This window comes from Mustela erminea, chromosome 4, assembly GCF_009829155.1.
Source record: "Mustela erminea isolate mMusErm1 chromosome 4, mMusErm1.Pri, whole genome shotgun sequence".
Classification (NCBI taxonomy): Eukaryota; Metazoa; Chordata; class Mammalia; order Carnivora; family Mustelidae; genus Mustela; species Mustela erminea.
In genome coordinates this window covers 62,789,575-62,899,405 of record NC_045617.1, presented here as the reverse complement: position 1 = coordinate 62,899,405, position 109,831 = coordinate 62,789,575, and the positions used below count along the sequence as shown (strand labels likewise).

Genomic DNA, 109,831 nt, shown 5'->3' with positions numbered 1-109,831 from the left:
GAAGGGTTTGTTTTAGTCTATTTAGTTCAGAGGTGCATCCTTACTTAGTGCTTTAAACAGTACATGGCATTTAGTAGGCACACAATAAACATTTGTTGAGTAAATGAATGAATGTCCTTCACCTCATGCACCACGGATGAAGGTGATGGTAACAGCTAACATTTCTTATTCTTTTATATTTAGCAATATACTAAGCACTTTACATACATTATTTTATTTAATCTTCACAACACCCACAAAATAGGTACTACTACTACTATCTTTCTTCTCACTTTATATTCTGAGGTTTAGGGGAATCTAGTAACTTCCCAAAGGCACTCAGCTAGGAAGTAGCTCTCCATCACTCTTCCACAGTAGCTCTCCATCACTCTTCCACATTGTCCTCAAGAAGTTTACAATTAGGAAGTTAAAGTAGAAGTGTGTGAAACAGGGGCGCCTGGGTGGCTCAGCGGGTTAGGCGTCATGCCTTCGGCTTGGGTCATGATCCCAGCATCCTGGGATCGAGCCTCACATTGTCGGGTTCCCAGTTCCATGGGGAGCCTACTTCTCCCTCTCCCTCTGCCGCTGCCCCTGCTTGTGCCTGCTCTCTTCTTCTCTTCCTCTCTGTCAAATAAATAGATAAATAATCTTAAAAAAGAGTGTGAATCTTACTGCTGTTTCTATCAGTGCTTTTACTTTCCATTTGGAGCCTAAGAATCACCTGGAAGTCTTGTTAAAAGGCAGGTTGTGTTTCAGCAGAGTCTGGACTGGGACCCAATACACTGCACGTCTGAGAAGCTCCCAGGTGATGTGCTTCCTGCTGGCACCAGACCGTGCTTTGAGAAACAGTGCTCTCTCTTCCCTTCCCCAGGCATTGCTTATGTTATAGGCTTCTGGGTTCCTCAAGTATCTTTTATGAGATGAGTCCCACCTTCCTGGTTCTTACAATATCCAGGAAACTTTGGAATTGCTCTTACCTTAGAAATTTTGATGAAACAGATTAGCTTTAAAAATGAAAATACAGTGATTTATTATTTTGCTTTTGAGTTTTCTAGAATATCTGATAAAGCACATGTCTCATGTGTACAGTCCCATAAATTTTTACACATGTATACACACACACATATCAAGATATAAATCACTGCTGGCCCAGGAAGATTCCCTCAGGCCCCTTCTCAGGGACTATTACTCCCTCAAGGAACCACAATTCTGACGTCAGTTACCATAAATGAGCTCTGCCTGTTTTTCAACTTCATACAAATGGAATGTGTAAGTGCAAAGCTCCCACTGGAGCTCCTGGCTTGTGCTCCCCAGGTGCCAGAACCACTCCCCAGCTGGCTTCCCTGAGGTGTTACCAGTGGGGGCCCCTCAGAGAGGTCCTCTGTGACTCCTTCTGGGGACTCCAGAACTGACCAGGCACCTGTCAGTTGGCCTTTTATTTCTCTCTTCCCTCAGCTAAGAAGATAGAGCCTCCATGATGCTGTGGCCCCGCCCCCTCCCTCCCTGCCGTTTCAGATCCTCTCCTGTCATGGATGTGGGAAGAATTCCTCATGAGGGACAGGGAGGGAGGTCACCATCCTACCTCCCCTTCCTTGCCCCACTGCTTGCCTCTCCTTTCTCCATCTCTTCTCTCTTTCTTTCTTCAACCCATCTGCCCTCTCTTCCTCCTTCTCTCCTTCCTTCCTTCCTTTTTCTTTGTTTCCTTCCACCATCTGTCTGCGTCTGCCCTCACTGTCATCCTGGCAGCAAGTTTTCTCACCAACAACTTGTGAAAGCACATCTCCCCTGCCTCCATTCTTCTGGTGAGGGTTCCCATTCCTGGGCCTGGGGTGGCCTGGAGAGTCCCAGTGCTACGGCTGAGCCAGGCTGGGGCAGGGGCGCCAAGATAGTGTTGACAGGAGCCTTGGGAGGCAGACCTGAAGGCCAAGGGTGGAGGAGGTGAGCCAAGAGCAGTTTTCCTTCCTTTTCTAGCCCCTTCTCTTTGGGTGTCACTTCTCTTTTTAAAGAAGGTAAATGGGGAGGAGGAATTTAGCAAGAAGAGAAGTCTCTCTGTTAACTCCTTCCTGACCCCTCCTTCTTACCTCTATCCACTTCTGTCCAGTTCCCGCTCTCTGCGAGGAATCATGGACAATCCTGCCTATCTCTCCCCCTGGGAAAGACTTGATCTGAATTAGAAGCAGGGGGCTATGCTTGGTGGGGGGAGAATGAGAAGGGGGACACACTGAACTGGGGCAGGAAGGTGGGAAGGGTGCTTCTGTGTAAAAGAGTAAGGGTGACCCTTTTCTGAAGTGACTTCCCTGGACTCAGTTTCACACTGTGTACCGAGGGGTATGGAGAGATGACCTCACTGTAGGTACTGGGCACCATATTCCTGGGGCTTTGTGACCTGCCACTTTTTTCAATTGAGTTAATCATATAAAAATTAAAAATAAATGCTCAGTGAAATTAAGGAAATCGTTTTTCAAGTCCAGTCCTCTTTCTTGACGTATCTATCACACCAGGGTTTCTAGCATTGTACAGAGGACCTTTAAAAATAGTTGCTAATCACTGCATATTATAGGGAAACAAAGACTGGCCAGATGTTTCAGACTTGGGGCTAATTTTAATATAGTCAAACATAAATCTGTGCATGATTATTTCTTCTCAAGTCTGAGTAGATAATCAACACATAAGGCATGATGCTGCCTGTATTAAGATGATTAAATGAACAATTCACATAATTACTGTTCAATTATCATCCCCAAATGTTTATTAAATGCTGACATATTGATGGAGCTGTGATTAGACCCTACATAAGCCAAATTAATGAGACAGGTAACTACCCAGGCACCTTTCACTATTCCAAAAACCATGATGTTAACATGACATACAAAGTAATGACACTGCTAGGCATGGCATTTTTAGAAAGTTCTGGGATAATTCCATTTTACCACTAGCTTTTGTGAAAATACTAACTTCAACAAAGCTATGAAATCTGTAAACAATTATGTTAGCTGTAACAGGATTGATTTAGGGTATAGTTTGGGTTAAATATATATAGATTTCAAAAAATATATCTATTACATGTTATAAATATAAAACATATATTAAAACATGTATTATATATTATAATATATGGTACATATTTATTATATACTTATATAAAATACATAATTCATATAAAAAGCAATTTTTCTACTTTCTCGTAGAGATTGTAGCATTTTAAATTCCCATTTCTCAGAAGAGAATAAAATGATTATTAAATCAATTTTTATTAAGTTCTTTCTTTACATGTTCTAGCAAGGGAGGGGTGAAATCAGGAAAACCTTAAAGTGGGATGTGAACTGAGGCGTAAAAGAAGAATAGGTGTCTGCCGTGATGTCTTCATGCGGGATGAAGGTTATTTTAAAAGTAAGTGGGCAGAGAGAAAAGGTCTGAACACAACGGACAACTTAGCGTAGCTCAGTTTGTCTGGAGTAAAGAGTAGAAGAGACAAAGTCAGGGCAAGCCAGAGTCAGAGCATATTCTAGGACCTAGGGTTTCATTTGAAAGAGTTGGTGCTTTATTCTGCCGCCAGCTGACGCCATTTAAACCTTTGGTGGCAAGCAAGCTTAGACTCTAACAAGAAACAGTGCCGTAGGGAAATGGGCAAGGACTTGAACGAGGCAGTGGTTGTAGGGACAGAGAAACTGGGAAAGATAGAGATGTGAGGGAGATAAAATCATCACACACCCAGTGGGTGAGGGGAGCACTGGAAAATGATCCAGGTGTCTGGGTTGGTTCAGATGTCAAGGCGGCTGTTTCGCTAAGAAGACGGAGGTGTGGTCTACTGCTGTTCTGTGCTGTGACGCGGCTGGGGTGAAGGCTCCTCCTAGCTTTCTGCTCCGCCTGCTTTCACATGGGCCCCCATCATGGTGCTCTAGTGCTGTTACTGCAGGAAGCACGAGCTACTCCGCGCATCGCACCGGATGGACCGGGTTGGATGAAGAAGGGTGAAGGACAAAAGGCTGAATCTGGGGGCGCCTGGGTGGCTCAGTGGGTTAAGCCTCTGCCTTTGGCTTGGTCATGATCTCAGGGTCCTGGAATCGAGTCCTACATTGGGCTCTCTGCTCAGCAGGGAGCCTGCTTCCCCCGCCCCCCTCTCTGCCTGCCTCTCTGCCTACTTGTCATCTCTGTCAAATAAATAAGCAAATCTTAAAAAAGAAAAAAGAAAAACAGGCTGAATTTGCCCCACCTAACGAGCTTTCCTGCAGTCCCATCCCTGTGTTTATGATACACATTTGTCAGATCTCTTTTGGATAGCTACCCTTAGTTGTAAGGGAATTTTAAACTGGGTATATTTCCTTTCTGAACTAAACAGTGGTTCCATTAGTGAAAAATGGGGAGTGAGTGAACAACAGGGGATTTTTTTTCCCCTTAAAATATTTTGTTTATTTGACAGAGAGAGAGAGAGCAGAAACAGGGGGAGAGGGAGAAGCAGACTCCCTGCTGAGCAGGGAGCCAGATGCAGGGCTCTCCTGGGACCAAGAACTGAGTCAAAGGCAGATGCTTAACAGACTGAGCCACTCAGGTACCCCTCCATGGATAGTCAGGTGGATATTGGTTTCATGCACCGAGAAAGGCCATGCAAGATGAGTAGCAGGACTGAGTGGAGACACGTGAGTTCAGTTAGGGATGTGCTGTTTGAGGTAAACTGGGAGTCACCCAGCTGTGCTATTCAGCTCACATCTCAAAATCATGAAAAAGCATGACTGATGATAATTTTGGGAGTCCTTGTTCTATACATAGCAGTTGGCCTTTCTCATCATCCTAACTCTCACTGATTACAAGCCTCGTTCCTTTTGATGTTAAATCAGATTGGTTATTTGGTTTTTACTAGCAGTCATCTTCACACTGGGGTGCTCTGCGGTGGAGAAGACTTTCCAAGGGGCATATAAGCACAGACAATTTTCAGGGAATCAATGTCCAGGTTCTCACTTCCAAGCATACTCTTATTTGAAATTGATCTTCCTGAGAACTGGCTGGCATGTTTACCAGGGTTCTTCCTTTTGGCCTCTCCTTTCCCAGAAATCCTTCTCCCACTTTAAAGAGAAAGACATACTTCTACTGAGCTAGAACGTCATATTTTATCACTTGACTACAGATTTGTCATGAGAAATGTGTCACTTGTTTTATAATTCATTGTAAAAATGAATAATTAATTTTATTACCATTACGTGTTTGTATTCTCAACTTAACTATCTTTTAACAATCTATTTTGTAAGACACACTTCATCATTTGTTTCTCAAGAATTTTCTTGACAAAAAAGAATTTCCATGATATTCCTTAAATTCCAGATTAAAATATTTACTTGAATTGATAACTGAAGTCAGGTTTCTGAAAAGATTGCATATGATATGGCTGATTTTTCCAGTTGGTTAGATGGTGACTATTTCCCCCAAATTTAGTAAGCTAAATCTGTTGTTTCAGCTCATCAAAACTTAGATAAAAATATATTTAAAACATGTGATAAGATAAGAATGCTTTTATTATTAATTATGACTATGCAAAGATATACTGTTAAAGAAGTTTTATGTTCCAAATCCTTCTGAATATATCTTATTTTAGAAAATTCCTCTAAGTCAAAAGTAATATATATATATATATACACACACACACACATATGTGTATATATATATATATATATAATTAATAGCCATTTAATAAGTCTTGGCAAAGCTTTCTTGGTGAAAGAGCTTATATCTGGATAAAAATGTGGTGGCAAGCCAAGTGGTTTCCAATTCTTTTTTTTACAAAAACTGAAGGCAAGCATAATCAAGCTGTCATTTGATAGAACATGAAAAATAATTTAATGACAAATCACCAGGTGATTTTGACATAAAACTTAGAAAGAATTCAAAGAATTAAGTGACGTTGTTTCAGCAAAATCTTTTCTATTCCTTCATACATATTTCTAAACAAGATTTCTTAGTCCTTGAAGGAAAGGAAAAGTGAATTGGGGTAAATTGGAGGGGGAGATGAACCGTGAGAGAATGTGGACTCTGAAAAACAAACTGAGGTATTGGGGGGGGGGTTGGGGGGTTGGGTGAGCCTCGTGGCGGGTATTAAGGAGGACACGTATTGCATGGAGCACTAAGTGTAGTGCATAAACAATGAATCTTGGAACACTGAAAAAATAAAAAATTAAAGATTGCTTAGTCCTTACATTTACAAAAATGAAAACTAGGAAAAGAAATATGCCAAATCTTTCTCATACCGGTAGTAATAATATTCACAGGTGACTATATGAACTAATTTTTTAAATGCAGCCTCATTCATCTTATTAAGAGATACATTTCCAAGAAAAAAATTATTTTATGTTTAATAATTATCTATTGAAAGTGTCAGCATATCAATGTTGTTTTGATCAGCTGTGTACTAGTAATTATAATGATGGAAAATTTTAACATTTAGAGCATTATGTGCATATACAATAAAAAATGTTCAATTTATATACACATTTATGTTGCAGATAAGATAATATGGTGATCCATAAAAGAGTTTCAAGCTTAGAATGATATTGCATTTGGATAAATTTATGCGGAGGAGGGAGAAAAGAGTTAGCCAGGAACAAACTAAAATTTCTGACTGCTAAAAGGAACTTCTTGTTCATATGTTTTAAAAACAGATACTTGTGGGTATCAAATGGCTAGGATATTTAGATTCCTTTGGCTACTTTAAACAGAGTGACCTAACAGTTTTAACAAATGTATCAATATTTAATGCAAACTGGAAACTATATTCCATGCAGCTATTAAACCTTACAATAACAAACACTCCTGGAAACAGCTTTAAAATATGTGAAGGGATACATAGTTTTAGAAAATCTTTGTGTCAACACATAAAATTTTTAGGGTGTGGAGCAAAATGTAGTTTGAAGACTACTGTCATTCAGGAGAGCTGGTCCCTCAGATAGACTCTCCAGGGCTCCAGGCCCCACATGGGTGGGCTGCATACAAGACACTCCTGGTTCCTGTGCCCTGCCCCTTTCACAGAGTTGGGTTAGCCCCCAGGCCCCACACTTTTTCTAGAAGGCAGTGTTATTGTCAAGAGCCCTTTTAGGGTCTGGCTGGTCAAAAAGCTAGTTCTGAAGACATTCTGAGATCATGAGACATAACAAGACTGACTGAAGGATGGCTGGAGAAGACAATCCAGGATTAGCCTAGAAGCCATCCAACAACAGAGACTCAAGGCCCAAGTCTTCTCCTGAAATTGAAGACTGTGTGTGCCATTCAAGAGAAAGAGAATACATCAGGAAGAGCTTGTCCAGATATCCATGGAGGGGAGTCAGGGGCTCTGAAAATGGAACCCGGCAGCCATCCCTTGAGTCTTCCAGATCTGAATAAACACAATAACACTGTTTGGCACAACTGATTACTTCAAAAGAGTAAGAAAGAGATGCTTTTAACTACAAGAAAATGTAGAGGATATTATGAGAAGAGTCTCCGATTGATTTCCCAAAATGTAATGTTATCATTTTGTTATAGTTCCTTTAGCTCTTCCCCAATTAATTTCTAACTCTACCAGCAATATATTGGAAGATTTTTTAGCTTAGGAGAACTTGATATGTGAGATAGATTTTAAAAAAAGAAATATGTGGGTTGCTCATTGAGCGCCTGAAACTTATGTTTTACAGTGAATTTCTAGTCCTTAGTTGTGTGGGTTTCATAAAAATATACAAGGAGTCTCTCATTTTCACACTATGGCTAGGTTGATCCTTGAAGTCTATGAAGTATTATCAGTATGCTCAAGAAACTCGTTTCCAGGTGACTAGCTCAAACCCAGCTTATTATGATGACTTGCAAGGCTGCAAAATAATTACTATTCATGGTGTTCACCAATGCATAGTAAAGACCACTATTAAAGTAATTTAAAACACTGTCTGAGTCCAGAGTTTTGTGATGAGCTCCATTCACGAGTCCAGACAACCGCACGAATAAGAGTGAGAGTGGGTGCTGTCTTAAGTGCTTTCCTGGGCTGCACACACCTCACTTGTTTCCTTCACTTTGCATTCCATTGGGACTTAGGTGTTTGACATTTATTTGCCAGCATTGTGATAAGCAGGTGCCATACTCCCTCCAACTAGAATCAGAGGATTTCATATTTGTGATCATAAGCCACAGGAAGAGAAAAATTTTTTTTTATAAAATTGGGCCAGTGTACACACACACACACACACACACACACACACACTCTACTGGGATCAATGTTGTCCCCTCTGAATTCATGTTTACCTGGAATTTAGAATGTGACCTGGTTTGGAAGTAGGCTGTTACCTATGTACTAAGTTAAGATGAAGTCATGTTGGATTAGGCTAGACCCTTCATCTATACGATTGATGTCATTATAGAAATAGAAGAGACAGAGAGACAAAAATGAGCCCAGGAAAGAAGATCATGTGAAGACAGGAACAGAGATTGGAGCTATACAGCTATAAGTCAAGAACAATCAAGGGTTGCCAGAAACCACCAGAAGCTAGGAAGAGGCAAGGAAGGATTCTTCTCTAGAGCTTTCAGAGGGAACATGGTTGTGCCAATACCACCCAGATTGTGGTGCTGTGTTCTCTCTCTCCTGGGGCACCTGGATGGATCAGTTGGTTAAACACCCACCTTCAGCTTAACTCCTAATCCCACGGTCCTGGGATAGAGCCCCACACTGGACTCTCTGCTCAGCAGGGAGCCTGCTTCTCCCTCTCCCTCTGCCAGCCGCTCCTCCTGCTTATATTCTCTCTCTCTTTCTCTCTGTCAAATAAATAAATAAATATATATATATATATAATAAAATATATTAAAATATATAAAAATAAATATATAATATATAAAAATATAAAATATATAAAATACATAAAATATATAATATATATGTATATAACATATACAAATATACAATATTTGCATAAAATAATGCTCACCTATATTGTAAGCAATATAGTGTGATATTTTATTTTGTGGTATACTCTGTTATGTTTTGTTTAAGTTTCTGTTAAGACTGGGCTATGATGATATTGATTTCATTAGGATGTCATGTTTTCTTCAATAAATCTTCAGGATGGAAAGCACTGGACTAGCTAATCCTAAAGGAAAGGGAATACATAATGTATTGGAAAATACCAAGAGTGTTTAATCATTAATGCAAGAAAAAGCCAACGTAGTCACTTGCATTATGTTTTGTATTACTAATACATTAATTAAAAACCCCCAAAGGAGCTAAAGTATTAATGTGCTTTCCGAAGTGTGTGAATATTTCTTTGCCAAGATTCAGTGGCTCCACTCAGAGCTCAAATAGGAAACCCAATTTTCTACCTAACTCAGAGACACCTGACTACACTAATAGAGTCTGGTAGAACTGTACACCTTTAAGTTTTAAAGTGAGAGAGACTGATTTTCAGCCAGGTCCTAACACTTACTTTAAGAGAAGTTGATAAATATCTCTGAATTTCATTTTTTTTCATCTGAGAAATAATGATGATAATACTGTCTACTTCACATCATGCGCAACGTTAGGCATAGAGAAAATACACAATATATGAGTTATCTTCTAGTCTTCATTTTTACTAATGTGTTCAGAGAAGGAGTCAATGGAAAGATCATGAGGACACCAGAGTAGGAGATGAGGGAAGAGATAGAAATAAAGACACCATAGGTATGACCACAGATGTACAGAAATGCAAGACCCCAGGGGTTATAGTAGTAACAACCACAATTATTATTAAAAATATGCCATTATTGGTACCACTACAGTGAGCAGTAAGGATGACAATTATTACAAGTGGTTATAATTTTTATTTTTTTTCTAATTTTTATTTCTAGTTTAGTCAAATTTTGCCATCAGTTCTGCTAGTCATTAACTTTTGTATTTGCTTCTACATTAGTATAGTAAATCACAAAGTGAATGAAAGATAAACTTTTGTAACAAAGCAACTTAAATATACGGTGGCCTGAATAAGACAACAGTATGACTTTGTCATGTAACAGTTCAAAATTAATCAGGTCAGGGCCAGTGGGAGGCCTTGCCATACCCAATACGTGTCTTCTCCTTCCCAGAGCTCCTCATCTCCCAAACAACAGAAAGGTGGGGAGGGCAGGAGAGCATATGGCTTCTTTTGGGGGGATACCATTCTAAAGAGGCATAAATTTCTTCTATCCACATTCTATCGCCCCAAATTTAGTAATATGATGACACCAACTGTGCAGTCTGCTGAGGGATATATTTTATAGCTTGGCAGTTGTATGCTCCTGGCACTTGGGAATTCTATCATTAAAGGAAGAAATGAATTTGGTGGACAGTTAGTCTCGGCCACAGTTCTCCCCACTTGCCTTCTCTGTATGCATATTCTTCTTTCCACTCACTGAACACATTTACTCCCTCCCTAAAGGGGACAGTTCAAATTCCCTTCCAGTAACTACAATTGATTCAAAATCCAAGAGCTCTGGGTCATATGCAGTCCTCTCCAGTTAGGCTACAGGTAGATCTTTTGGCTTGTGGACCACAAATGAATAGGCAAGTGTTCTTCCCTCCACTTACCCCCAAAATACAATGGAGTAGAAGATACAGGGTAACTTCAATTAATATTATCATTTGGAAAAGAGAAGGACAGGAAGCACCTGGTGGTCATTGGTCAATGGGAATGATAAATTCTTGCTAGGTGGGAGCTGTGGACTTGGGCCCTGGAAAATTCCAGAACCCCCTTATGCACTTGAATGGAAATTTTGTGAATGTCAGTGTGCAGCAATAGGCAAGGGCAGGCAATTCAGACTGAGCTCACACAATTGTAAAGAACCAGTACTGGATGAGCAACAGGGGAGAGAGACTAAAGAGGCCTTAAAATTTATCATCAGTCTAGGGGCAAATTTGGGTTTTCTGGACCTATTCTGGCACAGAACAGGTGTCATTTACTTCTTTCCAGATAAATGGCAGGATGATGAGATGAATGTGCGCCATGTCTGGTTTTGTAGCCTTAATAATACCATCTCCATGTAATAAATATAGTAGCAAGATTGCTGTGCTGCCGCCACGGCCAGGATGACTCACTACCAATGCTATTATTAACACTGCAACCCTCTCCACAATGAAATCTGGGTGAAGTGGTTGCCTGTTGCAGTGTACCAAATGGTAATTTTATAGGCTGGGAGATGAAAAAACTTAATTCAACTTCCTGGGCACCTTACTCTGAACACAGTGTGATCTTAAGGGGTTATCTGGCTCATTCACTGTTTTGTTTCCCATGGACCACAGTTAAATAATCACAACAGACCTAATTGTTTGACTGTGTCCCAAGAAATTTTCTTGTAACCTTATAAAATTACATGAATGGCTACATGTAACAAAATGCCAGCCTATTTTTAGGCCTGCAACCTCAGAACAAACAAAAGAGCACCACAGAAGATCAAGCACACTTTTCGTAGGTTGAGCACTGTCCACAGATCTGAATCTGAGTACATTTGTGGGCAAATATGGGTCATGAGTAAAGGAAGACCTGAGAAGGTTATTTCACAAGAGAACTAAAGGCAAGTTCTCTCCAGTGGTCTCAGAAGAGAAAAAAGATGTGTCCCTTCTATGATCGAGTAAATGGAATGTCCTGAGTGTTAACAATGGTTACATTGCTATTCACAGTAGAGACTCTACCTAGCGAAATCTGAATGGGGTTGAAGGTTAGGAAGATGAAGAAGGACTTTTTACTGTACGTATTTCCCTGTGTGTGTCAGTGTCTCTCTCTTAACACACACACACATGCATACTGACATTTTTTCTTTACCTAGTTTTGGGGTGCAAAGTCCCTTGATAGCTTAGGTTTGGACTTTGGAGGCAAGCCCCACTGTGGCCTCATTCTGGGACTCTGCTAAAGTTATTTAACTGCTCTGAACTTCAACTAGCTTATGGGAGGTTATTATTATCATACCAGGTTCTTAGAGTTGTTGAAGGAGTAAATGAGGTGCTTGAGGTGTTGAGGGAGTAAATGAGTCTATAAGGTGCTTGGCAAGGAACATGGCACATAGTACATTCTCATTAAACATAAGCTATTTCTTTTATTCTCACAGAATGATTACAAACTACAGCGTGTCATTTTAATGGACTGAAATTGTGTTTAAAATTTTAAAGGGTTGGTTTTGGGAGGAAACAGCATTAAGAATCAGAATACCCCAATCTGGTACTACCAGGGCACTTATAAATATCTCATGATAAAATAATGAGAAAATGGTGTTTACTATCAGCCACAAAGTTTAAGTCTATATTTTGCAGTTAACTTAGATGCTTAAAGAGAAGCATCAGCTCTTTTGTATAGTGTCATTACATTAAATATATTGGAAGATATATTAAATAGGTTATCATATTGTGACGAATGTGTAACCCACATGCAAAGGGGCACAGCATGAAAAGGAACGGAATTTTTTAAGTATTGAAAAGGGGTTTCTGCAGGAATAGCAGTTAGGGAACTGGCTGCAAGATCTGCATATTAAGTAAAAATCTTTTTGTTCCTTGCCCTGAAGCTGTGGAAGAAGAGAGACCTTTTCAAAAGGGATCCAGGAAGCAACTATAGAGAAAGGAGTCAAATATTCCTAAGGGACTTAATCCTCCCCTCCAGAAACCACGGTGATGGTAGAAATAGCTCTTTCCAGAAAGGTGTGAGCAGGAACCCAAGATTCTGGAGGACAACAGGAACCCCAATGGTAAGGAACCCCCAGATGGTAGGAATGCACCAGAGGCTGAGGAAGGCCAGAAAGAGGCTGTGGTCCTGGAGTCAAGGTGTTTTTCCTTGGAAGATTGTCTCTGGGCCCCACTGCACAGAGGGAAATCATAGTTTTGAGAAGGTGGAAGGACGGACAAAGAATCACAGATGAAACCAGGAATCCTACCTTTGGGATTTCACAGAGAGATCAGTGCACTCAGTGGAGGGTTTAGTATTATAGATGAATGGATGTGAACCCCAGCTGTAAGAGGAGGTATAAAAACATTGAAGTAAGCATGGTCATCTGAGGAAAGCCAAAAAGTCCAAGGGAATTTGGGGAGAATCTTGTGAGATCATGACTACCATAAGAGACAGAGTAATCTGGCCAGATCAAGCCTACAGTCTACGAGAGGAGAAGGCTGAGGACAATGACTGGGACTGAGGCTGTGTCCCCACGGACCTGTGGCTGGAAATGAGTATGAAAGTCTGTGGGGACTGTGGGCAAGTCACTCCTGTATACTACTTTTTATTGATACCAATATATGTCTGAATTAAAAGCTGGGCAAATCCAGCTTTTAATAGTGTAGGCTGGATTCCTATCAGTTGATTTCTTTGCATTTTCAGTTTCTGAAAGAAGGAATCCTGTTCAGATATTTCAATAGCATCAGTTTCATTCAGAGGAAACTAGATGAAAGTAAACAACTACCCCTCAAAGTATCCAGAAGATGATCTATTTGGAGAAGCAGTATGTGCCACTGTAATCATAAGAGAGCACATATTTTGGAATCAGCCAGATCCAGGTCTGAGACCCATCTCTAGCACTAGCTGGAGAGGTAGGCACATTTTTAACATATGCTGGCATTATTATATAAGGATAGTGATGACAATCTTATAGCGTTGTTTGCTTTTTAAGATTAAATAACCTTATACATGTCAAGTATTTGGAACAGTGTCAATGCCCAGTAAATGTTCATCCTTCCCTCGTGATTTTTGACCTTTCTGAGAAATGCAGACCCAGAAGCAGGTTGGATGGGCAGCCTGATGGGGATGACCCCGGGCCATGAATTGCCAAGTCATAAGTCTTTCCAAAGGGCTGCTGAGGTTTCCAGAATCAGGTTGTCTGGGCTCAGATCCACTCAGTAGAGGTTTGACATTGGACAAATTACTTATCCTCTCTGTGAGTTGAATTTCTTCTCTATCAGTGAAGGTAGTAATAGCTTACAAGGTGGTTTTGAGAGTTAAATTTAATCTTTACCTAAAGCACCTAGGATGATCTGAGAAAGGCAGAACTGGGGTGAAGTTGATGGAGAAAGAGTCCTCAGAAGGTTAAGATCTGTTACAGCAGTCTCCCGAATTGCCTAGTTAGGCCTTGGTCAATGGTGGCACTGGTGGGTAGCATGCTGATTGCCATGCCCCCTACTACTAGTCCCTGTGGATGATTCTAAGCAGGCCATGGAAGCCCTTGAGAGAGACATTGTGGCATAGGTCAGAACCTGGGAATGGCCTCTTCTACTCCAATATAATGCCCTCCTTTCTGCTAGAGCCAATCTCTTAGCACCCCCAGAGCTTAGAGCAGAACCTGGCACAACGTGGATGTGTAGACGGTCAAGAATTCTTGCTGAATGAATTTATATGCATTCCTCTTCTGATCATACTAGATGATTTCTGACACTTGTGTCCAAGGTGTTATAATTCATGAAGTCTCTTTTGGGTGAAAGTAACAGGAAACCAAAACTCAATGGCTTCATTGAAAGAGGAAATCTATTAGCTCCTATAACCAAGAGGTCTGAGGGTTGAGTCTGTAGCCTCAAACAAGGTAATCAGGACCTGGTAGCCCTGCTTTCTGTTGTGTTTGGTATCATACGTTTGAGATAAATATTTGTGTGCAGGGGTGCCTGGGTGGCTCAGTGGGTTAAAGTCTCTGCCATCGGCTCAGGTCATGATCCCAGGGTCCTGGGATCGAGCCCTGCGTCGGGCTGTCTGCTCAGCAGGGAGCCTGCTCCCCTTCCTGTCTCTCTACCTGCCTCTCTGCCTACTTGTGATCTCTCTCTCTCTGTCAAATAAATAAAATCTTAAAAAAAAAACACAAAGATTTGTGTGCAGGCAGTTTATCGGGGAACGTTCTTGGCATCAACATGTACAAGTAGAATGAAGAAAGCAGGACTGAGCAGAGGGAGGCAGCTGATTCTGTAGCTCTGGATAACTACTTAGGGCTGCTTCACTTGGAGGAAAGGAGTCTGGGCCTTTATAAACCGCCCCCCCACACCGTCCACATTATGCAGTTATTGGGCCAGGTGGCTATTTGACTGAGGGTATGCCATGGAGAGCCGTTACTTGCCAAGATTCCAAGCAACTAGGGAAATAAATGTTCCAGTTCTAAAGCAATGATCTGGGCAGAGTGCCATGCACCCAGTTGGTTGACTTTCTTCTCAGGCACTGTCTTTCCATGTGCCATCGACGAGGGCCACCAGCAGCAAGGCTTTACAGGATCCTCAGCAGCTGCCATTTTTCCTGGTTGATACAGTGAAAGTCCCAGTGAGAACGTTTATTGGCTCGATCTGAGCTATGTCCCCATCCCTGAACCAAGCATAATGCTTGGGAGTTGTGCTTTTTCTGATTGTTCAGGCTGAATTATAGGCTACACTTGCCCTACAACTAGTGGGGATTACTGTAACGATTTCAGTTCAGGAAGAAAGCAATGGATACTAAGCAGGTAGATCATCTAGTTGCCTATACGACCTTATTACGGGTTGAATTGTGTCCCCCTTAGATTCATATGAAGTCCTAACCCCCCAAGCTCTCAGAATGTGACCTCAGTTTGAGGTAGAGTTTTTACAGAGACAATCAAATTCAAAGGAGGTCCCTGGGGTAGGCCTTAATCCAACACGACTTGTGTCATTATAAGGAGGTAAAATTTGGACACACATAACCGTACAGAGAGAATGTCATGGGAACCTGAAGATGGATGGCCATCTGCAAGCCAAGGAGAGAGGCCTGGAACAGCTCGCTCCCTCCCAGCTCTCAGAAGGAACCATCCCTGCCAACACCTACCTTCAGACTTCTAGCATCCAAAACCATGAGACCATAAACGTCTGTTGTTTAAACCACCCAATTTATGGTTTTTTTTTTATGGCCTCACGAGCAAACTAATACAAACCTGGGCCATTAAAGGTTTTAGGCCACAGGATTTCCTGAAGTCATAACCCAGATAATAAAAGAGGTTATTTGTCCTGTAATTTTGGCTGCCCGGGAACTTAGTGGATTGAAAGATCGAATTGCTCAGTGAGAGAAGCTCATTCTGCTTGGGAGAAGTGCAGTCTATTTTAGCTATTCTCCCCAGACCCTCTCAACTATGACTTCATGAGAAGATCGAGCTTTAAAGCATTCAGTGTCTACACCCAAGGAACATCTTTGTGTCTGCAGTGGCGCTAGTCATGTCTCATTGGGGGGATAATTGAGAAAAGTCACTCTCATCAGATTCTGTAGGGCTTCATTTTCTCATAGAACCCCTCTTGAGAAAGGTCACTGGACTAGTGGTCCAAGTGTTCTCTTTTGTGCTACCAAACTCATCAAGTCACACACCTGTGCTTTGACACCAGTTTTAATGCATGTACCGGGCAGTTGCCTCGGCTCGACAAGCTGAAGTCATTGAAAAAAAAGCAATGGGAAGATGATGCCACTGCCTCTGTCTTCTTATGGCACCATAGCCCTCATCTCGTGTTGGGAGCATCCCTTCCGATGGTATAGAGCTGCATCCAGTCAGAGAAAGCCAGGACCGAGTGGAGACAATGTCAGCAAAATATTGAAGGCCTTCACATCCTCCTACTTCTTATATAGGTCGCTTTGGTAAAGTTAACCCAAGAGTAGAAAATGTACAAGCTCAAACGATGACAGGCCTGAATAGAGGAGGTATTATAGAATTCAGTACAGACTTAAGAATCTGACTTTTAAAGTGTTCATAAAGCCAAAGATATTCTCGGCTCTGTTTTGTACCTGGATGGGTCATTTTGTACAGGCTGACTTCTCAACTATTTCTTCCTTTGGATAAAAACCCCAACAAGCCCCAAGAATTGCTGATATTCTTTATTCCCCTGAGGGCCTCTCTAATTAGAATTTTGTTGTAGTTTTTTTGTTCACTATGAAATACTTTTTTTTTTTTTACTTCTTTGAGCTTATACAATTTCATATTTAGTTTTTCTTACTTAAACCTAAGAATTTTTTCATTAGTAACAACGCTTTATAAACATCATTTTTAATGGTTTAATAGCATACATTCTGTGAATATATCAAGAGTTATTTAAAATAATTTCTCCATAGCTGGGCATTTAATCTATTTTCAATTTTTTATGCTTATAAATAAATAACAACTATAATAACCTTTCATGCATATGTCTGTTGACATTTCAAATTATTTCTTAAGATAGATTCTTAAAAGCAAAATAAGTATATCATAGGATTTGAACATTTTTGTCCTCATTATCTTTTAAAGTTGCAAATGTAATAATTGTTTATTATAAAGCAGTCATGAAATACAGGAGATTTAGCTGATACTTTTCTCTTAAAAAGTGATTAATATATAATCTCCCTTCCAAACAAATAAATCATCTCTTACTGAAATTATCTAGACTTTTATTCCCTGATAGTCATTATTATGCTTCTATTTTCTTTTCTTTTTTTTTTTTTAAAGATTTTATTTATTTATTTGACAGAGAGAGAGATCACAAGTAGGCAGAGAGGCAGGCAGAGAGAGAGGGGGAAGCAGGCTCCCCGCTGAGCAGAGAGCCCGATGCGGGACTCGATCCCAGGACCCTGAGATCATGACCTGAGCTGAAGGCAGCGGCTTAACCCACTGAGCCACCCAGGCGCCCCGTTATGCTTCTATTTTCTTAAAAAGTTTTCTTACTAATTGTATTGAACCTTGAAATCACCTTATCAACAATCATTTTAACTTAACTCTAAGTTGTACAAATAGCTTTGCACCCAGTGTTTTTTACTTCTTGCTTTTCTGAGAATGTCTCTTCTTTCCTACTTGATTCATAAGGTCACAGTGGGAGCAGCCATGTTCCCATACATGACTTTGTCACTCAAGCTATAGTGGATTGTGTCAGAGGTGAAGCTCTGACCCAAATTAGGATATGAACTCCATTCCCTGAGAAAGCTAAGAGTTGGATTAGGAGATTCAAGCTTCAGTTGGCTGTTTGGTTTCTCTCCTGGGGGAAGGAGTTATAAACTCATTTTTCACCTGTTAGAATGGATTCAGATAAATAAATTTTTAATATTTATTTATTATTTCATTTTTAAAGTAGACTCCAAAGCCCATTGTAAGGCCTGAACACAGGACTTGAGATCAAGAGTCAAGCACTCTTACCAACTGAGCCAGCCAGGTGCTCCTCAGATAAATTTTTTAATGCTTTATTGTGTTCACGAGGAAGAATGAGAAGTTCCAAAATGCCAAAGACTAAAAGTAGTAAAAGCACAAGTTAAATTTGTCACAGCCTAAATTAAGGTATGCTCAGATTCCATATCAGATTAAGAGCTTGAATTTTAATGTCTTTATAATGACCAGAGACATTCTTGACAAGCTATTTTCACAGTGGTCTCTCAGGATCTGCTTATTCAATTTTTTTTTTTTTTTTTTTAGCTTATAAACAACAGAAATTTATTTTTCGCCATTCCAGAAGCTGGCAAGTTCGAGATCAAGACACCAGCAGATTTGGTGACTTGTGAAGGCCTACTTTCTGGTTCATAAATAGTACCTATTGCTATGTCCTCACGGGGGGGAAAGGGACAAGGGAGATTTCTTTCTTTTTCTTTTTTAAAATTTTTAATTTTTTATTAACATATTACAGCACTCACCATAGCACATACCTTCCCCAATGTCCATAACCCAACCACCCTCTCCCTGCCCTCTCTCCCTACCCCGGCCACCCTCAGTTTGTTTTGTGAGATTAAGAGTCTCTTATGGTTTATTTCCCTCCCGGTCCCATCTTGTTTCGTTTTTCCCTTCCTTACCCCCCAAACCCCCCACTTTGCCTCTCAACTTCCTCATATCAGGGAGATCATATGATAATTGTCTTTCTCTGATTGACTTACTTCGCTCAGCATAATACCCTCTAGTTCCATCCATGTTGTCGCAAATGGCAAGATTTCATTTCTTTTGATGGCTGCATAGTATTCCATTGTATATATACCACATCTTCTTTATCCATTCATCTGTTGATGGACATCTAGGTTCTTTCCATAGTTTGGCTATTGTGGACATTGCTGCTGGGATCTGTTTATTCTTAAACCAAGCCAAGTCTCATTAGATATATTTTAATAGCTGGAAAGTCTAGTGGCTTCATATTACCATTGATTTTTATTTTAAAAAAGTTAATCTCAAATAAAAAGTAAATCTCAAAAAAAAAGTTAATCTCGGGACACCTGGGTGGCTCAGTCTGTTAAGCGGCTACCTTCGACTCAGGTCATGATCCCAGGGTCCAGAGATCAAGTCCCGCATCGGGGTCCTTGTGCTTTCTCTCTATCTCTCTGTCAAATAAATATATAAAATCTCTTTAAGAAAGTTAATCTCACTCATTTTTTTTTTCTCTAGCTAAAAATCAAAATTATTTTAAGATCCTACTCCAAATTCCATTACAATTGCAAGAAAGAAAGAGTTACATGTTTAGGAGGCTGGCTTAGATGTTCCAGGTTTTTAATTAATTACCATGATGAGTGCCCCAAGATTTATTCCAGTTCACTACCTTATCTCACTCCAAGCTTGGAGTTCTTTTTTTTTTTTAATATTTAATTTTTTAAAAATGCTTTTTTATTATGTACAGTTAGCCAATATATAGCACATCATTAATTTTTGATGTAGTGTTCAACAATTCATTAGTTGCATATAACAGCCAGTGTTCATCACAAATTTGGAGTTCTATTAGTTTTCCACTAAGGACTTCGAGAGAGGTGTCCTCCTCCGATCTAAATTTTGTTTTGAGTTGCATATCTTTATTGTAGTTTCTTTGTCAACTTGATCTTATTTGCTCTCTGTCTTCCAGAAATTCTTCAAAATTTCTGGATACCTAATAGTATTCTTTCATGTATTCTCCTCCATAGATCTTTTATAGAATTCAACGAGATTTGGGATGAAATGGTGATAAACACGTGCTCAGTCTGTCATCTTAACCTAGAAGAACTTTTTAAGTTTGTGTATGTGCATGGATATGTATAATAAATACATTTATTTTAAAAAGATAAATAATGTGGCACCTGGGTGGCTCAGCCAGCTAAGCATCTGCCTTCAGTTCAGGTCATGATCTCAGTGTCCTAGGGTTGAGTCCAGCATGAGGCTCTCTGCTCAGCAGGGATTCTGTTTCTCCCTCTCCCTCTGTGCTTGTGTTCTCAAATAAATAAATAAAATCTTAAAAAAAAAATACATCACACACCATCAGGGAAATGCAAATCAAAACCACAATGAGATATCATCACCTCACACCTGTCAGAAAGGCTAAAATCAAAACACAAGAACTAACAAGTGTTGGTGAGGATGTGGAGAAAAAGGAACCCTCTTGCACTATTGGTGGGAATGCAAAGGGGTGCAGCCACTTGAAAACAGTATAGGGGATCCCCCAAAAATTAAAAATTAAAAATAGAACTACCCAACTATCCAGCAATCACACCACTGGGTATTTACCCAAAGAATAAAAAAAACAAAACTAATTCAAAGGGATACATACACCCTTATGTTTATAGTGTCATTATTTACAATACCCAAGGTATGGAAGCAGCCCAAGTGCCCATTGACGAATGAATAGGTAAAGAAGATAGAATATTACTCAGCCATAAAAAAAATAAAATCTTGCCATTGGTGACAACATAGATGGAACTACAGAGTATAATACTAAGCAAAATAAGTCTGTCAAAGACAAATACCATGTGATCTCACACAATGTGGAATTTAAGAAACAAATGAGTAAAAGGGGAAAAAGAGAAAGAGAAACCAAGAAACAAACTCTATTTTTTTTCTCCCAAGAAACAGACTCTTAACTGTAGAGAACAAACTTGTGGTTACCAGAGGGGAGGTAGGTAGGGGATGGGTGAATTAGGTGTTGGGGATTAGGGAGGGCACAATATAGACATGAGCACCAGGTGATGTATGGAATTGTTGAATCACTGTGTTGTACACCTGAAACTAAGAAGACATTGTATGTTGACTAACTAGAATTAAGATAAAAACTTAAATATATGTATTATACATACATATATGTCTCATATATGACATATATATGACACACACATATATAAATATAAGATGAAACTGCTTTCCATGAAGGTTTTACAAATGTACATTTCCATTAGCTGAGTATACTAAAATTTCCATTTTAGTATAGCATCTCCATAACTGGATTTTGTGAAATAAACACATAAAACTCTATGCCATTTCATAGATACAGTATCTACATTTACAAATGCCATCATTTTTAGTAAGGTGAAAATTTTAACCTAACTTTATGCCATGAAAAAATTGTAAACATATACAAAAGTGAAGAGAATTGTACTAAGAATCCTTAGGGCTCATCATCCAGCTTTGACAATTACTGATTATTTCAGTGATGAAGATAAAATGTTTCATTAAACATATAATAGCTATTATATTTCTTTCCTTGTGAAGTGTCTGTTTAATTCTAATAACTATTTGTCTTTTGGGATTTTGGTGTTTTTCTTTTGAAAATTTATGAACTTAGAAATTAAGGCTATTTCTTTTTTGTCATAATCATTGTAAAATAGTTCTATCACATATTTTTCTTTTAATTATCTTTTTTGTCATACTGAATTTTAAAAAATTTTAGTTTGGTAAATGGTATGAGGTGTGGACTTTATGTGAATTAAAAAAAATTTTTTTTAAGATTTCATTTATTTATTTGAGAGAGAGAGAGACAGACAGAGACAGAGACAGAGCGTGAGCAGGATGGGGGAGGCAGAGGTAGAGGGAGAAGTGACTCCTCACTAAGCAGGGAGACATGGGGTTCTATTCCAGGATCCCGAGATCATGACTTGAGCCTAAGGCAGCCACGTAACCAAAAGAACCCCCCAGATGCCCCAAGTTGAAAATTTTAAAATAAGGGCGCCTGGGTGGCTCAGTCGGGTTAACATCTGCTTTCAGTTCAGGTCATGATTCCAGCGTCCTGGGATTGAGTCCTGCAACAGTCTCCCTACTCAATGGGGAGTCTGCTTCTCCCCATCCCTCTGCTGCTCCCCCTGCTTGTGCTCTCTCTCTCTTTCTTAAATAAATAAATAATTAAAATATTTTCAAAAATGTTTTTAAATAAATTTTTCATCATATTTTTAGGTGCTAAAACAAATTTTTTAAAAAAGATTTTACTTATTTATTTGAGAGATAGTGAGAGAGAGCACAAGTGGGGAGGAGTGAAAGAAGCAGGCTCTTCGAGAGCAGGGAGCACAATGCAGGGTTTGATCCCAGGAAACTGGATCATGATCTGAGCCAAAGGCAGATGCTTAACTGACTGTACTACCCAGGCCCCCCAGTGCTAAAAATGTTAACATCACCTTTATTTTGGAATAATATTGCAGGAAAGTAAATATATAGATAATATTTTTAGATTTTAAGATTTCCCTGCATTTTTTTGGTAAAGGAAGTTTACTACAGCATTATCTTTATGAAACATAGACTATCTATTTGGAACAAGTTTCGATTTGCAAAAAAGTTGTAAAAATAATACAGAGAGTTCTCATAAACCTCATATCCAGTTTCCCCTATTATTGTCATTTTACATTAATATAGTACACTCATCAAAACTAATGAACAAATCCTGATACATTATTACTAATGAAAGCCTACTTTATTCAGATTTCCTTAGTTTTTTTTTATTTTTTTAAAAGTTTTATTTATTTATTTGACAGACAGAGATTACAAGTAGGCAGAGCAGCAGGCAGAGAGAGAGGGAGAAGCAGGCTCCCTGCTGAGCAGAGAGCCTGATGGGGGGCTTGATCCCAGGACCCTGAGATCATGACCTGAGCCAAAGGCAGAGGCTTAACCCACTGAGCCACCCAGGTGCCCCTGGATTTCCTTAGTTTTTTTCTTAAGATCCTTCTTCTGTTCCAGGATTCCATCCAGGATACCATATTACATTTAGTCATTATGTCTCCTTATATTCTGGTTGACTATTATAGTATCTTTGAATTTCCTTGTTTTTGATGATATTAACAGATTTGAGAACTGGTCAGATATTTTGTAGAATGTCCCTCTATTGGAATTCATCTGGTACAATTCTCATGATTAGACTGGGGTTATGGGTTTTGGGGAGGAAAGTTACCAAGGTAAGGTGCCACTTTCATCACATTTTATCAGTAATACATATTATTAACATAACTCATCATTGATGCTGACTTGGTCACCTGGCTGAGGTAGTGTTTATCATGTTTCTCTACTGTAAGGTTTTTTTGTTCCTGTTTCCATGCTGTGTTCTTTAGAAGGGAGTCACTATGCAAAGTCCACATGTAAGGAGTGGGGACACATATGCCCCTACCTTGAGGGTGGAGTGTCTTCATAAGTTGGAATTATCTGCATGGAATATTTTTTTCTTCCCCCTATTATTTATGTATTAAATCATTTACATATATTAATATGAAATTATGAATATTTATTTTATTCTTTGATTTATAATCTAATACTACTTTATGTTTTTGGCACAAATTATTAGCCACTGGGAATTCTTTTGTTGGCTCCTGTGTTTTTTTGCCCTACCTTCATCACTCTGTTCAAGTATGTGTGCATGTGTTAGCACTTCTTTTATTTATGGTTTTACTAAATGTTCCAGGCCCATCTTTTATATTTTCTGCTCTAATCTTAGAATCAGTCACTTCACCAGGGAGCCCTTTTCCATTTTGTTGGAAAATAATATTAGAAGCCAAGCTCTGGGTGCTACTAGGATATTGTTGCTTCTGGGACCTCTCAGTGGAGTGTGAGGACATATATGTGTATGTGCTAATCTGTATATTAAAACATATCTAGGCATATTTCTAACCATCTGTATCTGTATGAAGCTAAACATAAAAAGAATGCATACTGAGATCTCCAATGTTAATCCATTACCACATGGATCTTCTAGGCACCTACCTCTCCTTGCTTACCTCTCACTCCAACAGTCAGAAATCAGGCTCCCACTGCTCACCATCCATTTACTTAGTTGTTCAAATCCAGTATATCTGTATAGCAGTAGCAGAATTGTTAAATCAAACCCTGTGGGAAACAACTTTATCAATCGGAGTACAGAGCTATAGATAGTTTCCTTTGCCTTAATTTTACAAATTCTATTCATTTCCAAAGTTTGAGGTCAGCACTCCATAACCTCTTTCAGTGAGGTTGTTTCATATATTTGCAAAGTAGTTAAATTGTTTTGTCATATTCTGCATTCTACCCTGGGACACTCTCCCCCAAGATAGTTTTGATTAAATTTGCATAGATTCTTTTTTCTTTTTTTTTTTTTTTGCACTCTTTTTGTTTCTAGACTTACTGAAAAAAAAAATCTTTTCTTTTCGTCTGATTTATAAGGCTTTCTTTATCACATAGTAAGTTCCTATGTCTGCCATAACTTGCTTCTTTGCTTGCTGTGTGGTACCATGAACCTCCTAAACTAGAAATTAACATAAGAATTGATCTCAAATCAGAGAAGAGAAAAACACAAAACTCCCTTGGAGGCACTGTCTTTTAATCTAGGCTGAATGGGATTTCAACAGAATTAAACCTGTTAAAACAAATTCACTGGCATACACAGAAAATTGTAAAACAGGGAAACAAGCTACCATGGGGGAGAGCCAGCAGGTGCAACAAATAAGATTCATGCCCCCAGGAATTTGAAATGTAAGATAAAAAATGAAATAAAATATGAAAAAGAGTATAATTAAGTCAGTCTGTAAAACAAATAGTAATGTCTATTTGTGGAGTTAAAAACAAGGTTTACTAGAAACAGTTCTATGTAAGATGGGGGGAGTTATTAGAGTGTCAGTATTTCAAATACTTTTACTGTCAAATATGAAATCTAAGATAGTAATTAATTTAGATTTTATAAAGTATCTACAGGTAAAGTAGTTCTGCAGAGGACTGATTCTAGATCTTGATGAAAATGAAGACTTTGCCTAATAAACTGTGTACTACTTACATTTTACTGTCATGAACTCTAAACATAATAGAACATCAGACAGACAGATATCCAGTGAACTTCTCATGTCTCCTTCAGTGTTTCACAGACATGCTTGTATTGAGCAATAATATTCTGCCTGTTGAAGGTAGAGCAATGTTTTCGAAGCCTCTTAGTACCTCAGTTTCTCAACTTCAACATAATCAGCTTTCATGGTTTCATGCCATCTTTATATAGTTATGTCATCGAATAGTTCTGGGCACAGAAGTTGTGTCATGATGTTTAGGCTGTGGTAGCCTGCAGACAGTCATTGGGGTTTCATATTTGAGGAGCAGTTAGGTATGGCAAGCTTGCCTATAACCTACCACAGCATGGTAAAATTTAAGAAAAGGTGAAGTAAAGTAGTCATAGGAGGAGGAGAAGGAGGAGGAGGAATATAGGGTAAGACCTCCAAAAGAGTTGAAAAAGAAAAGGGAATCTAAAAAATTAAATTCACTGAAATGAGAGATAGACAGATCCACACAGGGAAGGAGGGAAAGAAAAAGAGAGAGAGAATATAAACCAATAGTTTAAGAAATCTACCTATAAACATAAACCAAGCACAAAAACCAAGCACATGAAGCCAAAATGATTTTATAAGCAACTTCTGAATTTTCAAGCAACAGAACAGAATTTCCATCTTATATATAATATTCCAGAGAGCAGTGAAATAGAAACAATCCCCCAGCTCATTTTATGAGAATAAGGTAACCTTGATTTCAAGAACTGAACAAGAAAGGAGAATTATTAGGTAAATGTACCAGAAGACACAGGTAGGTATAAATGTTATTAGATGAGAGAGGTTTAACTACATCATCGACTCTTCCAGCAGGGGGGGCCCATGGACAGTATCCTCATGGCAGCTTCTTTCCAATGGTTGAGTAGTTGCAACTGCTAGATCAGGTCCCTAGCTGAGAATTTAACTGTTTTAGTCTCTCACAGTATAGAAGGTCAAATTGGTACCTATTATGAGTTGAATTATGTCCTCCTGGTCAAAATATGCTTAAGTCCTAAACTCCAATATCTGTCAATATGACCTTATTTAGGAATAGGTTCTTTGCAGATGATCAAGTTAAGATGAGGTTATTAGGGTTGGCCCTAATACTATGTGATTGGTGTTCTTATTACACAGGAGATATTTGGACATAAACACAGTCACACCGGGAGAACACCATGTGAAAAGTGTATTTACAAGACTCAGACTACCAGACGGTAGAAGACTCTCTTTCAGAGCCCTCAGAAAGGGCCAATTCTGCCAACACCTTGATTTTAGACTTCCAGCCTCCAGAACTTTGAGGAAATACATTTGTATTATTTGCACTATTTTAAGCCACCTAATTTATGGTTCTTGGTTATAGCTTCCCTAGGAAACTAATACAGTATCTAAACTTTAGTTCCAAGGCTAAATTCCCCCCACCCTATGACAAGCTTGGATGGGGCCAAGATGGCATAAAGATATTCCTGGTTCCCATTCCTCTGTTACATTAGTGGTCTTCCAGATACCCATGCCCAATGGTAGACATAGTTGTCCAGTCTGCTATTAAAGTATTTTATAGACATCATGAGGTAGAGGCTTCAGAGAGGGCGTTATATAGAATTATATATATATATATAATATATATTATATCATATAATATCATATAATATTATATGATATTATAGACTCCATAATATCATATAATAATATCATATCTTGATAGAAGTCTCCTCTGGGTCTTGGAGGAGGGCAGCATTCAAGCCCACTCCTATATAACTCAAAGAAGGTAGAATAGTGATTCTCAACTGTGCAGTGTGAAGGTGGGATACCCTCTTATCATGATTAATATCAGAGATTAATATCTCTGGGAATGGATAGACTACAAAATTTTTTTTTAAAACATCTTCATTAATTTATTGCCTTTAGTCATGATTTTCCATTTTTTATCTTTTTATTTTATGAAATAATTATAGAGTCACAGGAAGTTACTTTTCCATTTATTTTGAAATTTTGAATAGATCTGTAAGAGGGTACATTAGTATGCCAGGGCTGCCAGAACCAAGAACCACAAACTGGGTGGCTTAAAACAACAATATCCGGGCGCCTGGGTGGCTCAGTGGGTTAAGCCTCTGCCTTCAGCTCAGGTCATGGTCTCAGGGTCCTGGGATCGAGCCCCGCATTGGGCTCTCTGCTCAGAGGGGAGCCTGCTTCCCTTCCTCTCTCTCTGCCTGCTGCTCTGCCTACTTGTGATCTCTGTCAAATAAATAAATAAAATCTGTAAAACAACAACAACAACAACAAAATCCATTGCCTTATGGTTCTGGGAGCTCGAAGTCCAAGACTGAGGTATCAACAGCTTTGGTTACTTTGGAGGGAGAACTTGTTCCAGGCCTCTCACCTAGTTTCTGGTGGTTTGCTGACCATCTTTGGCATTCTTGACTTGTGGCCGCATCACTCTGACCTCTGCCTTCATCTTCAAATGTTCATAGTTTCTTCATAGTTCCTGTGAGATATGTCTCTGTCCAAATTTCCCCTTTTTATAAGGATACAGTCATGTGGGATTAAGGTCCTCCTTACCGACCTCAACTTAACTTGATCATTTGCAAAGACTACATTTCTAAACAAGGTTACATCCACAGATAATGAGGATTAGGACTTCAATAAAAGGAGGGGGGAGAAGGACACAATTCAACCCAAAACAGAGTATATAAGCTTTTTATGTTTATTAAAAGTAGAAAGGGTTTACAAGGTTGAGAACTTCAAAGCTTAAAAGGTGTACTGAAGGGGCACCTGGGTGGCTCAGTCTGTTCCGTCTGTCTTCCTTCCGCTCAGGTCATGATCCCTGGGTCCTGGGATCTAGCCCTGCGTTAGGCTCCCTGCTAAGCGAGGAGTCTCATTCTCCCTCTCCCTCTGCCCCTCCACCACACTCGTGCTCACATGCGCTTGTGCTCTCTCTCTGTCTCAAATAAATAAATAAGTAAATAAATAAATAAATAAATACTTTTTCTAAAAAAAAAAGGTGTACTGAGACAGGGAAAGAGACAGACTCCATAAAAATCTGCTTTTCCTCCCATTTTTGGGAACCAGAACTACCCCTCAAGCAATAAAAACTCCCTGGATGGAAAGCTCTGGGGGCTCCAACACATAACACTATGTTCCTTGGGTCTTTGCCTTAGTTAAGAGATAAACCAGAAAGATGAGCTTAAGGAAAAATATGGAACAAAGGCTGGTGGGTACAAGCCAGTAAGTAGTTTTGGAGTCTGGCTGGTGACAAAAATCTATCTCCTGCTGGAGCTACAGCTGCTGATCTTTAAGCATTGATTGGACAATCCCCAAGGAAGGATGTTTCAGGAAGGTCATGTTTGATTTTCAAGCAAGTCTCCTTAAAATTTCACTGTCAATTAATTAACCAGCAGTTTCTTTATATATCGCACAAACTATCCATGTTTGACCATTCTCTCTTGAAAAGAAATTACTTAGGGGTGCCTGGTGGTTCAGTCGGGTAAACATCTGCCTTCAGCTCAGGGTCCTGGAATTGAGCCCTTTGTCAGCCTCCCTGCTCAGTGGGGAGTCTGTTTCTCCCTCTCCTTCTGCCCCTCTCTCTACTCATGCTCTCTTTCTCTCTCTCTCAAAAAAAAATAAATAAATAAAAATAAAAAATAAATTAAAAAAAAAGAGAAAATATTTAAAAGAATGAGAAATATTTTACAATTGTTAAAAAGAAACTAGTATAACTCTTAAAATATTAGATTCTAAATTTCAGTGAAAATGTATTATTAAAGTATCTTTTTTCCTATGGTCATGGGACCATCATCATAGGACATTTAAGAGCTATCCACTGTGTTGGTGGATATGGGGAAACTTTGTAAGATCTTGAAGTTATTTTTCACTGAATGGGGTCAGAGTAACCGTTGGGCTGCTGAAAATAAGGAGTGGAAGTTGCTAAGGGTATGAATTTCCATTCATTGTGCTCCTGGAAAGATAATATGCAGTGGGAAGAAAGAGAGAACAGTGATCTTTGAGCTCAATATTTCTAAACCTTTGAGAGCAGATCCAGGCTTAAATGGATACAGTGATAAGTACAAAACTTAATTCAAGCCATTTAATGATTTTCCATTAAGATTATTTCAATTCAATTACAATGAAATTTAATTAGTATTTATTGAGTACCTTGAGGAAACAAAGTTTTGATCATGGGTTTCTTGGTATTCCTTGATAGTTCTCAGTTAAAAGCTCTGTTCTAGCTCTGGACATAATTCACTCTTACTCTGCTAAGTCCCTGACCTAATCTTGGCTCCTCTTTTCTTGTAATAAAATTATACTCTGTTCTCTTTTGAAACTCTGCTTAGGCTTCATCTCCTTTAAAAGCCTTTCCAGTCTAATACCAACAGATGCCTGTTGCAATGTTTTATTCACACAATTCCTGTAATACAAGTAGGAATATAGACTCTCTCTTTTTTTCTAAGATTTAAGATTTTCTCTTTTTAAGAATCTAAAATGTAGATTCCCAAGAAGAGACAGTCTTCTGCCCAACTTGTATTCTCCAGATGCCTCCCAGACACCCACAACACACCCCAAATCAGTGGCTCTCAGTCCTGGCTGCACATTAGAATTAACGTGGGGAACTTTAAAGTTCTTTGTAGGAAGTTTAAGAAAAACATTTAATTTGGGAGCTCTTTGCCAGGCTAACTAAACCATCATCTCTGAGGGTGAGACTCTCAATGAATTTTTTATTTTTGTCTTTTTAAATTTCTAGGTCATTTTATTTTTTTTCCTCCCCTCTCCATGGCCCTAATTTCTAGGTCTGTTTAATATTTGCCCAAGGAAGAGACTATTTAAAAGACCAACTCAACAGGGAACATTTGAAGCTTTATTTGGCTTTATTAAGCAATTCATAAATATGGTATATAGGAAGCAGAGAGGTACTCCCAGGTGTCAGAACATGGAAAGTTTTTATCGGAAGGAGGGTGGGGCAAGGAAACTATTAGCAAAAGAAAAGGATTGTCTGCTTACCCTTGGGGAGAGGGGGGAAAGAATAGGGGATCTTGTCCTGCAGGTTACCTCATCCAGCTTTGGGGGTTGGAGAGGGCCCCTGAGGCAGATTACTCCCTTGGCATTGATCAGAGAATTCCAGACTGACCAGTTAAGACTAAATTTCTGGGGTTGGTTGAAACTGCAGTTAGGTTAGGTATTAAGGCCCAATCCGGGGCCAAGTCCCACCATTTCTGGAGCTTGTAGTTTTCTCTTTAACAAGACTCTGTCTTATGCAAATCAGGACTCTTTACGAACCCGGAAATGTCTATATCTCAGCCTCTGTTTTTCTCTGCCTTTGCGATTGTAAATTTCATAGGCTCAAGAGTTTTAAAGTTAAAACGTACCTCAGAGGGCATTTCTTCATATTTATTTTTAGAAATCTCCTGCAAAGGATCCAGCTTATTCACCCATACATGGAAGATAATTTTGAAAAATTTCAAGACTTTGTAAGATGACGATGTTTGGAGATAATTATATAAAAAAGCAAACTTTATGTGGAACAGCAGCCCGAAGCATGCCCACATGTCCCCGGAGTGGCTGTGCGATAGTGGGCATACCTGGGCTCTGATGGCAGGAGACTCTTTCAAGTTTGGCCCTTGGGATGCTGGGCAAGTTTCAGTTCTTGCTATTTAAACCACTTCCTTATTTTTATTTTAATTTTTTTAAAAGATTTTATTTATTTTTTGACAGAGATCACAAGTAGTCAGAGGGGCAGGCTGAGAGAGAGGGAGAAGCAGGCTCCCCGCTGAGCAGAGAGCCCAATGTGGGGTTCCATCTCAGGACCATGACCTGAGCCGAAGGCGGAGGCTTTAACCCACTGAGCCACCCAGGAGTCCCTAAACCATTCCTTATTTTTTAAAAAAAATGTGCAGGATAATACCCCTGGGCTTGTTTTGGGGTTGAAATTGGATAAATATTTATAAAAGTGGGTGATATATAGTTTGATTGCTTTTAATAGTTGTAAAAATTGCCAGAACTTTCTTTCACTGACCTTAAAAGAGAAAGTGAAAAAGAATTAGTTACTTTGCATTTGAATAGGTACTTCTTACTTCTGTCAGTTCTTTAAATATCTCAGATTCCCAACATAATCTCTCTTAATTTTGCCAGTTGGATTAAAAAAATGTATCTGGAGTGCTTCCTAGAGTTCATTGCTGTCCTCAATTCTGCTCTATTCTTTGAAGCCTGTGAAAGAAATGTAAACTCCATTATTGTTCCCTAAAGGCATTTAGTATGTTAGTAACCTATGAAAGAACTAATCTATGTTAAAAATACATCCTTCTAAAAATTTTTTTAGAGAAAGAAAAAAAGAAGAATTAATTACATGATGAGAATAAATCTCTTTTATGAATTAAGTTACCAAAACCCAAAGCAGGTAGAGGACATGGTGCTTTACCCATCACACATGAGGAAGGAGAGTTGAAAACCCAGCAGCAGTGGGGCTCCCCGTCCCAAGGGCGACTGTAAAGCATTGGCTGTTGTGACTGCAGGTTCCTGACGAGCTTCTTTCAGTTTGAGCCTCAAGGAGAGCAAATATCAAAACACTTTTCTATTTTGTCCAGAAGAAGTACCAGGGCAGCCTATCAGAGAAAAAAAAAAACAAGAGAAGATAAGATCTTAGCTAGAGTATCTAGGGCAAGCATTTGCTTTTAACCTCAGAACCAAGAGGAAGTGGTAGCTTGTCAGAGTGTTGTTTGCGAAGGCTGAAGTTCTGCTCGAGCCTGGAGCAATGCAGATGTCTCCCAAGGCCTCTGATAATAAGTGACAATTTCAACATCAAGTTTATTGGGCTAAAAATAAAACAGAAAGAAATGCCATCCCCTAATATTTTTAGGGAAAAGATTCTTGGAGAAATTATTTCCCTATGTCTCTTACTCTTAAAGCCTTTAACCTGCTTGATTTTAGGCTGGGGAGATTACTGAAATCAGAACAACATGAGAAACTGAATGATGACAGTTGAGTCAAGTTAGAAAAAGTATCACATTGTACTTAGTGGTGACATACCCTTAAATCTTGACTACTTATACTAAGTCTTCGTATGCAAGTCCCTTGCATGTAAATTGGAATAATGATTTATGCTATTTGCCTTGATCCAGAAGATGTTGTTGGTTATAAAACTATATATTATTAAAAAGAAAATGACAGGTCCAAGGTGGAGTCACGTGCTCCCAGGACAGAAAACCAAGACTTAATTTCAATTTCAACCTCTCTAAGGAGTGGAAGTTTTAATTCAATCAATCTGGAATATATATATGTATATATATATATATATATATTTTTTTTTTGGTCAACACCAAAGTGTAATTTATCACTGGAGGCCCTCTCCCTGCAAGGGAAAATGAGGTTATCCGCCTGAAAAGACCCCCTACCACTTCCTCTAAGGGAAGGTGACCTTGCCTGTAATCCTTTCTTTTCTTTTGCTAATAACGTCTTGCCCCTCCTCCTTCACATCAAAGCTTTCCTTTTTGTACAACACCTCAGAGCTCTCCTCTGCTCGTCAGATGAATTTAGTTTTTTAAACAGTATTTTATTTTACCTTTTTAAATTCCCTACTATTTGGACCCAAGATAGCTCAGATTGTCACTCTGTCTGCCTGATGGCTTCTCTACAGATTATAACATAGTAGCCTCCAGATAGCAAAACCGTGACCCATGGATAGGAATTAAGTAGGTGAAGTATTCACCTGAGAACTCTCTGGGAGCTAAAAATGTACAGCAATGTAGTAGGCTGCCTTCCAGTGGGCTTAGCTCACTGTCATGGGAAGTATGGAAGCTAAGCCTAAATGATCATCTGCTCACGAAGTTGTGGAAGGAATTCTGGGGCTCTGGAGGAGGTAGACTGCAAGGTCTCTGACCAATATAAGGTTATATGACTTTGAAGTAAATTTGACAGAAAACTTTGGTTTCTGCCACTTTTTTTTTTTTCCCACCCAAATTTTTGTTTAAATTCTATTTAGAACATACAGTACAATATTGGTTTTGGGAGTGGTTTCTGCTGCCTTTCTGATTTTAGATGATAATGAAAGCCATCCAAGTACTTAAGAATAAAAACACTAACTTAAATGTGAGATAATGAAGAGTATGGTCTGTTTGTAAGCTGAGCCCTCTCAAGCTCTACTGGGGGTTTGTTAAAGAACAAAAATTCAACCGAGTAAATTTGAAGATCTAATTGGCTTTATTAAGTGATGGATGATTCTGGCAATATCCTATATAGCAAGCAGCAGCAGGAGCTTTGAGGAGTTGTACAAGATGGAAGATTTTTTTATAGGAAGGAGGGTGGAGCAAGAAGTCATTGGCAAAAGTGAAAAGAAACAAAACAAAACAAAACTATTCCAGGCAAGGCTACCTTAAGGGAGAGGCCAAGGTGCTTACCTCATCTTCCTTTGGGGGATGGAGAGGGCCCATATGACAGGTTATCTCATTGGTGCTGATTAGAAGATTCCTGACTGACTAGGTAGGACTATATCTGGATGAGGGGCTTAAAAATGCAATTAGGTGAGGTATATATTAAGCTTTGATTTGGTGGCTGGACCTAAGTGGCGCCATTTTGGGCCTGTGGTTTTTCTTTTTAACAGATTCCTTAGACGACTGTGTGAGTACTTTTAAAAAGTGAAATGTCACTCAGCTTTATTGTCTCAGATTCCTTTCCCGTGTATTCCCTGGTCCCTCTTCTGTCTCACTTTGCCAGTGTGCTCTGTTTCATGTCTTACCTATTCATTAGATCCATTAAACCCAATTACAAGATACTTTCATGGTGGATTGATTTTCATGGCAGACTCCAGTGAAATTGCATACATCAGTTCACCAATAACCTTGGCAGCCCGGAGTCCTGTGCTCTGTATCTACTTCAGACATTAGGAGAGACACAAAGGGTCGATCATTGGTGCTTTGCATGAGAAGTACATTGCATAAAACATAATTTATCTCCTTAATTCTTTGTGAGCTCTTTCAAAGCTGATTTCCAAGTTTATTCCTTCCCCAAAAAGGTGAGGCTGCAGATAAAATAGAGTCCTCTTCCCCAGTGCCTGGGCATGGCCCATGTTGGGATAACAGCTGGCACGGGGGATATTAATAAACAGCCATTGTCCTTGCACCTGGCTGGGGGATCGCAGTCAAAGCCTAGAACCAGTGCAGCTGCACAGGGGCTTGTCAGATTTTTTGGAGCCACAGAAATGAGAAAAATAATTATTTAGAAATAAAGAGTATACTAGCCTCCGTGAAATACTTAAAATACGAAGAAAGGGTAAATGAAGTACACAGTAAAATAAAACTATTTTGAATCATCTCCAAACTACTTAATCCACTTGCCCATTATCATAAAGATAAAGAACATTGACTGTAGAGAAAAATAAAATAGAAGAGCTATTTGAGTAGCATAAAAATATGGGGCTAATATTAGTATTGGAATATGTACAAATGCCATGTAGCTTCAGTTGTTCGGAGGTTCCACTAGGATGCCCAATCTAAGTAAATTACGTTAGGGTGGGCTCCGCTGGATAAATGAAGTAGAGAAAAGTGTGAGGGGCATTGAGGGGTGGGAGAGTTTGGGTTCTGCCAGCAAGCAGGGAAGGTCGTGCTTGTGGAGGGGGGTCTACTTTTGAGAGACTGTGGAGACTGTGGAGACAGAATCCGTAGGATTTGGAAACTCAACGGATAAAGTAAACAAAATGAGGTGGAGACAAAGATGCCTTCAGCCTTTTAGTTACTTGTACTGCTTCCTCACGGAGTTAAGGAAAACACAGCAGATGAATGTACCAATCCTCTCATGGCAGCCTCTGTTCTTGGTCCTCTCCAGCTGGGAAGTAGGATTGAACGCTACTATTGATTCCACCAAAGAAAACCCACTTCATAAGCCAGCATTCAGAGGCTGGTCCTATCCATGGCGGTGGGGGAGTGTGTGTGTGTGTGTGTGTGTGTGTGTGTGTGTGTGTGTGCTGGGCGGGTGGAAGGTGGTTACAGTTCATTATATGAGGTGGGTCTCCTCCCCCAAATACCTTCTTCAAATATCACTCTGTGCTGCCTGCGTCACCCTAGTTCATGGTCTCCTGCTCCCCGTCTTTCCTCCTCCATCCCATGGATAAAACCTCCAGCCTCCTCGCTTTCTTGGTTCCTGATGCACTTACTCTCCACTCTCTGATACACAGAAATGCTCCTCACCCATTGCCTCCTACAGTCTGCAGGTGTCTGTGATTCTGAAGATGACTTCATTCGCACTCAACAAACAAGATCCTTAAACTGAAAGATCCATCCCCTTTACAGGACTGCCAATGGATTTTAAACACCCGAATTTTATTTCTGTCGCACACAAAAATGTCAAGCTTGGTATCTAAAGCCCTGCTCGGTGAAGATTTTAAATATCCTTTTGTAATCTCAGCAACCAAGCACATGTCCTAGGAGATAGAGAAGTCGATGCAAATGTTTCCGAGTGCTCTCTGACTGGTGGTTGTCAAGTAGGATCTCCCCTGATTTTGCATCTGTGCCAATCCTTCTCATTTTGTGCATTTTTATTTGTAGAGGTTTAACATTATCCTCTGTTATTTGGTGTTAGCTCCAGTCTCAGTGTTATGGAGGTGACTCTTTCTGCCACTCACCTCCATGGTCCACGGAAGCCGCTCTATACCTATCGATGTGGAAGTTAGTCACAGTATAAGAGAAGCCAGAAAATGCTACTCCCCTTTCATACTTGGCTGAACACTGAAGAAAAATACGATCTTCATAAAACCAAACACAGAAGCATTTTCCATTCTTCCTGCTTTTCCTTTCCTTCAATACACATCTTGTCACCTCTTTTTATTGAATGGATTAGAAATTCAAGACTTTCTCTTTGATGTCAAAAATTTTATTTTTTTTTTATGTTGAGAACTTCTTTTCTGTTTGCTCTTTTCTTTTTCTGTTGTTTGGTAGAAATATAACTCTTGACCATATCATTTTTTTAAAAATGCAGTTCAACAGGGAACCAGAACTAATCCCCAAAGAATTCCTTTAGTTCTGTAGTCTTGGATTTCTTGGGGATCCTACTTTAAACTTGATACAACTGTAAACCCTCACTGATTCTGTGAGCACCCACCCTTCAGGTAGGTAAACTCTATTTTCTCAATTTATTATTCATTGTATTTAATAACAAGGGTGAGCCAAGATACGTAAACGACAAAGAAAATAAGAATATTTCAATGAAAGGTGGGTTTTTTTTTTTTTTAAGATTTCATTTTTAGGTAATCTCTACACCCAATGTGGGGCTCAAACTCACAACCTCGAGAGCAAAGCTCGCATACTCCACCAACTGAGCCAGCCATGTGCCCCGAAGGTGTGTTTTGATTTTTTTTATGTGAATTTTGCTGTGATGAGGATGCCCTTCTAAAACAGCATTCCCTCCATAATAAATATTGGAATTCTAAGAAAGTTAGGTGTTTACAACAAAACCTGTATTTCTTTTGGAAATTGAATAGAGGCTGCCAGAGTCTCTCCTTGGCGGTGATGTCTGCTCCAACCTTGAATAATGAAATTGCACCTGGGCCCTCTCTGTTCTCCCACAGCTCTTTATGCATATTTCTATTACTGTACCTATCATGTTATAATGGAACTTTCTGCTTAAGTGAATTCCTATAAAATTGCTTTTAAAGACTTTGATGATAAACCATCAGTCCATACTTTGATGTGCTGTAAGAAATAGCTCCATTTGTCTGGTGTAAGGATATTACTGAGGATATTGTCACTATATTCAAAGCATTTTATTTGCAGGACACTTGAGGGTTTGTTTGGGCCTTATAGCAGGACTAGTTATGTTCTTCCTGAGCAATTGGTCTGCTGTTATCTGGTGGAACCTGTAGATTGTATAACTGGTTATGTTTCTCCTTTTAAAGAGAATGCTGAAAAGCTTAGAACCAATTTCCTGGTGGATCCTTAGCAAATACAGGTAGGCCTTCATTGTATTTATTTTGTGTGTTTAGCCTACCTCTGTTGAGTTCCTTTTTTTTTTTTTTTTTTTTAAAGATTATTTATTTATTTATTTGAGAGAGAGCACGAGCAAGGAGAAGGTCAGAGAGAGAAGCAGACTCCCCGTGGAGCTGGGAGCCCGATGCGGGACTCGATCCCGGGACTCCAGGATCATGACCTGAGCCGAAGGCAGTCGTCCAACCAACTGAGCCACCCAGGCGTCCCTGTTGAGTTCCTTTTTGCCTCATCTTTCTTACTTGCTTCTAATATACTTTATTTTCTTAAGTTGTGCATCTCTTTGTTCTCTGTAAGACCTTTTGAAGAAAAGCATGAAAATAAACATACATCTGCATCTTTCTCTCACCAGGCTGTGGGCTCCTTGAGTGGACTGGATTGTTTTTACATCACTTTGTGTTTGGAACTGGAACAGAACTTCATCGTAGGCTTAGTGAATGTTTTTGAAGATAATGGCCAACGAAGTTGCTATTATGGAACAGAAAAGAATCATCTGTTCATTTGAACAATGATAGTTTTCTTTTTCATGGTAAAACAAAGGGAAAATACTGTGAATCAAACTGTTACTTATAGACAAAAAGTTGGAAGATGTTCCTTATGTGAGTCAAGGATGAAAAGATGGACTAAATAAAAAGTTCCTTCTTTTTAACCTGTTGTTGCTGTGGTCATGAGTCTTGTGTGGCCTATAAACTAAGGGAAAAGAAAGGTGTTTGCTGTCTGTCTGGTGCACAACATCATGCAAAACTGGTACTAGATAAATATATGTTGAGTTAAGTCTACTTCTCTGGATGTTAGGTGGGGAAACAGAGTATCTAGAATCCTTGGCAGAAAATGTCTGGCCCTTCTTTTGTCTCAAACAGGAACCTAAAAATGTCTTAGGAAACCACTGAAGCAGGATTGCCAACCTAATTCAGAGTCGGTAATGGGATAATGTCTTTAATGGTAAGATGTCTAGTTTTACCTAGAACTTTCAAGTCTTGATGAATAGTAAATTAACTTTTCCTTTAAAAGCAAACAAACCAACATAATAAATATTGGGTTCTCTTTTACCCTTCTGGGATTCCTTAGAATAGAAGATGCTCATAACTTACTTGTAACTTGAAATCCATGGTATCCATTTGAACAGAGCAAGGTGATGATGAAGTTGCCTTTTTTTTTTTTTTAAATCAAAGATTTTTGTCTTTAAGTTCTATGGATGCATCCCTAAAAATGTCTGCCATGTACATCCTTTCCTCCTCATTCCCCTGTTAAACTATCCAGTCCCAAACTTTCAAGATCTCATCCCAGCAATGATACAATAGATTTTTCAGCTGGCTTCCCTGTCACTACTCTTTTCTATCAGTTCAATCCTGAATGTTACTGTTAGACTATTCTTCTAAAAATAATGTTTTCACCATATCATTTTTTAAAAGATTTTATTTATTTATTTGAGGGAGAGCTCTAGGCAGCAGCGGTGTGGAGGGGGGCTGTCAGAGGGAGAAGCTGACTCCCCACTGAGCAGGAAACCCAGGGCAAGGCTCCGTCCCAAGGACCAAGGACCCGGAGATCAGGATCTGAGCCAAAGGCAGACGCTTACCTGCCTGAGCCACCTAGGCACCCCTCATTGCAATAATTTCTGTCCACACAAATCAACATCAAATTTTTGGGTAAAGGGGCACCTGGGTGGCTCAGTGGGTTAAGCCTCTGTCTTCGGCTTGTGTCATGGTCTCGGGGTCCTGGGACTGAGCCCCGTGTCAGCCTCTCTGCTGGGTAGGGAGCCTGCTTGCCCCTCTCTCTCTGCCTGCCTCTCTGCCTACTTGTGATCTCAATCTCTGTCAAATAAATAAATAAAATCTTAAAAAAAAAAAAAATTCTTGGGTAAAGCACAATGTTTCATCCTGGCTTCCAGTTGTGTACACCAGAGTGCGCTCTGTGGCAATCTTAAGCATCCTGTCTGGGTCCCTTGTCTGGACTGGCCCTTTAAGGCACCCATATTTGCATGCAACAGGAAATAGGGTGTGGTTTGTTCTTGAATGAGACAAAAGTTGAAGGCCAAAAGCAGTTTATCCTTGACCTAGAACAGGCACTGCTTTTAGAAAAAAATCTTGTTTACAGTTAAAACATAGAACGTTAAGTAGCATTTATAGTTAGAAGGAAGAAAGTAAACAGCAACTGTGAATACAAACTTCTAAATACTCCTGCTAATATAATAGCTATGATTTACTGAGAGCTTACTATGTGCTAGGCACTACCTACTGTCTAACTTAACTGTTAAATAGATACTATTATTATCCGTATTTCACAAATGTGTTCCCCAAGGTCATGCAACTAGTAAACCAAGACTGAAAACAAGGAAGTTTGGCTGCCTGGATAGTCTCCTAACCACAAAACTAAAATAACTTTTAATAGAACCGAAATCCAGTGTCCACCCTAAAAACCTAAGAAATGGCTGCTCTAGGAAATAACAAAGCATGTTTTGGGCTCATATGCAAGAAGCAATTGCCTCTATCTGGAAGGAAAAGATTATTTCTGAATAAAAGTGTGCTTTAGCATGAGCCCAAACTTGGCACGGGTGATCCTCTTGTTCTCCTAGTTTCTTCTGGCCTAGCTCCTTTACCTGTTGTCCAGACGTTTCTTTTCACCAAGAAAACCCACTGTTTAGTGAGGGCAACCTTTTATTCCATATTGAACTGCTGACCTCAGTCACCACAATTTTGAGGGTGTTGAGGGATTACTTCAGAGTGGGGTCCACGCTATGATCCTCGGTGGCAGCCTCTGGGCTAAACCCAGTCAGTTCATTTTAACGATGCAAAAAATGGTGCAAGCCAGAAAGACTGCGGAATCGATGTGTCAGCATTTCAAGGAGATGCTTCCAATAGAAATGTGACCGTAATATACAAGTAGAGAGCCCTGACCAGGCAGTCCACCCGATACAGGAAATGCCCATGATTAGAATTCAGACAGAAAAAAACAAAAAACAAAAAACCCAAACCACTTTGAACACAGGATGTTGCCTCAGATTTCTGTTGCAGTGTGGACAAGCCCTGCTGGCTCCCAGAGCAGACTATGCACACTTCTTCCCAGCCTTGAGGGCAGTGGCTCATCCTTGGTAGCCTAAAATTGGCCATGGTAGGAGTATTCAGACCACAGGCTCCCTCCTTCCGCCCCCCTCAGTGGTTTAACAATAGCACACCATTGAAATTACCCCAATAGTTGCTTAAAACAGCAGCTCTGTATTATTTCTCCCAGTTCCGTGGATTGACTGGGCTCATCTGGGCAATCTGTTCCGCATGGTGAAGCGAGGGTGACTCATACGGCCGCTTTCTGCTGGAAGAGGATTTCTCAACCCTCTCACTACATTTGGGGCTAGGGAATTATTTGTTGTGGAGGCTGCTCTGTGCACTGTAGGATTTAGCAGCATCCTTGGCCTCGACCTACTGGATGCTAATAATAGTCCACAGTCAGAACTGTCCCTAGGGGCAGAAGAGCCCAGGCTGAGAACTACTGAGCCAGAAGCTTGGTGGAGGCAAACCTCAAAGATGGCTCCCGGGAATGGTAAAATTGAATGGGGTTGCTTATGTCATGGGGTTTTAAGATGCAGTTAGGAGGCTATTAAGGGGGGTGGGCCTTATGCATGTCCTCACTGGTGGAAGCCTGAACTTTTGAACTGGGCCAAACCACAAATATTCCAAGGACTCAGTCAGAACACCTGCAACTTGCTACGGTAAGAGATTTTGCTTAGTGATAGCCTTAGCAACCAATTATGTTCAGTCAAGGTTAGCTTTCTGCTGCCAACACCAATCAAAAATTCTTTGTAAATGATGTATACAAGCATTCCCTTTTTGCTTTAAAAGCTCCTGACTTGTACTCCTGAATGGGACACTATTTAGTTTGCTACCCAAATCTGTATACCCTGAACTGCAAATCTTTGATCCCATATAAATGCTCTGGCTAATTATTGGTTCCTTAGGTTGACACTTCTCATCTTCCAGGTGTCTGGGATCCTTTGTTAAAAAGATATTTGTTCACGATACTTGTTAAAGATGTTAACCCAAGATATTTATTCACGATACTTGTTAAAGATGTTAACCCAGTGTTTATCTAGAGGGACCACTACAATGGAGTTTGTAGTAAGGGAGTAGGCTCAGCTTTGAATACAACAAGGAAAAGTGGGAATTTAAAGCCAAGGAGCAGGGTTGTGGGGTCCGTGGATGGAAAAATCACCAAGAGGAAATATCAGGGTTGTGGAACCCTGGCTAAACTGGCTTGAAAGGATTCTTGTTGAAGGAAGCCAGAGTGATAAGAGACTGAGGGTGATCAGGTATTAAGAGTAGGTATCAGCAGGATTTTTGCTAAAATGGAGTGAGCAGACCAAGGACAGAGCCTAGGGTAAGGACTTCTTCAAAAAGAGGACCCGGAGGAGCCTGATACAAGTTTGGGTCAAGGAGAGAGTCTTTGTTGGGCACCTGGGTGGCTCAGTGGTTAAAGCCTCTGCCTTCAGCTCAGGGCATGATCCCAGGGTTCTGGGATCGAGCCCCGCATCGGGCTCTCTGCTCAGCGGGGAGCCTGCTTCCTCCTCTCTCTGCCTGCCTCTCTGCCTACTTGTGATCTCTCTGTCAAATAAATAAAATCTTAAAAAAAAAAAAAAGAAAGGAGAGAGTCTTTGTCACCACCTCCGTTTGGCCTGTCATAATTCCACAGCATGATGGATGGCTTTAAACTAAAAGCTTTTAAGCAAAAGCTAAAGGGATGGGAACCATCCTGTATTTCTTGTTCATCAAAGCAAGTCCCAAGGCCAAATCAGATTCAAGGGGAGGGAAAATAGACTCCACGTGTTGGAGAGAGGAGTAACCAACTCGTGGCCATCTCTAATCTGCGTAGTACCATATTTGCATTCAAGGATTCAGTATGAATATTCTGCAGATGGAAGGGAAATTTTGTGAGAGAATTCTATTGAACATCAATCAAAATGAACTCCAAAAACAGACATAAAAGCCCTTACCTAGACCAAATGATTATCCATGTGATGCTAAAGAAGAGAACTGTATCATATACAGAGAGTACAAAGCAATATATTTTTAGATTCTATAGTTCTCTTACATCAAAGATTTGTAACAAAAGTTGGAAGTTGCTTCTCTGGTTAGAATATTGGTAATGATGTCTTTCCACTAGAAAAAAAAAAGAGTCCTTACTAGGTTGTTGACATAAATTTTTGTTCTTTGATGGAACAATGATAACATTATTGATGTTTCTGAAAATGGAAGCAGTATTGTGAGTGTTCAACTATTTTACATTAGTATTCAATGCATTTATATCACTATAAATGTTGGAGATTGCAGAGTTTTAAAGATATTTCTCAAGACATTTTCTGAAGACCTGGTTGTTTATGAGAAGGATCCAATGCCTATCTTTTCACTTGAATTTTTGCCAGTGCATCAACTCACCTGAATGCTAAAGATAGAAGTTGGTATTTTTTGCTCTAAGGCACTCTCCCAAAAAAAGTATTTAGCAGAACTCTAGTTTCACAGGATGTTAACGGGTATTGCATGCAAAAGGATCTATGGGTTGTATAAGCTTGGGAAATTCTAAATTGAGAGTAGGCTGGTTTCTTTGTTGCTGGATTTTTTACGGTCTTCACTACGGTCATGTATATTATGAGTATTAAAGTATACAGGGTTTCCTAGACTTACTTAGCCATAGAAATAGAGGCATGTCTTACATAACTAGTGTTCTTCAGGGCACTCTTGGTAGAACTTGTTCTAAGTAGAAATAAAGGAGGAGGAGGAATCTTGAAACAATTCTATTCAAGCTCAATCAAAATTAACTCAACAAACAGGCAGAGCATAGCCTTAGCACTTAAAAAATAGGTGTCTGTGAAGCCGGCCCTCTGTCCAATAATGTACTACACTGTTGGGTTCGTTCCATGCATCAGTAGAGTTTTGAATACAGAGGACTGAAACAGTTTAAATAAAGATTATTTTGCAGAAGTTATTTTAGATGCATGAAATTGACTCATCCAAGATCACCAAAGATTAATTAGTTGAAACAGTAATTTAGAAAGGAAGAACCAGAATAAGTGCAGATCTTTTTCTCTCTTCTTGTCTTATTAGCAAATAACAATTGTATATATTTACAATGTACAAAGACCAATGTTTTGACATATGTATATACTGTGAAGTGATTACCACAATCCTCCCTCATCTTATAAAATAAATCTGAAGCCCTTAGGAATTAGAATTTGGATTGCAAGCAATACGTTAACTTAGCTGTGGTAGGCAGCTTCCAGGATGGTTTTCACTGATCCCCGTCCCCTGGTATTTATGCCCTTGTAAAACCCCCTCCCTCTGAGCTGCGCTGAACCTGGTGACTAGCTTCTTGCTTCTGATATTAGGTTACAGAAGAGACTGTCTTCTGTCTTGCTTATCCTTCTCTTGCTCACTTGTATGAAGCCAGCTGTTCTCTGCAGAGGCTCATATGATAAGGAACTAAAGGAGGCCTCTGGCCAGTTATCCTGAGGAACTGAATCCGGCCAACAACCTCAGGAGTGAGTCTGGACATGGATTCTCCCTGAGCTGAGTTTCGACATAACTGCAGTCTTATGAGAGATCTGAGCTTGAGGACCCAGCTAAACCATGCCTAGATTCCTGACACAGAAATTGTGAGATAATACATGTGTGTTCTGAGCTGCTACGTTGTAGGGTAATTTGTTAGGCAGCAATAGATAATTAGGGCAGAATTAAAAGAGGTACTTTTTAAAAGGTTTTATTTATTTGAGAGAGAGAGAGAATGAGAGAGAGCACGAGAAGGGGAAGGGGCAGGCTGAGGGAGAAGCCAACTCCCTGCCCAGCAGGGAGTCCAAAGCAGGTCTCAATCCTGGCACTCCAGGATCATAACCTGAGCCGAAGGTACTCGCTTAACCAACTGAGCCACCCAGGCACCCTAGAAAAGGCACTTAAAGAGGGTCAGTGTTGTATTATCCAAGTCAAACCTTGCAGGTAGCCAAAAGAAGGACTAAAGCGCTGTGGTTAAATTATGCTTTTGAATGACAGCATAGAAAAATACTGATTTAATTGGGGAAGAACCTGGAGGATCCTGAAGATGAAATCTAGGTGATACAAATCTGAATTTTCAGTGCTACTTCCAGGGGAGCTATCAGAAATACAAGGTGTAGAAATTGATAATTGCCTGGCCACTGTGATTGCTGAAGAAGCTATTGCTATGATAGGGTCCCTTGCTATAAAACTTGCCTCAAACACAGCCACCCGTTTTGGTTTAAATATTTTAGCTACTGGGGAAGGATGTTATGTCTGCCCAGAGCATAGTAGTGTGGGTTTAGAAGGCTTCCTCTCTTTCCTCCTTTTTTTCTTGAGGTCTGGTTTGGATTATTTCTTTTGGGTGTCCTTTTATGTGTTCTTGAATTCCACAACTATGAATCAAACACTAGTGCTAGGTGTTGATTTAGGCACTAAGGAATCTTATTTCATTTTATTTTTAAGTAATCCCCACATCCAGCACAGGCCTCGAACTCACAACCATGAGATCAAGAGTCTCACACTCCACCAACTGAGCCAGCCAGGGGCCCCTGCACTAAGGGTTCCATGGAAAAATCCTCACTCTGTTGAAACTTCCATACTAGTGAGGAAAGACAGAAAGTAACAAAGCAAATAAAAGTAATTAGGTAGTATCAGCAAAAAGAAGGAAGGGAAAGAGAGAAGGATGGTGAGTTCTAGCTTCTGTACCAGTTATCAAGGTCTGGACTATAACCAGCTGTATGTCCATTGCTGCACTGTGCCCACTGTGATCTGCTTTCCAACTGTACCCAAGAACACCAGAGTCTCTATGGCTTCCTCTCTTCCCTCCGTAAGTGCTATTCTCATTCTTGCTTTCATGTCCTTTTATTATTAATTTATTTTTTAAGTTTATTTATTTTTTAGTAATCTCTACACAAAACATGTGGCTCAAACTCACAATCCCTGAGATCAAGAGTCACATACTCTTCCAACTAAACCAGCCAGGTGTCCCTGCTCTCATGCCCTTTTAAAAGACTGATCTTCATGGCTTCCTCCTGAAGACTTCTTTGATAATTTTGCTTCCATTAACCCCTCTGTCTTCTGGGGATCTGAGGAGACCATTACCCCTCTAAAATAAAAGGTACCGAAACAAAACAAAACAAAACAAAACACAACTTACCCATCTTTTTTATTTTCTTTGTTTCAGGTTGATAGTTGATTTTTACTTTTTCCTTTGTGTGTATATGTGTGTGTGTTTTAAAGATTTTATTTATTTTTGAGAGAGAGAGAGAGAAAGAGAGTGCATGAACAGTGGGGAAGGGCAGAGGGAGAAGCAGACTTCCTGCTGAGCAGGAAACTCAATGTGGGGCTCATTCCCAGGACCCCAAGATCATGACCTGAGCTGAAGGCAGAGACTCAACCAACTGAGCCACCCAGGCTCATCTTTTGTGTTTGTTGTTTTGTTGTACATGCCTCCTCTTCACCAATAGAATTTCAGGTTTTTGAGTTTGGTGAGTTTTTACACTAAAACTCAATATATAAGTATGTATGGAATATGCAAGCAAAACAATCTTGATGGTAGCTTCATTAGAAGAAATATGAAAGATAGAAGATATGATGTCTGTCTTTGCAGAATTTAATATATATTTGGAGAGAGAAAATGCTCTTCCTTAGGTGGGAAAACCATGGAAAGACAGCTCATACAAATCAAACACTTCATGGTATGTTATAGCAAGTGGCTTCCAAATATTTTTGGGTTGTAACCACAATGAGAAATGGACTATACAACACGATTCTCTATGTATATACATATTTGCATGTGTGCATATAAGTGGAATTTTACAAAAATAATATGTTTTACAGAACAATACTTAATTTCTATATGGAATACATTCTGATGTTTCCTCTTCTGTTCCAGTTTTCAAAAAATGCTGGTGGAAACCCTCTGAACTGATCTCACAAAGAATAAGACCCCCATTTTGGAAAATATTAGTATAGCCAGGTGGTGGAAGCACAGAGGTGTGAAGTAAAAGATTATTGAATAGTATGAGTCCAGGGATGTTGTCCTGGAAAAGATAATTGATATATCTCTTGAAAGGAGTGCCTTATTTAAATTATTGGGATCCATGACAGTGTTGATGCTGAGTTGGGACAATAGTATGAGCAAAGAAAGCACAGAGGTTAGAGTAAGATGCAAGTTCAGGGATTTGAAGAACAGAATTCTGGTCTTCTATATGACTGCTTTTGTAGATTATGGAAATAATATAAAAGTCAAACTAAAGGCCTAAAAACAGATTATGACAATACATATTTGAGAAAAATGTTACTATTGATAATTGGGGAGGTTTAATAGGAGAGCAGATCTATGGTATTTAATAATTCATGCCATTATTTGCATTAGTATTCCCTTTTGTAAAAATTCTTTATAATCAGAATTATTACCATTCCTCAAAGTAAACCTCTGGGCATAGAAAAGACTATTTCTAGAAGAAGAAACTGGTGCATACAGATAATAGGCATTGTTCAAGGTATGTTTACTTGAAGTGACTTTAGTAGATCAGGCTAATTCTAGCCCAAAGGACTTAGTTGACCCCAAGACTTTAGAAGACAGGTACACATGTCAAGCAAAAATGGAAACAGAACAAGAACATTGAAACAATGACCACTTATTCTGATGCAGTCTGAAAATTGGCTTGTCTCTTTCCTCGGGGGTATAAATTGTTTACCCTTGGTGACCTGGATTGTTGCTGTGTTTTACTCAGATTTGTGAAGACCTGGATACGGAGTAGGTGATGAACTTTGGGAGAAGGAAACATTGGGTATAGGTATACTTTTTAAAAAAATTTATTTCAGTGTGCATGGGTTGATCAGAGAAATTAAAAAAGGGAAGCCAGGTGTGGATGTACAGAGCATAGGGGCTCCCATGGTTTCCTAGAGTTCTTCATATTTCCTTCTAGAAGCATCTGAGGGGAGAGCTTTGTGTCACCATCCATCTTTTGCTCTTTAGATAGGCTTTCTCCTTTTCTCTCTGTTTTAGAAATGGTGTGAAAAGAGAAAGATAAAAGGGCTAGAATTCCAAGGAAATTCCACATGTTGTATGGAAGTAGGAAATGGAGTCCCTAAATTTATTTAAAAATTTTGTTCCTAATATCTTCGTTTTAGTACTTTTTTTCAGAATAAAATTGCAACTGTTGCCTCTGCATCAAATTTGACTAAGGCTAAAAATAGATGAGCAAGGTTAAGCGTGGAAGAAGTAGCCCAGCATCTCCTTCCTCCTTTTGATTTTGTTTTCGTTTGAATGAGAAGGAGGTGGCTTACACAATGAACAAGAACAACAACTGGCTGGATGACTGTGTGCTTTGAGCCAATTATGATATTTTTGTGGGAAAGCTTCCAGTTCTTAAGTCTCAGTTATGTAGAGGTGGGAGGCAGCTGGTGTGAATATCTGTCTGCAGGGTACATGTATACTTACTCTGATCCAATATGGCATGACAGCAATGTGCTTATTCAAGAAAATAGTTATCTCAATTTTCTTGTATTCTAACATAAAACTTCTTCATTCTTCCCACTCAAAAGAAAAAGGAAAAAAAAAAAAAAAAGAAAGGCCAAAGTCAAGGTCACCAAAATACTGTGAGATCGCTTAGCCGCCTTCAGTGAAGGACCTTAGTAATGAAATTAACCTACATCTGAACTGGCCACATTAACTCATTATCTCTGTCCCCAGCTCCTCCCACTTCCCTCCTGAAGTCTCCATTTAATCAATCACTGGCCGCATTTCCTTCAGTTTTCAGAATTTTTTGACTTTACAGGTCCAGGTGGTGATCAAATCCTGCTGCATATACCTTCAAAGCATTTGTCCATTCATTTATTCATGTAATTTTCATGCATTTAATAAATACTTACTGTGTACCATGCACTGTGTTAAGTACCAAGGATACAGTGATCACTAAGGTAGACACAATGTCTGCCATAATAGGGCTGGTAGTACAGTGGGGCCCCAGGCAGACGAGTAAACGCATTTTCAATACCTTTCTGTGCAAGCTGATTTGGTGGGGAAGATACCGGGAGCACAGGGGGCAAATCTAGCCTTGGGCTATCAGAGGAGACTTCCTAGATAACTGATGATTTAGTTGAGACTTCAAGGTTCAGAAAAATGTAGCCAGAAGAATGTAGGCTCCTCCATTCAACAGATTTGTACTGACTGCTTTCTGTGGGTCAGGCTTTCTGTTAGATTCTGAAGAGTTAGGTACAAAGATAGACTCAATCCCTGCTCTTCTAGTGCTTAGAGGAGGTCAGGTTAGGGTAGAAATAGATGTAAAAATATAGGAATGAAATATCTATCTAATGCAACCATCAATATATACTAGGGAATTAAATGGTTCATCATTTTCCTGCTGAAAAGTCTAACCAGCAATTGCTCCTAAGTATCCACCATTCCTCCTTGTAGCTCCAAGCTCTGCTATGGGCTTTGTTCCCAGTCAGAATCCCTCCATTAGGTGAGAAGCACGGGGAGGGTTTTCTTCCTTGTGCTTCCCTGCCTGTCTCTTTGTGCCTTTCAACACAGCCACCAAGCCTTTACTGGAGAGCTGGGTTAATTAAAAAAGATTACACTATAGGAGGGGGAAAACTGTAAATTGTCAGCTAAAATACTTTTTCCTTTATAGTTCATGAAAAAAGAATCTAATTTATATACTCAACAAATACAAGCTAGCTGTTGTTCCCTGAGGTGCCCAAGACTGATAAAATCTACTACCTGTGGAGCTTCATGTGAGTAAGAAGGAGATGGATAGGAAAAAAGTAAACATGTACATTGACAACTTAATGAGAGATGGATGAAACAAACAAACAGTGATACTTCTGATAGCTCCTCCGGGAAGGTGTTTCTGTTATAACATCCTGAAGGAAATGCGCTTGATTTGGGACCTGAGGTTTGGGAAGGAGCTGGTCTGTGAAAAGACAATAAAGTTGCAGAAATGTGAGCCCATGTAAAACTCTCCCCACGGGTCTTTCTCCTGCTCTCAGGTCTTTGCCTCTCTTCACAGGTGTCACGTTCTAACCTTAGCCTGCTCACAACGCAGCCATCTCTTTTTCAGGACAGCTCAGCCCTATCCATGGGGGTTGGGTATTCCCCTCACCCGCTTCGTGATCACAGGCAACGTTTAGTTTCATCCCTGGATGGTGGGTCCTGATTGTATGAACTACTTTCACCACCACACTGTGCCGGGTTCTCATTCAGGGACTCTGCTGTTCATTTCCATTGTCTGGGAACTCAATCTTGCATCTGTAATTACCGAACCTAGAACTGATGTTGAAGGGGAAGGTGTTTTGATGGATTACTAATCCGAAATCCTTTGTTTTCACTTCTTGTTCTAGTTACCCGCCTATTTTTCCGGACCATATTGTTCTAAGACTTCATCACATGAAGGTCAGGAGGCGACGGAATAACTGCTTGAGACGCTCCCGGATTGGCTTAGGGGGCGACTTCACGTAGCTCGCTTCGCAGATGCCCAGGAGCTCCGCAAGCCCGCGGTGAGGGCGCCGGGATGACGTCACTCGAAAGTGGCCGGCTCAGCGCGAGCGTGACGTCACGCGGGCGGGCCAGTCCGCCGTGAGGTCACCTGGTGGGCGCGGCCAGGCCGAATCCCCAGTGTCGTCACGGGCGTGGGCGGGGCCAGAGCGTGTCAGCGGAGCCGAATCAAAACAAGCCGGAGACCCGCCTTTTCCCTCCGGCTCGGGAGCGTCTCGCTCGCGTCCCGAGCCCGCGGCGCTCGCGCGGCTGCGAGCCTCGGGTGGCCGCGCGCCGGCTCCAGGAAGCCGGAGAGGGCGCGGCGGCCGGGATGGCGCGGCGCGGGCCGCGCGGCTAGACGGGCGCCGGAGGAGCCGCCGGCCCGCGCCCTCCATTCTCTGCCTCCCGGAGCCCGCTCCGCGCGGCCCGGGAGCGGCCGTGCGGCGGGGAGTCGCCTTCGCTGACGCCGGGCACCTGGACGCTCGCGAGATGCCCAACCCCAAAAACAGCAAAGGCGGCCGCAAAAACAAGCGCGCCAACAGCAGCGGGGACGAGCAGGAAAATGGAGCCGGGGCCCTGGCAGCGGCGGGCGCGGCGGGCGCGGCGGCCGGGGGGGGCCTGGCGGCGGCGGCCGGCTGCGGAGCGGCGGCGGCGGGAGCGCCGGGCACCGGGGGCGCGGCGGGCACCGGAGGCGCGGGGACTGGCGCCGCCAACGCCGCGGTCGCCGCGGGGGCTGCAGCCGCGGGCGACGCCAAGAACGGTAAGACGGGGCTGGCGGGGCGAGCGCCAACTTCCTCCCCGACGGGGACGGCGCGGTGGCGGGGCGCGGGCGGTGCGTGGACAATGCGAGAGTCAGGAAGTGCTCACCCCGCCTCTCCGCCCCGCGGCGGCTGCCCCTTCCCGGTCCCCACGCCTGGCGGCGGCGGTAACGATTCCTCGGCCCCTTCCTGGGGTCTCTGCCGCTCCCGGGTCGCGCGCCCGGGGTCGGCTGCGCCTCGGACTCCCGACTCCTTCTCCGACTCCGAGGGGCGCCCGGGTGCTCGGTGGCGGCCGTGCTCCCCTCGGGCCCTGCGCGTCCTGGCGGGACCAAGTGTATGCCCCGGGCCGTGGGGGAAGGGCGGGGGAAGAAGAGAGCTGCCCAAGTTGAGAAGAGGGATCCGATTGGAAACTTAGACACCAGTTCGTTCTTCCCGGTGTCCCCCTCAGCTCCCCGTCTTTCCTTCCGAATGAGGAAGAGCCTTAAATCCCTGCAGATCCGGGCTTGCTGCGGCAACTGCCACAGGTGAAGAGGCCCCGAGACATTTTTACTATAGGGCGTGTGTGTGTGTGTGTGTGTGTGTGTGTGCGCGCGTGTGTGTGTGCTGGCGCGCGCGCTCTTTAATTCTCTTGCTCGCTTGAGGAAGGAAGAGAATCTGAACTTGACTTCCGTTCTCAGACCCGAGTTAAAAAAAAAAGAAAAAAAAAAGGACCTCTGTATGATTCTGTTTCACAGTTTTAGAAGGAAGCCAACTAATCTTAGGCAGTGCCTGAATGCACCTTTGGAGGGGCACGTAGGGAAGAGTGGACAGGATTGCCGTTGTCACTGCACAGGCGTGGCTTTCGTTACACGGTGCCCGGCCAACACTTCTTTCTTGGACAGTTCTTGGAATGCCTCTGTTCAGGCGGTTTTTCAGGGAAGGGAATAGAGGTATATTTAATAAAGGGAGAATAGGATTTTTGTATCTGGCTTTTAACTTGTAGTTTTTCAGCTTTTGAAGCCATTCTTTATGCAGATCAGTCACTTTTTAAACGGCCACCTGCACTTAGAAGAACCCCACAGTGCTCTGAACATAGGAGATTGAAGTGTAGCCTGTTAAGAACAGAACCATAGGCCCCATTGGCTGTGTGTCTGCAATATTGAAATAAGTTTTTTCTTTTTTCTAGGAATAGACATTCTGGTTTTGAATGTGTGATAATGCAGTTTTTGGTCAGGCTGTCTTCTCCATGTTCTTTTGTTTTCCAAGCTCTACACTTCATTTTGGTATTGATGGGGCAGAGGGAAAGGAAGACAGACTTGTGGCTTAGCCCTTTAGAGCTCTGCCTTCTTGGGAACGTTGGTCTTTCTCAGACTTGATTTCCTCAACTTTAAAATTGAAAAAATATTATATATATTATTACATTGGCTCCCTCATAGGGTTATGGTGAGGCTTGGAGCGTCACTTTCTTGCCCAGTGTGCTGTTCTTGTTTAAAGTCTTGTTATGTTTCAAATGTGCTTATTACTAAATTTCCTCAAGGAAAGTGATCAATGAGTGATAGCTGTCATTCACTTTTTCAAAAACTATTAAACACTTACAGTGTTACCATTACTGTGCCAAGTATTAAAGGGTACAGTGGTAATCAAGAGAGGACATCCTGGTCCTCAAGGAGCTTGCATTGCAGGTCTGGTGGCGGTGTGGCTTGCCCTTTTTTTTTTATTTGTCTGTATGGAAGCTTCAAGTTCTCTGTTTCCTTATTCTCCAAAAGATTGACTACTTTCACAGAACTCTATCTCTGAAACTAATAATACATTCCATGTTAATTAAATTAAAAAATTCTTTAAAAAAAAAGATTAGACAGCTTTAAGGTGGTGTGAAGAAATTTTTTTCTCAGGCTGGTGATATCTCCTCCTTTGTAAATTTCAAGCTAGTTACGACATCCTGATTATTTCCTTGGAAATGGCAAACTCAGGTATATTTAGCAGTTCTGTATATGTCTGTGTGAAGCTGTGTGTTTTCTGATTTGGAGCTTGTTTTAGGAAATGAATGGGGAAAAAAGGGAGGAAATGGGCCAAACATTGCCATAGTCAGGGTTAGAGAAGGTACAAACTTTGATCCGTGAGCTGTATTTTATGATGCCACATTTGGTTCTAACATCGTATCATGTCTCAGTGAATGATCCACCTTAATTTGAAGAAATTCTCACCGGAGTTGATACCTGAACATGGATGCTAAGGCCTCCTGTGTGCAAAACTGATAAGTAAAGTAAGGAAATTATAAATGCTTCCCCCCGCCATGTAACACTGTACTTTATAATGTTGGGGTGGGAGAGGTGGTATGGGTGAATTTTAAAGGAAGGGGCAATAGATATGCAGATTCTCAAGAATCAACCAATAAGGCCAATTATTTTTGAATTTTGGAATGACGTCAGTTGGACTAGTATAGTATTTCTTTTTTTTTAAAAGATTTATTTATTGAGAGTGAGAGAATAAGCAGGGAGAGGGGGAAGCAGACACCCTGCTGAGCAGGGAGTCCAATCTTTTTTTTTTTTTTAAGATTTTATTTATTTATTTATTTGACAGAGAGAGAGAGAGAGATAGAGAGAGAGAGAGAACACAGAGGCAGAGGGACAGCAGTCTTCCATTAGAGCAGGGAGCCCAATGGAGGGCTCAGGCTCGATCCCAGGGCTCTGGGATCATGACTTGAGCTGAAGGCAGACACTTAACTGACTGAGCCACCCAGGGGTCCCAGTTTTTGTTGTTTTTTTTTTTTTTTAAAGATTATTTACTTGAGAGAGAGCACGTATGAGTGGTGTGGGGTTGGGGAGGGTCAGAAGGAGAGGAAGAAGCAGACTTTGCACTGAGCAGGGAGCCTGACAACACGGGATTCACTCCCAGACAATTCGATCCCAGATGGCAAGATCCTGACCTGGGCGGAAGGCAGACGCTTGACTGCTTAAGTGACTTAAGTATACCCCAGTTTAGTATTTCTAAGTATATTCAATTTTTTTTTTTAACTGTGACATTAGATTTTGCAGTTAGGAATATTGCAAATCAAATAATTCTAAGGATGTAATCTGAATTCTGTTAAAATTTTAAAGGGTTTATTTTCACTGTGCAACTTCATTGTGATCTGCATATGCAAGCATGCCAGTTTCATGAAGTTAATAGTAGTTGTAGCTTGTACTTGTTTGGAGTTTATAGAATTGTTTTATGTCTTGTAGTTCTTGGGCATTATGGCCACCAGGGAAGGGTACTATTAGTTCTTAGTTGTTCACTGCCTGTCAGTAGGTATAAATAGCTGCTTATTTGATAAAAGAGGACTGCTAGTTAGGGAAAGCTGGGGAAGCTATGGTAGGATTGTAGGTGAAGAAGTTGAACTGGTTGCAGTTGTGCATCTTGAGTAAGATGAATATTAATCGCAAGGACTTTGTACGCCTAATAAATTTCTTAGTACATTTTTAGATCCTGGTTTATGAAGCCTTTTGTAGGAATTGGAGTAAAAGATGAAGTGCCATCCTATTCCTACATAGTAAACATCTGTGCACATACTGTAGCATTTTGATTGTAGGTGGACAAGATTTGCCAATCATTATTTTTAGGATCTAGTAATCATGCAGTCACTTTTAACTATGCAGTTTCATTCTGGAATTCTGGTTTCATTAGGCCACTGCTTTTTCGCTTAAGGCCTAAAAAAATATGAACCCTTGATCACAGTATCTAGTTTTCAGTGGGCCTGGATCCCAGATCCTTTTATTAATTCCTGTTTTATGGATGATGGTGGTTCATCACGCCACTCATTCCTGACTGCCACCAGAGCCCCTGGGTAGCTGAATCTGCCTTTAATCCATTCAACAACACTTTCTAGTAAATGGAGCTAGTTTGTATGGGGATTGGTTGTGCATTTGGTAGGCATAGATTCCTGTCCTGGTTCCTCAAATTATTTGCCATATGATCTCAGGCAAGTCATTTGACTTCTTTGAGACTCAGTTTCTGCATATTTAAAATGGGATTACAATACCTACCCATACATATACAGTAAGACCTATAACATATATTACAGACATATTACTTATATACACATATATGTTGTTTGACTTATAATATGAGCTTACTAAGTGTTAATTTGGCAGATTCTGGAAATAGTCTTTGAAACAGAGATTTTATGTGTAGGAATTTTACTGGAAATGTGCTAGCTGGGCAGTGAGGGAAGCCGGATTGAACAGAGGGAGGAATTGAACTGCTCTGCAGTTGCAGCTGAGACTTCTGGAGCTGGGATGGTCCTGCAGAGTTATCTCACCTTGAGACATGGAGGCAGGGCCTTTAAACTCACCATCCCCCCTTGACTGGTCATTTGGACATGGGTTGCCCCCAGAAAGAAGGTATATGACCTGGGAAGTGGCATCTCTTAAGAGAGCCTCTGGAGAGGTTTCTGCTTTGAGGGAAGCTCTTTTCATTGCCCTAGCATTATCTCTTTCTTCCCTTAGAACACTAGTGCTGTTCACCTAAGACATAGGTGTGGAATAGTTCTCACTCCTCTTTATGGATCAGGTTGGGAGTTCACTACCAGTCTGACATTGTTTTGATGGGAAACGTGTTCCGAATTCCGTACATCTTTACAAGTAGGTTTTTGGAACCCTATAAACAAGATTTGTGTTTTTCTGCATACTTAGGCCAGTAAACACGTTTAGTATAACCCCAGGTTTGTAGTATATTTCAAATAGTTTCTTTTTTTAGGTGCTTACTTGAATTCTTATTACATTTAAATTATCTAGTGGTGCCTGGGTGGCTCAGTCGTTAAGGGTCTGCCTTCCGCCCAGGTCCTGATCCCAGGGTCCTGGGATCGAGCCCTGCATCAGGCTCCCTGCTCTGCAGGAAGCCTGCTTCTCCCTCTCCCACCCCTCCTACTTGTGTTTCCTCTCTCGCTGTCTCTCTCTGTGTCAAATAAAATCTTTAAAAAAATTCACACAAAAAATAAATTACATTTTTCAGAAGAAAAATGAGTGTTTGCCTGATGTTTATTTTCAAATCAAGGAGTATTAATTGCCGGTCTAAGATATGTTGAGTGCGGTTGTCATCTTGGAAGACATTTTCTTGCCTTATTTAGAAGTTCCTTTTGTCAGGTCTTTAAAAATATCTTCTACTTTTGGACCTTGCCTTTTAAAATCCACCTTTGTAATGGGGGATTGGTAGAAAATATTGCCTCATCCATCAAAGATTCATCTTGTGCACTTTTAAGAAGTATTCTGTGTTCTGCTAATGGAGTTTTGCGCACAGTCCTTACTCTTTCCTTCTTGTTAGAGGACCTGAGTTTAAATTCTAGAAACTAAACCTTCAATGTCAGCTTTCCTGCAAGTCCAAGAATATATATCATTCCATAGAGAATTGAAAACAGGAGATAAAACTGGGAAGACTCTTGAAGCTTAATCCTCCTATGAATTTACCCTGGGCTTAGCTATGAACAATTTAAAAGACTTGAAGGCATCAAAAGGAAAACTTAAGGAGGAAAAAAAACCTGTTCTGACTGATTTTGTGAGGTTTTTGGCATTTTTAAGGGATTGATTTAATTAAAAGTGTTTTGTTATTTCATTATTTAACAGTAATAAAATGGCCATTAAAAAAATGAAGAAGATTGGTGAAGTTTTCTTTGCCCTTCTAGTCAAGTACATCCTCCTCCCACTGAGATCACCATTGTTAACATTTGGATGCATATTCTTGGACACTTTTAATTTTTTCTCTTAAAGAATTTTCAAAAATATGTATACAGTTTTCAAAAAGGATTATATATTTTATAATCTGTGTTTTACATATGCAGTATTTTGTAGACATTTTGGCAGAGTAGTAAATACACTGGTACATCACCATTTTAATGACTGCATAAAATGCCATCATATGTTTGCATCTTGGATAATTTGATCATTCTACTGTTATCTGACCTGTAGTTTCTTATTTATACATCTGTAGGCATTGCCCAATTACCTCTGGACTTGCTGTGTCAAAGGATAGGCATTTTTTTAAAAAATTGCTTAATACATGGTGACACATTGTCTCATAGAAAACTTAGAGCAGTTTGATCCCACTGTGGTCAGTATGTCCTTTCCCCATAGCCTCACTAGTCTCTAGGGACTGGTGCTTTAAAGGCATGCTGGAGAATTGCTGGTATCCCTGACCGTCTCAGCAGTAAGAGGGCCCCAGTAGGATCAAGAGCCAGGAGAGGATGCTACCACACTTGAGGGGACTTTCCAAAGCTGCATTTATTTGTTTTGGGGACTTCTGTGCTCTTTAGTGATTTGGTGGCTAACAAGGATTCAGTAAGATATCCAGTAGTGGTGAGTGGTATTTTAGCAGTTGGTAATAATGAAGGTGAAAACATAGGCTTTTGAAATTCTGTCTGCACCATTATTCTAATCTTAAGAAATAAGGCCTAAAATTTTTAAAGTTTTAGTAAGCGTGTGGTCTGAACAGGCATGGGTGCAAACCTAGGTGCCCCAGTTTACTAGCAGAGTGACTTGGGGCAAGTTATGTAACCTTTCTCAGACTTCTTTTTCCAAACACAATCCTTTAGAGTGTTTCTGAAGATGAAGAAAAACTATATTAAAGATCTTGGCTCAGAGCCTGGCAGATATGGCACTATCCGTAATAGCTTTGTAAGTTTTGTGATTGGTTCAACTTTATTCAATTACAAGACTTTAAAAATTATTCTACATTGAGAACAGATACCAGGAGACAATAAGGTGGTGAAGGGTCTTTGAACATATAAGAAAAGACTGATTTCATACAGGTTGTTATTCAAGCCCTGAATTGATTACAAGTGATCTGTTCTTCCTCATCATCTCTCTCTGATTAAAGTTTATCTGGAAAAATCAGATGATTTAACAGAAAAGAAAAAAAGTGCAAAGCAAAATGTGACAATTGTTATGTCCTCCTTTCTTCACTTATTGAGGGCCTGCTATTTGTCAGGCACTGTGTTGGGCTCTGGGATTACAAGGACAAAAGAAGTGGCTCCAAGGGGCTTATGGTCTACTTGGGAGCCTTTATAGAAACCAGTACATATAAGTTATTACATGTACACTACACATGGGTAGCTTAGAAATAAAGAGCCAGAGCTTCTGAGGTGATAAAAATTTGGATTAAAGATGGGGATTGTGAGGCCCCCTGGGTGGCTAGCCAGTTAACTCTGACTCTTGGTTTCAGCTCAGGTTGTGATCTCATGGGTCATGAGATTGAGCCCATGTCAGACTCTGTGCTCAGTGAGGAGTCTGCTGGAGATTCTCTCTCCCTCTCTCTCCCCAACCCCACAAATAAATAAACCTTTAAAAAACAGAAAGAGATGAAATTGTATTACTATGATATGGAGAAGTGAAATAAACATGTGGAGTTGAAGAGTAGCTGAAAGGAGGTAGGGAGCTCAGGGTATTCTTTGGGGATCGGTCAGTGCTTAATATTACTAACGTAATAGTATTAATATCCCCTCTCTCCAGTCCTCAGCTAGAACGTTCATCAGTTCGAGTTTTTATCTGTTTGCTTATTCCTTGTTTTGTTTGTTCATCTGTGTATACCCATTTTTCTAAATATTTATTATGTGCCTATTGTCTCTTCTATGATTGGAAGTTTAATGTTGAATTATAGTTGAACGCATCAGAATCTACATTCCTACAGGCTCATAGTGATGTTGGGACAGAGACATGTGAGCACCATGAGGTATGATAATGTGCTATGGATGCCCAGTGGAGAAAATGATGTTTCCTGGAGGAGAGGATGTTTGAGCTGAGCCCTGCTGGAAGAGAAGCAGTTAGCTCTGAAAGCAAAGAAAGAGACTTAAGTTCTGGTTGTTTCCAGGAGTTTGTGACTGGTCTTAGGTGCAGTGGTAGGACAGGAGGCTGGAAAGGGAATGGGGCCTGACAGTCAAATCTGGATGTTTTGTAGCCAGGAAAGGACCATCGTGGAAGTTTGTAAGCAGACACATACATGGTCAACTATACCTGCAAAAGGGCACATGTTCATTTATTTGGTTTGCCATCATTGGTTGCTGACAAGCTGATAAAGTTGTAATTTCAAGAAAGTGGTATTTTAGCAATTTTGATACAACTAGTCAAGGATTATTGGCCCAGCCTGCCATGGACCTTTGATTTTGGTTTTTCAGTAAAGCAGGGGGCACAGTACCCAAGGCTGCTGTGTTGAGAGTCTGTCTTCATTGTGGGCACCAGCATCCCTGTACTTCTCAGCCATGGGAGGTTAGCTACTTGAGGTTAACTTAAGAGAACCAACTGCTGATGGTGTGGTTGGGGCCATCTGAGCAGAAAGGGTTTTCTCTGGAGGGAGAGTTGTCCCTATGATTTATTTTCCATACCCTGTAGGAAATGTATATATATCTCTGTGCCAGGATGGATTAATTTTCTTGGCTTGTCATTCTATTTTTATCATCATTGGATCAGTTTTAAAACTCTGGTTGGGTGTGGCTCTCATTGTTTTGTACAAAGTAACTTTGTATATATGTGTGTGTGTCTTAATTCTGTATTTTTGAGAAAGCTTCCAGTTCTCAGTGGTTGGTGAAATAGCAATTTGCTTTATTTAATCAACAGATGTTTCAGTTTGATTGTACTAGAGTGTTTTTATAAATGGCAAAGGGTAGTGTTTCTAATGTTTAATTATTATATGTCCTGATTTATTAGAAGTAGAAAAGGGACACAAATTCTTTCTGCTAAGTTATAAGGATAATGCCTGAAAACAATCTAAGAGTTAGAAACAGATTCAGAGGAAGTTTAAAGAAAAGAGGAAGACTTAAAGAGGAAGTATAAAATGTTAATCATATAATTGCTTTGACTGCAGTTAATAAGGTTAGCATGATTTTCGTAAATACTCATATGTAATCAGTAGATTTAAATTGTCAGGAGGAAAAGATTTTCCTCCATTCTCTTAGGTGTAATGATTGGGGTCTGGAAATTAAGCCAACAAAAGATAAATTAATAAGAGAAAAGATGGATTTAATCACAGGAAAAGAATTCAACTCAAAGTGGGGGTGGGGGTTAGAATTTGTGGCTTATATACCACCTTCACAGGAGAAGCGGGGGGGAAAGACAGGGGAAAACAGATGACTTTTTAATAAGAGAAGGGGAAAGGAAGATGGACACCTTAGGAAAAGAAATAGCTTTCTGGAAAGATAAATGGGCCCTTAGAAAATATAGGAAGATGATAGTTTTATGACAATGTCTGCTTAGTTGTGTGTGGAGACTTCTCTGGTAGGAGTCAGTCTTCTTGATTGCTCCTAGGAGGAGACTTAAATCAGTTCTTTTGTGAGGCTCTGCATTTAGGCAGATAAGAGATTTCAGGAACTCAAGTGCCTTCAGCTGAAAATAATTTTTAGGCTACAGTGGCCCATTCTTGATCTCTTCAAAATATTTTGCAGTTCAGATCACATTACCCCCCTAATAACAATTACAGGTAGTCGGGTTGCAAAAGACAGTGTCATAATTCCGGATTTCTAATTTTTACTTGTTGGAAATTTATTAGAAGTAGATGGTCTTAAAGCATATGCCTTTAAAAAACTGAGAAAAAGGGTAAGTTTAGGCAAAAGTTAACAGGTATCAAATTGCTTATATAGGTAAGGAACCTATTTGCCAGATTTAAAATGTAGATTTTTCCCTAGGGATAAACATAAGTTTGATGATACTTCAGATCATGTCCTTTCAAGTTATAAAAGCATCTCAGGAGAGTCTTTTGACACTGATGTTGAAACCGAATCACAAACTCTTTAAGATTTCTAAATGAGCACTCTGGAATATGTTTTTTTCAGTATAATATTTAGTAGAACTCTAATACAACTTTTTTTTTTTTAAGATTTTATTTATTTATTTGACAGAGATCACAAGTAGGCAGAGAGGCAGGCAGAGAGAGAGGAAGGGAAGCAGGCTCCCTGCTGAGCAGAGTCTGATTGGTGGTGGTGGTGGGGGCCCACCCCAGGACCCTGGGATCATGACCTGAGCTGAAGGCTGAGGCTTTAACCCACTTAACCCACTGAGCCACCCAGGTGCTCCAGAACTCTAATACAGCTTCTTAAATTGATTCGTTACTTGTTGTGTTTCAGTCCCTGATGAAGCTCAGTGTGTGCAGAAATGGACACTGGGGAATATACAGAATCAGGTTCTGGCTATTTCTGATTGGCAGCGTGTGCAGTTTGTAATCTGAGAGGCTGAGCTGGGGTTGATTGGTGATGGTTGTTACTGAACCCACTCAGTGCTGCCAGAAGCCACAGAGAGAGCCTGGCCTTGAGAAATAGAAATGTGAATATCTAACATCGGGGGCCACTCCAGCCCCTTAGACCTGTTCTTTATGGTGGTGCTCACATGTTGCAGTGCTGTTGGCCTTGTGTTGGTATGGTGCCACCTTTAGTGTTAGATCTGCAGGTAATGTCTTGCTTCCAGATTGCTTCCAAAATTCCTGGGTGCACATTGTGCTGGGGCTGCAGAACCCATAGAATCCACAGAAGGAGAAGAAGCTGCTTCCAGCAGCAGTTGGAACAGTGGTGATGCCACAACTGCCCTTTATTTTATTATTTTTTTTAAGGATTATTTATTCATTTGACAGAGATCACAAGTAGGCAGAGAGGCAGGCAGAGAGAGAGGAGGAAGCAGGCTCCCCACTGAGCAGAGAGCCCAATGTGGGACTCCATCCCAGGACCCTGGGATCATGACCTGAGTCGAAGGCAGAGGCTTTAACCCACTGAGCCACCTAGGCCCTCCCACAAATGACCTTTACTGAGTGCTCTCTAGGAGCCAGCTAAGCACCCAGCAGTGGGCAGTCTGCACTTGAGGAAGAGGATACTAAGCTCCAGATATGGCCTCTCTCCCTTTTTGCAGAAGAGGCGTGTTTGGGTTACAGAGACGTGGCGGACCCAGATGCCACAGTTTGATTCTGTGTGGTATCGGGCCCATCTTGATGGACACCCATGCATGTGTATAAATAATGAACACACTTTTAAGTAGAGGACTTAAATGCAGTATAAAAACATCAAAGAAGCAAGAGGGCTACTTAAATTATTTTAAAAAGGTCTTATGCTTATCATTTGGGTACTTAAACTGAAATTAAATTTGGGAAACAAAACACTTGACCAAGGAAGCACTTTGTTCATGCATTTTCCATTCATGTTTGTCTGATTCCTTCTCTTTATGATGGAAGGATTTCCTGGTCTTGGAATTGTGGGGCTTGTGAACATTTGAACTGACACTGGATTTAATGGATTGTAGTTCATGACTAGGGTGTGATTATCTTGTCTAGGCTAAAGTCCTAGATGTGGGATCACTGGTCATGAGGCTTTTTTTTTTTTTTTTTTTTTAAGATTTTATTTATTTATTTGAGAGTGGGGGAGCGGGGAGCACAAGCAAGGGGAGCTGCAGGCAGACGGAGAGGGAGCAGACTCCCTTCTGAATAGGGAGCCCAATGTGGGACCATCCTAGGACCCTGGGATCATGACCAACTGAGCCACCCAGGAGCCCAAGGCATGTGGTTTTTAAGGCTTTGAGACAAAGCGCCAAACTGCCCTCTAGAAAGGGCTTACCAGTTTGCGACCCCTGGGGTGCACCTTTCTTCACAGTCCTCAGCATGGATTTTGGGTTTTGATGATCATTTTCATCTCCACCCATCAGATAGGTGAAAAATTACATCTCATTGTTATTTTTATTTGCATGTGGTGGATTGTCACTGAGTGAGTGCCTTTATACGTATACTACTCATTTGTGGTGTTTTCCCCTTTGTGTTTTTTGTTCATTTTACTATTTGTGTTCTTAATGATTTGCACCTAGTTTTTATATATTCAGGATACTTTTTTGATGTACATTTTCCCTGGTTTATTGTTTATTTTTTGTCTTATTTCAGGTGTCCTTGCTGGTTAGAAATGTTACGGTTTTGTATGATCACAGAACATCCATATAGAGAGAGAACTCGAGAGAAAGGTAGGGAGTTTGAGGGAAGGAGCCTGTTTTGACAGTACTCTCAGGAAAAGCAGTGTGGGCCTGGCATAAGGTTAATCACTTGGATATCAGTGCACAGCAGTGCTCTTATGGTAGTGAGGTTCTGTTTCCTTTTTGTATTTAATTTTTGAGGTCTGTTTTCGCAGAGTTGGTTGCAGTTCCTACTGCCTTCCCTGACCCTTTACTTCCCTGACTGCTGTTGTCGGTTGACAGCTGGGCTGCAGTGCTCAATACCTGTCATGTCTTGCACATTTCTAAAATCCCTTGCAGTTTTTATTCTAGCTGCTTAGGACTTTGAAACTTGTAGATAAAGGTTATCTGTCCATTAGTTACTTATCACCTCTTCTCAAGAATAAAGCTGCAAACTCAGTCCTCTTAAGGCTAAATTGCCCTTAAATTCTTTGTGATAACACACTTAAATGCCAAATCACAAGAAAGTTCTCATTTTTCTCATTGTGGCACTTGGATTGAAATTACATTTGTATGTTAGTAAGATGAAGATACAGTTTTGAGTCAAACCAAAATTTATTTACACCCCCATGCATCATGCTGATCTTGTTAGCCCTCGTGCTTCTCACATGGCTGTGATTTGAGTGAGGTTCCCAAACTCACCTCTTGTTCCAGAGAGTGTGAAATTTGGCAGACATAGGTCATAACTTGAGATCTGGCATTTTGCAAGACCAGTGAACTTTTCTTTGTGCAAATGTTCTGTTTTTAAAGATTTTATTTATTTATCTGTCTATTTACTTATTTGAGAGAGAGAGTGATCTAAAGACCCCAAGATCATGACCTGAGCTGAAATCAAGAGTCAGAGCCACCCAGGTGCCCCTCAGCCCAAATGCTCTTATCTGTAGAAAATAAAGATGTTATGAAATAGTTTGTGACTGTTTGCAAATGAAGTGTGGAGCTATTTGAAAAAGTGAATTGTTGGGTCGTGATTTGGGGGTTGTAGTGTTTTCTGGGTGAATTTTTGGTTCTTAGTTACCTTTGTGGTAGTGTGGCTGCTTCCCACTGTGTTGAATGCACACTCTGATCTGTTGAAGAACCCAGGGCAGGCCTTAGCTTTCCCCTCCTTGAGTTCGCAGTTAATGTTATTCTTCCAAAATCCGTATTCGGGGAGCCTTTAGTTTCTTTACACATTCAGGTCTAGGAGATCTGCTGTGTAGATTTTCCAGGAGAATCTTTAGTGCTTGCCTGTTGTTCTCAGGGCAAGTCCAGCTCCTTGAGGGAGGAGCTCTTCAGACTTTATGCAAGGGCTCTCTGACCCCACGATGAGGAAGGACTGTGGTGAAGCCTTGGGCAGGGTTCTTTTCACCAGAGTGAGGATAGCTGACTGGGGGATTGTTCTGTTGGGATCTGTGAATCATCTTGTCCCCAGGTTTCATCATAACAGCAAATGCCACTATGATTTTAACCATTTTGTTAATAGGGATTTGCTTTTGGCTATTGTGCTGCATGATTTATGTGTGTGCGCCTATATCTGTAATCATGCCTCACTTAGTTTGTACCTTGATTCACTCAGGCCTTTCTGCTTTTTGTTCTTTACCGGCCTCTAGGGTCCTATGGAGTGGGAGTTTAAGTGTTGCTGTAAAAGCATTTGAAATGCTTACATGTGGCTTCTGTTTGTTTTCTTACCTCCCTTTAAGATTTTGCATTTTTATTTTATTTTATTTAAAAGATTTTATTTGTCAGAGAGAGAGAGAGAGAGAGAGAAAATGAGCACAAGCAGGGAGAACAGCAGGCACAGGGAGAAGCAGGGTTAGCACAGGGCCCAATGTGGGACTTGATCCCAGGACCTCGAGATCATGACCTGAGCCGAAGGCAGATGCTTAAGTGACTGAGCCACCCAGGTGTCCCTAGATTTTACATTTTAAATTACATTGAAGAATTTTGGATATATCAAACTATATAATGGATTTTATCAAAACAAGTTATATAGGCATATGATGCTTGGTATGTGTAAGTATTAATGTATGCATGCAAGTGTATCAATATGTTTATATTGAATGATTGTTTTTCTTGAGATTTGGTAGATTTAAAAACACTTTGTAAACTTCGTCCTTGAGATAATCAGATTTGAAACTTTTGACTAAATCCCTTTTTATCATAACTTTTTAATCTTTGATGAGATATGTGATGACTTGGAAAAATTTTTAAGGAATTAATTGGAAATGTTTTTCTCTTGACAGATTGGAAATACTATTTAGAATTCATTTAGTATATAATCATATACATTTATATGTATTTATATATATTTCAGTAGAATTTTATTTACTCTGACATTCTCTAATAGCAAAAAGAAATTTCCAGATATTTTTGGTAACTTTATAAATGACATATATTTTTTTTCCCCTCTCGTTTAGAAATAAATAGTTTTGAGTCTTTGAGAGTGGCTGTACTATCAAATTAATCTTTGTTCCACAGAAGTAATTGGAAAAGGAGTGAATGTCTAGTTAGAATGACATCACTGACTTAATATCTCAGTGGGGGTCTATAACTTTGAGTTTGCTTAGCAGCAGAAAATCTTTTGAAATACCGTCTTGAAAGTAAGTCATATTACAGCAGGTTGTATTGAGTGTGAATATGTGAGAAACTGCTGGGCCAGGACATAGACATGACTGATTCTTGACTCTAGTTTTTATTTTTACTGAGGTATGTGTAAGACTTAGACATGCTCTCTCCTTTGACAAGTCTTTCCTTGTTGCAACAGATTCTGTAACTTGCTTGTTGGTTGCTGATGCAGCATTTCAGAAATAGACTAGTGTGGCCCCCAGGCAAAGGCTTTGTCTTTTCTCCTTGGATCCCAGCAGAGTGATTGCCCGGCTGGAAGGGATCTCTATAAAGCATTTTCCCAGGTTTATTTTGAAGGGAATACAAGGGAGCAGAAAGTGTATTTTTCAGGGAACTCAACAGGGCAGAAAAGGCGTGTGGAAAACAAAGGAGTATAAGGATTTAGTTTAGTGCGGGTTTTGCGTAGGGTAGGGAAATGAATTTTGTTACCCTGTGCTGTGCTTTTATGATTTAAATATACTAGTCTTAAATAATCTCAAGAGTTGGTATGTTGACCCAGTCTGTTGAACAAAACAGAGATCAAGCAAGACAGGCTGAGCTTCTCTTTCTCAACGTCTGCATGTTTTTTCTGCAGTAGTCTGCATACCAATAGAATGGATAGAAGGGTGTGTTTCTTTACATTTTTTCCAAGGAAAATTGCTTTATTCTCGTTAATGACAATGTAAGCCTTTGCTCATGACCTTTTTTTTTTTTTTTTGAGTTTAGCAAGTCTGTTAGAGTAGAATTATCAGTCTTTTTTTTTTCTTTTCTTTCATTTTTTAATTTTTTTAGGATTTATTTATCTTAGAGCCTGTATGAGTGAGGTGGGGGGCAAAGGGAGATGGAGAGACTCCTTAAGTAGACTCCTTGATCCCAGGACCCTGAGATTGTGACCTGAGCTGAAATCAAGATTCAGATGCTCAACCGAGCCACCCTTGCACCCCTCTCTATCTTTGTTTTTAAGGAGTGCAAAGATGGGGTCCGGAAATCTTTATATCGTAACTGGGTTTAAGCACTTGCTTCTTTAATTTGGATTACCTTATGCCTGGTTTTAAGGTAAGTCTGAGTGTTAATATGAGTAAGTTTTGAATAAGTTTTTGGGTCATCAGATCACAGTAAGTAGTGCTGTAATTTTGAATGAGATGCTGTTCCAAATTATGGTACTACTTATGATCTGATTACAGAAAGCTTATTGGTCACTGCCTCTTCTTATAAGGTGGCTTTATGCAGTTTATTGATCTGTGTACAGTATGGGTAAGAGTGGAAGAGGGAAGGCCACGTACTAGCTAGATGACCCAGGGCAGATCATTAAAGGATCCCGTGTAGGGTCAGGAAATATTTATATAATATGGATGAAGAGATTGCCTTATTTCTATTCTGTGGAACTGGGTATTTTTAAGAAGCATTCTGGAAAACGATGGAACCATTATCTTTATTCCGATAGCCTAAACCAGGCATATTTAGTTCTCTGTCCTTTGGGTTTTGACGTGGCCGCTATTAGAAAAGGAAGAACGAATTTTCTGCTTTATAGTCATTATTAATACAGATTTTTGTCAATAACAGAATGTGAAAGCCAGAATAGAAATAAAAAAATAGGTACAGTAGAAGCCTGTAGCTTTCAATTTAGTGTGAGCTTGAGGCTAGGTAGGCTGTGGGTTTTAATTGAAAGTAAGGAAAGAGTAGGTCTAAGAGAATAAACAATGTATTGAGAGAATGTTAAAAACCCAAGTTGTTAAATATAGTTGAAGAGCTCTTTTTTTTTTTTTTTTAATGTAAAACTTCCATGTTTATTTGTGTAGAGTGGATTGTCTGAGTAAAAACATGTGTTTAAACCTTATTCAAAGCATAAAAACATGTTTAATTGAATGTAACCACTATGTATTCAATTTGCTACCCACTTTGGAGCAGTCTCAGCTACTAAAATAACATAAGGAAGGATAAACTAAATTGGAGGTTAAGACAGATGTGCTTATGTGAGCTTATTTATAGCTCCTATATTAATTAAAACAAGTTGACAAAATATTTTTGTATTTTCTCTTTATATATAAGACTTAGTGTCTTTTTTTATGTAGTAGAGAAAAGGGTCTCAAAATACTTAAGAAAGAAAACTTTTTAGTTTTCACTTAAAGAATACTCAATCAAAAAATGATAAGCAAACACATAGTGAATTTGAGGTGTGGTGTGGGGCAGTGGGGGCTGTAGTTAGCTTTTCGCAGTCTGTGTCCACTCGTTCCCCTCTAATCTGCTTTCTGTGCTGCAGCCACAGTGAGAGACCATGGCTGAAGCAGAGTCTTCGCTTTTGGGCCTGTTGGGTGATCAGATGGGATGGCCAGACCAGGGCCTAATCATGGAACTTCTTGACCACACTCAGAGGAGTTGGGGCTTCAGTCTGGGAGTTTCTGAGTTGCCTGAATGTGTGTATGTTGTAATCATAGTGTGATTTTTCAGAGTGGTAGTCAGACATTTTTGCTTGTGTGACCCCTAAAAAAATTTGAAAGCACAGTTCTTCTTGCGCATTTAATGTCATTATACCCAGTTTTTTTTTTAAAGGTTTGAATAAATACAGAGGCTATCATTTCCAAATATATTGTAAACATCATTTAAATGTCTTTAAATGAGACATTTAAATTCTCTTAAAAGAGAATTCCAGTATCATAGTAACTTGTATTTACCAGCTATTAAAAAATAGTAGTCAGAAATTTTACAACTTTTCTTGATTTCTGTTCAATTCTTACCCAGAATTTGCTTCTAAGACCAAGTATTGTCTTTTATTGATTATTCTGTTGTATTTTTCTGTAACAAAGTATGTGTATAAACTTAAGTTTATATTAAGAAGCACTTACGTAATGGTAGGGTAAGAACCTCAAGAAATCTGCTTCTCCATAAAAGCAATGAGAACAAAGGTGAAAATGATTAAACCCAACTTTTTCAGAACTCTGGTTGTTAACCATAGGCTTGTAGTAATCCTTGGAGTGTATATTCAAGGAAAAGGACTGAATCAGAGTAAGAACAGTGAATTTTGTGTTTTAACTTGCTTTATTCCCACTCCCTCTCCCTGGCTCCATGGTAGCTTTAAACAAGTAACCTAGTAGTCATTGGAGGGGTAAGAACAGGTTTGGAACTTCCCCAAAAGCCCGAGCTCCAGACTGTTGTCACTGTTTACTTGTCTGGAAGCTCCCCACTAAAGGCTCATTTATAGGGCTTGTCTTTATTTGACCTGGCTCAAAGATTGCCAGTGGTAAAGTTCTGTTCTTAGGGTATCTATTGAAAACAATCAGCAGCAACTGTTTAACATCACAACTGCCTGTGTCAGTGATACCAGTTGGGGCAAACAACAGGTTGGTCAAAAACCTTAAAAAGAAAATCTTGGGAATGAGTTGTCCATAGGTGGCTCACGAAAATCGCTGATATATTCATATATTCCAGTGCTCTAGAAGACTGTGCCCATGGGCAGGGGTGTATGCAGGCCCAGGAAATACTGGAAGCGGGCTTCAGTTCTCACCTCTGGCCTTGAGGCTCTGTACTAGCAGCAAGTAATGGCTGAGACGGTTGTGAACTGTTGAAGCATTGAAGGCATGTCCCAGCACACACTCAGCCCCTTGGTGAAGGGTGGGAGACTCAGTTATTACCTCAGTTACCACTAAACTAACTGAGCAGAGACTTCAGTGGCTGCACATGACCAAAAAAACCCAAACCAAAACAAAACAAAAAAACAGATTTTACAGAATTAGTCCAAGAAAATCACTAAACAAACAAACAAACCGATAGTAATAACAGCATGTCCTGTGAGGAGAGGGAATCTGGTTTTCAGAGTTTCCACCTTATATTTTTTAAAGTGTTCAGTTTTCAACAAAAATAAAATACTGAAGTATGCTTATGGTCTTGTTCACCACTTGACATCTCCTGTGCTAAACTCTGCACTGGCCACATAACAGGTGTTCAGAAACATAATTTGAATTGATGTGCAGTGATTAGCAGGGTAGTCATACTTAGGTGATTTTTGAGAGCTGCTAGTATTTCCTTTCTTCCGTTTTAAGTGTTTAACCCTAAGACAAACCCTGGCATTTTCATCACATCTCCTAGAACAGGGTCCTTGTTAAATGACATCATACATTTGCCCAAATGTGTGTTGATTTAGTATCCTGGAAAATTTGAAGGCTCTTTCGTTAGGCAATTATGTACAGTAAACCTGCTAAGAAAACTTGACTTATTCAGAAACCAGATCATTTTGAGATGTCTCCTATGTGAAATTTATCTTTATAGTTTGAATTTTTAAAGCATTTTAGGAATAAACTATTATACTTTTTTTTTCCAGACATCCAGATCTCTAGTGACCTACAGTTGAGTACTCATGTTATATTGTATTTGACATCTTTATTTAATGATTCAGAGGATTTTGGTGTGTCAGACCTAGTGAATTAAGACTGTCAGCACATGCTCATTTAAAAAATCTGGCTTCAAATCCGTAATATTTGCAGATGACAGACTTTTACTATTTTCATGATCAATTGTGATGTTGAAGATATTCAGGGTTGTCATTTACTGTATTGATGTTCCCTGGTTCATTCCAGGAGCAGGAAAAAGGAAACTGGAAATACTGATGTCATCACATCTGTGCACAGGGTGTTACCAATATTTCCCATTTCCAAATACTCATTTGTGTGTATTTTTCAGCATTCTCTTTTACTCCAGCATCTGAAAAAAGATGAAATAAACCTGCTAGACTGGCAAGCTTCAGACTCCTGTGTCCCTGCCAGGAGAAGATATGCACCGATGTAGCATTGATGCCAGCCAGGGAGGCAGGGGCTGATGAGGGTCTTTGAGAATGTGGTCAGAATTCTGAACGGTGATGACAGAGTGCTGCAGATGCTAATGCTGAGTTGGCCAACCTTCAAAAAATTACACCTGAAAGAGAACCCATAAAGTAAACAGTTGTTTAGCAGCAATTGTGAACAAGGCCAGAAATGACTGGCGTTCACAGTGGATTAGGAAGTTAAAACTTAATTGTTAAGGAACCTGGTTAGCAAAACCATCTTTCCCTTTCAAGGACTAGTTTGGGTTTATAATAGGTTGAAGGCCCTTGTCTTTCTAGTTGTCTCACAGTTTTCTGTTTTAAATATATAAGAACATAAGCAGTTTTCCTATGAAAGAGCATTTTGGGTTTTCTGCACTAGAGCAAGTGAAAGTAAAATGGAAGGGCTTTTTTTTTGTTTGTTTTTCACTGTGGAAATAGCATGTAGACAGACATATGCACATGGACATGTGTACATGTGTCTAAACTTACAAAGAGAAAGTTATATCTATAGTTCTTCATAGATAAACTCATGCACATATGTGAGTGCGTGTGCCTTATTTCAGTGGACATGTTATAAATTTATAGTTTTTATATATGAGTACATGTAGCTGTCATTATATTCATTGTCAATGAATATAGTTTTTTCTTATTAAAGCAAGTTGCCATTATAATTGCTAATGCCCCTGATAAAGACTAGATAGCTTCAATAATCTTTATTTTATATATAGAGAGAGTGGGTATGGGGGGAGGGTGGGGAGAGGGAGAAGGAGAGAAGCAGTCTCCCCACTGAGGGTGCAGCCTCAGTCCCACCACCCCAAGACCACAGCCTGAACTGAAATCAAGAGTGGGACACTCAGCTGACTGAGCCATCCAGGCATCCCCTACATTGACATTTCTTAAGTAGTCAACCTAGGATGATGAAATTTCCTGGACTCCTGTCATTGTCATTGGTGATGTGATCCAGGTGTAGATTCAGATTATGTGGCCACTTCTTAATCACGTGTCATTTCTCAGTTCATTGCTCTTTGTCTGCCTTTCCTCATAGATCTAGTCTCTGAGGTAAATATGAGACTCTTCTTTTCATATTTGTAGGACATGAATTCCCAGGTTTGATAGGTGAGGGAGGAGAATAGGTGAAGGTAGTGGTCTTGAGAAGAGCTAAGTGAAGACAAGACTGGTCCCACTTGAGGACGATAGCACCCTGAGAAGTCTGGCCTTGGTTAGAGCCAAGGAGAGGACCTTTGACAGAAGACAAGGCAGGATAGAGTTGGGAGCAACCTGAGTCCGTTTCACTATTGTCTCAGTTTCACCAGTGAGTCTGGGAGCAGGTAGGGGGAGGTAGGGGGAGAGGCACCTGCATGGACCAGGTGGACTGAGGGCTGGGTTGGCTGTCAGAATAGAGTGAAAGGAGCAGTCCAGGCTGTATGTGAGAGAAGAGAAATGCTGACAGAGAAACCAGGTGAGAGAAAAATATGTGGAGACCTGGGTGTGAATAGTAAAGTCTGAGGGTGAGGGAGCTGAGCCAAGGGGAGGGAGAGGAGGGGTGAGCAGTGGATGAGGTGAGCAGTTCAAGGATGGAGAGCACTTGGCTTGTCCGCAAGGTGCCTCTCTGAGGAGTAGAGCCCGGGGCATGGGAGAGAGGGTGACCCTCCTGAAAGGTGCTGTGTTTGTGGGACCCCTGGGTCATCTGGCCTTCCCTCTTCCTTCACACTCTTCTCTGGTTGCCTTTGAAAAATGAGGAGGGGAGGGAGTGCCTTGACACCAATCAAGTACAGATTTTAATATCTACTAGGCAAAACTGATTGGGAAGTTAGGAGAGAGATGGCGAATGGGTTTTTTCTTTGTGATCATTTATACTCTCCTTCACTGTAAAATACAGTGTTTTTCAAAAATACAGGTAATACTATGAGATAGATCATAAATGAGAATATTCATACTAGGAGCAGTATTATTAGGGAGATAATAGATATCCTGAGTCATTGCAAGAGGTAGGTCACAAATAGGGCTTTCATATTTCCAGCACACAGAGGGAAGAAGCAAACAGAAGCAGTGCTATACTTTATAGTGTCCATCAGGTTAAAAAACAAAAACATTCACTTAGCTGTTTATGAAACATTGTCAAATAATACTAAGCAATGTCCACAACAGTGTCCTTTTATAAATAAAATACATTTATTAGGCTTGCATGTGTCATTAAAAGCAGTCTGTCCAGAGAATGAAATAATATTGTCTAGGTAACCAACTCTGTGACACCTAGCTTAGCTGAGGGATAGCTTTTCCCTAGCACAGGAGTCACATATGTAGACACCTCCAGAGTCCTGGAGTGAGTAAGTGTGAATGGGGCTGGAGTGGAGGCCTGGATGACCTGGAGAGGACGAGATGCACTTAACAGGCATTTGGGTTCATCTTCTATTACAAAAAGCCCTGTGTGGGTTTAAAAAGCCATAATATAGGCCAAAGTGCCCCACGGCAACTCTGATCTAGAGTGTGTGGACATCACCTATGAAATCCTTCTTAAAAATTGTCTCTCAGTTGAACTTTTGGAAAATACCGAACAGCAATGAGTTATGGGTTTTATTCTTTGACAGGTGCCTAGTCTGTAGATGACCTATGTTTCCAGTTTATCATGCAGCCGTATGTTTTTACCTATTGGACAGACTAGGGAGGAGGTAAAGCCATTTGTCTTTTCAGCTGAGGCCACTGGAAATTATATGGGAGGAAAACTTTTCCCTTCTTCCCTTCCAGGTTCTTTGGCTGGCCTAATAACTAATTTGATATAAGACAGATTAACAGGAGAAAAACCAGTTTAATTACATATGTTTGGGAGCCCCACAAAGACGGGAGAGGCTCTCTTGCAGTCAGGCAATCGAAGTTTATATGCCACCCCAAGCTAAAGAGAGGAAGGTGTAGGAGTCTGGGACTTCAGAGGGGAGGAAAACAATTTAAGAAGATGAGAAGAACAAGTATTCGGTAAATGAATGTTTACCCTGCAGAGAGGTCTTTCTTATGTAAAATAAAAAGTTATCTTTGGTAATAGCTCTCCTCCTGGTACAGACTTTTCTAAATTTTTTTTTTTTTTTTTTTTTAAAGATAAGTTGGAGAGGTAAAAAGCTCTTCTTGAGTCTGTTGTGCCTTGGTTATCTTAAGCTCAAAATAATTTGCATGCCAAAGTGGCACATTATGAGGTGGCCTGCCTTGAACCACATTAGAATCTAGAGGTAAGGGGAGAAGGCCGATGCCACTCTTTCGTCTCCAGGTACCCTTTTGGGTCCACCAGGAGAGAAGAGGTGGGCCATCATTTTGGAAATGTTGTGCTAGAACTTAGATGGGAAATGGGTATCACATATTAAAAAAAAATGTAAGAGTGTTGGTTATGGCCACCTTTTGAACATTTATGCTGGTGAAGGATAGGACATTGACAAAGATAATCAAGTTCTAATTTCTTTAAAATTGGAGTATAGTACTGAAGGATGACCTGAGGTCTTTTATGGAGTCTTTAAAAATGGGACTGTTGAAAAAGGCAATCATCTCAGTGGGAGAAGATATCTGCAGATGATATATCTGATAAAGTGTTGATATCATATATATATATATATATATATATATGTAAAACTTACACAGCTCAGCACCAAAAACAACAAACAATCTAATGAAAGAATACAAGAGGACCTGAATAGACATTTTTCGAAGAAGGCATATAGGTGGCCAACAGACACATGAAAAGATGTTCAACATCACTAATCATCAGAGAAATGCAAACCAAAGCCACAATGAGAATATCACTGCACACCTGTTAGAATGGCTAGAGTCAGAAAGACAAGGAGCGACAACTGTTGGCAAGGACATGGAGAAAAGGTGGGGATGTAAATTGATACAGCCACTGTGCAAAACAGTATGGAGGTCCCTCAAAAAATTAAAAACAGAATGAATATGATCTATTCATTCGTCTATTGGTTATTTACCTAAAGAAAACAAAAATACCAGTTCAAAAAGATATTGCACCCCTATGTTTATTGAAGCATTATCTACAATAGCCAAGATATGGGAGCAACCCAAGTGTTCATTCATAGAGGAATGGATAAAGAAGATGTGGCTAATACATACAATGGAATATCAGTCCTAAAAAAAGGTGAGATCTTCCCATTTGCAGCAACATGGATGGACCTATAGTGTATTATGCTAACTAAAATAAATCAGAGAAAGACAAATACCATTTGTTTTCAGTTATATGTGGAATCTAAAAAATGAATAAACAAACAGACTCTGAAATACGGAGAACAGACTGGTTAAATACGGGGCGTGGGTGAAGGGATGGCATAATAGATAAAGGGGATTAAGAAGTACAAACTTCCAGTTCTAAAATAGGTCATGGAGATGAAAAGTACAGCATAGTCTATAATGCTGTGGTAATTTTGTATGGTGACAGATGGTGACTGCACTTACCTGGTGCTCACCAATTAATGTATAGAATTGTTGAATCAGTGCGTTGTGCACTTGAAACTAATAAAAACATTGCCTGTCAGTTATACCTCAATACTAAAAGAAATGGAATAGTTCAACAATTGGGTAGTTTTTCTGCAGTTACATACAAATACACGTAGACTCATGCAAATGCACACATACTTAATCTGGAGTTGTGTTCCCAGTTTATGATACTGTGATTTGGTTCTGAAAGCTCTGGAACTTACCTGTTCTTCAGGGTCAGTGCAGGCAGTACATGTAATGCTAGGGTGCTGTATGGTTCTCTGTGATCCAGCACCCTCAGGATCAAAAAAAATCTCCAAGCAAAAGAAAAGGCAGCCTGCTAATTTATTTCCTAATACAGTGTGATCCCATTATATGCAAATTAAATTATGCAAATTTCAAGTAATGACACAAATACTATTAATAAAAGCTTCACAGGATGTGCAGAATTTCAGTGGATACATTCCCCCAAATTGTGCATCAAGCTCTGTCTTATTTTCGAAGCTGGCAGGTCAACTGGATTGTAAAAATGCTTTGATACCCACTGGCATCACCTTTTCTTGTAAAGAGAAATACCTACTAACCCTTGGCAATATTATTTGAACTCTTTGTTGTTTATAGAACTTCTTTAAGGATTTTGGTGACATTTGCATTATTATTTTAAAATTAGGTATTATAATTTAAGTCTTTATCTTGCAGAATATCCAGGTGTACCAGTACTGGTGCTGAAAAAATCTTGCAAATCAGTAACTTTTGAACAGAAATGTGATAATACACAGGATGATATGCCATGCTATCAATTTATGAGCTACAACTGAGTAATGCTAGAGATAATGCTGATATTAAAAAGCAACAGTAAAGAAAAATATAACACAGTGACTGTAGATTTATGTGTTCTGAGAATGCATCCCTCACACCCTTCCTCCAGACTGTGGGATAATCAGTTCTGAATTATGTGAGTTCTTCAGGGATACATCCTATGAATCAAATGCAGCCATGCTTTATGAAACCCTGTTACCCAGGCTTGGAAAAGATTGCTTAGGTTGAAAAAATAGCAAGGTACTTATTTGTTTGACGTGCAGTAGAACATCTTTAAGGGCCTCAAAGAAGAAAATTTTGCATCTATTTCTTTAAAACTTGTCAGTAAATACTGAGTGAATTTTTTTTTGCATGCCACCCTGCTCTGTTGTGGGGAAGAAGTGCATTTCTGGCACTTATTTATGTATGGGGAAAGGTGGATGGTCATTTCTTGCTTGTAGGTTTGCATTAAATGATTTCAAAGTTCTTTGGTTTTTACATCAAGTAATATAAAGTGATAGGGCTTTTCATAACAATTGCTTATGTTTAAATGGTGGCTGTTCTGTACCAGGCTCTGTGTGAACTGCTTTAATAACCCCTTTAATCCACATGGAAGCTCTTTGAGTTAAGTACTTTTATTTTTGCACGTTAAGAACACAAGCACAGGGAAGTCAAGTGACTTCCCAAAGACCCTAAAACTACTAAGTTGCAGAGCTGAGAGTCAAATCCAGGCTGGTTCGCTCCAGAGTCTCTGTCCTCATTGACCAATCTCGGCCCTCCAGGAAGCTGGAGTTGAGGATCTTCTAGGCAGAAATTTCATACCCTGAGGAGAATTTGCTCTGAAAACCAGGGGATGAGGCTGAATGTGACCAAGTGCCCACCTTAGACTTCATCTAGGAAGCCTTGCTTGACTTCAACCCCCCCCTCCCCCTGCCAGCCTGCTGAACTCCCCACCTGCTTGTGATGCTTGCAACTATTTTAAGAGGGGTGAAAACATTTAATTTTGCAGTTAAAAAGCTGACAGTGGCTGTGTCTGTCTGGTGTTTGGGCCTCCTGTTAGTGTGAATGGGTGTGTCAAAGGATTTGGGTTTGTTGGGCGGCCACATAAATGACTGCTCTCAGATCTTCCCTTTTAATAGGTGTGGGAGGCAGGATACAGGATGAGAAGACTGGGAAGAGTGACAGACCTTGCCCAAATGATGTCAGCCTAGCTATCTTCTTGTCCAGACTTGAAACTGAGAGAGACTTCTGTCCGGAATGAGGTGATCCCTAATTGTTTTCACTTGGGCAGGGAGAGGTAGAAGCTGGGTCCTGAACTCCTGACAATGGAGCTGTAAAGATGCACTGGACGGTTTATAGACTTTCGTGCGAGCAGTGCTGACTGCACAAAGGAGCATCTTCTCGTATTGCTTGTCAGGCTGTCACAGCTTTGATGAGTGTCCTTAGGGGTATACGTGACACAGGCCCTTGCTTACCATGCCGTTCCCTTCTCCCCCTCTCTCACAAATGGTTTTGTTGTATCAGATCAGTCTATATTCTATTTAGACCTTTTCCTTCGTGCGACTGCAATTCCTAAGAGCTAGGAATTTTATAAATGTAGAGACCACGTTCAGGAAGCAATCACATGCATTTCTATAAGACCACTCATTTGTGGGGTAGCCTGGGTGGCTCTGTCAGTTAAGCATCTCCCTTAGGCTCAGGTCATGATCTCAGGGTCCTGGGATCGAGCCCCACATTGGGCTCTGTGCTCAGCAGTGTTTGCTTCTCCCTCTTCCTTTGCCTCCTCCCCGCTGCTGTGCCCTGTCTCTCTTTCTCTCTCAAATAAATAAGTAAAATCTTAAAAAAAAAAAAAAGAAAGAAAGAAAAGACTGCTCACTTGTTATAGGTATGATCTGAAGGGTGCTCATGCTCTCTCTTAAGTTCTCAAATCTTTTCCTGTATGTTTTAGTTAACTCTAAGATGTTGGAAATTAAAAAAAGAGGCATGGCCTCATTGGTTACTTTCTGAACCCCTTTTGTGGGTCCAAACATTAGATAGAAAACGTAGGAGGTCTCTTGCAGCAGTTTGCTTTTAGTCATGGAGCATCTAGGATCCAGTTAGAGGAGAGGTGGGTGGCATGGGAGAGCTGTCAGGGAACCTCACAGAGTGCTTCCATGTTTATTTGCAGCGAAAGAAGGCAAGCATTTTTGTCCTCACTTTACAGATGAGGAAGCAGGAAACTGCTTCATGTCAAACAGCTGATCACCCAGACCCTGCTCACACTCTTCCCAGCTGCCTCTCCAGTGTGGACAGTGGGAGAGTGAGGGCAAGTTTGAACTAAGCCTTGAAGTGTGGAGGCTAGCCTGAGGCCTCATCGGGAGGCTGCGTGAGCTGTAAAAGCCAGTCAGAAGCCTGTGCGCTACCCAGGCCCCGCCCCCCCTTTACTCACCCTGTTCCTTGGAGCCTCGCCCTCGGGCTGGAGGTGTGTAACAGGGTGAGGTGTCTGTTGCACATCATATTTGGTCTCAAGCCCTTGTCTTTGTTTTTGAGGCTTAGCCACAAAGACCGCATCAGAGTGGCCGAGATGTAAACAAGCAGGCTGGCAGGTTGGCGTGGGAGTGCTTCATGGCCGAGCCCTGGAGGGCAGAAGGCAGGTGAGGACGAGCAGTGTTAGAGAGACAGGGACGTGGAGCCACACTGCCTCCTCTGTGATTCCTGCCGAGATTTCTGTGGGAGCTCTTAGCACCATTTGTGGATTCTTCAGCTCGAAAGACCCAGGACATACGGAGTGCTCAATACTGTTTACATGATGCATTTGCAGCTTTTTGAGGAAGATAGAAATAGGACTTTCCTTCTCTTAATCTATCTTTTTTAATGCGAAAATACTTTGAAAGGAATTATCAAGCCAACCTCAGCATTTAAAATTTTACATTTTGGGTGTTATAAATGCAGAGGTAGAGTTTGGCTGTCCTTCAGTTTGACTTCAGGAGGCCTGGCTTAGAGAGCGCTTTGGCCGCTCTCCTACATTTCAGAGACATTCCCTCCAAGGCTGTGTCTCTGAAGGGTTGAAGATAAAAGCAACTGAACTTTGTTTAACTGACTTATTAACATTTTAAAGGACACTAAAGGTCACAGCCCAGGTGACTGCAGTTAATTTACTCAGTTTACAGACCATTCTTCTAAGTCTTATGCTTAAGTACATGTAGGTCTTTCTGTCTGGGATTTCAGGTTGCTTTCTTCTTCTGCTCTGCTGGTCACATTGGGTTTTGTGTGCCTGTTTTAAGGTGACTTTATTCGGCCTGGCATGTGTGTCAGGCCTAGGCCCGGTGATGCCAGGAACACAAGGATGAGTAAGAGGCGTCCTCCTTGGAGGCCTCAACCTGGTGGGATCACAGTGGGGACTCAAATAAGGTTCAGGCCAGACCGCTCTGGAGAAGGGGTGGTTCTGGTGAAATCAGTGTGTAGAGGTGGGAGGTGGGAGGTGTGTAGAGGTGTCTTGAAGGATGGGAAGAAGGGGCGAAGGTTTACCAGGTGTCAGGCCCTGCTCTGGGTGCCACCTGTGTAGAATTTCTCCTTATAACAACCATATAAAGTACATTCTGTTGTTGTCTGCATTCTGTACAGGAAATTAAGATGAAAAAGAAGGAACTTGTCCAAGGACCCACAGCTCAACAGTGGTACTGCTGGGATTCTAGCTCAGGTAGTCTGGCTGTGCTGTGAGCACTGTATGAGGCGAGTGGGATTTGGACCAATGAAGATTAAGGGCTATGGACTCCCAGGCAGTAGATGGGGGAGCTACAGTTATTGAAGGAGCCGAGGCAGACCAGTTGGGTAGGGCCTTGTGATTGATGCCCTGGGGTCCCACACTGAAGGGGATGATTGTAACGTCCCATTGTTCTAGGCTTTTGGGTCCCTGTGCTGGTGCAGCATTGTATTTGTAATGCAGTGGCCAGTGGGGAAGTTGTGAAGGTCTTTGAGTCCTGGAGTTGCAGAGGTTCTTGACTTCTGCTCTTCAGACTAGCCTGGGTTTTTGGCATTCATTCCCTGAGTAGGTGAACGTATAGGTCTCAGCCCTTGCTGGCCTCTTCCCATTGTTTTTCCTTCCCTTCCTTGTTTCTGGGAAGAGTGTTCTAGAAGATCATCTGAACTGCTTCTACTTCTTTACCTCATCATCCAGTCTTCACCATTACCTCCGATCTATCCCGTGTCATCCCACTGGAACTGGTGCTACTAAGGAGTCTGACTGGCTGACTGATCATTCTGGTGAGGACTTTTCCGTCTTTGATTTGCCCAGTAGCTTCCGACCAGGGGCAGTTTTGCTCCGTCTCTTCTCCCTTGGATATCCCTTGGATAGCTGGCAATGTGTAGAGACACTTTTGGGTGTCACAGTTGTTTTGAGTCAGCCCTCTGTTCTTAAAACTTTCCATCTGCCTTGATAGAATTCTCTCCTGGCTTGTCTTACAGTGAATCCTCAGTTCATTCCTTACCGTCTTCTGTAGAGGATTCTTCTTCAGCCTTTTTATGTTGCTTCTCAGGATTCTTTTCCTCTCCTCATATGCCTCTTGGGTGAGCTCCTCAGTCCAGGGATTTAACTTCCATCTCTGGCTGTGTGGCTACCCATCTGTTGCATGCTCCAGGTCTTTGGACTCCAGTCTTGTCTTTCTCCACCTCATTGGTACAGGTATTTTCAATTCAGCAGGTCTAAAATAAGGCCAGCCCAAAGTTGTCTTTGTCCATTTGTCCAAACCTGCCTCTCCCATGTTTGCTGTCTGTCAGCGTTTGCTCCCCTTCAACAGTGAGCGCCATTTTACTCTGCTGCTGCTGTTGCTCAGGCACACACCCATGTCTCACCTGGATTACTGCCTCTCTGCCCCTCAACTCTGCAGCCTCATGTCCCACACTGCTACCAGGGGGAGCTTTCCAGAACAGAACTCTCTGCTACAACAGATAAAGTCTGAGGTGAGCTTGGCATGTGCAACCTTCTAGACCAAGCCCTTTGGTTTCAACTAGGAGTATTACTGCTCTCCAGAAAGCCCTTTTGAAAATGTTATGGGCGTTGGAGTAACTGGAATCCCCTGGAATCTCCATAAATCCTATTTACTTCTTAAGAGCGGGGTTCTACTTTGTGTCACCAACTTTTCCCTCCTTTTGGGGAAACTGGCCATTTATTTATTTATTTAAAAAAAGATTTTATTTACTTATTCCACAGAGAGAGAGATCACAAGTAGGCAGAGAGGCAGGCCGGGGTGAGGGGGTGGGGGAAGCAGGCGCCCTACTGAGCAGGGAGCCCGATATGGGGCTCGATCCCAGGACCCTGGGATCATGACCAGAGCCGAAGGCAGAGGCCCAATCCACTGAGCCACCCAGGTGCCCTGGAAACTGGCCTTTTAGATGGCCCGTGGGGCATGTGATTAAATAGGGTATAAGTATGTTGGTGTTCCTAGTTTCTGTCCTGATAGCTTTAGGAGAATTCTGGTTTTTTCCTTCATGTCCTGGCAGTGCAGTTCTGTGTAGACCAACAATTAGGTTGACCAGATAGATATTCCTGCCATTAGGTATCAGACCATTCTAGAAGGGAATTGGGGATGAGGGATTTCTGTTTTCTAATTTTTCTGTGGTATTCAGTATAACGTAACACTTGTGATAAAGGACTTTCAGCGTCCTTTTGGAGCTGGTAGGTTAAGTGGCTTCATCATATTATTCCCTAGTTCACTGGAGTGATTCCTCTCTAAGAACCTTGGAACTGCCTGTCATTACACCCACATCTTAGGAAAACCTCATAGTACACCACAATGTTGGAAGTACTGACATACAGCTAATTGCACTTTGAAGGATTTGGACTTTTTGAAGCTTACTGGTGTGTTTTTCAGCAGATAACAAATATCTGAAAATAAATTCCCCTGGTACAACATAATACCAGAAGAAAGTAGTCAGTGTTTTTTAATCTTGTCTGGTGTGACTCCAGCGGTGGAAATCGTGACACCATAAAATTGTACTGTTGGCACGAATGGGCTTGTGGGGATGGTAGCTTTGCTCTCTCCAGCGTGGTGCCTGCTGGAATCCCAGCTCCTGCGTGCTAAACCTCTTTCTTTCCGTGTTTCTCCCCAGAAGCCCCGTGTGCCACGCCCCTGATCTGCAGCTTCGGGAGGCCGGTGGACCTGGACAAGGACGACTACCAGAAGGTGGTGTGCAACAACGAGCATTGCCCCTACAGCAGCTGGATGCACCTGCAGTGTTTCTACGAGTGGGAGAGCAGCATCCTGGTCCAGTTTAACTGCATCGGCCGCGCACGCAGCTGGAACGAGAAGCAGTGCCGGCAGAACATGTGGACAAAGAAGGGCTACGACCTGGCCTTCCGCTTCTGCTCCTGCCGCTGTGGACAGGGCCACTTAAAAAAGGACACGGACTGGTATCAGGTGAAGCGGATGCAGGATGAGAAAAAGAAGAAATCTGGGTCAGAGAAGAACACAGGGAGGCCCCCCGGTGAAGCGGGGGAGGAGGCCAAAAAGTGCCGGCCGCCCAACAAGCCCCAGAAAGGCCTGAGCCACGACCTCCCCCGGCGGCACTCCATGGACCGGCAGAACTCCCAGGAGAAGGCGGTCGGGGCAGCAGCCTACGGGGCACGCTCCCCCTGCGCCTCCCCGGGCCAGTCCCCGCCCACCGGCTACTCCATTCTCTCCCCTGCCCACTTCAGCGGCCCTCGCTCCTCGAGATACCTCGGGGAATTCCTAAAGAATGCCATCCATCTGGAGCCGCACAAAAAGGCCATGGCCGGGGGCCATGTGTTCCGAAACACCCACTTTGACTACAGTCCAGCTGGGTTATCGGTGCACCGGGGGGGCCACTTTGATGCTCCCGTGCAGTTCCTGCGGCGCCTGGACCTGTCCGAGCTGCTCACGCACATCCCTAGGCATAAGTTGAACACTTTCCACGTGCGGATGGAAGACGATGCCCAGATGGGCCAGGGCGAGGATCTGCGGAAATTCATCCTTGCGGCCCTCAGTGCCAGCCACAGGAATGTTGTAAACTGCGCTCTGTGCCACCGGGCACTCCCGGTGTTCGAACAGTTCCCTTTGGTGGACGGAACTCTGTTCTTAAGCCCGTCGAGACACGATGAGATCGAATATGACGTCCCGTGTCATCTTCAAGGTACAGGTGTTCATCCACCTTGCCTGTTTTCCCTTTGTTAAAAGCCGAGAAGCAGAATGGGCTTGCTCTCTTCTGGCGTCAGTGTAATGGCGGGTACCTCTTGTTCTTGTTGGGTGCCCGGCACTGTTGGGATGTTTCGGCTTTGCCCCTTGAGGTGGTGGAGGGGGTGCTGGTACCAGTTTGTACATTTGGTACAGTGACTCTTGATGTCACTGTACCAAATACAGTTGTCCTGGTGGGCCATTTTATGTTTTTATTCTGCTGTCATTTGAAGGGAGGATTCCTCGTGTACAGTTTTCCTTCACTGGGAGGGAATTGAGTAGGAATTGCATAACTATATCACTTGGTGTAAAACAGTTGCTTTTGTAACCTGTGTTAATGTGCCCAGCACGCTGGGTATTCTCTTGATCCTTGTAAACAAGGGAGTAACAGAAGAGGGTCAGGGAGGGCCAGTGTGTTTTTCAGATGAGCTGAATTAATCTTGAAGTTTATGGAAAATCAGGCTTTCTTGATAACAGCAAAAGAAAAGTGGACGATTATTGGAAGCTGAGGCATCACCCTTCTGGTGAAGGCAGAGAGCTTAGTGCTGTGGATAACATTCAAGGGCACAGGGATATTTCAGCCTGACTTGAATGATGGGTGTTGGTCAGGTTAAGTGAGCAATTGGTCAATTTGTGTGAAATTACTGAGTTTATATAAAGGTGAGATACATGAAATGTAACATGTTTATAACTTCAAAAGTGTGCTAAAAAAAACCCCATGGTAGAATCAATATATCTCTACCTGTCTTTGTCCCACACCCTCTGTTGTTTCAGTTCTCAGAGATAGCGTTTTTCAATTATGACTGATTCTTAGGTTTTTATTTTTATTTTTTTTTTAAAGGAGTTTATTTATTTGTCAGAGAGAGAGAGAGAACAAGCAGGGGGAGCTGCAGACAGAGGGAGAAGCAGACTACCTGCTGAGTAAGGAGCCAGCCATGGGACTTGATCCCAGGACCCAAAGATCATGACCTGAGCAGAAGGCAGATGCTTAACTGATTGAACCACCCAGGCATCCCACCATTGTAATTTTAAAACTGCCGTCTTCGTATCCAGTTTTAGATATTGTCTATTGACTTAAGGTGGATGATTGTGCTTTCTTAAATCTTCCCATTTCTCTCAGGATAATGTATCACAATTCCTGGTGAAATCCTTAATGTTTTTACTGCTTTGATTATGTAAATATCTAGTGTTGAGCACGAAGTGTAGGTGTATTTCCTATCATATAGTATATTCTAGGATGTCTTTTGTTTTGTTATTACAGTTGATAATTGTTTCACAATTTCATTTGCTTATTAGTCTTCTTGGAACCATTGGCTGGTTGCTCTCCAGCAGCTTCCACAAAGCTTTCAAATCATTTGCACATACCTGTCCTCCATTTAATGAACTTCTTTTTGTAGAAATTAAATTTCCTTCATGGAACCTTTCATCTTCCTGCTCCTGTCTGTCTGGCTGTACTCATTAGCTGCTATACTGCATGGCTGCCTTTCTAGGAATTCTTTGCTTACTTTTCTGTTCTTTATCTTCTGTTTCCTAGATATCATGTTTTCTTTTTTCTTGGTTTATTGCCTCAGTTTGTTAAGAAACATTCCCAGGAGGTTTCTGAGAAAGGAAGCATGGGCTTAGGTATTTTCAGACTTTGAAAGTCTGATAATGTCTTGATTCTGTCTTCACACTTGATTGCTATTTGGTTGGGTAGAGTCTTCCAAGTTACAAATATTTTCCCCTTAGGATTTTGAAGGCATTTCTTTCTTCACTATATCTGGTCTTCCAGTGTCAGTGTTGAGAAGTCAGTATTTTACTGCTGTCCCTTTGCTCTCTCCTCCGATCCCCTGAGGTTTTAAGATTTTCTCTCTATCCCTAGTGTTCTGAAGTTTCACCATGACACAGGTCTTCCTCTCCACCCCCATTCATTGTGCAGTGTGCTTTCTTGGATTTTTGGCTGTGTAAACTCATAGTTTTCAGTTTGGGGAGATTTTCTTCTGGTTTCTTTCTCTGATCATTTCCTCTTTCATTTTCAAATACAGCTGTGGAACTGTTAGTCAGATATTGGACCTCTTAAGTTTAATCTTTTTTTTTTTTAAAGATAGAGGGAGACCTTACACGTCCTATTGCTTATCTTTCTCTTTATCCTGTCTTTTGGAAGATTTCTTTGGCTTTATATGTCAGGATTTTTACTGAATTCAAGATTTTCTGTTCTATAAATACATAAATTATAATTTCCAAGAGCACTTTTTAATATCATCTTGTTCTTGTTTCATGGATGCAGGTTCCTATTTTAACTGTCCCCTCAACAGGAAAGAAGTGAGGTTGAGGGGAGTGGTCTCATTCCTTTTCTAAAATTTCACCTAACCTTTTAGCCCTTTAGCCTTTGTTAAAATCAAACTGATCCAGAACATAGTGTTTGAAACCAGGGATGATTTATGATTTCTCATAGTTCTCTGGGTTGGTTGGTTCAGATGATCCCTGACACGTGTCTGACAGTTGGCCGACTGGCTGGCCTGGCAGGGGTCCTCCGCTGGAATGAATGTCTCATCCCGGTTTGGTGTGGTCTTTTATCTTCCAGTGGGCTAGACTGGGCTTTTTCCAGCATTAACGGGGTGAGAAGGTGGGGCCTGCTCTCTCAAGAGGCGTAAGCTTGGAACCGAGTATCATCACTTCCATCACATTGTGGTTTTCAAAATAAGTTGTAAGGCTAGCCCAGATTTAGGAGATGATTATTAAATAGACTACTTCTTGATGGAAGAAGTTGCATAGAATGTTTGGTTACTTGTCTACTCCACTGTTTCCCTTTTGGCGCCTCATTCCACTGCTTGCGTCCAGTTTCAGAGCTAAGTCATTTAAAATTTCTTCATCTGATTTTGTGATCTCCTGTTTTGCTTCAGGTTTGCAGGTATCTCAGTTTCCCAGAAGATGGAGCTTATGTTTCGTTTCTTGTTCTTTATACTGGTTGGGGTTAATTTTTGAGGGAAGTAGGTAGAAACTACTTTCACTTTAAGACTGGAAATACTCTCTGTGAAGATGAAAGGAGAGTACAGGGGTTCAGCATAAACGAGAGGACTGTTGTTCTTACTCTGTCTGTGATGGCGGATTCTTTTCACTTACATCAGTGAATCAATCTTATGTATTCCATGCCTGGGCTGGTTGCTATCAATCCTTGCCTTCCATCTGAGGTTAGTAAGATGCTCTTACAAAAATGGAACTACCTTCACCAGGCCTAACTTAACCACCATCTATGGAATGAGTAACACCTGGGTATGATGTACTTTAAGCATCCTGTAATTTCCAGTCAGGAAGGGGCCACTGGGTAGTTAAAGGAGGCAATTTGAAGGCAGATGTCAGAAGGTGGATGGATTTTGATAACAAGAGGGTCTGGCTGTGTAAGGCCTTTGTTGATAGGACAGAGGCCATCTGGGCAAAGAAATGGTGATTTAAAAGTTGAAACAGAACTGGGGAGAAGAGATTGGTGAGAATGGAGGTTCTCCAGTGGAAAATGAGTAGGGTAGGTAGGGAGAACGGATTATGGGTGTCCTTTCAAGCCTCAGTAAGGGCTTTGTCATGTTCTTTAAGAGCTGAAGAGTCTAATTTTTTTTTTTTTTTTTTAAAGCAGATGATCACCTGGGGGCAGGGAAGTTGCTTGAAAGGATGGGGGGAGACCTTTCTCCAGAGAGGTGGAACTTAAATCTCCTGCCTAGATGGCAGGAGATGAGAGATTGCTGGGTGATGACAGTGGGAACTGAAAGGTAGGAATATCCACAAGAGGTGGTTTTAAAGAAAAAATTGTGGCTTTGGGGATAACTTGCCTGTAGAGGATGAAGCTGCATCCTGGTTGGCTCACTTTGGCTCTAGAGCGGATAAAGGTTGCTATCATGGACGGGATTGGAGAACACTGGGAAGGAGACCTGTCTTAGGGAAAGGAAGATGAGGGCATTGGCTGGAGATGTCTGTCTAGCAAGCACTGTTAGAAATAAGCATCTGGGATGAAAACTGGGGAGCTTATTTTATAACAGGGTGGTTCAGATCTTGAGATTGGAGCATTCTTGAATGGGGAGAGAAGAGAAAGAAAAGGAAGAATGTGCGACAGAGCCCAGGACCACGTGTGAAGGGTACCTTTCAGAGAATGGTTGGGAAAAGGTGAAGATTAGATAGACCTGAGAAACAAGAGTGGTGTGTGTGTGTGTGTGTGTGTGAGAGAGAGAGAGAGAGAGAGAGAGAGAACATGGTGCCCTCTGTTGAGGCGGAAGAGAGAGCCTTGTAAGCAAATGAAATGGAAAGTTACCCTGTCAGTACTATTTACCTCTTTCCAGAGGGTAAGGAGCAGGCTGGTCCTAACCATAGAAAGGTGACGAGCCGTGGTTTGGCTCCTGGCCAGGAGCGGCGCATTCTGAAGGAGTACGTGTTCTGAGTATAGCGTATAGCACTGTGGTGCTCCCTGATGCCTACGTAGAGAGCAGCAATGTTGCTATTGTACACCGTCTAGGTGGATCCTGGACATGCCCAATCTTTCCTAATGACTTGAATCCTAAACCTTTCCATGCAAACAAGGGTGACCTCTTTTCCTTTGCAAGCATTTGATGTTAACAAATGATGGAGAAATGGGGTTGTTTCTCTTAAGAGCCCAGTAGATAATAAGACATTGTACTCCATTTAAATCACCACTTACAAGTTAGATATGATCCTGGTTCCTAAATTAAATATGGTGAGGCTGAGCAGTTTTGGAGACAGGGACAGTTAACACAGTAATTGTGGCTGTGGGATAATTCTGGGCCACCAGTACAAAGACAGACTGTTGACTTTCCTACGATGGGACTTGTCAGTGGATGAAAGCCCGTGGCTGCAGACTGGCGTTGTTGGTTCAGGCTCTGTGCCACACACAGGCTTCTGAGCTGAGAGTCCTGCATGACCATTGGTTGGTTTGTAGGATTTGTACTTTGGTCATTTGAATTTGGATGTCCATATTATAAACCTGGCAGTATTTTTTAGAAAAGTGAATTGAAGCCCTATTTAATAAAGATACAACTTTGGAGTATGTGTCCCATTGACAGTTGTAATTCATCATTATTCTAAAAGGACAACTTGGGGATATAGGCTGAATATGACCTATTTTGCTACTTATTTTATCTGAATGGTAACATGTTTGCTTATAATTGATAGATCAGCCAGTGTTTTAGCCCCGATGATGGCCATTCTCAGCACTGTGTCTTCTGTGCACAGGGAGGCTCATGCACCTGTATGCGGTGTGCGTGGACTGCCTGGAAGGGGTTCATAAGATCATCTGCATCAAGTGTAAGTCGCGGTGGGACGGCAGCTGGCACCAGCTGGGCACCATGTACACCTACGACATCCTGGCTGCCTCTCCATGCTGTCAGGTTGGTATCGACACCCTAGAGCAAGTTGCGTGTGAACTCCGGCTTCTGTCCCCTGGCAAATGCAGAGGAGATAGAGCCGCACCATTGTTCGTTCAGGAGAGGGCGAGGAAGATAGCAAGTGGCTGTACCACCTCATCCCCGAGTCCAGGAATGATGGCTAATTTACCATGGTTTGACGAAGCTATTGCTGGGATACTCTACAGCCATTGTGGGGGGGTATTGTAGAATAGGGGTATTGTAGAATAATATATAATTAATGGGAAATATTTTTAGGGTACTAAGTAAAAAAGGTAGTTTATAAAATGGTGTAACAGTATGCTTCTTTTTGTAAAAAGTGACTACAGAAAGGGATCTGCTAACCTATAAGCCCGAGGTTGTGTCTGCGTGCTGGGATGCTAAGTGGTTCCTGTCGCTTATATTTTCTTGTTTTGTGTGACTAACATATACTTAGGTTCTAATAAGAAAAAAGTTATTTATTTATTTATTTATTTATTTATTAGAATTTTATTTATTTGACAGACAGAGATCACAAGTAGGCAGAGAGGCAGGCAGAGAGAGAGGAAGGGAAGCAGGCTCCCTGCTCATCAGGGAGCCTGATGCTGGGCTGGATCCCAGGACCCTGGGATCATGACCTGAGCCAATGGCAGAGGCTTTAACCCAGTGAGCCACCCAGATGCCCCAAGAAGAAGTGATTTAAAAGGAAGAAGAAACTTTTACTTTCTTTGGTGGACAGCATTTTCTTTTTGCTTCCTTTCTGTGGGGTAGCACAGTTACACAGGAACTGCCTTCTTCTACTGTGTTGGAGGCTATCGTGAAATGTTTGTAATCCTTAAAGCATTGCTGAGAGGAAGCATTTTCCGAGGTTTAGCTGTCACCAGAGGAAAGGGAGGTAGTAGTCCGGGAAAACACGTTAAATAAGTTCATGGAAACACAGGAGGCAAAACAAAATCCTTGGAAGTATCTTGGTTCATTTCCAAGTGCTTGGAGGAAAAGAGAGCCTTGTTTTAGAATTCCTTCATGTTCATGGGTAGGAGATAATTTTACTTGCTCTTTAGTCTCCGAGCCTGGCTTTAATACAAATAACTATTAAGCACTTCATTAGTTACTATATAGCTTTGTATCTTTAGCACTATGGTGTGATTTTTAAAAAAAGAATATCCTGTGATAAGCTTTGCAGGTTGAAGAAAAAGGTTGACCGAGCGGGTGCTTCAGCCATACTTTGTCTGTACTAGTGTTCTCAAAAAAGAGCTATGGTCAGGAGAGACCTAAATGGCCATCCATAGCTTGTCGTTTGATTCTAGACAAGGCTGACTTTTCTCGTATGCTATTCTAATATATTGTCCACATTTCCATTTTAAAATTCCATTAGCCTTGGAAATGAGATCTCAAAGTCTTTTTAGCTGCGCCCTGTAGCATTTGGTAATACTCAACTGTGCTATAGCGCCAGCTCTTGGATGAGAGAAACAGAAGGAAGTGGCTTCTCTCGTTGATACACACAAGAGAGGGTTCTCTTTTAAAGAAGTAAGGAGGGGATGCCTGGGTGGCTCAGTTGGTTAAGCGACTGCCTTCGGCTCAGGTTACGATCCTAGAGTCACAGGATTGAGCAGGGAGTCTGCTTCTCCCTCTGACCTTCTCCCCTCTCATGTTCTCTCTCTCTCATTCTCTATCTCCCATAAATAAATAAAATATTTAAAAAAAAAAGAAGTAAGGAAGGAAAAGAGTTTGGGGCCGTTCATTGGTGCTAGAAAGGACGTGGGAGAGCTAGGTTAGCCTCCTTGTTTTCCACACACAGTGGGGGTCTTCACAAATGTGGCACAGCCATGCTAAAACCTCTAACTCCCTGTCTGCTCCTCTTCCTGCTATATCACTGAGAGACAGTGGGATTATTTCCTTATCTTTAGGGAGGAGAGCAGAATGGCATCCTGCCACAGCCAGCCTGGTGGTATTCACTGTGTATTTCTTCCTTAAAACAATGTGAGCCTAGACCTCTATTTTCTGGCCTTGAACTAAAAGTGGAAAACAATGTTTGATTACTCTTTGGCTTTAAAAAAAAAAAAAAAATGTCAGTTAACTACAGTTCACTCTTGAACAACACAGGGGGTAGGGGTACTGACCCCATGTGTGGTCAAAAATCTGCCTGTAACTTTTAACTCCCCAAACACTTAGATACGAACAGCCTACTGTTGACCAGAAGCCTTACTGATAACATGAATGGTTGATTGACACGTATTTTGTGTAAGTATTTTATACTGTATTTGTACAATAAAGCAAAGGAAAGAAAATGTTATAAAGAAAATAATAAGGAAAAGAAAATAAATTTATAGTCCTGTACTGTATTTATTTTTAAAAAGCTGCTCATAAGTGGACCTGTGCAGTTCAACCCATGTTGTTCAAGGGCAACTGTGTATTCACTGGGAAGGTGTAAATGTTAGACGCTATTAACGAATCCAGGAAGGTCTTCTGCTAAGACTTTGAGCCAAAAAGAAGCTTAATGGTTAATTATTTGAAAGGAATAACAGTTTAAAGAGAATGATTAAAGAGAGAGGTTTGCCCAGAATTTCACTTTTGTTGTTCAGAGCGATTAGTCAGCTAAAAGGGAATTTATCTTAGCCACAGAACAGTTGTCTGTGTGGGCTCTGGAATAAGCTTCTTTGGTCCAGTCCTCAGTCTTTCTGCTTCCTAACTATGTGGCCTTGGGCATGTTGCTGTCAGTCCGTGCCTGTGCCTTTTTTTTTTTTTTTTTTTTTTTTAAAGATTTATTTATTTATTTATTTGACAGACAGAGATCACAAGTTGGCAGAGAGAGAGAGAGAGGAGGAAGCAGGCTCCCTGCTGAGCAGAGAGCCCGATGCGGGCCTCGATCCCAGGACCCTGAGATCATGACCTGAGCCGAAGGCAGAGGCTTTAACCCACTGAGCCACCCAGGCGCCCCGTGCCTGTGTCTTCATCTAAATTCACAGACCACCACGTAACTCCCATGAGTGTGTTGAGGACAAAATGAGATTATACTTTTTTTTTTTAAAGATTTTATTTATTTATTTGACAGACAGAGATCACAAGTAGGCAGAGAGGCAAGCAGAGAGAGAGAGAGGAGGAAGCACGCTCCCCGCTGAGCAGAGAGCCCGATGCGGGCCTCCATCCCAGGACCCTGAGATCATGACCTGAGCTGAAGGCAGAGGCTTTAACCCACTGAGCCACCCAGGCACCCCGAGATTATACTTTTTATTACATTTTTGGAATGAATCTAAATTGAGAGTCTGTTGTATCTATCGTTTCTGGTTATTCCTTTAAGTTCTTGGACCTTGCGCTAAAAGATTCTAGTCTTGTGCTGTTAGATACCCAGGCACAAAGGAAGATCTAGTGTGTGGTGGTTTCCTGAAGCCTCAGGATCCACAGAGCACTTCTTCCTGGATTGTTAATTTTGCTGGAGTATTTTTGGGAAATTTTATTTTTACATCAAAGGAGACAAGTGTAGTAAGGAGCAGAATGCAAAAATGTGTATGAATTTTTAAAATAAACTCAGCCCAGTCCATGAAGTTTCATGAGGCTTTGAATGAGGGGAGTCAGCTTCAGCGTCTTCTTACAGTCCAGGGGGAGGGGTGTCCTGTTGTTAGGGGAGCCTCCGTGGAGCAGTTCAGGCCCTGCGGGTTGGGAATTTCCCTCCTACAAGTAGGTGAAAGTGCTCAGGGTGCTGCAGGTCAGAGGGAAAGAGGAGTCAGTCTGTCAGACAGATGATGAATGTGTGAATGTGTATCTTCCGCTCTGCCTCCCCTGCGTTTGCTAACGAGAGAGACAGACTCCCAGCTCAACTCCGGAGCAGTTCCTCAGACCTCATGGTGTCGCGTTTTGGCGTGGCTGGCGGTGACATCGTGGCGAGGCGGCAGGAAGGGCGTGGTGGCTGACCCGTCTGTGTTTCGCCCACAGGCCCGCCTGAACTGTAAGCACTGCGGGAAGCCGGTGATCGACGTGCGGATCGGGATGCAGTACTTCTCGGAGTACAGCAACGTCCAGCAGTGTCCGCACTGTGGGAACCTGGACTACCATTTCGTGAAGCCATTTTCCTCCTTCAAAGTTCTCGAAGCTTATTGATGAAAGCTTTGCTTTAGGAATAGCTATTTTATTGACTTTTATTTCTTTATTACATATCTTTTATAGGGAAACATTCTGTGACATGACTTTCTTTTCTAATTTAAAGGAGAGTTCCTTTGTGTATGTGTGCCACTAAAACGGGGTTGGCCCCTTGCCCTCTCTTGACTCCTGAGTGTTGGTCTGTGGTCCTGACTGGAGCCCAAATGGATAATCCCGTGAGTCTGGGGTAGAGGTTCACTCTCACTAAGAGTTTCTCGGACAGCTTTTAAGGTGGTGGGGAGGATAGGGTGGATTTAGTTAAAGGGATTATGGGATTATCAACTAAAAGCCTGGTGGGAGTTGGAAAGAAGCTCTTATTAAAATGTTAACTGTCTAAAGACCCACTTTTAGATCTGCTCTTGAGAAGAACATGGGACAGTGACTGAAAGTCTGTGCCTGGAGCGCTGGGAGTGCACTAGTCTGTCTTGGCTCAGGGTTGTGCCGGCACACTGACCTGTAGATGATTGGAAAGCAGATACGAGTGGTGTTTCTATCACCTCTGTGATTAGGCAGGCAGTTTTCACACTGAAAATTATATCCAAATTATAAGACATAGGAAAACTAGTGGTGTTGCAAATGTTTTTAGGTAAACTGACCTGTAACAGAGAGAACATACCGAATGAATTTGGAAGTGATGCACATGGACTCAAGGGGGCAAGATCAGGTGGAACCCTGTCTTTGGAATTGTGTCTTTGAAGTTGGTCAGATGAGCTCTTAAGGAGAACCCATGAATGACATGATTTGGGTGGTACTGATTTATGTAGGTTGCACTGTCCAGGGGCCATTTGATGTCAGATTCTTCTCACAGGTAAATCTCACAGCCATAGACCCTAACTGGTGAAATTCAGAACCATCATCACTTTGCTTTTTCTAACACAAAATTGTTATGGCCACATTTTATCCATTTAATGCTGAGCTTCCCAAATCATAGGTTTGACCCCAAGAAGGAAAGGAAAAAATTGCTTTGTGAGGATATGAGGAAAGGAATAATAATTTCAATATTTCTTTTTAAAGTGTGTTTTCATTTCTCAAAACACGGATTGTAATATATAACAGTATTTTGAAAATAGATCATTCTGAAGCTCTCCATGATACTTCACCATTAGTGAAACAAGATGATAATTTGTATAACTTGATTAGTCAGAGCATTGGGCTTTCCAAAATACAGCCTTTTGTGATTAGAGCTTGATGATTTAAATAGACTGACACCCTATACCATCATAGAATTGGAATTGGAATATGATTTCTCAAAAATGGATTTGGTAATTTCAAGTATTGTACACATATATGCTAATAGAAAGCTGAAAATACATCTATTTTATGGGTAGCCAAATTTGGAGTGATGTGAACAGTTTGTATTACTCATGTGGTTTATACCTTTTTTTTTTTTTTTCTCAGAACAGCTGTTTTACCTCTGAGAAGTTTTTAGGTATTACTGCAAGCAAGTTTGAGTTCTACTGTATGAAATATTTGATGTTTTTTTTTTTGAAACAACAGAGCATTGAAGAACCAATATATCAGCTAATATTCTTATCTTTCAGTTTGGATGATTGTAATTCGGTTTACTGCCTCTCATTTGGTGGTTGATGGTCTGAAAAATATTTCACAGTGGGGGGAAATGCTCAGTGCCTCTATGAAGCAGCGAATCGATATTGGCCTGAAAAAGGCCTATAGAACAGAGCCCTTGCAGATGTGTCCTTAATACACAGAGCTGTATTTGTGAGTTAACTGGTGCCCCACGGATTCTCTCATGTGCCCAAGTATAAAAATTCGTAGGTTTCTCGTGTCTTGAGGTAATATTTGAGTTTCAGTTCTGAATTTCAAATGGATAATAAAATATTGTAATGCTGTTTTTTAATGCACCTAAAATTTTATAGAGAAACTTGCTTATTAGTATTGTTCTGGATCTTAAAGGTTATATATAAATCATGTTCATAAGCTCCTTAGTCTAAGACTGCTGTGAATGTGGTGTCTGATGCATTCAGTATTTTCTTCTTCTATTGGTTTGTACTCTCCGAAAAATAAGTAGGAGGAGTTTTCCCTGTAATTGGATAAAATTTGCTTTTGGCCTTTATTTGAACCACAAAGTTAGGATTCTGTGGATGCTGCGGTTCTGAAAAAGGAGAGGGATAGGTATCATCCCTATAGGATGATTCTCCCTATAGGAGAATATTGTTTGCCTTTAAGGCATCACATTTTCTTCTAAAGTAGAAAATCTGGCTTATTTGAGAATGAAATACAATGAGTATGCAACAATGTGGAGAATAAATCTTATTGTGGAAATCTGCTATTCTTAGTATTTTCACCAGATTTTCTCAAAGTACTTTGCTCTGAATACATCAGTGGAAATTAGAGTATGTCAAAAAAGATGACTATTTTGTTGTGGTTTGGATATTAAAGGATATTAGTCACCCAAGAGACCCATTTTTCTGTTTTTCTGATAGACAGTGTTCAATAAAATGAACCACTCATAAGTGATTAATAATTTCAAAGTGATTTTTTTTACCTGTTCTAACTTTTTAAAAAAATCATTTATTTTTTTAAGAGTTCTGTACCTGGAACAAATAAAATTTTACCTGCTTCAGTTCAGTGAGAAACCATTTCTGATGGCTTTATCGTTTCTCTTTAGGCTAACTCAGTTCTCCATTCTCTTCTGGCTGCACATGAAGCAAGTGATAATACCGAGTTTATCAACTACTTGATTTTAAAAGATAGACATTGGCCATAAAATTGGGCGGTGGGATGAATTATTCCATTCAAACTAAGCCAGAGCTCTCCCTGGTCTTTAATTTCCAGGTTTTGCAGAAGTTTATTTTCAGAGTAAAAAGTATTTTCATTGCTTTTGGGGGGAAATTAACTCAAGGAAGGAATATTATTAGGTGTTTAAATACTAAAACTAACAGGCTGATGCATAACTTAGTAGACCATGAAGACTAATTTGCTGAAATTTTGTGTTTTGTCCCCTAAGACCAACGCCTCACGTACAGTTGGTTCTCCTGTACCCGGGTCGGGACCTCCGCGTGGCTTCTCCTCTTTGGTCTCCTGGTTGCAGCTCTTGAGCAGTTTCAGTTGGTTGTTTGGGAGGACTTGAGGAGAAAGCGCTCCTGTTCAGTGTTTTTGTTCCTTTAATAGGATGCTGCCTAACCCAGCTCATCTCTATGTCCTTTGACTTCATTATTACTCCAGGTAATTGAAAGAAAACATAACGGATGGGCATCGTTAAAACCAGCTCAAAAATATATTCTTGTCCTAAAGATTTCTTGTCAAGATGTCTTGGATTGCACTTTTGTTGAGGGAAGACAGTGTAAATAGTTAAAGAATGTGGATAAAACTGAAACAATTTGGTTATGGAATTGTGTGTGGTGTTTGAAGGTTTCTGTTTGTGAAATGTATGTATTAAAAATAATAAAATCTCAGAAGCTAACGTTGTACTCTCTCTTCGGTGTGTCACTTTATTTTTTTGTCTGGGCTTCAGGGTTTTGGGGCTTGGGCCTATTTGATTAGAATAGATAGTGGGGAAGCCTTTCTGGGGTTTGAGCACAGTCCATTCTCGGTCACTGCTGCCGGTCATGAGAACCGCAGCCTCTTTATGCTGTTCGATGGCGGCGGGTCGCATGCAGCCTACCTTCGCGATACAATAAGCCTTCTATAGAACAGAGTTACTTCCATGGAGATGGTCCAAAGTTAATTGTTCTGGTTATAGGGAGCTCTATTGAATGGGTAGACAGTCCTAGTCTACAGAGTTTTCTTGGGTTCCCATGCCTGTAACAATTTTTATAATGAGAAGACTTTATCATATGCTACTTCATTTTAAGAAAATGAAAACTGAGTTGTGATTAAACCTCTTGCGACTTTGCACTGTGGTCAGGTATGTTTTAGCTTTTAAAATCTCATTGTCCCTTTCATTTCCACTGTCATTTTCAGCTAGTGGATTGAAATCCACAAAAACACTGGAACACAGGAGAAGAGGTGGAAATGTGGGTGAGGGACATGTCTCCAGTCTGCCAGTGGATTCAAAGGCTTGTCTTCCCACTTACTACAGACATCTGAGGCATAAATTTTATTTTATTTGAAGCTATAAGGACTCGGGATCTTATGGTTTCTGCTAGCGTAATTTACTCAACAAAATTCCTTTGCAGTTGTAAGAAAAATACAGTTCTTAACTGTGGCAGAGCAGAAAGAGGAAATGAAGTTAAGCAATGATTGATAGGAATTAAGTTTAATGGGAGAAGAATCTTGTTTGTTTGTAGTGGTTTCCATTTCTTTAAATCCGGCTTATATTGTTTTCACTTAAATTTAGCATCAATTAAATTCCTAATTATGCAGGCTGTTTTCTTGAGTGAAGAGGTAAGTTTTGGGAGGAAAAAAAGCTTGCCTTGAGTTTGTGTGCTTTCCATGTTTTGCTAGCTGGCCATAGTTGGGATAAACCTTATTTAATGAATATGAAATACCTTTGAAGATAGTTACTATTTTAAATAATTTTTTTCAAGGAATATTTTTTCCTGTAGTGGCAGCCTGTAGCACTGTGGTAATGACTTCATACAAACTCTGTCTAATATTGCTATGCCTTAGGGGTGGCAAAATAAAAATTAACAAAGTACTTTGATGGAGTTCAGTAGGACGACACTGTTTACATTTGTTGGTGTTCAGCGAATGGAATCTGCCTCCATTACATCATTTCATCATTTTCTGGTGAGGGATACTATGCCAAGTGGTTCTGATACACAAGATCAAAAATTTAGATCATATCTTAAAATCAAGTTTAGAGCTACCTAGTTACATGTCTCCTAAATATAAGAGTAAAAACCCATAGCCATAAAAGTCTAGAATTTAGAGATGCCAGAATTTAGCACAAGGGTTATGTTTTCAGTTGTATTCACAATAGTATATGTTTGTTAATTGCATCACTATTGTGATGCACTATTGAGAAATGGAGGCTTAGAGAATTTAAATCTACATAATAAATTCACGTTGTTAATGGCTGAGAATATTAAGTCTGGGTTTCTTCTCCTAGCCCTCCAAATAATATCAATGGATGGGTACTTTGCTTAGAGGTGAGAGAGAACTTTGGGTTTATTTTTCACAAGACAGTAGGTGTAAAAGGTATAGCCCTCGTTTTATCCAGACAGGTCCTAAAATGGCAGTAATTCTGAGTGTTTTCCCTGGGCTGTTGTATAAGGGTGATACGTACTTTTGAAAGCATCCCTTCTTTTTAGAAGAAAAAACCAAAGAGGAACACTTTTATAAAAGGGAAAAATAATATTTGAAAATAATATTTGAAATAATATTTGAAAAATATTATTTGAAAAATAATATTTGTGTCCTTTGCCTCATTTTTGTGCATTAATTTCTTGACATGTGTTCCCTTTTGTTTGAACATTGCTTGAGGATATAAGGTGACATTTTAACAGTCTGCACTAAGAATTCACCATTTTATTCACTTTGGGATCTGACTTTGAGTTGTTTGATTCCAACGTGTCCAGCTGTCAGATTTGATAGCATTGGTCTCTGCAATTTGGGCAGGGTTTTCCTTTTTGACTAACTTTTCAAACAGTTTCTCTTGGTGTGTTTCATTTTTGGTTTCTCACTATTTTGTCTGAAGCTCTGGTATCTCAGACTTTTTTTTTTTTTTACGGTTTTATTTATTTGACAGAAATGGAGCACAAGCAGGGGGAGCAGCAGGCAGAGGGAGAGGGAGAAGCTGAGCAGGGAGCCTGATGTGGGTCTTGATTTCAGGACCCTGAGGTCATGATCCAAGCCAAAGGCAGATGCTTAACCCACTGAGCCACCCAGGTGCCCCTCTGAGGCTTTTTTGAGTTTTATTTGTATTCCACACAGGCTTAGGGGGAAAATGCTGGTTACATGTTTCTTTTAGTGACTTAAGATTTTTTATGGTCTAGGGGCTATCTCTTGAGCTAATATGTAGTGATACTCCAAATTATTGCAAAACCATGAGTTGGCAGTCAGTGCCTTATACTTGTTTTCATCATGTTAACAAATCACATATTTTCTGAAGCTCTGTTGACACAGCATGTGATTGATGAAAAAGTAAAGCTAAGGTGAAGCCCCTAGGCTAGAGTTTGTCTGAGGCTCCAGACCCCCATGGCTCTAAAAAGAGAGTGGTTTGGGCAGGGAGCAAAATGGCAGTCCTGAGGACTATTGTGAATATTTCAAAAAGCTTAACGGGGATGTGATGAGACTGCACAGGATACCTAAAAGGTCAATTTATTTTTGGCTTACAGCAACCCTGGTTATCTCATCAAATGCTGGCAGTAGCACATGTCTCTGATGAATAATATATGAGAATACAAATGAATTATTACCCAATAAATGCTGTTCATTTTATAGACATAACCTTTCAGAATAGGATAGGATCAAGTTAGGTGAGGGTCGTCTTTGGTGGAGGCAGAGTTGGGAAAATGCCATTTTTTAGATGTGTCTACTTTTTATAATCCTTTTCCTTTTACCTATTGTGATACTTTTGCCTTATTTTTTCATACCTGCCCATCTCTTTCCTGCCTTGTTCTTTCTCCTGACTATCCTATTGTATCAGGTTCTTAACCATTGGAATAATGGTAAAAGCCTCCTGATAAACCCAGGCATGACTTAGTCAATAAATTTAAAAAGTTAGTTAAAAATATAGATTCTTACAATTGCCATTGATACAAGTTAGTTGATCACTAGAGGAATCAAGTAGACCTATATTTACATATGCGGCCAATTGTTTTTTGACAAAGGTATAAAGAAAATTTAGTGAAGAAATGGCAGTGCTGGAATAATTTGATATCCATATGCATAAAAACAAAAACTAAACCTGGGTTTTTACTCACACCATATTAAAAAAAAATTCGAAGTGTGTAATAGATCTAAGTGTAAAATCTATAAAAAGATTCTGCACAGCAAAGAAAACATTAAGACCAAAAGGCAACCTACTGAATGGGAGAAGGTATTCACAAATGACATATCTGATGAAGGATTAGTATCCAAAACATTTATTTATTTTTTTAAAATATTTTATTTATTTGCCAGAGTGAGAGAGACAGAGAGAGAAAGAGTACATACAAGCAGGCAGAGAGGCAGGCAGAGGCAGCAAGAGAAGCTGGCTCCCCTCGGAGCAGGGAGCCAGATACAGGACTTGATCCCAGGACCCCAGGATAATGACCTGAGCCGAAGGCAGCGGCTTAACCAACTGAGCCACCCAGGTGTCCCTAGTATCCCAAACATTTAAAGAACTGACACTACTCAACACCCAAAGACCGAATAACCCAATTAAAAAATGGGCAGAAGACATGATCAGACATTTCTCTAAAAGAGACTTAGAAATGGCCAGCACACACAAAAATGCTCTCAGCATCACTCATTATCAGGGAAATGAGAATGGAAACTACAAAGAATTATCACTTCATATCTGTCAAAATGGTTAAAATCAACAACAGAAGAAAAAAAGTGCCTGCGAGGATATGGAGAAAAAGGGAGAAAAACGAACAAGTGCAGCCACTGTGGAAGACAGTATGAAGTTTCCTCAAGAAATTAAAAGTAGGACTACCCTATGATCCAGTAATTGTACTACTGGGTATTTACCCCCCAAAATACAAAAACTAATTCAAAGGGATACATGCACCCCTATGTCTACTGCAGCATCATTTATAATAGCCAGACTTCGGAAGCAGCCCAAGTGTCCATTGATAGATGAATAAAGAATATGTGGGTACACACACACACACACACACACACATATTATTCAGCCATAAAAGTAGGATGAAATCTTGCCATTGGCAACAACATGGATAAAGCCAAGAGTATAATGAAGGCTAAGTGAAATAAGTCAGAGAATGGCAAACTGATCACTCACATGTGGAATTTAAGAAAAACCAAACGAGCAAAATGAAGGAAAAAAGAGATCAAGAAACAGACTTTTAACTGTAGAGAACAAACTGATGGTTCAGAGAGGCAGTGGGTGGGGGGATAAGTGGAATGGGGGATGGGGATTAAAGAATACAGTTATGACGAAAAAGAAAATCTCCCACCAAAAACAATGTAAAAATCTGAAGATGGATGATTTGGATTTTATTAAAATTAAGAACTTCTCAAAGATATTAAGAGAATGAAGATGAACTACAGACTGGAAGAAAAGGACTTGTTATCCAGAATCTATGAAGAATTCCCAAAATGTAAAAACAACAACAAAAAGACACAATTTAAAAAAGGGCAAAATATTGGAACAGGCACTTTGCCAAAAAAAAAAAAAAATGATAAATGAATACACGGTAAAACATTCAACATCATAGTCATTAGGAGCATTCCAATTGAAACCACAACGAAACACCACTACATACCCATTGGAAGGACTCTGATTATAGAGGGAATACAAATACAAATTGTTGGCAAAGTTGCCGGGTCCTGAAGCGAACTCTCATTCACTGCTGATGGCAAACAGTCTGGCAATTTCCTAAAAAGCTAAGCATGCCTGTGCTATGTCCCAGCCGTTCCACTCTGTATTTACCCAAGAGAAATGAAAGCATGTCCACACACAGACTTGTTCACGAATGTTTATAGCAGCTTTATTTGTCACAGCCACAGAATAGAAACAACCCAAATGTCCATCGGCCAGAGAATGGATGAACAGAATGTGGGATATGTATACAGGAGAGCATCACTCAGCCATAAAAAGGAGCAAAGTATGGATAACATAAAAAGTCAAAGTAATCACACGGCAGTGGAAGAAACCAGAGGAAACGAGAATATATACCTTATGATGCCATTTATATAAAACTCAAGAAAATGCAAGCAAATCTATAGTGTGCTCTTAGTAGTTGCCTGGGGCCGGGCTGAGGGGTATATATGGGGAGGGGAGAGAGAAAATGATGACAAAGGGGTTGGAGGAAACTTTGGGCAATTGATGTGTACATCACCTTGATTGTGATGACGATTTCACAGGTGTATACATCTTTTGAAACTTACCATATACCTTAAATGTGTGAGTTATTGTATATTAATTATACCTTCATAAAGCAGAAGAAATATCCTCCCCAAGGGATGACCTGTGCCATAACATTTTATTTAAATTAAAATAACAAGTGCACATTCATGACAGATTCAGTTTGTTTTAATGTGTGATTTCTGCAATTATGGTACCATGCTGCCTTTGCTGCAAAATCTTTTGTGATGCATTCTCTAAGAATACTTCCCCAGAGTTTTCTTTAAAATGGAACAAGAGGGGTGCCTGAGTGGCTCAACGGGTTAAGCTTAAGCCTCTGCCTTCAGCTCAGGTCATGATCCCAGGGTCCTGGGATCCAGCATGGCATCAGGCTCCCTGCCTTGTGGGGAGCCTGCTTCTCCCTCTCCCACTCCCCCTGCTTGTGTTCCTTCTCTCGCTGTGTCTCTCTCTGTCAAATAAATAGATAAAATCTTTAAAAATAAATAAATAAAATGGAACAAGAACTTCAAGACACACAAGTAACCCTTTACCCTTTTGGGATTTCTGTCCCATATTCTTTTACTGTTTTATTCCAACATTTAATTCAACAGTGTGTGCGTGTGTGTGTGTGTGTGTGTGAGAGAGAGAGAGAGAGAGAGAGAGAATTACCTTATTTCCAAACATCCTACTGAGTTATTGAAATGGTATTTTCCTTTTATAATTATATGTGATTGGTGCATGTACTATTTTTATTAAATTACATTATTGCAGGGACAAATAGAACAGGCACAAACAAGTTTGGGAATAAACATGGGCTAAGTTTTGGTTAGCACACAACTGTCCGGGGCGCAGGGTAGGGGTGCGTGGGAACTGTGTGCAGGGAAGCCAGGAGCCACAGGCGTTCATCACTGTGCAGCTTTATGACATGAGCTAGAGTCCGTGCCTTTGTCGGTCTGGCTAAGCAAACGTCCGTTGAGAAGGAGTCTACCGCTCAAGCTCTCAGTGCTTCCTTTCCTCGTCTGTAATGATGAAGAGTCCCCACCTGGGGCCAAGGGTGTTATGAAGGGTTAGGTGAAGCAGTGTAAACAAAAGGCTCTCTGCAGTCCCTGGCATGTCGTAAGTGCTGACAACGTGTCTTCTTACGGTCACGTGTGTTATCTCATTGTCAGTATTCTTACAATGTAGGACAGGAAAGACCTCCAAGATCGGCTCATGCTGTGTATTTTACAGGAGAGGAAAATGGTTAAACACATCAGCATACAGGACTGCAGGTCTTGTACGCCACCAAAAGTGGGTAATCCTAAGAAGGAGGCTCCCTGGGGCCTTCTCCCTAAAGGGCTCCTGGAAACCTAGGGAGCAAGCTCTCTGATCAGGTGGGGGAATTGCAGACCTTACCAGACCCCTAACAGAGCTTCTGAGAGCAGCCTTCCTCGTTCAGAAGGCTGGTCATTTTCAATAGTGAACATTTTAAAATCAGTGAGTGTGTGAAGCAAGGCAGCAAGGTAAGAAGGCAGCTGAGAAGGTTGTGGGATGAATAAACAGAGGAAATCTGACTGACGGAGGTGGATTAGAAATTTTGTGAAAGCTGTGTTTGGTTTTCCCCACTTAGGTTTAGCTTCACACTGAGACCTATGCTTCCAAAACCTACGTCTTCCTTGGCTGGAAAATAATTCATTTCTCCCCCTGGCTGGTGAAAAGGAACAACTGGCCATAGGTTTTGTTACAGCGATTGCTTCTTCCTTTGAAGTGTGCCCACGAAGGATGGCATCCGCACTCCTGACTTAGTGCAGCGAATGCCACTTGCAAGTGGTCAGCCTTGCTTGGAATGCGGTAGAACAGATCATGGTCGTTCTGTGCTCGTCAGGATAGCGCCTTCAGTGTTGGGGGTTTGCTTCTACTGGTCCCATCCGGCGTGGGGGATCTAGGTTGCAAGATGCACCTGCCGAAATGCTGCAGGTCATTAACCTCTGACAGGCATCTGAGTTCACTCCGCAGAGTAGGGCGGGTGTTTGCCAGCACTGATGCCAGTCTGAGAGGCAGGAGGTCTGGGTTTGAACTGTGCCTCATACACTCAGGCAAACCACTCCATCTTTTGGATCCTGCTTTCTGTTATAGCATGAAAATACAAATACCAACTGTCTAATATTTTTAGAGTGAGATTTAATGAGTTTTAATAGGGTAAATGAATTTATAAGCTCTTCAGTGAGACATAGACATGAAATGTTATTAAAAGGAGCAAGTCAGGGGCACCTGGGTGGCTCAGTGGGTTAAAGCCTCTGCCTTCGGCTCAGGTCGTGATCCCAGGGTCCTGGGATCGAGCCCCACATCGGGCTCTCTGCTCCGCAGGGAGCCTGCTTCCTCCTTTCTCTCTGCCTGCCTCTCTGCCTACCTGTGATCTCTGTCTGTTAAATAAATAAAATCTTTAAAAAAAAAAAAGGAGCAAGTCAGTGATATTCCATTTAATTCTATTTTAAATATTTTTATTTATTTGAGAGAGAGCATGCGAGCAAGAGTATGTATGGGGGTGGTAGGAGGGAGGAAGAGCAGAGGGAGAGGGATAAGCAGATTCCACACTGAGCATAAGGAGTCTGATGGGGGCCTCGATCTCATGATCCTGAGATCATGACTCAAGCTGAAATCAAGAGTCTGATGCTTACCGTACTGAGCCACCCAGGCACCCCAATTCTACTTTATAAAGAGTACCATTGGGCACCTTGGTGGCTTGGATGACTGGGTGTCTGCCTTTGGCTCAGATCATGAGCCCGGGGTCCTGGGATCGAGTCCCACCTCGGGTTCCCTGCTCAGTGGGGAGCCTGTTTCTCCCTCTGCCTCTCTCTCTCTCTCTGTCTGTCATGAATAAACAAATGAAATCTTAAAAAAAAAAAAAAAAGAGTAGCATTTATCCTGGATGCCTTTGATCCTGGGTGTTAAATAGCTGTGACTGTGTCACTAATTAGTCTTTTATATGTCAACCCTGACATGCTAAATTCTAGCCAGTTCAGCTTGTATTGAGATATACTGTTTATTGAACACATACTATGTGCACATACTTAAGGCTGATCTTCTTCAATAACAGTGAAAGTCTTTTAAAAACTTACTGAATTCTACTTTTGAAGCGTCATCATTCCATGAGAAGTGACGAGCTCCTTGAGGTTATGTACACCTAAAATAGTTCTTGCTGAGAATTACTGTGTTCATTGGTGATCTACCCTAACACTGAAATGAAAGTTTAAATGTAGATCCTTTTAAAAAGAACTAATTGAAATTCTAACAAAGCATTTGACTTATAAGGTTTGCATTTTTAGGTTAAGAAGATTTTTATTAGACTGAAAGAAGTCTGAAAGAAATTTCATTCCTGGCATATCTGTCATTTACATTTTGTCAGGTTTATTAGTGCATATGCAGAACGTTGTGTGCAGAGAAACAAGAGTTTTTTTTAAAAAATTGTATTGGAATCTTAGTCATTTTCCAGATGCCTTTAATCTCGTGTCTCTATAGGTAGGATATGGGCTGTTGTTCTTATTCTTTTGGAATTGGGATTTCTTTTTTTTTTTTTTTTTAACATTAAGCATTTATATGATGCCTACGGTAAGAAGCACTAGCAATGTTTTATTATAGTTTTGGGGGTAAAAACATTACAGAAGCGGTGATAGGCAAATTCTGTTTCTATTGTTAAAAGCTTTATGATTTTTTGTAAAGTTGATGTGCATATTCAGATTTGCATTACTGAAAGTTTTAAGAAAATATCTCTAGCAAACTAAGCTACATGAGAAAGCTTATTCAAAATTGCTAAGTTTTAAAATTCAAAAGAGACTACTTTATCTAAGAAGAATAGTGTTTAAAATGGTCAAGTTGAAGTTTTTGTTATTAGAATGGCCTCTATTTTGAGATTGGAGCAAGTGCTTAGGCACTTTTAGTTTTCTTGGTTTACACATAATTTCAGTTAACAAGATACTAAATATGACTCTGAAGATTTCAATATCTATTATTACACCCAAAAGAAAGGAAACCAGAAAGGTCTTGAAGTAAATGGAGTTCTTGGCTTGTGGAGATGTGCTCATTTTTTAATGTATGTGCTTCCAGGTCACATTTCCAACATGGGTCAAGAAAGCTTTCAACTCTTCAAAGGCAATACTGTCTTGGCAGCCGGTGGTGGGGGTATGGTGGGGAGGTGCAGGTGTGTGCTCTGGAGGGCAGAGCCAGATGGAAACAGAGCTCTGACAGATTGCAATGTTAGCATTTAGCAAAGATGATTTGTTGGCATTAAGTTGCTCAGATGTGGAGCACGGAGAACTTGCTAGGCTGTCGTTCTTTGGAAGTATGTGATGGCACTCCATGGAGATGTCATTGATTATGCTCTCCTTAAGGGTAGGGACTATGTTTTCAACATTGTGTATTCGTAGTGTCTAGTACAGGGCCTTACCCATTAGCTAATCTGTTACATGTTAAGTGAACATACTGGAAATTTTCCATGTCAGAGACATAAATGAGCAGCTGTGGGGGAATTCAGACAATTTTTTTCTTTTCACCTAGAATATACTCTTCGTTATACGTATTTTCCGTTTTTGATGCCTGCTCCTTTGGGGATTCCTTTCGGAAAGTCTAATATCAAAATATTGAAAGTAAAGAAAATATCTGGGTCATAAGGACTGACCTGTGTTCTGGGCCACTGGTAAAAATCACTTTATCTTTTACACCTTTAGGATAAAAGTGATCATGTTTAAGATTATTTAGGTAGTTAAGATTAAAAAAATTAGGAATGTCAGAAATAGAAGGTGCCTTAAAAGTCTTTTCTGGAGGGTGCCTGGGTGGCTCAGTGGGTTAAGCCACTGCCTTCGGCTCAGGTCATGATCTCAGGATCCTGGGATCGAGTCCCACATCGGGCTCTCTGCTCAGCAGGGAGCCTGCTTCCTCCTCTCCCTCTGCTACTCCCCCGACTTGTGCTTTTTCTCCTTCTCTCACTCTCTGTCAAATCAATAAATTCTTTAAAAAAAAAAAAAAAGTTCACTTCCTAAGTTGTGCTAGCCATATCTCAAGTTCTCAATAGCTATATGTGGATAGTGGCCACCATCCTGGATAGCACCCATTATAAAACATTTCCATCACTGGAGAAAGTTCTATCAGATTGTGCTGGACTAGACTTTTTCCGCCAAAGCTCTTTCTTCTCCACTTAGTGAATGGGTGCCTCGTGATGGGCCCTTCAATCTATCATATATTTCAATAAATGATTTAAAACTGGAAACAATGTGTGAAAGGATTTTGTTACTTATTATTCATTTTTGGTTATCCTAGGAGGGAGGTGTATTTAGAGCTCAGGGAGGGTAAATATGGTTCATTAGATGTTAACAGCCTGAAGTTAACAGTCCCAGAACCATGTCCCTGAGAAGGAGCAGAAAAGGCCTTATTTGGCCCTTGTCTGTCTCATGGGAAAATTAACGCAGGTTAATTTCAGGTCTGTGTCAGGTAACTTCTGAAGCTGGCATTCTTAACATTCCTGCTCAGTTTAGTTTCTTCTATGAGCCACTAAACATATACTTAATTTAGTTTTAAATAATCTAATATTGATGGATTTTTTTGACTTGGTAATGCTTTATGAACCTTTTATCACACTTAATAGGAAATAATTTTTCTTTTGTGTTTCTGATAGATCACAATACTATTGGATTATTCTAATGGTAACGGGCAAGTAAGTGGAGACCATCTTGGTTTTTACTCTTGGTTTATTTATTCAACTAATTAACGTTTCAGATAGCCTTTAGAGTCCCAGGTGTTGTAGATTCACTTGATTACTTAGTGCCACCTAAGGGCTGTAAACAGCATCGAGGGAAGTAAAATCCTGGAGAAATTCTTGGATCAGAGAATCAGCTCTTAAAAGCCATAAATCAAGTGTCCCCTTCTTTATGAAGCCTACCCTGACCACTTTATTTAAATTGGTCCACAGGCGTTCCTGGTTTCCCTTTTCCTGAACTACTTTTTAATAGCATTTATAACCTTCTGACTCATATACTGTGCTTTTTAAAAAATGTGTCTCTCTCCACTAAAATCTAAGCCTCTTGAGGGCACAGGGTTTTTTTTTCCTTTTAAAAAAAAAATTTTTTTTTTAAAGGAGGAAGAAATGGGGAGGAGGGCAAGTGTCTGTTTCACTGGTATATACGAGATATCTAGAACAGTGCTTATCACATAGTAGGTGCTCAAGAAATAGTTACTGAAAAATGAATATAATCACAGGGAGTGATGTTTCCATTTGATCCTTCCATTACAACTATTGAGAAGTTCACACTGACTTCCATCTGTTAAAACCAGTGGTCCTCTCTCAGTTCTCATCATACTTAAATTGTGAATAGCATTTAATATAGTGATCACTCCCTCTTCCAGGGCACTGCATTAGTGCCCATTTTAGCTTTTCCTCCTACCTTACTGGCTAGCTTCTTCTCAATCCCTCCTTAGCAGGTTCTTCTTTATCTCCCTGATCTCTTAACAACCAGTGCCTCAGTGTGCAGGCTTCTTTGTTCCATCTATGCTCATTGCCTTGGTGATCTCATCCTGTCTCATGGCTTTATAGATATATTAGCCAAGACTTCTCCCCTAAACTCTAGACTGCATTAGTTTAAAAGAGCATAACCCCCAAATTTCAGTGGCTTATACTGACAAACATTTATTTCTTGTTCATGGATTCCCAGTTCAGCTGCATCTCAGCTCCATGCTATGGGTTGGGTTCAGATTTTCTTTGTTCCATAGATGGCTCGTCACTCCTTGTCTTCTCATTCTCAGATCCCTCAGACCAGCTGAAGGTATCACCTCTATCTGGTCTGAACTAGTCTCATAGCAGAGAGGGAACAAGAGGGCAGGTGGAAATTTTTGATGCCTCTAAATATGGTATATATCACATCTACTCACATTCTATTGGCCAAAGTCATGTGGCCAAGACTGAAGTCAGTGTGACAAGGAAGTATACTCCATCAACTGGAGAAGTGAATTATTTTGAACAATAACATAACCCAGCAGAATGTGTATTATACATTTTAAGTTTAACATGTCCAGTACAGGGGTGCCTGGGTGCAGTCGGTTAAAGCCTGTGCCTTCAGCTCTGGTCACGATCCCAGGGTCCTGGGATAGAGCCCAGCAACAGGCTCTCTGCTCCACAGGGAGCCTGCTTCCTCCTCTCTCTCTCTCTGCTGCTGCTCTGCCTACTTGTGATCTCTGTCTGTCAAGTAAATAAATAAAATCTTTAAAAAAAAAAAAAGAAAGAAAAAACATGTCCAATACAGAGTTCCTGATCTTCCCTCCACAACATTCCCTTCTTGCATTCCTGCCCATTTCAATTACTGGCAACTCCAGTTGCTCAGACCAGAATGCTTGGAATCATGCCAGACTCTTTTTTTCCCCCCATATTTTATATTCAGTGTTTTTGAAAATCTTGTCAACTCAGCCATCACAATATGTCTAGAATCTAATCACTTCACACAGCCCAGTGCTACCGTGTGGTACAAGTCCTTCCTCACAGTTGTCTTGCTCAGCTTACTGGGATAGCTTTCTAGCCCATCTTACTGTGCCTGCCTTGCTTTCTCAGTGTATTTTCAACATGACAGCTCTGCTGGAAACTGTGCAATGTTTCCTTTTTCATCCTCAGAGTAAAAGTCAACATCCTTAAAATGGTCAATGAGAAATGACATGATCTGGCTCCCAATTATTTCTCTAAATGCCAAGTATTCCACTCATTCCCTTATCCACTCTGTTTCAGTGATGTCTCCTTGCTATTCCTCTAACATACAATGTGTTCCCATGTATATTAGTTTCTTGCTATTCCTTTAACATACTGACGTGTTTCCATGTGTATTAGTTTTCTCTGCTATAACACATTACTATGAACAGTGGCTTTAAACAACGCAAATTTAGTGTCTTAGAATTCTGTAGGTCTGAAGTCTGACACAGGTCTTGTTGAGCTAAACTCAAGGTGCTGGCTGAGCTGCATCCCTTTCTGGGGGTTCTGGAGGAGACTCTGTTCTCTTGCCCTTCCAGCTTCTGGAGGCTGTCTATTTTCCTCAACTTGTGGCCCTCTTCCTCCATTTTCAAAGTCAGCAATGGTGGGCTGAGTCTTCCTCACATTGTATCCCTCTGATTTCATTTCATACCTTCCTCTTCTATTTTAAGGACCTTTGTGAGTACATTAGGCTCTCCCAAGAATCCAGACCACTCTCCCTATTTTAAAGTCAGCTAAGTAGCAAATTTGCCAAATAACATTATCACAGGTTCTGGGGATTAGGACTTGGATATCTTTGGGGGAACTATTATTTTAGCCACAATACCCCTTCACCCCCTCACGGAGCTGCTGCTGCTGCTGCTGCTGCTGCTTCTCCTTTTTTAATGATTTAATTATTTATTTGAGAGAGCAGGGGTCGTGGGGGGAGAGAGAGAGAGAGAGAGAGAGAGAGCGAGCAGCAGGAGGGAGAGGCAGAGGGAGAGGGAGATGCAGACTCCACACTGAGCAGGGAGCCCAATGCAGGACTTGATCCCAGGACTGTGTGACCACAGCCTCAACCTGAAGGCAGAGGCTTAACTGACTGAGCCACTCAGGCACCCCGGGAACTACTTCTACCTGCTGCTATTCTCTGCCTGAGCTACTCTCCTTTCACGTACTTGCAAATCATGCCCTCTCATAGGGTTGTACTCCTCTGTTGTCTTCTCGGGTCTTTTCTGATCGCAGAAAATTGCAACTCCTATCTAACATTCCTTTCCCTTTCCAGCTTTGTTTTCCTTCAGGGCACTTAGAACTAACTAATATGCATTTATGTATCATACTGAATGTCTGTTTTCCCCCACTAACATGTAAGCTCCATGAAGACAGAGATTTTTTTTTTTTTTCTCTTTTGTTCTCTGCTGTATGTCAGCCTCTGGAATGGTACCTGGCACATAGTAAGCAGCCAATAGATGTTTATTGAGAGAATGAATGAAGAGTTTTCATTTTCATCAGCTGGAAGTATGATTCATTACAATCAACTAAAGAAATCAGCCAATCACTAACTGACAAATATTCCTTGAGAATTATGTCAGTAAGAAGATGTAAAGCAAATGGTCTCTGTGGTTTAGGAAGATTATGAATCACAGGAAACTGTGGAAACCTAAATAGATATTAGGTGGTAAAGTTATATGAGGCAAAAAAGTTTTTCTTCTGGAAATTCATACTGTCTCTCAGTAAGTCCATCTCTGGCAGTTTCTTCAATCATTGTTCCAAGAAGGACCTACTTAATATTCTGCCTACCCTTTCTTTACTAAAAGCCCATGATTTTCTTGAGGGAGCCAGAGTATTGATTACCTTTTTTTCAGGCTCCCTTGCATCTGTGGGAGCTAATGAGCCGTCTGTGGCAGTCTCGGGTTGGCTACTAGCGAACTCCTTCAGGGAGGCCCTGCTCAACTGGAAGGTCCCTTTGCGCCTTCTCCCTTTTCTCCTTCTTCCTTCCTGGAATAGAATGTTTATCAGAAGCACCAGAAACCATCTTTACCATGATGTGAATGTAAGGAAAGAAGCCAACTGTTAAAGACGATGAATCCGAAAGTTAGAAGGAGCCTGGGTGCCTGAAGACCATGGGGCTGGCATCTGAGTCCTGGGGTACCTACATCAGGATCTGCTCTAATGTGAGATTAATAAGCTG

General features: G+C 40.8%; 1 protein-coding gene across 6 annotated transcripts; it reads left to right on the top strand.

Annotated features, from left to right (window-relative positions):
• Window positions 1-49,467: 49,467 nt before the first annotated feature.
• On the top strand, window positions 49,468-94,700 carry HECA (hdc homolog, cell cycle regulator). 6 transcript variants are annotated; one of them, XR_004284927.1, is made up of 6 exons: window positions 49,470-50,054; window positions 80,689-81,729; window positions 86,982-87,136; window positions 91,061-91,440; window positions 92,663-92,693; window positions 94,233-94,700. XR_004284927.1 is itself a non-coding variant. In XM_032339364.1 (4 exons), exons 1-4 carry the CDS (start codon window positions 49,784-49,786, stop codon window positions 91,223-91,225), a joined length of 1,632 nt encoding a protein of 543 aa, XP_032195255.1. In that variant the 5' UTR covers window positions 49,470-49,783; the 3' UTR covers window positions 91,226-94,700. The 6 variants fall into 6 exon arrangements, 3 of the variants coding, with proteins under 3 accessions (XP_032195257.1, XP_032195256.1, XP_032195255.1); XR_004284925.1 differs by having other exon boundaries at window positions 92,663-94,700; XR_004284926.1 differs by having other exon boundaries at window positions 91,061-92,693.
• Window positions 94,701-109,831: the final 15,131 nt, after the last annotated feature.

What these genes read in the sequence shown, in the direction of transcription:
- HECA (XM_032339364.1), top strand. Translation starts at nt 49,784, where the DNA reads ATGCCCAACCCCAAAAACAGCAAAGGCGGCCGCAAAAACAAGCGCGCC. An exon ending in CGCGGGCGACGCCAAGAACG is followed by an intron (nt 50,055 to 80,688) that starts GTAAGACGGGGC and finishes GTTTCTCCCCAG; the next exon opens with AAGCCCCGTGTGCCACGCCC. An exon ending in CTGCCTCTCCATGCTGTCAG is followed by an intron (nt 87,137 to 91,060) that starts GTTGGTATCGAC and finishes TTTCGCCCACAG; the next exon opens with GCCCGCCTGAACTGTAAGCA.